General features: G+C 36.5%; 1 protein-coding gene across 2 annotated transcripts; it reads right to left on the reverse strand.

Moving 5' to 3' along the window:
- Nucleotides 1–20211: 20211 nt before the first annotated feature.
- ITGB8 (integrin subunit beta 8) lies at nt 20212–113781 on the reverse strand. 2 transcript variants are annotated; one of them, XM_036247452.1, is made up of 14 exons: nt 112987–113781; nt 86021–86106; nt 71743–71914; nt 64470–64716; nt 63249–63414; nt 62508–62666; nt 44926–45021; nt 41584–41673; nt 37166–37300; nt 33942–34347; nt 31183–31408; nt 28137–28243; nt 25030–25193; nt 20212–24935 (listed from the first exon to the last, which is right to left on the reverse strand). In XM_036247452.1, exons 1-14 carry the CDS (start codon nt 113111–113113, stop codon nt 24813–24815), a joined length of 2304 nt encoding a protein of 767 aa, XP_036103345.1. In that variant the 5' UTR covers nt 113114–113781; the 3' UTR covers nt 20212–24812. The 2 variants fall into 2 exon arrangements, with proteins under 2 accessions (XP_036103345.1, XP_036103344.1); XM_036247451.1 differs by lacking the exon at nt 112987–113781 and having other exon boundaries at nt 71743–71901; nt 86021–86047.
- Nucleotides 113782–144179: the final 30398 nt, after the last annotated feature.

The following is a 144179-nucleotide window of genomic DNA, read 5'->3' on the forward strand; positions in this document are numbered from 1 at the left end:
TCCTACCTAATGATTTCCAAAACATTAGACTGTGATTATCATTTATCAAAAAGATAAGAATGAAAGTTACTGTCGAATTATTTTGTAAAGTCTTAGCTGATTAGGTCTGAAAACAAATTTTAAACTTTAGATTTTTTACACCCAAAGGCTTTGTATTTTCTAAAGGTGATAATTGTCTCAGGTTTTTCTAGTTTTCAGAAAGGTACTTCCAGCTGGAGAACCCTCAAAATAATTTTTTTCGAACATATTTTGGGAGATGGCTTGCAGAAAGACATACTGATTATAGAAAAAAAATATATAGATAGAGTTAGATCTGATTCTTTCATTGGAAAAATCACTTGAATTACTAGCTGTGTAAGAATTTCTTCCATTTTTGCCCTCTTCCCTCCTTTCCTTTCTTCTTTTCAACTAACTGTGATGCTTGATGAGAGAGAAGTTTTGAATTTATAGATAAAGACCTTCTTCCTGCTAGTCATTAATAGTTATTTAAAATGCTGCTAGTATTCTACCTGAATTTGTTCCTTGTAATGTTAAATTTCAGCACACTTTTGGAAAAACAATGCCAATATCTGAGAATGCTACAATAAAAAGTAATGAAGCTTTTTATTTTTGTGTGCTAACATGCTTCTAGAAATTTAGCAAAATGCTTCATAATCCAGCTTTGTAATAGACAAATCCAGCATATTCTACTATTCATATTTTAAACATGCAGCCCTAGACTATTCAGAAAGTGTGTAGGTATTGTGAAAGTATTTCTCTGTTCTTTCTTGTCATATAATAGAGTGGAAGCACTAGCTAGATGGAGACCTGGAAAAGGCCTGGTTTGATAAGTGGAAAGGCCACTGGAGATCAGGGCCTTCCCTAATCATCACTGCAGACCAGAGGACAATCTTCTTTGGTATTTTTCCAGCCAAGATTAATAGCTTTGTTCATATCCCTACTCCACAGGCCTGCAAACAACCCCTCAACCTTTTCTTTCTATCAGTTCATTCTCTCCTTTCCCTGTTAATATATTATCTCAATTATATATCCTCTTATAAAGTATCTGGTTAGTGAATTCACACTGATAAGATAATAGTGATTGATAAGAGCCAAATATGTTCTTACTGTCTTACTAATATTCTGTGTCACACCAAAACATATATTTTTTGCCAATCTGACAAAAAAAAAATAGGTATAATTTTGATTCATTCACACTAGACAGCTGTTGTCATTTTTTTTTACTTGACAACCTAAGAGGAAAGAGGTCATTGCCCCTGACTAAATTGTTGTGTATTGTGTGTTTTAAAAATTCTTGTGGCACATGAGTTAAAAATCACTGCCTTATTGAATAGCAAAAAAGAAAGCTTTCTAACATATATAGGAATAATCCTTGAAAACATTTCTGTGGCCTGTGAATAAAGCTACAATGTTGGATTGAGAGGTATAAAAAAGAAGAGTTGAATTTGCAGATTTGCACAGGAAGACTGTGTTTGTTTGTAAAGAGGTCAGTTCTTACTAAATTAATTTTGAAATTTTAATATAATTAATAATAGGATTTCTTTCTTGGGTGGGTGTGGGAATTGATGCAGAATTCTGAATTTGATTTGGAAGAATGAAATTAGCTAAAAATATTCTGAAGAAAAATATTAAATGAAGGTGTTTGCCCTAAAATGCATAACTATTACGATGAAAATATTGCAAGAGTAGATTGACGGAGCAATAGATCAGAATAGATAAACAGAATAGATAGATAGATCATCTTAGTATTTACATTTTATTCATGCCAATAACAAGGTGCTCATTCCTGAACACTTCCTGTTATTTAATAACTCATTCAACATGAATCTTGACTAATGGTTTTCTGTTTACCAAGTGGAGCAGAAGCTGTCAGTCCCCATTTCAATTTCCTGAGCCTTACTATTGTAGTATACTTCCTCTAGTCCTCTTTTCTTGTTATCTGGCTGCTGATGACAGGTCCACCTTCAGAGGTGGCTGGAAGTGCTGGAGAATTACCACTGAGGCCAGCAGCTTTCAATGATAGACTGATAGAGTTGCTGCAAAAACTGACTCAGGAATGTACTTCAATATACTAAAAGCCATATATGACAAACCAACAACTAACATCATACTCAGTGCTGAAAAGATGAAAGCTTTTCATCTAAGATCAGGAACAAGTCAAGGATGCCCACTATTGCCACTTCTATTCAATATAGTATTATTTGAAGTCTTGGCCAGAGCAATTAGGCAAGAAAAAGAAATAAAAAGAATCTAAATTGGAAAGTAGATGTAAAACTGTCACTATTTAAAGATGACATGGTATTATATATAAAAATCCTAAAGATTCCATCAAAAAACTGTTAGAATAAACAAATTTAATAAAGTTTCAGGATGCAAAATCAATACATAGAAATCTGTTTCTATACACTAATAGTGAACTATCAGAAAGAGAAATAAAACAATCTCATTTACAATTGTATCAAAAAGGATAAAATACCTAGGAATAAATTTCACCAAGTAGGTGAAAGTCCTGTGTATTGAAAACTACAAGGTATAAAGGAAGAAATTGAAGAAGATACAAATAAGTGAAAAGATATTTCTTGCGCCCTGGCCGGTTTGGCTCAGCGGTTAGAGTGTCGGCCTGCGGTCCGGAGAGACCCGGGTTCGGTTCCCGCTAAGGGCACGTACTTCGGTTGCAGTTTGTCCCCGGCCCTGGTCGGTCGTGCGGGTGGCAGCCACTCGATGTGTTTCTTCACATCGATGTTTCTCTCTCTCTCTCTTCCTCTCTCTCCCTCCCGCTCTATCTGAACAAAAAATGGAAAAATGTCCTCGGGTGAGGATAAAAAAAAAAAAAAAAAAGATATTTCTTGCTCATGGATTGAATCAATATTGTAGATTACCCAAGGCAATCTATAGAGTCAATGCAATCCTTATAAAAATTGTAATGGCAGTTTTCAAAGAAACAGAACAAATAATCCTAAAATTTGTATGGAGCCACAGAAATCTCTAAATAGCCAAAACAATCTTGAGAAAGGTGGACAAAACTGGAGGCATCACACTCTTTTATTTCAAACTATATTACAAAGTTATAGTAAGACTTTTTTTTAAATTTAATTGAGAGAGATAGAAACATTGATGAAAAAAACATCAATTGGTCGCCTTCTGCATACCCCTCACTGGGGATTGGGCCCACAGCCTGGGCATGTGCCCTCATCAGGAATCGAACCGGCAACCTATTGGTGCATGGGTTGATGCTCAACCACTGAGCCACACCAGCCAGGCCTATAGTAAGAAGTTTTGATAAAGGACACTAAAACTCAATATTAATATAGACTTTAGAGACAGAAATGGATAAATTCATTGGTTTAAGATTTTACTATATTTTCTAGTTGTGTAATCTTGGGGAAACTAGCCATAGTAAGTCTCTATTTTCTTATCTGTTTAAAGGAGATAACAATCTATCTACTCATAAGGTTGTTTTGACTATTAAATGAGATTATCTAGATAAATTACTTTGCAGAATGCCTGGAACATGGCAAGAGGTCAATGAAGTCTAATTCTAAGTATTATTATCTTTACAACAGGTTTACATCTCATATAAATAGTGAATCCTTAGGACGTTTTTAAAGGAAGATGAACATGTCATAGAGAAATCGTAAACAGACGTTAAATTTACAAAATAGATTCAGTAAATGCATACATTAGGCATTTATTCTGAGCACTTTATTATTTATGCTAGGCACTCATTATTTTAATACAACAGCCTTATAAGATAGATACTCTTGTTTATTTTCATTTTTAGGGATGAGGAAACTGAAGCACAGAGAGGTTAAGAAATTTGCCTGTGGTCACATATCTAGTATTATTATATTTATTTCTCAAGGAGTTTCAGTGATTATTAAAAATATAATTTGAAAATGTGTTTATATAATAGAAAGCACCAAGAAACTTTAAACTATTTTTATAATTACTTTCTTATTAATAATAAAAATATAATGTTTTCTTGATAGAAATTGGATAAATTATTCCCTCTCATCATCACCAGACTGAAAAAAATGTAACAATTAAATTTATTTAAGTGACTGAAACCATTCTATTTTATCTAATTTCTTCTACTAAAAAAACTGAAAATATTTGTTGTCTAAGGAGAAGGAAACTGAGTGACTGGGAACAAGAGTGGGAGCAAGACTTAATTAAATAAATTCAATTACTTAATAAAATATTTCCAATAATGATCAAAAATAGGGAAAAGTATTTATGATATAACTAATACAGTGGGAAACTGGCAACCTATAAATCAGAAAAAAAGATTATGTAAAGAAAATTAGGGAGTCACTTTATTATTTAGACATGATGATAGCAAGAGGTTTTAAGTCTTGGGAGCTCAACAGCATCATCTAGGGCCTTCTGGAATTCTTAAGTACCTGTTATATTATACTACACCAATCAGGGCAGCAACCTCAGAGTCAACATTGGAGGTGGTGGGAATGGTGTTTCATGGGGGGAATTACCTTGATATAATGGAAGCCTGCAAGTACACAATGAGAGAAGCTTTCCCAGAGGTCACAGAACAGAAAGACTCAGAAACTAAACTAAAATCATCAAAGCTTATGGTTTATTAAATCAATGTAAATAAAGAGTGAGAAAAGCAAGAGAAAAGACGGAGTAGTTTAACACACTTAGGAAAGGGTAGAGGGTTAGAAGACCACGCTATGTTAATTTTTATGTTACACAATGTTGTTCCTATCTACGTCTTGTCTTTCTCTCTGCCTTATCAGCATACCATGATCAATGTGATTACAAGGACCAGAGCTGAGAATAAGCAAGAACTCAGCCAGTGGAAGGTTCCTGGAGTTAATAAATGAATGCGCTATAGGAGAAACACAGGGGCAGAGATGCTTGGCCACAGCTGTAACTTGCCCATTAGCTTCCTGAGCAGTTGTAGATTTTATCTGCATGTCTCAAGTAGAAGACATGTGAGCCAGAGTGGGTATCATCAGTGGGTAGGGGGAAATTAAAATCTCATAAATATTGAGTATCTCATGAATATCTACTATCTCTTTGCCTCATAAATATTTAAAGAAAATGAATCTTTTATTTCTTGTGTGCCATATGAATATTTGGTACCTTTGGTCTTTTCATCCTCACCAACGTTTATCACTTACGCTATTCTTACTTTATTGATGTCTAAGGAACCTCATATGTTACTAACTTACTATCTGTGCTTAACACATATTATGACATATTATGAGTTTCTCCTGTGTCTCATAAGCTACTTTTATACTTATTATCTATATTTAATGTTTCTTATGAGTTTAATTGATACCATTTGTTTTTCTTATCTTTTATCTGAGAACTGAATATTCTCAAATAATATGGCAAGCACACCTTACAAAGGGGAGGGTGTGAAATATGGCAGAGAGGGTTCAGGAGATATACAGAGGGAAGACTTCTGCGTGGTTGTGGAAATTAGTTCCACAGTATGGTATGGCTCTGCAGGAGCTGGCAAAGGGTGAACAAGGTACAGTACTACTCTTTCTGCTGGTACTTCCTAGTCCTTCTCAGTTAAAATACTCTCGATTTTCTGTACTGCATCTCATGAATGATTTATGGAAGATGTCTTCTTTTTATCCTCACCTGAGGACATTTTTCTATTTTTTTTGTTCAGATAGAGTGGGAGGGAGAGAGAGGGAGGGAGGGAGGGAGGGAGAGAGAGAGAGAGAAACATCGACATGAAAGAGACACATTGAGTGGCTGCCACCCGCATGACCAACCAGGGCCGGGAACAAACTGCAACAGAGGTATGCACCCTTAGTGGGTCTCTCTGGACCGCAGGCCGACGCTCTAACTGCTGAGCCAAACCGGCTAGGGCTAGAATGTACCTTCTTTAAGAAGATTTTACATAGTATAGACTTGAAAAGCATTTCTTTTATAAAAATTGTTTTATGCTGTTTATTTTTCTCCCATCACATCTTTACTAGAACTAATAAATTATTTACTTTAGGTTAACTAAGCTTAACTAGGAAAACATACCAAAAATCAGAGTATCAGGGGATAGAAGGGGAATATACAGATTTTCTTAGGTGGATGACTTCTAAATTATTCGAGGTAGAATTAAGGGTTGCACACAGAATTTGATTGTGGGTAACACATAAAACTGGGATTCATCAAATATTCTAATCTATAATTTCTACTGCCATTCATTTTTGTTTGTAATTCAAGGTATACATTTGATTTTTCCACTGAGTACTGCAAATTCTAGCTGAGCTTTAATTAGCTGAGTACTAATACAAGGGAGAAAAATCCCCACTATCATTTACAGTATAAGACTTTTTTCTTTGTTTTTCATCTTGGATCATGGAAAACACCAAATTTTTACTGTTGTGTTTTAAGATTCTGATCCAGGGTTGGGTGGAGGGTAGTGCTAATCCAACATTTATCACTTTCTGTTTACCCAGGAAATTACTCTGTACTATGTCTGCCACATTAAGGCGAATACATTTTTAAAAGGATTATTTAACAATGTTCTGTTTTTTACCCAGATAATTTAATAATCATCTGGAGACTGTTGTGAAGGCCAAAACGTAAAATGTCCAAGAACATAGGTGGCAAAATACTTCCATTAAAACAGTTTTATTGCAGGAAATCCTGACAGCACCAGAAACTGCTGTTCGGAGATCCCACACAATTTTAATTAGAAAAGCTGACTTTAACAAATTCATTTTTATTTTTTAATGAAAACCAATTTTCTAGATTTTTAACTGGGTTTTTCATTCAAAGATGAGAAAATATTCAAAATACTTTTTATAAATTATTACATAATTGTTTGATAATGAAACTGTATAAAACTATGGAAAATAATGCTAAATTAATGTTAATTATGTGTTTATATAAACATATATTTTAATATTTGTATATTGAATAGCACTTTGTCAAGGTTGGAAGGCAGCTGAGTGTGTGTCTGGGGAGGCAGACTATAAAAGGAATAGGGATTTCAACACAAGAAAGAATAAGTGTATACAGGATGTTATATGTAATTTAAATTTAGAGATGTCAAATAGATTGGCTTTTGTATCTCCACAAAGCTGAACACAGTGTTTCACACAAGGAACTTCTGAACATTTATTGAGTAAATAGATATAACATTTTATCTTATTTTTTTACCCATATTTTTACAAAAGATTTTCAGAGAAACAGGACATTCTTTTTCTTTTTGCAGTTCCATCAAAAAAAAAAAAAAAAATGATCACAATCTTCCAGAATTGTTCCAAGAGCAGTAAGGATGGGAGGAGGATTGTCTATGAGCATAACAGCATTACTGGAATCTCCCAGAACTAGAACAAGAAATTCCCTGTTATTGTACTAGGAGAAAAATACCAATTGTAATACTTAAATATTATGCTACCCTGCTTTCCCAGTACTTTCTCACATTGACTGTTATCTTCATCCACTGATCACCAGAAATTTCTCCCTCTTCTGGACATGGCTTCTTGCTAATAACAGTGGATTGGAAGAGTGCTCAAAGTCCAAATGACTGGCCCATGATAAAGGAATTTAGATAAGTGGAGAAAGTTTCGTGGAGTAGGTAGAATTAAATTAGATCTTGTTTTTTTTTTCTTTTTTTATCCTCACCTGAGGACATTTTTCGATATTTTGTTCAGATACAGTGGGAGGGAGAGAGAGAGAGAGAAAAAAACATCGACATGAAAGGGACACATCGAGTGGTTGCCACCCGCACAACCCAACCAGGGCCAGGGACAAACTGCAACCGAGGTATGGGCCCTTAGCGGGAACCAAACCCTGGTCTCTCCAGACCACAGGCCAGCGCTCTAACTGCTGAGCCAAACCGGCCAGGGCTAAATTAGATCTTGAAGAGAGATAGGGATCCAGATAGGTGAAGGGAAAAAGCATTGTGGTTCAAAGGATGAGCATCAGTTAAACAAAATAGTTTGTGATTGCACCTTGTGCAAAATGTGCTTGAATATGTACAGTGAAATTTTATGGCGGGTCTTTAAAACAGCTGTGCTGTGGTGATTACCAGAGGGAAAGGGTTTGGGGTAAGGTAGAGGGGGTACAGGGGAGATAAATGGTGATGGAAGGAAACTTGAATTGAGGTAGTGAACACACAATAAATATACAGATGATGTATTATAAAATTATACACCTGAAACCTATATAATTTTATTAACCAATGTCATTCCAGTAAATCCAATAAAAAATAAACAAATACAGAAAAAAGCAGCTGGGTTAATTCACCATTAAAAAATGAATGTAAATTATATCAGCAAGCTAAAAAATAAGCATGTCAATAGATGCAGGAAAGACATTTGAAAAAATTCAACATCTATCATAAAATAACTCTCAGCATATGAGGAACAGAAGGGGATTTTCTCAATTTGATAATGGGCATACATATAAAAGCCAATAGCTAAAAACTTAATAGTGAAAGACTAAATGCCTTTATCCATAGGTTGGAGACCATGCAAAGTGTCTGCTCTTGTCATTTCTATACAACATTGTACTGGAGGTCCTAGCCAGTGCAATAGGGTAAGATAAAGAAATAAAAGTTATATAGATTGGAAAGGAATAAATAATATTATTTTTATTTACAGGTGATATGATTGTTTAAATACAAAATCCTCCAAAATCTATGGAAAAGCAACTAAAACTAATAAGTGTAGCAAGGTCACAAGATAAAAGGTTAGTACAAAAATTTAATTGCATTTCTCTATCCCGACAATGGAAAATGAAAAATTTAAATTGATAAAACAGTACTATTGAAATTGCATTAAAATGTGAAATACATAGGGCTTAATCTATGTGCAGTTAGATGATGAAAGCTATAAAACATTTATGAGAGAAATCAAAGAACATAATTTTTTTGTTTTTAATTCTTACCCAAGGATATTTTTCTATTGATTTTTTTTTCTTTTCTTTTCCTTTTTTTTTCAGATAGAGTGGGGGAGAGAGAGAGAGGGAGAGATCAGTATGAGAAAGACACATCAATTGGTTGCCTCCCACATGACCTAGATTGAGGTTGGGGAGGGAAACTGCAACCCAGGTATGTGCCCTTGACCGGGAACTGAACCCGCTACCCTTTAGTCCTCTGGCCAACGCTTTAACAGCTGAGCCAAACCAGCCAGGGCAAATAACATTTGAATAAATGAAGATATATCTTATTTATGGACCAGAGGAATTAAGATGTTGATTCTCCGCAAATTGATCTATACAAACTGAAAAGTATATTTTAAAATGTATATACAAAAGCAAAGAACCTAGACTAACCAAAGAAATTTTGCAATGAAAAGCAAAGCTGGAGAATTTGTACCACCTGATTTCAAGATTTACATTCTAGCTCTGGCCGGTTTGGCTCAGCGGTTAGAGCGTCGGCTTGCGGTCCTGAGAGACCCGGGTTCGGTTCCCGCTAAGGGCGCGTACCTCGGTTGCAGTTTGTCCCCGGCCCTGGTCGGTTGTGCGGGTGGCAGCCACTCCATGTGTTCCTTTCACATCGATGTTTCTCTCTCTCTCTCTGTTCCTCTCTCTCCCTCCCACTCTACCCGAACAAAAAATGGAAAAATGTCCTCGGGTGAGGATAAAAAAAAAAATAAAAAAAAAAAAAAGATTTACATTCTAAAACTAGCATAATAAGGCCAATGTAATATTGGCATAAAGATAGACAAACTCGATGGAATGGAATAGAGTTTAGAAACAGAACCATGCACATATTGTCAGATGATTTTTTTTTTTTTACAAGGCTGGGAATAAATAGTGTCCCTAAGACAGTGGTTCTCAATCTTCCTAATGCCCTGACCCTTTAATACAGTTCCTCACTTGTATGTGGGCGGGCCCGCCTGGAGACAGAAAAAGGAGCAGTGTCTCGGTTCCTAAGACCATTGGAAATATGTGTTTTCGGATGGTCTTAGGCGACTCCTGTGAAAGGGTCTTTCAACCCCCAAAGGGGTTGCGACCCACAGGTTGAGAATCCCTACTCTAAGAAATCATACTGAAACAATTAGACTTGCAAAAAATGAGCTCAGACAATATATTTTTAAAAACTCAAAAATGGATTATATACCTAAAAGTAAATTCTAAATTCATAAAACTTCTAGAAGGAAATAAAAGGAGAAGAAGGTCTATTGACCTTTCATTAGGCCAAGATTTCTTAGATATGACATCAAAAGTATAAACCATAAAAGAATAAATAGACAAATTGGACTGCATAAAAATACAAATTATTTTCTCTTGAGCAATTCTATTAAGAAAATGAAAAAACAAGCCAACAGCTGGGGGAAAATACTTGAAGAACACCTAGCCTATAAAGGACTTACATACAAAGTATATAAAGAAGTCCTTAACCTAATAACAAGACAATCCATTTTAAAAAGTAGACTGAAGAGTTAAACAGACATTTTACCAAAGAAAAGATATGAATGGTCTGTTATCTATTATTACATAACAATTGACTAGACGTTGCTTTAAAATAATGATAAACATTAATCCCATAGGTTTTGTAGGCCAGGAAATCAGAAGCTGCTTAATTGGTTGTTCTGGTTTTCATTGAAGTTGTAGCTAAGATGTTGGTTGGGACTTCAGTCTTTTAAAACCTTAACTGGGGTTTGAGGATCTGCCTTCAAAATGGCTCACTCACATTGCTGGCAGGTTGGTGCTGGCTACTGTCAGGAGACCTGTGTTCTTCATCATGTGGCTCTCTCCACAGGGATTTTTGAATGTCCTCATTACATGGCAGCTGGTTTGCATCAAAGTGAGTGAGCCAAGAAAGATCAAGGAGGAAGCAGCAATGGCTTTTATGACTTAGCCTTAAAAGTCACACACCATCATTTCCATAGTATTGCATTTGTTACACAGCCCTATTAAATTTAGGAGCTAGCTACACAGAGGTATGAATATCAGTATCTAGGGATCATTTGGGGGCCATCTTGAATGCTGACCACTACAGATAGCAAAGAAGCACTCGATAAGTTTCATATCTTTAGTCAGTAGGGAAATACAAATTAAAAGCACAAAGATAGAGCAGTACATACCTATTAGAGTGGCTTTTAAAAACCTGGCACTACAAAGTCTTAACAAGGATGCAATACAACTGGAACACTCATATATTGCACCTGGACATGAAAAATGGTGTAGCCAGTTTGTAAACCCGTTTGATAAAGTTAACCATACACTTACCATTTAACCCAGCAATTTTACTCCTAGGTATTTAAATGAGAAATAAAACACATATTTGTACAATACTTGATGAGAATGCTTATAGCAGTTTTACTCATAATAACAAAAAACCAGAAATAGTCCAAATACCCTTCAACCAGTGAGTGGATCATCAAATTGTGGTACATTCATATAGTGGATTCTTACAATTCAGCAATAAAAAGGAATTACTTATACATGCCAACATAGTTGAATCTCAAGCATTATACTAAGAGAAAGAAGCTATACACAAAATGCTATATATTGTATAATTCTATTTTATGATACTCTGGAGAAAGAAGACTATAGGGATAGAAATCAGAGTAGTGGTTGCTGGGGCCTGAGGATAGGGAGAAAGAACCGACTATAAAGGGACATTGGAAATTTTAGGTATGATCATGGTAATGGTTATACAACTATATGTATACATTTGTCAATATTCTTCTGAAAAGAGTGTAGTTTTCTATTATACTACAGTAACCTGACTTTAAAAAAGCAAATGTAATTTATTTCAATGTTATGCTAGTTTTCATACTTTAGTATTGCTATGAGAAGATTAGATCTGGGTGTCAGGTGAGTGCTATTAATTCTGAGGGAAATGACAAGAAAGCTGTTTAAGCCCTGGCCAGTTGGCTCTCTAGTTAGAGCATCAGCCCTCAAACTGAGGGGTCAACAGGTTTGATTCCCATTCAAGGGCATGTACCTGGGTTGCAGATCTGATCCCCATGTGGGAGACAACCTACTGATGTGTCTCTCTCACATTGATGTGTCTCTCTCTCCCTCCCTTGCCCTCAATCTGGAAATCAATAGAAAAATATCCTTGGGTGAGGATTAACCAACAACAACAACAAAAAGGCTGTTTAGAAACAGACAACAGATTGACAGTTGTCAGAGGGGAGGGGTCTTAAAAGGCTGGGTGAAAAAGTGAAAGGATTAAGCTTTACAAATTGGTAGTTACAGAACGGTCACAGAGATGTAGATTATAGCATAGGGAATATATCAATAATATCGTGATAACTATGTATGGGGCCAGGTGGGTACTTGAAGCAGCACAGGGACTACTCTATAAAGTATATGATTGATTTTCTAATGACTTTGCTGCACATCTGAAGCTAATACCGAATAATACTGAATGTAAATCGTAATTGGAAAAGAAAAAGCTGTTTGGTTATGGTAAGAAAAATCAGTGATTGTATTGAGAGGAAGTGTATTAGATTTTCTAGAGGAACTGAACCAATAGGGGGTGTGTATGTATGTATGCCTGTATAATTAAAAGGATTTATTTTAAGGAATTGGCTCATATAATTGTGGAAGCTTGATAAGTGCAATATCTGATGGAGGAGGCTAGAGACTCAGGAAAGAGCTGGAGTTTGAGTTCAGAGACAGTCTGCTGGAGAAGCAGAAAGAGCTGATGTTGCAGATGAAGTCCGAAGAGCTGATGTTGCTCCAAAGGCAGTCTGCTGGAGAAGATTTTCTTGCTTGAGGGAAGTCAGCCTGCTGTTCTATTCAAATATAGAACAAACTGATTCAACTGAAACGAATTGGAGTAAGCCTATTGTGGAGGACAATCTGCTTTACTCAAGTTCACTGACTTAAATGTAAATCTCTAAAATACCCAGAATGTTTGACCAAATATCTAGGCACTGTGTCTCAGTCAAGTTGACATAAAATTAACCATCACAGGAGGGGATTTATTGACTGGAAAGGAGCATAAGGGAACGTTCTGAAATGACAGAAATGTCCTGTATCTTAATTGGAGTGGTGGTTACATAGATGTGTACATTTATAAAAAGTCAAGTTAAACTTAAAATCTGTGCATTATAATGTATGTAAATTATACATAAAAAAAATCCTAAAGGGGCACTGGGCAGCTGTGTCATGACTGATGTGATATCTCATACAGAGTATATGTGTGTGAGGATGTATATATGTTTATGAGTGTGTGTGTGTGTGTGTGTGTGTGTGTGGGCTGGTAGATGAGTGATGAAGATCTACCCTGCTGCGACATGTTCTTCCCCATTTATCTCTCTTTTTCTTGAACCACCCACACCCATTATAAAGACTCACTCGCTATCGTTATTTAAGCGCTAACCATGGTTTTTAAGAATGCATTACTTTCTCCTTAATTCTTTGGAAGTGTGTGGGTTTCTTCATCTGTTCTGCTCTTGTTTTCAAATGATTACTGACTAATTAGGCAATTATATGCCCATTAGTAGAATAGAGAGTTAAGATATATATGCTATCCTTACTAAATGACTAAGGAGCTAGGAAGAAATTTAAATTGCATATTTATCTCTTATTAATAAACTCAGTTTAAAAGATGATATATATAGTTACCGTTCTAGTCATCCAATTTTGACTGAAGGAGTTTTATATATTTTTTACTCAGACTCAATATCATCAGAGGACAAGGTAATGAAATCTTGAAGCTTAATAAGTCATCTTTCACAATTCTTCCAAGGGCAAAGGAGAGCACCTTTTAAATATTAATGTGGTTATTTTAAATGTTGAAAAACATCTTGTATTTCTATATTTTTCAAATAAAAGTTTTTAGTCAAACAAAAGGAAGCTAGGAAATTGCCCAGTGAAAAGTAACCTATATTTGCAAAATCATTCTGTAGATTAAAGTGCTCTCATAAACTTTAAATGCACTAAAATATAAACAATTAATTTAAATAACATAATTAGTGTTATTGAACATGTTTTCAATATATGCATTTTATTTTATTTTTCTTCAGATGCTTTGGTCAGGTGAGAGGGAGTTAGTTGTTAGATCCAAAATCATTCTTGAGAATGATTATTTTGACATAATCTGATATAAAGTCTGGTATTATTTTGGTATTTGAAAGGAAAAATGGCATTTATTTATTCTGTTTCAAATTCCACTCCAATGTATGGAATAAGAATAACAGTTAGAGTTAATATAGACACACCTAGTTCTAGCCACTTATCCCCTTTAGTTTTCCTGGGAGGAGATAAGACCCAGGCCATAGCCTTATGTGTTATCAGCACTAATCTGTGACAAATCCCCTTCTGGCATGAGCCAGGCATCAGACTTCTCTGTCTCCAGATGTAGGGAAAAGATTTTAAAGCTCCTAGTGGTTTCCTTGAAGCCCCCTTTTCCCCAGTAGGCTGGAAGATACAGAGAATATGCCCCAGCCAATGCTCAAAGAAAGGTGTAGTAGAGAGTTAAAGCAGGGATCTCTCAAAAAGAATGTTTTTCTTCCTTCTCTCTCTCTCTCTCTCATGCTCACTGGAGGATATTTTTTTTCCATTGATATTTTAGAGAGAGTAGAAGGAAGGAGAGAGAGAGAGAGAAACATTGGTTAGAGACACATTGAGTGGTTGCTTCCTCACCCACCCCGACCAGGGCCAGGTATAGAACCTGAAACCCAGGAACATGCCTTTGACTGGGAAACAAACCACTGAGCATCACCAGCCAGGGCTCTGCTGTCTCTTTATGTGTTCTGTGGTCTGAGAAATCTTGAGTCCCAGAACAGGTTCTCAGTGCTATTTGTTATTTTTTGGGTCTGCCTTACTCTTGCATACATATATACATATTTCCTTTCACTTTCACTATTTATTGGCACCATAAGTTTTTTTGCCCTTTTCCAAGCTCAGAAATACTACAAAAATAAGTGCAAAATTTAGCAGACTAGAGACAGATTTGGATGTATGCCTGTAGAACTACTTTCTTTTTTTCCCGAGATGGATCTAAGACAATGGAGAAAGGAATGTTTTAGACATGAGAGGAAAAGAGTAAACACATATGGTACTTCAAAATGTGACAGAGCAGAAGAATTTTCTACTACAAAGACCGGGAAGTGGAAGAAGGGGACGCTATGCCCAGCTGTTCTTGGTGTGACTGTCCCACTTGTATTCCCCAAAGACAATCAACAGACCTAGACAGTTTTTTTTTATTATTATTGATTTAACAGAGAGGAGGAGAGAGAGAGGGGGAGAGACGGAGGGAGGGAGGGAGGGAGGGAGAGACAGACAGACAGACAGACAGACATGGAAGTGAAAAAACTGATTAGTTGCCTCTTTTATGCACCCAGACCAGGGACTGAACCCACAACCTAGGTATGTGCCTTGACCAGGAATCAAACCAGCAACCTTCTGGTGTGTGAGACAATGCTCCAGCCAACTTATCCACCTGGCTGGGGTCAGCCAAGACAGTTTTAAGAGTGTTTGAGGGAGGAAGGAGAGAAGTTGTATACTTTGGTGGAGATGAGAACATGAAGAGATTTAGTGCTCTAAAATGGAACTCCACAGACCATGTTAGGAATGTCTCTATTATTTAGGGCAGTGATAGAGATCCTCCAACTGTTTCATACACACACACAAATCTACATGCATTTAGCTTCTGCTAAGAATAGAGAGGGTTTCAGTGACAGAACAATTGAGACCTGGTTGTGGATAATAAAAGTATTTAATGTAGGCCTCTACATATGCGATGTTAGGCTTGTTATGAAAAGTAATTGAAGTCAACCTTATTGTTTTAAACAACATACAGATAATTATTTTATTACTTTGATTTTAACTATAACAAATACACATTTTGAGCATAATATTTTCTCAGGGATGTATCTGAGGAGCTCATAGAAAAGAGAACATATTCGACTTATTCAATACTTACCTAAATTGAGTACCCACACTGGGTATTGAGTATCAGTCAGGCATTTGTGAGTGCACTGATAAGTACAATGTATAACTATAGTCTCCTGATGCTAGTTTTCATTCTTTATGGAAATGGTTCTCAAACTTTGGCAGGCATCAGAATTACTTAGAGAGTTTGTTAAAACACAGATCACTGGGCCCCATTCCCAGAGTTTCTGATTCAGATTTGGGGTAGAGACCAAAAGTCTGCATTTCTAACAGGTTTTCATGTGACACTGATGTCTCTGGTCTGGGGACTACTCTTTGAAAACCATAACTTATCTTGAACTTGATAGGGGAAAATGTAGGAAAAATTGTTAATGGCAAATTAAGATTTTCTAAAGTGGATAATTTCCTCTCATGACTTTAGTGATGGTTAGAATGTATTTTGTAGTCATAAAAATGGAAAAACAGCATAGAGAATGACAAAGCCCAATAAAAAAAGAATTTCCTTTTCATCACTATAGTCTGAGAATTTTTTTAGACCTTAAGGCAATTCTTTGGAAGAAGTCTGAACAGCACCAGGTCCTAAGTACTAAATAATATACCAAAATGCCGCTAATGGATTACCAAGTTGAAAGCCAAGGTGACATTTATTTTTTGCAAACAGCCCACCACTGCTTCTGATTATGATACAGATATTCATATATAAAGAATGAGATAAAAAAGAGATACTATGTACCTTTTAGATAGGTTTACTTTGAAAATATTGAAAGCATGATCATTGACATGGTTTAAACAGTTACAGCTTTGGTTTTGTCTGGCCAAATATTTTGATGAAGTTAGAATGTAGTCTAAAAGTCATGGATTGGCAAGAATAATGTGGTGTGTGTGGCCAGATTGGGAGTTTTATCCAATTTGGATAGAAGTCTATAGTGACTTTGAAGTTGGCATTAGAATTTTCTTTTCTAACTTCTTTCCTTATCATCTATATCTAGCCAGTCCCACAGTTCTCTCACATCTTCCCTGCAGCAGTAGCTCATATTCCCTCGCTTTGTACTTTTGTGTAGATCTTTACTTCCTCATGAAAATTCTCCAAGCTCATTTAAATGACTCCTCTTTGTCATAATTTGAAATGTTCCCCTATTATACTTTAGCGACCAATCCAAACCTTCACAACATAAACATTTCTCTATATATTGGCTTTTCCCATTATAAATATGTGAATCTTTCCCATTCAAAAACCTAACCATCTCTTGTTAAATACTGAAGTTGTTAACCATTGTTTTACAGTTGATATCATATCTTGCTTATTCTTTTTCTCAATAAATTTAAGAGGTATGATTGTGGCACATTCATGGATGGGGATAAATCCACCTGTTAAAATGATTGTTTAAATTCTTGACATGGAAAAGGGTTGAAGTGTTTTTGAAGAAAAAATATCTTTATACAGACTATTTATAGCATATTTGTTTCTTAGTTACAAGTTATCTATCTATCTATCTCTATCTTTCTATCACAATGATCAATTCTGGGTGATCGGATTGGACTAGTATATATTTTAGGATGTTTTATAGTAAATATGCATCATTAGCACAATAACAGTTATAAAGTGCATAATAAAATAAAAAGAAAATATGCTTACATCCGAAAGTGATTGTTACTAGGGAGTGAGATTTTGAATTTTTTTTCTGCTTTCGTATACTTCCAATTTGTTTACACTAGTACTAAATAGTATTTTAAATTTAGTATTAAGTAGCATTTAATAGCATCAAATATTTAGTAGTATTAAATATTACATTTAGTATTAGAAGGTATACAATTAATATTTCATTAAAATTACATTTAATTTATGTAAATATATGCCAAACCGTATGTAATTTCAATAATATCACTTTTCTGTGCAAAAACTTCAGAGTTTACTCCTTCCTAGTAACCAAAATTCAAACTTCTTAGCCTGGAAATCAAGCTCTCCATATCTTAGGACCCATAGGTTCTTGCCTTTCATTATCCAATGCTTCATTTAACCAAGACTTCAGTGTTCTTGGATGGAATCCCCACTCTTTTCTGCTTCATCATTTCCCTAGCTCTCCTTGACCTCCCCTTTCAGCATGTCCACACTCACCTTTCCTCCAAGACCTATGCCAAACGCTCTCTTCCATGGACCTGCTGCAGTCTAACTCACGCATCTAGTGTACTTAGCATTTTGTTTTTTCTTTATTTAAGGTTTGTTTACTTCTTCCTGTGTAGTATTTATACACATATATTAGCTCTTCAACTTTCTTTATTGCAAATATTTTTTGTGTGTATGGGGGAGGATGGGGACATAGTTAAACTAATAAAACTAGTTTAATTAGTAAAATCTATCCTCTCATAACATATGATCACTCATGGAGAGTAAAAGAGATCTTGGTATGAATCTTCCCTTGGCCACTTGCTGTCTGCAGGCATTTATACAAGGTCTCTAACCTCTCTGTGCCTCATTTCCTTGTTTGAAAATTTGAGGAAAATTGTATTTATTATTGCTAAGGATTCAGTGAGGCAATTATGTGAATAATACAGACTATCTGATACATTGAATACAGTGATATAGCTAAAAAGAGATTATTTTCCTACCAGGGATGTGAGCATTTGATAACTGAAGGGGAAGCTCTGCCAATTTTAGCACAGGGATTTCTTTGCTAACAAGTGAGATCTGGGGTTGCACATACCATTTCCTTTCTACTGCCAACATTTAGTCCTATAATCACATTTAGCTGCAAAGGATTCTGGTTAGTTAAGTCTCAGCTATGTGCTCTACTAAAACTGGGTGGGGGGAGTCTTATTACTAAAGGGGGAAGGGAAGATTGGGGCCAAACAGTATTCTTAATAAAATCAGGATTCTGATTCTGGAAGACTAACCCATACCCAGCTGGGTAGTGAAACCTCCTGATAGCTTCCCTCTGATCTCTAGCACAATCCTCTCTATAGATTTGCTACACATACCTTTTCCTTCAAACTGTTAAAACTTCTAAAGGACATGGAATCTGTCTATATGTCTTATTTAACTTTTAATGTGTTCCCTTATCTGCTTTACTCTCTCCTCTAGGTTAAATAAAGAAAAATCACCATGCAGGGGTATTCTATAAATTTCAGTAGTTTAAATATGACTCTAGAAAATGTGTATTGAAGTTTATAAACATGTTATATTTGTATCAAGGTGCTGATAGAAGTCTCTGGCTGGTAGAAAAAGCCAGACTCATCTTTTTAGCTACTTACTGAGTTCTTTGAAATTAGGATATTTATTCTGTTTTCATCATTGGGCAGCATTCAAAAGAGAAGTAGAGCAATTAGGATGGCCCCCACACTTTTGCCATTGGCTCTACAATTTTCTAGACGTAGTAGTTTTAGGAATTATGCAATGTCCTCTGCATAATTTTATTACATTTTCTTTATTTTTAATTGGATATTATTTTATTTTTTTCCTTTTTTTTTAATTTTTAATTTTGTATTTATTAGTTTGTTTTAGTTACAGATGTTTCTCATTTTTCCCCCATTTAAGTGAAACAAGCCAAGCAGAGAAAGACAAATATCACATGATCTCACTTATTTGTGGAATATAATGAACTAAACAAACTGCTGAACAAAATTAACCCAGAGACATAGAGGTGGGGTACAGACTGACAAGCCTCAGAGGAAGGGGGGTTTGTGGGGGAAGAGATACTACATTTCCTTTTGTGACAATGTGCTGTCGTCTGGCAGTTCTGAGCATCATGTAGGACACAATGGTAAATAAAGGAGATTTCTTAGATTTTTACATTTTTATTTTAAAACATAAAATTTTATAGTAATTAACACCTACTTTTAAACAGAATGATGCATTAATTAAATGCCTTGTCATAACTATTATAAGCTCTGTTAGAAAAATAGACATCTTAACAACTACAGTGTCAGCTCTTTAATAAATACATAAAACAGCAGTTAGTAGTCAATCAGAATTATATGAACAGCTTCATAGTATATTATATGAAATTGTCATATTCCCCCGTCTTCTGTGTCCTTTACGGAGATTTAATTTTATGTATAATTCAAAGCCAGAAATAATAATAATAAAAACTTGTTTAATGAGTGTTTGTTTCTTAGAACTATTTTATATTTAAATATTTTAATTTAAAAATACACTCTATGTTAAATTTTTTTTTTACAAAGGCAAGACTTGTTAAATGAAACAAATAAGGTTATATTACTGATCATTTAAAAACATTTCTAAATTTTCTTTGCAGAGGTTTAAAAATGAAGTAGCTGTTAAATGTAAAATAGCTTTAAAGTTATGTTAAATATACACAAAATGAATTTCTATATTAATATGCAAATTTATATTTTATAATTTAGAATTAAAATACTTTATATTCATTATTCTTAATAAAATTTATGTACCATATTTGTCATTGTATGTAATTCATATCAAAATCACATTTATTTGTGGTACAGTGTAAAAATTCTTTATACAAATCACATCTTCCATCCTTGGTGACTGCAGTTATTTTTCTTTTTTTTAATTCTTGAGTTAAATAATTTTAACTGAAGTAGGTTGTAGAGGTTGGAAACCTGATTAATAGCATTAGTTTACAAAGATATATTTTATGTAGGAAAGTATTTCAGGTAGATAAAAGAGTAGTGTTCTTACTCTCAGGTATTTTATTAACAGCTTCTTAGCTGAACAGTTGTTTCATATAATTAAATAATTTAAATATGCATTTTTATGACAGTCATTACATGGGCTTGAAGGTAAATTTATTAGAGCCAAAGAAAAAAAATCACTCAAAAAAACAGAAATGTTAAAGAATAAAAACAGAAGGACACAAAGAAAAAGGTTTTTTTTCCCTCTGACTATACTGATTGGTTGTATCATATTTCTCTCCTGTCACTGATGTAACACATACAAGATGCTGCAAAATCTAATTATGGTGGTTATCTGCAATATTCTTCCACTTAATTCTTTTTAACACCGAGATGATAATATAGATGATTATTCTTTACAAAGGAACAGAAAGATTAAAAAATAATTAACAAAACTGGGAGAAAGCCACTCATTCTTGTCAGTTAAGCTAGGGTTTGCAGAAATTATAGCCACTGGCATAAAAAGGAAGCTGAAAGAGCTTTTATAACCTAAAGGTCTGCAGAATGTGAGCTCATGATTAGACAGTTAGGATTCATGTTGAGTTGAATGTGATTCAGTTGTACTGAAAACTGGCTCATATGTTATCATAAATGAATTTTCAAATGTTTGTAAGAAAAGACTGTCCCTATACCCATGAACATTTAGTTAAAAATTAATTAGTGTACTATTTTTTCAAGCACAACCTTCAACACTGCATCTAACAAGCCACAATTGCAAGATACATCACAAATGTCTCAGAATCAGTGAAATATGAATATATATAGTCAGTTTCCCATAGTAAATTTCCCACAGAGGAATCATAAAAGAAAAGGGAAATGAAAGCTAGTTCTATATTTCTTTGAAAAGTAATATATTTCAATTTGCATCGCATGAAATGGAGTTCTCAAGGTCTATATTGATAAGGACAGTCATAAATTAAGTGTTAAGAGCAAAACAATACAATATGCACATGCTTGAACTCCCAAGTAGTTATATTTCACTTGAAACTTTTATTAAAATATATAGGCCTCAAATCCTTTAAAACTGAATCTCTAACAGTTGTGAAAATTTAAAATTATTAGTTTTTAATGGATCTATCTTTGTTCAGGTGCATAGATGCAAATGAGTTTTTAAATCAAGAGATGTTTGGAAATGAAGAACATTATACCATTACATTTGGTTATTTTTCACAATTAGGCTTATTGAGTTTGAAGTTTTAGTGCAATCCCTTAGGAAAACTGAGTGGAAAAAAAACAGGAGTAAGGAAAGTAAGTACAAGCCACTGAGTCTTATTTGCTATATCAGGTATTTGGAGGAATATAATTCTATGGAGAAAAATTTTCATAGTCTATCATAAAAATATTTCAGTGTCTCATGGATCCCTGTTGTCATAAGAATACTTTCAATAGAGATTAAGTATATATTAAGTATTTGAAATTTATTCTTTAGTGAAATGTTGCATCTGTTGCATGCGTTAATTTCAATTTTGATTTTTGAAAACTATGCCTGTAGAAAAAAAATCTATTTTGTTTAACTTAAGTTTTTAAAATCTTTATTAACCAAAGCTACTTTGAACATTTAGGACATAATCAGATTTTTACTGAATTTCTGAGTCTTGCAGAGAATATCTATGACTTATAAATATTAACAAATTTTGAAAAAGATATCAAATGCTTATAAATCCATGTACATTGCAGTGTATAGATACCCCCAGAGAAATCAAATGCATACAGTTATATTGTAGTGTTATGTATGGCACATTTCTATAGACTTTAGAGTGCAGAAATGCTATTGTACCAAAAAGTGTTCAAGTTCGTAACTTTGTTAACCATTTAAAATCTCATTATTTTTTGTGTAATATCAGTGAATCTCAAAGGCTCCCATGGTCATATTGAAAATAGGCTCTATTTACAAATACTATTTAATCTAAGAATACCCTGTTTTTCCTTACCTTTTAATTAATTCTAACTAGTCAAATATTAATTCTTTTCTCACAATCCATTATACAGGAACATATCAATTATTCAAGTAAAATATAAGCTCTAAAATCTTTAAGAATTAAATCTTTAAATAAAAAAAAAGCACATCACAAGCATGACTACAATTATCATCTAGCATTGAACTGCCTATCAGGAAGTTTGTCCCTTCCTACTATAACAGCCTCGGTTCATTATAAATTAGTGCAAACTAGTGAGAGTGTAAAAAGGTAAACCCTGGACTTTTAGGGTTTCATTTTATTTTGCTCTTTTGGATAGTTCATTCTACATGGAAATTTGTTTATGAACATTTTAATGTTCATTTTTAATTTTCAGCATTTTAATAAATGGATTTTTCCACTCTTTTGGGATGCTGTCAGCTATCCATTTATTTTCCTTTTAAAAAGGATGATATGTGTGACAGGCAGACTACAAAACATGATTTTTATGTTATTCTTGGTTTTATACAGGTGAGTCACAGTACTGAATTATATCAATGTCCCCAGTCTCTCATTTGGGGAAAAGAACTACAGTTCAACTTAAAGTTATAATTGCTTGGCTGTAGGGGACAGCGAATGGAGCTGCTGTGTTTGTTGGCTCCAAAACACCTATTCTATGTTTTAAAATGTTCTTTAGGGCAGAATATGGGGGTGGTTAGCCTTCACTGAAATGCAAATATCTAGCACTTTGATTAACTCAAGTGCTAGAAAACAGCAAATCTGGGATGTTAATTATAAGAAGACATTGTTGTCCTAGGCAAAGTTCTGTACTGCACACTGGACTATTGGACTTCTCGCCAATAAAATCAGACTAAGTCTGTAGGGCTATGGTAATTGTGAAGAAATTTACATTGGGGAAGAGAAAAGCTCATGGCTGCTGTATCAATCTCTCAGGTTGAGCACTGTACAACTCTAGGGGATGCTGTTCACACAGGCTAAGGCATGAATGGATTCCACACCTACAGTTAGTTCTTAGAAACTGATTGGCAGGAAAGATTGGAAGCTAGTCATGGTCAATTCATTTTGGATGACTCTTTTCTGCTTTGCTTTGAAATTTTTTCATGGTCATATACTTAAGACTTCAGTAAATCACATTTAAAAACACTTGTCAATTGTATATTGTATAGACTCAAGAGGTAGCATGATATTGTGCAATGAACACTAGCCTAGCAATAAGAAGATAGAAGTTGTCTTTGAATGCTGCCACTTAATCATGGAGATGGTTTTTGAGAAATCATTTAAACTTTTGTGAACCTTGATTCCCTAACTAAAATGATGAATTAGCTTATTTCTAAGATATTGTCTATCTTCCTCCAATTGCATACTTTTAGAATTCTGGCCAGTGGGGTTGAGGTGATAAAGGGAAAGAATGTCCATAGGCTTCATGAAAGGGCAAAAATAATATAGCTTAATATAGCTTTTCATTAGAAAATTGCTAATATCTACTTAGAGTAAATATCTGAGAAAGCTCAGTCAAAAGTGTGGCACTTTGTTTGAGGCAGAGTTTCTGAATGAATATCCTGTGAATTTCAACCTGAGGATTAGACAAATGAAGTGGTAAAATAGTCCATCCAGTTTACCAGGTAAGAAGATATAAAACTCCACATCTCCAAACAACAAAGCTGTTCAAATTTTGATGTTACTTTATAGTGTCCCTTATTAAACATTCAGCTTTTAAAACCAGTATTCTAATAAAGTGACATTGTATTATATGGCAGTAGTAACTTAGCACTTATTTAATCCAGTCATCAGTGACATATATAAACGTATCCTGTAAGAAACAAAAACCAAACTATAAAGGCAAAGAGGAGAGAATGTTCGATTTAGTATCCACACATGCATAAAACTACAGTTTCAAAAGCAATATCCCTCAAGATAAAGGTTTTATCTGTTTACCTCTTGAATGAGTGAAACACTAACCATTCATGTATCTAGCTGTTCTTGTGATCCACTGCCAAATGTTGAAGTGTTTGGCAACATTAGTATAACTGCCTTATTTTTTTTTCATTTGCATGTTCCATGCAGGGGTTACTGTTCCCTTGCAGTGACACAATGCCAAAACTATCTCAAAAGTATTGTGTCTCTCTGGGAAGCGTAGGAATGGCAGGTACCTGTAAAGTGTAATCAGTGCTCTTCAGATGATCTACATTCTATGCTGATCTAAATAAGTTATATATTACAGTAAAGTGCTACAATGACACTAGTCTCAAACAGTAGTAAGACACATTTTTCTCTGAAAAGGTCAGCAGCGATGTAAGTCACATGATGATGAGGATGCTTGTCAGTCTTCATTTGAGTGAAAACCAGCAACTAGCACGATCTAGAACAATTTGTCTCCTCCTGTGACTTCTAAAACTATAATCCTTAGGAGCAATTATTAAAAATTCAGTTTCCCATAAAGTATGTTTTATCTTTTTAGAAGTTGCACCTGAAAGTTTCATGAGCATTTAATTTGCTGATATCCATTTTTATTTCTTCAGGTTTCTCACGTCGGTAGGTTACAGCTCTTGTGCAAACACTTTGCAGAATCAACTTGTCCTTGATGGAGAAGAAATATTAGCATTATTAGGACCTAAATATTGGAAATAGACAATGACATACTGATAGTAATTCTTTTTCAGAATTCACTGACCTTTTTTGAGGCCGACACCCTGTAATCTGCTGAGGACTTTATTTTATTACTATTCCATTGTAATATCACCTGCCTAATGATAAGGACTTTAAGCAACCCAATCAAGAATGTAACTATGAAAATGATGAAAAATATCCTCAAGTAGCTTGGGCTAGAGAAGCAATCTGTAATGAAGCAAACAAATAAATGGGTTAAAAACGAATGAGTAAATCAAAGGATTCCAACAAGTAAATAGTGTTTACCATCTCAATTAGGATCAGAGATATTTGCTAATCTACATTTTGAAACTAGCGAACTACCCTTACTGTTGATTTAAAGAGAAAACTCTCAAATTTTTATTACCTATTTATTAAAATATTTTCACCATAAAACTCCCCTGTGTAGAATAGCCACAATTAAGGTATTTAATAAGAGTATTTCTTTGCAGCTCGATTCTTTAGTACTATTAACTGGAATATGTCCAAATTCATTAACCAAATATAACTGTATCCATGATAGAGAGAGGGACAGTTTTTGTGGTGTGTGCCCTTGATCACTAGTGGAACATAGGATTTAAAAAATTATTTAACAGCTCTACTCATTAGCTTATGTTTCTCTTGTTACACTGGCTCTTCATTTGTTGCACACCAGTAATGGAAAATAAAGTAAAAATCTGCAGAAGCTAAAATCAGTACTATAACAGATGAATAAATATTTCCTTTGAAATTGCAGTGTCACTTTTCATGATTATTACACATGGCTTCTCCAGGAAAAAGGCGTTTCCAATTCAGGACAATACACAAAATCTCTTTCCTCAATTTTTAATTATTTGTTTTTTTACTTGTCTGTTAACCAAAGCTATTTTGCATCTAAATATTCCACTTGTTTTTTTTTTTTTCCAGAATAAATAATTACTAGCTGGAAGAGGATATGCTGCATTAAGAGAAGGGGCATGCCTCTATTTCAGCACTAGACTTTTGGCAAACTCTATTTGGAAAGTGTGCAGACTCTGTGGCTGCCAGAGGTATTACCCAAATCTAAAAGGAACAGGGTTGCACAATATGACAGTATTCCACTGAACTTACCAGCTGTCCCCAACTCACAAAATTACCTCCTGGCCTAAAGAGGCATGTGTTTATTCCCTATTCTCCAGACTTTGGGGGCTTCACCTAAATGTCTGAAGGTCTCCCTAAGAGGCCCTTTCAGGAGGAGACCTGCCAAGACTTAGAAAAGTGATCACCCAGTCATGGGTGATTTGTGCCTGAATCCCCAGGGATGACCGAGCATACTCTTGAATAAGCCAAGAGCTCAGTAACAAGGGCAAGGGCTCCTCTCCAAGTGGGAATACAGAGCCCAGTTTTCTTTTGGTCAACGATAAGGTTCTTTAAAAGAAAGTTAAAGAGAAGCTGGTGGACTACTAAGTGGAATAGAAGCACCAAACAAAATGCTGGTTTTCCTTTGTTACAGGTCTTTCACACACACAGAATCCAAGATGCTCTATTCAAAGGTGATGACCTTGGAGTCTTTCACGGTGACCTTAATATTTGTGACATGCATGTTTTCCATCATGACAGACTGTTGGCTGACTTAGAACTATTCAGTCAGCTAAGATCCTTATAGGGCTTGATCCCACTTACTGGCTTCTTGCCTAGTAGAAGCTTAGCCAGAAAGACCAAAGAATACCCTTTAAGTGTGATTGAGTGGATAGATGATAGAGGTGGCTAACAAATGCCCTTTCCCTCTTCTTGCACAATAGTTGTAAAGGGGAGGGGACTCCCCTAGCTACCGATAGTTTTACAAATGTTTCTAATGGGTTAGGATAAAGGACATTTTCAGGACCCAAGTCTGTGTGCATTTTTAAATGTCATTTGGATAGCCAAACATTAAGGCTTGGCCATGACTATCTTCTTAGTTTAGGTCAAGTAAAGGGCTTTTTCTAAGGAACTTTAATGGAATACTTTGTGTAACCACACTTAGGTCACAGTAGGTTTGTTTACTTAACATAATAAATGACATGTTGACAGTAAGGGCTCCATTTATTAGAAAAGGCACTTGGCTTTCTGAAGTGATTGCTACAGCCCCAGCTGGAAGCACATGGGCTCTTTTCAGAGCCAAATTCATTAAGGGCTAACATCAGTATGGATGCAAAGGAAGAAGGGAGCAAAACTCTGGAGAAAGTTAATTATTTTGTGCACACTAAGAGCTGGAATTATTCTTACAGGTTGGAAGAGAGACTAGAAATAATAATAGCAGTAGGGATGTTTCAATGAAGATGTAATTTCAAGTTCATATGTAGCTTAACATTACACTTGAGCAAGGCGGGATACTGGCTTTTGGGTTCTAATGAAATGGTCTTTGAACACAGCTTTTACATGTTTCTATCATTTACATATCATCTTTCAGTTTACATAATTCTTTCAGGTTCACTGGCTCATTTGATTTTATACAACTCTGAGACTGGCATTATCATCTCCATTTTACAGATGACAAAACTGAGGCTCAGGGAACTAATATAAGAGGCTGATATCTCTTAGCTACTAGTGTCAATAGACATGTCTTAAGCCAAGGTCTTCAGACTAAAAGTTCTATACCCTTTCCATTGTGCCACCTTTATAATCATTCTCCCTAAATTTTATTTATATCAGAATGAAAAGTATCAGGAAGGAATGGCCTTTTTGAAGCAGATCATTGCTACTTAGCCTTTTTGAAGCAGATCATTGCTTCTTAGCCTTCACTTGAAACATGAAAATGTTGGTTTGATATGAGGAAGGTTATAACTGGAAGCAAGTTTGGGTTATGAAAAAAATAATTATGGCTCCATAGATGTTGTCTCTAAGAGTGACATGGACTCCACGTATGAAACTACTTGGCTCAGTGAGGCTCTCTAGAAAATGTTTGGTGTACTTCCATGGAGGTGCACAGCATCAGAATTTAGCTGGGTAGCTGAGATGGGAGATCTAACAAACAAATTCAGCCAAACATACTCAGCTGTTTTTACAGAGTATCATCTCTGGGAGATTGAAAACATTGAAGCATTAGTCCATTCTTTAGAATGGTTGATTATAGATCCTTTTGGAGAACATGATTAGATACTTTGTCAGTGCTTTAATTATTAAGCTTTGGTTTACCTGATGTTTGGTCCACATAATGCTGTTCTATGAAAGTACATGAGGATTTACACTGATCAAGTATAGCTTGAGACAGGTTGTGGGGGTGAAGGCATTGCACACAATTCCTGTAAGGAGAAACAAGTGAAAACTTATAATCTTTAAAAAGTTTGTAGTCTGTAGTATTTTCTACAAGAAATGAAATAAACTAGCATACTGCTTCAGGACAGCAGCCTTGTGAAACTGGGAAAGAAAGCTATGACACTTATTTGTAATCTTTGCTGAATGTAATACCATAGCAAAATCACTTTCTAACCACTTAAAATATTTTAATGTATAAAATCAAAATAATGATTTTTCTGCCTATGTTTTCTTCTAGGATTTGTATGGTTTTGAGTCCTACATTTAATTCATTTTGTGTTTATTTGTCTATATGGTGTGAGAAGGTAGTCAAGTTTTATTTATTTGCATGTATCTGTCCAATTTTCCCCACACCATTTATTGAATAGACTCTGTTTACCTCATGGTATGCTCTTGCCTCCTTTGTCACATATTAATTGACCATATAGGCATGGACTTATTTCTGGGCTCTCTATTCTGTTCCATTGCTCTATGTGTCTGTTTTTATGTCAGTACCATGCTATTTTGATTACTGTAGCCTTATAGTATAGTTTTAATAATTTGATATCATGTAGCATGATACCGCTAACTTTGTTCTTCTTTCTAAAGATTGCTGTGGCTATTTGAGGTCTTCTGTGGTTTTATATACATTTTTTTATTCTAGTTCTGTGAAAATCAGACTTTGGTATTTTGATAGGAATTGCATTGAATCTGTAGATTGCTTTGGGTAGTATGGATGTTTTAATGATGTTAATTCTTCCTATCCATGAACAAGGTATATACTTCCATTTATTTGTATCTTCTTCAGTGTCTTTCTTGAGCATCTTAGAATTTTCTGAGTATAAGCCTTTTACCTCCCTAGTTAAATTTATTCCTAGGTACTTTATTTTATTTTAATGCAGTTTTGAATAGGACTGTTTTCTTAGTTTTCCTTTCTGATGGTTCATTATTGATATAAAAATGCAATGGATTTCTGACCTAGAGGATATTATGCTAAGTGAAATAAATCAGTCAAGGAAAGACACATTCCATATGATTTCACTTATATGTGGAAACTAAAGAACAATAAATGAACAAACAAAATAGAAACAGACACATAGACACAGAGGACAGACTAATGGTTGCCAGATGGGAGGGGAATTGGGGGACTGGGTGAAAAAAGTGAAGGGATTAATATGTACAAATTGGTTGTTACAAGATAGTCATGAGGCCCTGGATGGTTTGGCTCAGCAGTTAGAGCATCAGCCCATGGACTGAAGGGTGGCTGGTTTGATTCCAGTCAAGGGCATGTACCTGGGTTGCAGGCTCGATCCCTGGTCAGCCCTGGTCGGGGTGGTATGGGAGGCAACCAATCAGTGTACCTCTCTCACATTGATGTTTCTCTCTCTCTTTCCCTCCCTCCCTTCCCTTCTCTCTAAAAAACCCAACAAAATCAATGGAAAAGTATCCTTGGGTGAAGATTAACAAAACAAACAAAATAGTAATGGGGATGTAAAATACAGCATAGGGAATATAGTCAATAATATTGTATTAACTATGTATGATGCCAGGTGGGTGCTGGAAATATTAGGAAATAAAGTGCTGGAACACTTTGTAACATATATGATTGTCTAACCACTATGCTGTACACCTGAAAACCAACACAAAGTAATATTGAATGTAAACTGTAATTGAAAAATAAAGTTTAAAAATGACTTCTATCTTAAAATCTATAGAAAATGAAGATATTTTCAATACATACACACACACACTAGCATAGATATTTTAGAAGATGAATATTAAGACACTTAGAAAAGTTTAGCAATGAATATACAGTTCAAATTTTGTTTGGTTTATTAGAATTAATTCCATCATTATCTTTAAGAACTGCATTTCTAAGATAAATACATAATTTCCTGTGCATTCTTTAAAAATTTTTACTTGAGCTACCAATCCAAGTAAGTAAAGGTCATAAAAATTTGAATAAAACTAATTGGAAGGCACAGTGATGTTTAGAGTAGTGTCTTTGAGCAGGACTCAGACTGTTATTGGAAAATTAATTATTGGCACAAAACAATAATGTTACCTTCATTTAACATATCACCTTTTATTTATCCCTCATTTATTTCCATAGTGCAATGGTTCTCAACCTTCCTAATGCCACGACCCTTTAATGCAGTTCCTCTTGTTGTGGTGATTCCCCAACCATAAAATTATCTTTGTTGCTACTTCATAACTGTAATTTTGCTACTGTTATGTCTTAGGCGACCCCTGTGAAAGGGTTGTTCGACCCACAAAGGGGTCGCAACCCACAGGTTGAGAACCACTGCTATAGTGCTTCATAACCACCATCAGTCAATAATGATAGCTAATATTTTTTCTATGATTACTTTGTACTAAGTATGAAGTTTTTTTTGGTTTTTACATGAATCATCTAATTTAATTCTTTCACAGAACTATAGCAAGGTATTATTACCCTCACTTTTGATATCAGGAATATTGAAAGAGAATATTCTCAGAAAATTCACAGAGAATTTCAACAACTTGCCCTAGATCAAACAGCTAATTAAGAGTAAGCTGGGATGCAAGCAGCCTCCAAATCATCACATTGTAAACTTTAAACTTGCATATGGTTATATGCCAATTATATATCAATAAAACTGCAAAAACACCAGTGAACCATTATGAATTCTGAATATTATTATAAAAAAACCAAACATACACATTCACAAAAGCTAAGGCAGTGAATGCCCAGGTAAATTATGATACTCCACAGCTATCTAGTGGCCAAAGATTGGAATCCAAGTCTTAAAATTCCCAAATCCCTCTTTCAGTTCTTTTTTATTATGATGATAACTTATTTGCAGAAGATTTAGCACTGAAGATTAAGGAAGGCAGAATAAAAAAGGACAAACAAAGCTACAGTGGAGGACTGTTTCATGTGTATCTGGCATCAGAGAACACATACCAGTTTTCACTGCAGGCTGTGGGACACGTGGGGCAGTGTTCACAGAAGCGGCCAATGCTCCTGGGATCGGTACACTCACACCTGCCACAGACACACGTGCCTCTTCCACTGCACACTTGGCCCTTTGGATTGATACAGTGCTGGGCTGATGTTGATGGGCACTGGCACCGATCTCCTTCCCAGCCACTGAAGCACTGGCATCTGCCCGCTTCACACTCTCCATGCCCTGAAACAAAAGACACCCCAGGACCTAAGCTATTGAAGTCACCTCTTTGTGAAGCATTTCCAAATGTGAATTCCCTTCTCATCTCCATGGAAACACAGTGACAGTGAAGTGAGTGGAAACGGCATCATTTGCTATTTGACATAAACAATGCGAGGATGCAGGAGTGTCTAATTTTCAAAGTTGCTCTAGTGTAGATAATCTGACGCTGACAGTTGTATTGTGCTGACAGTTGTGATGTCTGCCCTGCTGCAGTGGCTGCCCGACTACTTGAAGGTCACTGTACATTCAGTTTTAAATTAAAAACACAAATATAAAGAAGCTATGAAGGCTGAAGTAATGTTAATTGCCCAACTTGGAAACAGGGATACTTGATTAATAGCTTCTGTAATTTATTCTCTTTGTTTCTCCTCACTGCGAAGGGCCTGGGATCACTTTGAAAGTCTGTGAGGCACACCTTTCTAGTGCTGCAGCTCTGCTAGTGCCACGTTTAAAGATAAGCTCTCCAGGAGCCAAACTAATCCGATCACATCTTCAGGACATAATTTAGCAGGTTCACAGGGCCCATCAAAAGTATGCCGTGCACTATTATTATGGGGTAACGGGAGAAAGCAAGGCAGCAGATGTGTGTGTTTGTTAGGATTGGGGGCATTTATGTAGACAGATAAGTTGAGGAAAAACATTGGTTTTATGTAGTTAATGGATTTTAGACTGTAGAAGTATCCAAAATTAATGTTAGTGTGGACCAGAAATCTTCAAGAGGGGGTACCTTTTACAGGGTTATATAGTGTTTCTCAAGCTTATTTAGCCACAGACTTCTCCCTCCCTCCCTCCCTCCCTCCCTCCCTCCCTCCCTCCCTCCCTCCCTCCCTTCCTTCCTTCCTTCCTTCCTTCCTTCCTTCCTTCCTTCCTTCCTTCCTTCCTTCCTTCCTTCCTTCCTTTTCCCTCCTCCCTCCTTCCCTGTTCCTCCTTCCCTCCCTCCCTCTCTCCCTTCCTTCTTACCCTGCTTCCTGGCTTCCTTCTTCCCCCACTTCATTGCTGAGCACCTTACAAGGTAACTATTCCATAGAGTCTACTCTTGGATCAGCTCAGTTTGCTAAGAGTAAAACTAATGAGGTCCAGGCCAAACAAACTCCTGCCAGACCCTGTTCCCTGTAAGCAGGCTGCACAATTAATTGTAGGCAGCCGACCTGTGAACATGTGTTTTTATTCTCAGAGGAGACTGGTGAAGAAAATGCTTGTCAGCCTACAGTTTGCACTTACAATTTATACACAAATAATTCAAAGCAGATTCTCAACTGCCTGTGTCAGTAGTAGTATAGTCATATAGAAGAGTGCTAGTACATTAATTTTTGATATTTTACTATAAACAGAGATTGAGATTTTCAGTGTATTTCAAACTTCTTTGAGATATTGACAGCTGTAGGAAATTATCTCAGAATTCTTTCTCTTCCCTGTCCCTAACAGGATTAGCTCTAAAAAATTAGTAGATAAGTACTGGTTAGTTCTAAGTCATCTGTAATCCATTTTACCCATGATACCTGGTTGAGCTGAATAAATGTTTAAAATATAAAATATTTTGTGTATATAATAGGATAAAAAGGCAATTTGCCATCACATATTTGTGGGATATAGGGCAAATTTTTAGCTTACACAGAATAGAAAATTTATTTTGTATAGTTTTTTACTTTCCATATGCTTATGACAATGAAATATTTATCAATAATTTAATTAATATTTGTTTACAAAATTCAAATAGTAAAAAGATGTTTTGATAATAAGTGGATTTAGCACATTGTCACAGAAAATTAATTCATTTAAAAACAATGATTTGCATTAATTTTTAAATGCTGCAGATTTTCTGGACTCTAACCTCTAGATGGCAGTAAACTGAATTAGCCAAAAAAGTACTTGAGATGTTTTTGTTTTAAAATTTGGTCTGTGTGGGGCCTCTGAAACTAATCTTCTAGATTACTAATGAAACCAGTATTTTCTTTAAGAATGCTGTCTTTTGACAATCTTGTATCTAGTATTGTTCCAAAAATAAACTGGAGAGGTTTACATTACTACAAATTTCCAGTACCATCTATAATAATGCACTCAGAATTTTCCAGTGAATGAAAAGTGTATTTTTATAGTCCACTATTGTCTGAGCAAGCTGAAGGGAGTGACCACTTATGAGAATGAATCAGCTTCTTCTAGAAGAATACTCTGATTATAGAAAGCCTGTCAGACATCATCAGTGGTTTCCTTTTCTGATATATAGCTTCACAAGGTCAAAGCATTCCTGAGAATGACAATTAATTTTTGTTTTATATTTTAACTGCTTATTGCATAAATTACTTAAAATATAAATATTAGAATCCTGTGATATAAATCTGTCACCATGCCCTAATTTCATGGACTTTGAAACTTTATTGAATTCAGATTCAGGGTTAGTAATCATAAAGATGTGATTTAAAGATACTTTAACATATATGCTAGTTTAATAGTGACTAGTAAAAATACATGTATATATTTATATATTTTTACTCACCAGCACACAGATTTCCATGGTGATATGGACAAGAAAAGTCATCCTTTTCACAGTATTTTCCAAATACTTTTCCAAGCTTAATCTTGTGACACAAACATTTCCCACAAATACAGACTCCTCGACCGCTGCAAACAGGTTGATCCTTGTGTGACTTGCAACTCTCAGAAGGGAATTGATCTTCATCAAAATGACATTTATTCTCATCACACTGGAAACACTTGGAATCTAGAAAAGTTTCATCTACACACTTTCTTTTAGGTCCTCTGCTGTCATCACACTGACAGCTGCAGTTTCTGTGTATATGAATTTTAGTGGTTTCATTGAAACCAATAGGTTTGAGTATTGCATAGCTTTTTCCTCCTGTGACATCACATTTTTTCATTGTAACTGTTACATTGAAAAGAACCTAAATTTGGGGCAGGGGGAAGAAAATATATATATGTCTTGATTATTTGTATTACCAATATTATATCTGTTAATGATACTTTAAATCAATATTCCATCTTACAGAAATTAACGTTTATAAATTACACATGTACTCTTTCATATGTCGGTGTAACATCACTCTAATTTTATTTATCGCCTAATTAATGAGCTAGAGAGTTAAAGGATGCAATGACTGCTACTTGCTTATATTATACCATTAAGTGGATGGGAGTTCACGACTTTGTAATGTCTGTTCTGCTTTCAATGATTGATTTATGTCCTCAATTGCTTTCTTAACAAACTTAAGAGAGACTAGATCATTTTCCAGATTTGGTCCTTAAAATGGGGATTTACTGAATATTTGATACTAGGGATAGATCAAATAAATTAAAGGGCATCTGCTTTAAACCCTTGATATGGGGTGTTCAAATGAACAATTTTAATTTTTGTTCCTGTTTTCTAGGGGGTCAAGTAAAGTTTCAGAGTTAAATTTTAGTTTACACATGGTGTTAATGGAGGAAAACATGAGGCTTTCTCTGACTTAGTCAAGGAAAAAAATATCTAGGACTCCCATTCTCAGATCTTCAGATCTCAGTGCAAGGTCATACATTCGTTTCAGTGGGGACATTAGCCCAGAACTAAGAATCTGGGCTGGCAGGAATTGATTTCCTCGTGAAACTACAGTATTTCTTTTTCCTGCCAAATTTTTTTCTTTTTCTCTGTTTTTAAATTTTTGCATACAGTTTGTTTAATGTGTCTATTTATATTTGTTAACCCACCTTATGATATTTAGGTACTTTGGCAAATAAGGTTATATTTTTCCATGTTAGATTAAAATACGTGACAAATTAAAAATAATTTGTACTCGACTTTTTGTTTGGAATGGAGTTAGATAGATATAAATAACAATATAAATATATCTATAGATCTATCCCAAAAGAAAAAAATCCTGGCACAAAAAAAATAAAAAATACACACACACACACACACACACACACAATGAAAGACCTAAATTTAGGTTTATATATTATTATATATATGCATTAGAAATCAGAATCAGTCTTATAACATTAAAATCAATAATACTGCCCTGGCCAGTTTGGCTCAGCGGTTAGAGCGTCGGCCTGCGGTCCGGAGAGGCCCGGGTTCGGTTCCCGCTAAGGGCACGTACTTCTGTTGCAGTTTGTCCCCGGCCCTGGTTGGTCGTGCGGGTGGCAGCCACTTGATGTGTCCCTTCACGTCGATGTTTCTCTCTCTCTCTCCCTTCCTCTCTCTCCCTCCCACTCTATCTGTACAAAAAATGGAAAAGTATCCTCGGGTGAGGATAAAAAATAAATAAATAAAAAAATCAAATCAAATCAATAATACTGGTATTGTATTTGAAATATTTTTTGTCTTTAAGAATGTTAGGGATTAACAGATGTGGTCACTGCCAATATTAATAATAGAGCAAAATGTAGGGTTTATATAATTAAGAGGTCATATAACTTTTCCTGAGAGTCAAACTGTTTATACTGCTTGTTGAAAGTGAGGGGAATAAAGGGATATAGACAAAAAAAAAAAAGCAAAAAAAAAAAAGTTAGAAGTAGGAAAAACACTCTGCCAAAACTGATTTTGAAGGAAAGAACTACTTCTAAAAAAGGTAACCCTTTCTCAGAAACTAACTTAGTGTTATCTTTTGTTAGCACAAAATTATATATACATTTAATTGAAATCAAATATATATTTTGTAAATTGGTATATAATGTTTTTCGAAGAATATTCAAGGAGTGATGGTGGGGGAGCCTACAGAACTCGAAACCAGCAATAATTAATTTCAAATATGTAACTTGTTGGAACAACTATACTACTTACAGATTTTGCATTTACCAAGAGGAGAAAATATATTCAAACTGAAAAGAAAGAAAGATGTTCCTAATCAAATCTTAGGCTTTTAGGACCTTTTTATCTCTTTGAATAATTCATGTTTTGTTTTGTTTTTTCCTATATCATAACGTTAAAATGATAACATAATACAGCCTTAGAAATGGAAGCAAAAGGGATTATAAATCTAGTTCAAGGGACAACTGATGCCTCAAGAAGTAAATGACTCACTGAAAATCAATTCATCCACAAAGAATTTCCTTTAAAAGCAGGTTTCTGTGTGTTTACTCTCTATTGTGCTCGTCCCAGGAGAATCCCTATCTCCCCTGGTCCTGTTTCCTGATGCTACTATAATCTGGGACTCTCTTGTCCACATTTCATCCTTTTTTAGTTAAATAGTGACACTTCATTTTATTGTTCTTAACAAATTTCCCTACCCTCCTAGATCATTATGAGTGTGCTGGAACAATCATAAAGTGCAAGATTTTGGAATTCTTAGTCTTTATTAACTACTACATCAATCCCGTTTTTTTTCTGTGGCTTATTCACCTTTAATTTCACATTTGCTCTGAGAATTTTCAGATTTGAAACCAAAAAGTTATCATTATCATCATAAGTACAGACACTACTTACTTGAGTAGGTGTGATTTCCTAATATATAATGGCTGTGACACCTAAGTTTAAAGATATGATCATCGAATAAGTATTTAATATAGTATATACATATTTATTTTAACTTGAGAGTTTGAGAGAACAATGAAGTTAAAACAAGTAGGAACTTTGCAAAGAGACAGTGAAAATTTCTTTGAACTCTAAATAAGATCCTTCGAGCCAGCAGTAGTATGTAAAGGTTCTCGGAATGGTTTGCTTTTTTGTGAGCAAGTATGCCAAACACCAGAGTTTACTTGAAATGGGAAAAATGCACACCCACATACTTCATCATTGCTCGTCACATTTCTGCATCCTTCTGTGCCTGGCCTTCTGGTCCCATCCGGACATATGGCGGTAATGTTTAAATAGATGCCTTTTACCTGGTTTTCCACCTGAACTTTTACTTCTGAAATAAGTTTCTGCAGAGATATCATTTAAAAAAAAATTTATACCATAGCAGTATAAAAAATAATAAACTTTTATTAAATCATTCTAGATTTAACAAAAAGATTCTGTCTCTGTAAAAGGATGAATTAAAACAGCATTTCCACATAATGACCCAATTATATTTGAAATCCGTAAGAAATACTGAAGGGTTAGACTATCTGTGTTTAATTGCTATATTTTTTACATATTTTCATGCATTTCTTGCATTTTGACCACTTTAAAGATAAATCTCACTCAGCCTGTATTATAAAAATGATTTGAATCCAATAATATTTATATTCTGTGATAAAATTTGAATAAAACATTGAGAACACATCACCAAAGAGGGTAAATCTTGACAATTTAAAATCTGAAACATGCATCTGACATTTACAGCTGTTAAAGAAACATTTCAGTTTCAAATACTTTAGACTATCATGAAAGCTAAAATGCCTTACTGATGTGGAATTGAAAGGAAATTTTTGAAGGTCATTTCTCTACTATAAGCATAAGAATTGCCTTCTAGATATGGTCCTATAAATTCTCCATGAATGGCCTAGAATTTTTTGCCAAGTTCCTGGGGCTTACTGTGTCAATCAAATCGGTTCCAATTCTTAATACTGAAATAGATCCCCTTACTGAGCAGAAAACCATTCACTCATTTATGCAATCTTTCAGAAACCATTTAAGTAATGGCTATCATGTATCGAGCACATACTAATTTCTTCCATTACAATCTCTGAATTCCAAAAATTCTAGCTACATTAAATATATACTGTAGATCTGTGTGTATTTCATTTTATAAAACTAATTACAATATCTTGTAATTCTTTACTTGAGTAATTTTTCTTCTTCAATTGTATAATCAATAAAGAGATATGTGCTAATTAATCATTATGAAATGATGGTAGTAACTCTTTCACACAAGATACTTCCTCAAATTAGCAAATTTTATTTGGATTAGGTAAGACTGTGTCAGTCACATTTTTTATTTCCCAAAGAGCTCATACATTGTAATCACTGAATTGAACGATTTTGGCAAACCAACAGAAACTTCTAATGGTATACAAATGGCGTTGACATGGTGAGGGTTTGACAGATCAGAAGGAAATTCCTAATATTCTGAGTGTTCTCTGAAATTCTGCTTCTCTTAAAACCTTGAGCTACTTATACCAATGTTTTTCAAGCTGGGTGTGAAGACAAATGTCTAAAATGTTGACCAGTTTTGGCATTTAGAAGTTACGCTCCAGCCCTAGCTGCTTTGGCTCAGCGGTTAGAGCGTCCGGAGAGACCCGGGTTCGGTTCCTGCTAAGGGCACGTACCTCGGTTGTGGTTTGTCCCCAGGGTAATGTGGGTGGCAACCGCTCAATGTGTCCCTTTCGTGTTGATGTTTCGCACTCTCTCTCTCCCTCCCACTCTATCTGAACAAAATATCAAAAATTGTCCTCGGGTGAGGATATAAAAAAAAGTTACACTCCAGACACAGTCTTAAGCATCACGTTTACTATCTAAAACGTACAGAGGTAGAATCTATTTTTTTAAATAATGTATCATTCTTTTTTATTCAAAATAATTTCCCTTAATTTTAGCTAAATTACTATTGTTTTTAGAGTTGTGATTTTTATATAATTTTAATTCTAATAACAGTGCTGATGTAAAGGAGAAAAAATAAAATGTAATCACATTCACCGTGTACTCAATTTGTATGTACTTTTATAAAATTCTTAAAAAGGAAGTGCAAAAAATGAAAAGTTAGAATGAAAATATTTTTGTTCTTTTTTCCATCAATGAATTGTGAATTGTTTCTGTTGGACTGTGAACAAAATGAAATTTTAGAAGAATTTTGAAACTATACACATATGTAAAATAATAACAGAATCCCAACTTAAGGAGATTAGTTAGCCAGAGTAAGTTTTTGTTGGATTTACTAGTATTTTTCCATTGTTTAAGGTTAATCAGAAGTGCAGTGAGCTAAGGCTTCACATACCTATCCTAGGCAAAGAAGGAACATAAAACCAAATGCTGCTGTTTCCTTTTCATTGGTGCAGTCTGACACTCAGGCAAGTCTGCCAATTTAATTTTTTTTTTCTTTATTGATTTTAGAGAGAGAGGAAGGGAGAGGGAGAGAGAGATAGAAACATCTATGAGAGAGAACATTAACTGGCTGCCTCCTGCATGCCCTCCCACCCCTCGCCCCGGGGACTGGGCCCACAACCTGGGCATGTGCCCTGACTGGAAATCAAACCAGAGACCTCTTGGTGCATGGGTTGACGCTCAGCCACTGAGCCACACCAACTGGGTAAGTCTGCCAATTTATATTCCTTGTTTGGGGTAATAAATAGGTTCATACTATAAAAACTAGGGCGGCTTCTAATACTGTGAGCTCCTCCCTTATTTTGATTATTCCTGGGAACTAACTATGGATGGGCATGAATTGTACACATGGTTGATTTTCTTTGAAAGATGATCCCCGCCCTGGCCGGTTTGGCTCAGCGGTTAGAGCGTCGGCCTGCAGTCCGGAGAGACCCGGGTTCAGTTCCCACTAAGGGCACGTACTTCGGTTGCCGTTTGTCCCTGGCCCTGGTTGGTCGTGCGGGTGGCAGCCACTCGATGTGTCCCTTCACGTCGATGTCTCTCTCTCTCTCTCTCTCTCTCTTCCTCTCTCTCCCTCCCACTCTATCTGTACAAAAAATGGAAAAATATCCTCGGGTGAGGATAAAAAAAAAAGATGATCCCCTAGTACTAATGTTCTTTTATAACAGTGAGAAAGAAATTTAATTAAAAATGCACTTCCTGCCCTGGCCGGTTTGGCGGTTAGAGCGTCGGCCTGCGGTACAGAGAGACCGGGTTCGGTTCCCGCTAAGGGCACGTACCTCGGTTGCAGTTTGTCCCCGGCCCTGGTTGGTCGTGCGGGTGGCAGCCACTCGATGTGTCCCTTCACATCGATGTTTCTCTCTCTCCCTTCCTCTCTCTCCCTCCCGCTCTGTCTGAACATAAAATGCAAAAATGTCCTCGGGTGAGGATAAAAAAAAAAAAAAAAAAAAATGCACTTCCTACTTCATTCAACACATTTGCAGACATACAACTTTTCTGCTAAAACACATATCACAAGATTAAATTTCCTTTTAAAAAGAGGAAGTTTAAACAAGTCCTTCATTTTCTATCCTGTGTCTACTTTCTATCTTTCCCTTTTGTACCCGAGTTGAAGGCAGATGTTGTACAGAGAAAATGAGAAGAGAAACCTGAGATTTCTTACAATGCTTGGGCAACCATTTCCACTATTCAACTCTACTGTGTCAGAAATGGAATCAGGGAATTTGGGAAAGTGAAACTTTATTAATGGTTTATTAATTCAAGATAGAATAAAGCACATCTTTGGACACTATATAAATTCAAACAACAACAACAAAATACAAAGCAGGTATTATCACCTGGGCCTGAAGTTAAGGAAGACCTGGGTTCTGTTCATTCTTCTGCTTGTTAGTTGTTTGACATTTGGTTAATTTGCTTAGATTCTTTGGGTCTACAAATACACAGTGGGAATACTAACCCCTGCCATATTGGTCAGTTGTGCAGATTAAATGAGTTCATATATGGAAAGTAACTGGTTCTTAGTGGAATTAAAGTAACAGTCACTATTATTACAGCATCCTAACAGAAAATTTGTTCCAGGAATGACCTAGGTTGAAAGAGCAGATGTTTCTTTAAATCTTAGCATTACACAACTGTCAGTAAAATAGTATATCTCTTAAGGTGATTCTTTTGCTCAAACTAGTTTTATAAAACTGCTAAAATAACTGAATGAACAATCAAGTCATTGATTCAGGAATCTCTAACAGATTCCTTTTAGTAATCTCTGTATCCTAAATACTTCATTTTACCTAATAAGTTGCCAATTTAAATAACAGTATGGATTTCTTACTTTATGACAGAAAATTGTGAACATTCTTGGTAATAAAGTATATTTTATTGCTGCAATTCAGTGATTCCCTGAATATTTAATTTGGAAGAAAAATTTCATTGACTATTTAATTTGGAAGAAAACCTGGGTTTACTATCTGTGAGACACAATGAGGCACAGAGGCTGAAGTGACTTTCCCCCAAAGTTACACGGCTTGTCAGTGGTAGAACCAGGGATGAATTAGGTTTCTAATTCCAAATGTAATGTTCATTCCACCACTCCTTTCAAGATGATACAGTTCTAGTTTGTACTTTGTCACCAAAATTCAGGTTGAAAGTTTATTTTAAAAATTATGTGGAATATATGTGTACATACCTGATAGGCTTCTACTACCAAATTATTGAGGTTTGCAGCCTTGGATTCTATTTCACCAGCAATGGTACCAGGCAAGAGGGGTAGAAGGTCCTAGAAAATATACCGATAACATTTATGAATGACAATCATATACCATGGTTTAGCAATCAATAAATAATAAAAATTCTTATAGTTACCAATGGAAGATGACATTACATAAATAATAAATATAAGAGAAAAGAAAAATGTACACAACCAACTAGAGCAGCCAAAACATATACACCTAAAATGGTAGTTTATATGTGTATGTGCAAGAGTGTGTGTGCATGCACAAATTACATGCTGACCTAAAAACGCAATCAAAGTTCAAACCAGCATTTCTCAAAGTATCTTCCAAGGAATATAGTCTAAAGAGATTTTAAACATGAAAGGGTTCTAAGGGCAGATAAGTTTGCCAAGTTCTACACATGGTTTCTTCTACTCAGAGACTCAAAATGTACACTTGAAAATTAAAAGTTCAGAGAAGTTCCTGCAATTCAGAAATAATTTAGCATTATTTGGTGCATCATTTCCCAACATGTTTTAATTACAAAACTCTTTTCTCATGTAACATATATAAACATGTTTCAGAGTGACTGTTCTATGGAATGAACTTTATTTATCACATGTTGGCCCAGACTGGAGAAAAAAATCATAATCACAAGTAGAAGCTTCATGGAGTAGGTGTTCTTGACGAGTGTTCTTAATTACTGAATAATTATGGAGAAGACTCTAGGTATTCCTAGTGAGAAAAACAATAAGCTAAAGCTTAAAGGTTTATGAGTTATAGATGAAATAAGAACAGAGAAGAAACCAGTCTGATGGAAGTGAAGGATGCATAACTAACTTGTAAGGAATTAGATTATGAGAAGTCTTGAAATCCATTTATATACTCATTTTTATCATTCACAATTATCATTAAGTTCCTGCTATATGTCAGCCACTACTTAGACACTAACAACTTGGTATCTCAGGTAATAGAGAAATACATTACCTATGGTTTAAAAACTTTATAAAACTTTTGTTGAGCACCTATAGGTTACTATATTGGAGATGCTAAATTGCTAGGCCACTTACTTTCCATTCTTAAGGGTCCCTGGTGTATATATATGACAATTTCACAAAACAATGTACACACAAAGCAATAGAAAGAATGCATGGATCATAATGAGAGGGCTACCCAGCACGCATTTGAGAGCTGGGGAAAGTTGTTGGGGACTGCTTTCTGGAGGAGGTGACACATGAGCTGTGTCTTAAAGGATGAGTAAGAGTTAATCCAAGTAACGAGAGAGAAGGGCTTCCAGGCATGGTGCGCACATAGCAAGAACTTTGGCACAAAGGAGAGAAAGAGCCTGCTGTATGGTGTGCATGGGAGAATTAGAAGCATGTAAGGCAAAGAATAATGGGGGATGAGTCCAGAAAGGCAAGCAGGGCCAGATGGTCTCTTATGCTACATCACAAACTTGATCCTCTAAATCAGAGGGAACCCTGGGAACATTTTACTTTAGGGAGCACTCTGCTCACACTTATGATTTAAATAGATCATCCTGCCGCCAGGTAGATGGTGGATTTGGGAGACATTTTAAGAAGCTGTTACTACTCAGACGAAGGTGATTGATAGAAATGTCTCTGGGCAGTGAAAGTAGGTGACTGTAAGCATATACATAGGACACATAGCACAGTTTGTCAGCTTTTCAGAACCTGTTGATTCTTACTTTGCACACAATGCAATTAATAATAAACCTGCCTGGTTTTATGGTTTATAAGTTAATGGAAATTTGTTTTTTAACAGAGCAGGAAGAATCTTCTAGAGCCAATAACACCAATAAGAGATAATAGCAGAGAAAGAGGAGGCAAAAGCAATAAAACAGCATAAGGAATATAGTCAATAACATTTAATAAGTAAATATAGTGCCAGATGTGTAGTAGTCTTATCAGGCTGATCACACATCACTATATTGTACACCTGAAACTAATATAATATTGCATGTTAATTCTAACTGAAAAAAAGTAACCCCTCCCCCCAAAAAAGCTACAAAATAATCTGAAATTCAACTATTAAGCTTAGAGGTTAAGAACATAGGATTTAGAGTCTTTGGAAAATTTGGGCAATTATATAACCTCTGTAAATGTGTTTCTTCATCTTTAAAATTGGGCATATTATTTATACTACCCTTATTGTTAGGAGTTAAGAGTATTAAATGAGTTAATAAACTCACTGTCTGACAATAGTTAAGTATTCAATGAGTGGAAGTTGTTACTATTATTAATAAAGTGGTTTGGGCATTTGGTTTGGGCAAGAACCCTACTTCCATGGATGTTAATGGTTGTTACACTAAAAGCGGGCTTCGTGGTATGTACATTTGGAAAAACAGTGGATTAACATTTCACTATAGATTTCGAAGGAAAAAAGTGGTATGATTAAAGTAGTACTTTCAGATGGTCAGTATGGTAGCCAAGGTATTAGGGAAGCCGGTGGAGGGAAGACCAGCTGTGGACGAATGGAAATTGGTTCAGGTATTTGTTGAAGACAAATGAAAATGTAGTTTCTCTGAAGTATTAAAAAAATAAGTGAAGGGCATCAAGAGTACAGAAGAGCAAAGATGACAAAGGAGATGAAAAGAGCCAAGAACAGACATGTGCAATGAAAATCAAGGTATCACAGCATCATGGAAATTAAGGAAAAAAGAGTTTCTCAGATGAAAGAACCTAACATTGCAAAAGGAAAGCAATAGTAGTGTCACATAGTTGTATGTGAGTGGGGTGGGAGGTGGTCCCATGGTGCCTCCAGAGTGATAGAGCTGCCAGATGCCTATTCTGCTTGTGGGTCTCTCCTAGCCTGAAGGATTCTGGACAAAACAATATTATTCTTATGTAGGAAGGCTTTGACTGGCCAGGCACTTCCATGGCTCCTCTTATTCCTTTGTTGGATGACCTTGACCAAATCTAGGTATGCTAGTGCTATTGACAATTAGCTGATATTCCGCAACCTAATCTATCATAAGGATATATCCATTGACTAGAATATAAGGACTCTGTAAAAAGGTGTAGTTGGAGTGTGAACTATTTTTTACCTCGTAAAAGTCCTTTCTATTATTGTCACAGTCAATACTTAGTGTCCACACTTGGTTCTAGGTGCTATAGATATAATTTATACTTAAACGCTAACTTAAGACACTGTGTAGTATACACTGGTTAATACAGTATTCAATTTAGATTGTACAAAGTATAAAACCTCCATAATTCTTACCTGGGGTTCTCGGAGTATTTTAGTTCAACTACCAAGGCAAACATTTTACATTTTATATTTGGAAATGAACATACCTTATACCAATGAAACTGTTTTCCTTGAACTGCAAAGATGACGTTAATGTTGTTGTCTATTAACTTCTCTGAGAGTTGGCCTAGTGAGGGATGTTCCTATTGATGGACAATGAAATAAAGAAGGCAGTGACATTTAGTAGCTTGACCCCTACACATATCCAAACATTTCTTTTTTTTTTTTTATCCTCACCCGAGGAAATTTTTCCATTTTTGTTCAGGTAGAGTGGGAGGAAGAGAGAGAGAGAAACATCGATGTGAAAGGGACGCATCGAGTGGTTACCACCCACATGACCCAACCAGGGCTGGGGACAAACTGCAACTGAGGTACGTGCCCTTAGCAAGAACTGAACCTGGGTCTCTCTGGACTGCAGGCCGATGCTCTAACCACTGAGCCAAACAGGCCAGGGTTTCAAACATTTCTTTTGAGAGGGAAACCATATGACTGACATAAAACCGTATTTTGTTGGGAAGGGTTATGGTTTTACTAAAGACATTTAAATTATTATTAAAAAAAATAAAATTAACACCAATGTATTAAGGATATTTTATAGATAAAAGCTCCATAAAAACATATAGCTCAGAAAAATGAAAAGGGATGAATTCAACATAGTACCAGGAGTGTTTGGTAACTCTTTAGGTTTGCATTGGGATCAAAATGATAGAACTAAAAGGTAATTTACTATTTAGATACAAATACATTAGTGACAATCACATTCTAAGGCAAAATTCGGTAAAAAGTGTTGAAATGTAAATATGTGCATATACATACACACATACATATATGTATTTGATATATAACATGATATAGTACAAACTCTGTTTAAAAGCTGAAAACCCTGTACTCAAATCCCAAGTTGTTGCTTTATGATAAAAATTCTGAGATAGGTCCATTCTCTGTAACATGTGAATGGTATCTGCTCCATGCCTGCTGGCAAGATGATAAAGGTAACAATAGTGTGCAAACTATTTAGTGCAGTTTCTTGCATAGACTAGGTACTCAAAACTAATATCAATGATCATGATTTTTACTTCCCACAGCTTATACAAGGTATAATAGGTTACAGATCTCTCAGCTTATTATTATTCTAAACTTTTTGTCATGTATATATTATAAATCTGTTTTACTTGATAAATAAAACTTATGTAGAGCCAACTGTGACATTCTTTGCGGTAATGAGAAAGCGTGGGATGAGTAGAAGGGGAATATAATTTAGTTTAGTAAATATGAGAAATCTGACAACTTGGAAGTTGCTATATCTAAAGTTATATAGTTAGAGAGTGTCTTTGCTATTTCTTCTTTCTATAAATGCCTTCCAGAAATTAAACTAATAATCTCAAATAACAACTTCATACTAAACACCTCTCAGAGAGGTGATGTCCAACTTCACCTACAGTGGTCTGCACCTGTCCATTGGTGCCCAGTTACATTAGCCAAGGATCATGTGAATGAGCCTAATTAGTATCATGTGATTCAAGTTCAAATTACTATGTAGTTTTTATTCCCCCTTCCACCCTCCAAAGCTAATTGTGTTTTCTTAAGGGAAACTTGCTAAACCATTTTGGTTAACATTTCTGTATTTTGGCAAATATGTGAACTTAGTAAAGGAGCTAATTTTATTTTATTTTAATTTTTTTTCTTTATCGATTTTTAGAGAGAGGAAGGGAGAGGGTGAGAGAGATTGAAATACTGATGAGAGAGAACATTGATTGGCTGCCTCCTGCATGCCCCCCACTGGGGATTGGGCCCAAACCCTGGTTATGTGCCCTGACCAGGAATTGAACCAGTGACCTCTTGGTACATGGGTCAGTGCTCAACCACTGAGCTACATTGGCTGGTCTAGGAGCTAATTTTATTAGTTTCATTTATAATCTAAGTTCTTTGACCCACATATTAAATTTATATACCTAGACATAGGAGATAGCCTTGTGCTTAAAAATATTATCACTGCCCTGGCCCAGTGGCTCAGTTGGTTGCAGGGTCATCCTGTACACCGAAAGGTTGCTGGTTTGATTCCTGGTCAGGGCACATACCTAGGTTGTGGGTTTGACCCCTGGCTGAGGTGTGTATGGGACGCAGACAATTTATGTTTCTCTCTCACATCAATGTTCCTCTCTCTTTTTCTCTCCCCTTCCCTTCCTTTTTCTCTAACAGAGAAAAAGAAAAAATCAATAAACATATCCTCAGGTGAGGACTAAAAATAAAAATACTGTTACTAACATGAGCAACTGCTAACATCTGAATACTTGTGTTCCCCTCCCCAAATTCATGCATGGAGTCCTAACCCCCAGGGTGATGGCATTAGGAAGTTGGCCTTTGGGAGATGATTAGGCCACGAAAGTGGAACCCTGAATGGCTTAGCTCCCTTATGAAAGAGGGCCAGTGGGAAGGCTCCCTCACTCCTTCCACCGTGTGAGGTCACAGCTAGGAAATGTTATCTATGAAACAAAAAGTAGGCTTTCACTAGACCCTGCATCTGCCAGTGCCTTGTTTCTGGACTACCCACCCTCTAGAACTGTAAGGAATACATTCCTGTTGTTTATAAGCCACCCAGTTTATGGCTTATTTATTATAGCAGCCCAGAAGGACTATGATAATAACCATAACAAATATGCTTTTATTTTTATATAACCTATAATTGCTGTGGTAGAAGCAAATCAAATTTTCATGAACTGCATTTAAATGTGATATGAAACCAATTTATGAAGACGTTTGAAAAGTATTACCACATGGATTTCCATAAGAAAATTTTTGCCCAGAGCAATTCTTACAATGTAATTTTAAAGTAATAGAAAAATAATTTCCCAAATATAAATTCTTATTCCTTATTCCTAATAATATGTATACTCTTAAAATAGATTTATGAGAGTGTGCATAATGCTAGAAGATTAAAGAGAACAAGTAAAGGAAGGGTAAATCTAGTGGTATTGGGAGTATTTTTTAATGGCAACACCTACTTTTTTAATACATTTTTGCTTTGACCAAAAAAAAAACAAAAAAAACACACACACACAATTTCCCAAGCATTCCCCCCTCTTAACTTTAAAAACCATTCATATTTTAAGAAAAATTTAATCCATATGTTTTTAATCAGTTTATACTTAACTCATATAAAATCAGTATTTAAGGAACCGTCCAAGATGTAAGAAGCCTTCTTAATCTCTTTCCCGGTTCAGAAACAGGAATTCACATTGACCAAATGCACATACAATTTAAATCCAGAAAGTTCTAGTTTAGTCAGAAGCTCATTTAAAGAAAAAGGTCAGTTGGATTTTTAAGCTTAAAAGAACACTTTTTTATTTTTAGCCCTAGAAAGAAATTGTTTTAAAATTCCAAGTACCTTGACACAGATTTGTTAAAATTACAAATGTTTAACAGATGTTTAAATAAACCACTGTTGACAGGAGAGCTGTGGATTAATGGCCCTTGTTGAGACCCTTCTCCTTTCCTCCATGAAGCACATTATCTTTTGAGTATTTTATCTTTTTAAGTCTTGCATTTCACTAGCAGGAACACTCCCTCTCAGCCAGCTGTTGTGGTGACGTCACTGCTCCTCATCTCTTAACTCCCCCTTTGTCTAACCCATTACACATTGTTTCTCTAATAATTAATAGAGATAACAGGCATTCCAGGAAGAAGGGAAAGCAATGTGCCAAGACAGCTGCTATGTAATTACGGGCAAAAGGATTCCTTTCACATTTTTCTTCTTCACCAACACCTTCACTGTGACTTGTGGGAAATAACTTAAATGTCAGAAGGGAAGAGGAGGTAAGAAAGATTCACTGAAAGCAATTTTGGTTAAAGAGATAACTGTGTAGAGAGGTACGGGAGAATTTTAATAATGTGAATATGTAGTGGCAAAGAATAAAGTGTATACTATTTTAATATTCTCTTCATAAAAGTGAGATTCATAAAATTTTTTTGTAAAATAATATAGAATTTGTAGTATTGAATACCATGATATGCAAAAATACAACCCATTGTCTTTGTTAAAATAATTATCTGGATTAGTTTTTTTTATAGCTCACTTTTTAAAGGAAAGAGACAACACGAAAACAATCTTATAACAGATATTTATTTAGAGATGAAGACTTTAAATTAAGTGTCTTCAGCTTATTTCCTATGTACATATCTACACAGTAAAATTACATAGATTAGGCTTCTCATCAGTGACACTATTGACAGAGCCAGGTATTCTGTTTTGGGAGTGGGGGTGGTAGCTGTCCTATCTTAGTGGAGGATATTTAGTAATATCTCTGGCCTCTATTTACTAGATGCCAGTTTCTCTCACCTCTCTCAGTTGTAACAACCAAAATGTCTCTGGACATTGAAATTGCCTCTGGGGGCAAAATCACTCCAGTTGAGAACAATACCAAGCAGGGTCTCTGGAAACAGACAATTTTGACCTCAACTCCTGACTCTGTAATTACTAGGTATATAACACTGGCCAGCTGTCTTAAACTCTCTGTGATCCAGTTTCCATATGTGTAAAATAAGTATAAATACTAGTATCTAATTCTCAGAGTTATAGTCGGCATTAAATGTGTTAATATGTGTAAAGGCTTTGACTTATTCGGTACCGCTTAGATTAGCGTGGAGTAGGAGCTCATATCCCGATGTCACACTGCTTGCCATGTACCATAGACAATATTACTTAGGGCTGTGTGACCATACCAAGTTTCTCATCCTTTTACTGTCTATTTTCTCATTTATAAAATGGGAGTAATAACAATATCTATACCTCACTAGGTTGCTGGGCGGTGTTGAGGTGTTATGTAAATGTAAGGGACAAACACCACAGGACTGCCTAATGAAAGACAGCTTTCAATAAAAGACTTAATAAAACACATTTGGAGGCCATTACTAAAGGCCAGATGTTGGGCTCTTGGATAAGCTTTGTTTGACTTGCCTGATTGATTTATCCTTAGTATCTGGTCCCTGAAGTGTTTGAGTTTATGGCTCCTGCCCAACTCAGTATCATTGAAATCGTGATATCCTAGTTACTGAAGAGAGGGGTATGGATTAATAATTTTTGTAAACTTTTGAATCAATGGAAGTTGTAATAAAAACTTTTCTGCTTATATGTGTACTGAAACATATAATTGTTGTTGTTAATCCTTACCCAAGAAGATTTTTCAATTGATTTTTAGATAGAATGTAGGGGAGGGAGAGAGAGAAAAACATTGATGTGAGAGAGACACATCAATTGGCATGTGCCATAGACAATATTACTTAGGAGACTACCTCCTGCATGACCCTGAGTGGGGCCAAGGATCAGACCTGCAACCCAGGTACTTGCCCTCGACCAGGAATCGAACTCGATGCTCCAACTGCTGAGCCAGACTGGCCAGGGCAAAACATATAGTTTAATTGGAACATTCCATTTCATAAATATTGTCATCAAATTTTGTTTTCATTGTGTAACTTTGGCACACCGTTATTTTTTTCTCATTATCAGAGCCATTGTAACAGCAATGAAGTCTAAGCCTGGCCCAGGTGATTCTGTGTGCAACTTTTGTTTTCAATTTAAAAGAAATAAATAAACTAAATATTGTTTGCAGAGATCATTTCCTGGCGATTTTACTGCTAGCATGAGAAGCATTCAAATTAGATCTCTTCTGAAGTTATTGAAGTTATTATTGTTCTCAATATTGCTTTAAATTTACAATTTAAAGCAGATAGTTCAGAGAGCAATAAGCTGATATCTGGCTTTTTTTAGTTTTAAAAGTTGTAACAGTATTAAAAAAAGCAGCCCTGGCCAGTTTGGCTCAGTAGGTAGAGCATCAGCCCTTGGACCAAAGGGTTTTGGGTTCAGTTCCACTCAAGGGCACATACCTCAGTTGTGGTTTGATCTCTGGCCCTGATTGGGGTTGTACGATCAATCCATGTGTGTCTCCTCCCCACCACCTGCTCCCTCTCTCCTACTCTATCTGAAAATCAATAGAAAAATATCCTCAAGTGAGGGATGCAGTGAGGAATTAAAAACACAAAAACAACGGCACATGGACTTAGACCTTTTTAGGTGCATTTTGCTTGGGTGACCTTTCCTTTACTATCCTGATTGTGCCTGTTCATAAATCCCCCAAGTGCTAACACTATAAATTGATCTCATCTCTTTGATTAATTTAAAAAAGTTGTATTTTTATGCAGTGTTAAGCAGAGACAAATAAAGTAAGTATCATGAAATAAGGTGAAACTTTTTATTATATGCGGCAGTTTGGTCATATAAAAAATACTGTTGTTGTTATTATGCTGAGACTAAATAAATTTAATGCATCTCTTTTTTTCCCTTAAAATGATTGTTCCACTTGACTTTAAATACCTATCGTGCTGTTAAGCCTGTCTTTGACAACAGGTAGCAGATTTGGGGTCATTCTAGATTTTTTCTTTATTAATTTTAGAGAGGAAGGGAGAGAGAGAGATTGGCCACCTCCTGCATGTCCCCCACTGGGGCCTGGGCCCACAATCTGGGCATGGCCCTGACCGGTAATCTTGGTGCATAGGTCGACACTCAACCAGTGAGCTGCACCAGCGGGGCAGAAGTACATATTTGTCAAGTATTTAAAACAGGGAGAATTCTCACAGTTGAATATGCTTAAAATGTATTTTTTAAATGACTTCTCATGTAGCTCTTTTCAGTGCTGTTGAAATCCCTTGCATTTACTGGTTTTCTGAAGGACAGCCAGTACTGAGTTAGTATGGAGATTGAGGCATATGGGGCAAGCTAGAGATCTGAGAACCAGGTACCCTGGGCAAGATATTTATTCTCCCTCCCCACTTTATTTATTGTGGATGGATATGATGATGCCTACCATGTGAAGCTGATGTGGAGATTTAATGAGCTCAGATATGTGAAGGGTCTGGCAGATGACCTAGCTCAGTGGTAATACATGGAGGAACCAGCACAGCATCAGGTGGAAGTACATCAATGGATGCTAGTGTTATATAGTTCAGGTGTGGGTCTTTACTCTGATATTTGAAGTAGCCTTGTGACCTTGCATACATTAACCTGATGTCTCTAAGTTTCAGTCTCTTCAGTTGAAATGGGTTGTGGTGACGTCTGAATGAGTAATATAAGCACGGTGCCCAGCACAAAATAAGTGCTCGATGAATTAGTATTTTCATTAGTAAAATAAATATGTGTCAAGAATAAAGAAGCTCAGAAGCAGAAAAAGAGACATTTAACACTTTCTGGAAGTGAAGAGGCTATTTATTAGGCACAGAGCAAAATAATTGTCTCTTTACTAAAAGATTAAAATTGTATCCTTCCAGGGAATGCTGTCTGATATCAGCAGATATAGAAAAACATCAGAAATAGCCCAATCAGAAAGAAATAAAACACAGATATAATAACTTTATGAAAGTTTGTTAACTCAGCAAAATTATGGATTAAATTAGTCAAGTATCTTCTCAAGCTCCCTTTCTCATCTCCAGTCCTAGAAAAGTTGACTATAATTCCAAGTAGTTCAGATACATGGCAAAAAGAAAGCTCCCCAAATGGCTTACTATAAGTCAAGAATGTGTTAAAGTTGCATGAGACATCAGAGGCAGAATATTAACATTTTTTACTAGGAAGCAAAACTCTTTTAACTCATGCCTAATATGCCTTCTGCAATTCAACTTGAGTCCCCTAAGATGGTGATCAGTTAGCAGCTCATTTATCCAAACAAGGCTGCAGGACAGGGTATGAACTCTGAAACTAGCAGTGAGGAAATTCTGAGGAGTTATATGATAGGTGGGATGAAGAATCACTGACCATAATATGATGAGGCACTCACACAAAAAAGAAGGCTGAGTAGAGAAAGAAACACCAAGTCTAAATGACTAAATACAATGAGAAAACTATGGTAGGATTTTGCCTGTTTGCATCCTCCATCCAGGACTGAAACTCATAGCAACATTTAAAAATCCCATTAAAAAGGGTTCATTGTGTGACCTGTGTGCCTCCTCCAAATACTTGTTCCTTGCCCCCCCTTTTATTGTTACTGGAGATAGTTGGTGTTATTCTTGGCCTCTGCCAAGGGTGGGGTGAAGGATTGTGAGGGCTTTGTGTGAGGTTGGGAATTACCCTGGAAGAGGTGGGTGGGCAGAGAGGGTAAAATTCCAGAACCTTAGTATTAATCACCTATCTTCTACACCATTAACAATTTTTATACTAGCATTTATCATTTTTGAAAGAATACCATATTTTAAACTGCCATTATTACTGAAACTACATTAGTACTCAAGATTTTCATTTTAGCACTTGGAGAAAAATCTGTGGAAAATGTAATTTATTTAATAGTATAACATCATTTGCCATTTACAATATTGTAATAATATGTAAATATAAACTATTTAAAATTATACTTTGTTTTGTAATTTATGTAAGCCAAATTGTCTGCTTTATTTATTCCATAAGTAAGACTGCAACCAGAAAGTTAGAGCAAAAATTACACGAACTTCATTGCTCTACTTCTAGTTTTTTCTTGAGACCCTGCAGAAGAGTGGTTAAGAATACAGATTTTAATAAAGATTGAACTGGACTGAGCCTCATCTTTGTTACTTATTAATTTTTTAGCTGTCTTTCATTAGTCAACTTAGTTCTTCTACCCTTACTTTTTTGTGTTTATAAAAAAAAAAAAAGGACAATTATAACTGCCAAAAAGGAAAGGTAAAAATGTAAGGTAAATTTGATTATGTATGCAGTGTTTGCTATAGTGGCTTCAGTTAGTAAATTCTCAAAGCAAGGTAGTTGTTATTATTCTGGAGTTCACATTGAAATATCTATGTGTACAAGCAACAGAACCCTGGCCCAGGTAATTTGAACATATAAAAAATGTTTTATCCATTATTTCCTTTTATAAATAAAGGAACCAGAGTCTTGGACCAAGAGGTTCAGATAGCATACAACATTACTGGTAATTGGCCGCAGGAGATAAAGCTAGGAAGCAAAGTATTTGATAGCTTGTCTACCTCATACCTTTTAAAATTTCTCTATAATGGCCAAATAGGAGAGGGTGGAGATCATTTTAAAATGAGCAGGTAAATATGCTTAGAGTCAGATCCAGGGTAGCTGTGGATATAGGAGGTTTCAGAGCAATAGTACATCTTGTATATGTAAATGTCATAGCCAAGGGGTCAATCAAAATACTTTCACTTTTATTTTAAGGCAGTGTCCCTAGAAATAAAGGGAATGAGAAGTCTTAGCAAGATGGTCCCTTAAAACACAGACCTGGAATGAGATAAAAGTATTTTTCTAAGATATTAACAAGCACACTCCTCCTTGGTTTACTCAGTACACATCAGTGACATGTGGAATGTTCATTCTTTTAAGTAGGTGCAACAGTGTTGAAGAAGGCAAATGAAGTTCATGATAGAACTTCTTGATGTATAAACTCCTGATGTCATAAGAGCTCCAATACTTTGTAAAATTTTACCAGAATTAGAATTTATTTCCATAAAGTTGTATGGCAAGACATATGTCTAAAGTTATGAGAACATTTCTTTGCCTTAAGGAATCCTTCCTGGCTGAGCAAAAGCAGCCTCTAAAATACAATTATGGAGAGATGAGTTCAATGCCTTGGCAAAACTTCAAAAGAATAATGCAATGCAATTTGAGAATAATGTGATTATTGTTTTTCCTTTAAACAAACAAAAAAACCTCTCCTCATCCCACAACAGTATAATTTCTCTTGTCTCCTCCTCCACTCCCAAGTAAATAAATTCAAACTCCATCTCAAATTAAAAGAGGTTAACTGGAAGGAAGGAAAGATAAGAAATGACTAAATTAAAGTGGATGGATCTACCAAAGTGAAATGTGGCTGAATAGAAGAGAATTAACAAATGGAAAAATAGCTGGAATAACTCCAAATTCTAATTTTTTAAATTCAAACTCTAGTTAATTTTTAAAACCTTTAAATTTGAGGCTGTCTTCAAGAGAATAAACCAGAGATTCCAAAATGGAGGAGAAGTGAATGGAAGCTACACAGACCATCTCCCAGGACCAAACTGGAATTACAAAAAAAATAAAGACAAATCATCAGGAAAAAGCAACAGAAGAGCAGCTTGTGAGGACCACATTAACAGGGATACTGAATCGATCCTGGTAGGATTGTGGAGGCATGAGAGGGGGTTGGAAGCCCATGGAAGCAGCAGTCTGAGCCATGAGCAGTGCCCACGAGGTTAAACTCCCAAGTGGCTCCACAGTGCAGAAAGCCGGGCCAGAGCGCTAAAATAGCCACAGCCACTCACCTTGGGCTCCGGCAGAGGGAGAGCAGACTGGACTGGAACTGTATAGGGACACTCGGGATTTGGAGGGCCCTGAGAGCTTTTGCAGAGTTTCGGTCAGGCAGGACTGTGGTCATCTTACTCCTTCCCAGGGCTCTGGGGAGAGGCTGCGGCCCCTCCTCTGAGATTCAACCCCACCAGGTGGGCCATTGAAATGCAATTTGAGGCTCATTAACAACCAGCATCTACCCCACCCTTGGGAAATCCCATTATCCTGAACATCTGAGGGAGTTTTTCATTCAACTGAGAACCCAAGGCTCTTCAAGTAACCGCAATTGATAGCCTCCAGGCAGAAAGTTAGAGGTTAACTGAACCATTCCTGGGCTTGCAACTCTACTCAGGAAAGTAAGACTTGACAGTGGTGTTTATTGTGGGTCCTCCCTCACTCAACCAAACACAGTAGAGGGAGCCACAAAAAGCAGAACACCAACATCCACAGGGAAAATTTGGCAGGCTCCAAAGACCACTGAGATAGCCAAAATTGGAAACAAAGAAACAAATTCCAAATGAAAAAACAAGAGACTTCTACCAAATATGAGATAAATGAAATACAGTTAAGAAAGTTAACAGAGTTAGAATTCAGAGCCATGATCCTGAGGAACCTCAACAGCATGAGTAAGGACATAAACACCATGAGTAAAGACATAGAAATGTTAAAAATCAACCAATTGGAAATGAAAAACCACCAAGAAGAAATGAAGAATGACATAGCAGAAATAAAGAACACATTGGAAGGACTAAACAGCAGAGAAGAGGAAGCTGAGGATGGGATCAGTGAGTTAGAAGATAGGGTAGAAAGAAAATCAACGAATCAGAAAACCAAAAGGAAACACAATTAAAATACAGGAAGACAGCTTAAGAGAACTGTGAGACAACTGGAAACGTAATAATATTCACATCATAGGAGTCCCCGAAGAAGAAGAAAATGAGCAATGGTTAGAGAATATATGAAGAAATAGTAACAGACAACTTCCGTAATATGGTGAAGGAAGAAGGCATTCAAGTTCAAGAAGCACAGAGAGCCTCAAGTAAGAACCAAAACAGGCCCACACCAAGACACATAGTAATTAAAATGCCAAAAATTAAAGACAAAGAGAATCCTAAAGGCAGCAAGAGAAAAACAACAGGTTACCTACAAAGGAACCCCCATAATGCTATCAACTGATTTCTCAACAGAAACACTACAGGCCAGAAGAGAATGGCATGAATTAATCAAGGTCATGAAAAACAAGGATCTGAATCCAAGACTACTCTACCCAGTAAGACTGTCATTCAAAACAGAAGGTCAAATAAAGAGCTTCCCAGGAAAAAAAAAAAAAGGCTAAAGGAATACATTAGCACCAAACCAACACTGCAAGAAATGTTAAAAGGACTGCTGTAATTAGTAGAAGAAATAGGAAGAAAAATATAACCACACTAAACAAAAATTGCAATAAGTAAGTACATATCAATAATCACCTTCAGTGTAAATGGACTAAATGCTCTGATAAAAAGACACAGAGTAGCTGACTGGATGACAAGCATGACTCACATATGTGTTGTTTACAAGAGACCCACCTCACAACAAAAGACTCACAAAGGTTGAAAGTGAAGGGATGGAAAAAAAATCTTCCAAGCAAACGGAAAGGGAAAAAAAGCTGGAGTAGCAATACTCATACCTGATTAAATAGATTTCAAAATGAAGGCCATAACTAGAGACAAAGAAAGCCACTATATAATACTGAAGAGATCTATCCAACAGGAAGGTATAACCTTGATAAACATATATGCACCCAATTTAGGAGCACCAAAATATATTAAAAATCTTCTGGAGGACTTCAAAAGGAGAAATCAACAGCAATACAATCATAGCAGGGGACTTCAACACCCCGCTGACATCACTGGATAGATCCTCTAGACAAAAACTTACCAAGGAAACAGACACTCTAAATGAAGCACTAGACCAAATGGATTTAATAGATATCTACAGAGAATTACACCCGAAAAATAGAGAATTCACATTCTTCTCAAGTTCACATGGGACATTCTCAATGATATACCACATGTTAGGACACAAACTAAGTCTCTACAAGTTCAGTAAGATTGAAATCATATCAAGCATCTTCTCAGATCACAATGGCATGAAACTAGAAATCAATTGCAACAAGAACATGTGCAAAGACATTGGAACACATGGAGGCTAAATAGCATGTTATGAAACAATGAATGGGTTACCAAGGAGATCAAGGAAGAAATTTAAAACTTCCTGGAAACAAATGAACATGAACACACAACAACCCAAAATCTATGTGATGCAGCGAAAGCAGTTCTGAGAGGGAAGTTCATAGCACTACAGGCCTACCTCAAGAAACAAGAAAAATTTCTAATAGACTATCTAACCTCACAACTTAAATAACTAGAAAGCAAACAAAAAGAAATCCCAGAGCGAGTAGATTAGAGCAGAAATAAATGACATAGAGACCAAAAAAAAAAAAAAAAAAAGCAAAGGATCAATGAAAGAAAGAGGTGGTTTTTCAAAAAGATAAACAAGATTGATAGACCCTTAGCTAGACTCACAGAGAAACAAAGAGAGAGAACCCAAATACACAAAATCAGAAATGAAAGAGGAGAACTAACAACTGACACCACAGAAATACAAAAGATCATTAACAAGTACTATGAATTATATGGCAACAAATTTGACAATCTAAGTGAAATGGACAAATTTATTGAAACACATAGTCTCCCAAAACTGGACAGGGAAGAGATAGAAAAACTTGAACAGAACAATAACAAACTAAGGAAATTGAAGAGGTAATCAGGACTCTCCCAGCAAACAAAAGCCCAGAGCCGGTTGGCTTCATGGGAGAGTTTTACCGAACATTCAAAGAAGAGCTAACACCCATTCTCCTCAAACTATTTTAAAAAATTCAAGAGGAAGGAACACTTCCAAACTTGTTTTATGAGGCCAGCATAATTCTAATTCCAAAATCAGAAAAAGACACTACAAAGAGAGAAAACTATAGGCCAATATCCCTGATGAACATAGATGCCAAAATCCTGAACAAAATACTAGCAAATCGGATCCAGCAATACATCAAAAAAATTTTTCATCATGACCAAGTGGGATTCATCCCAGGGATACAAAGCTGGTATAATATATGCAAGTCAATAAATATGATACACCACATAAACAAAATGAAGAATAAAAACCACATGATCATATCAATACATGCTGAAAAAGCATTGAACAAAATCCACCACCCATTTCTGATAAACATTCTCAGCAATGTGGGAATAGAGGGATCGTATCTTGACGTAATAAAGGCCATATATGAAGACCTACAGCTAATATCATAATCAATAGGCAAAAACTAAAAGCATTTCCCTTAAGAACAGAAACAAGACAGGGATGCCCACTTTCACCACTCTTATTTAACATAGTACTAGAAGTCTTAGCCACAGCAATCAGACATGAAGAAAAAATAAAAGGGATCCAAATTGGAAAGGACGAAGGGAAACTGTCATTATTCACAGATGACATGATATTATACATAGAAAACCCTAAAGACTCCGTCAAAAATCTACTACACTTAATAAATGAATTTGCAAAATAGCAGGATATAAAATTAATGTCAAGAAATCTACGACATTCTTATACACCAAAGATGAAGTCACAGAAAGAGAAACTAAAAAATCAATTCCATTCACCATGGCAAAATTCCATTCATCGTGGCAAAAAAAAATTAACATACCTAGGAATAAACTTAACCAAAGGAGTAAAGTACCTCTTTGCAGAAAATGACAGGTTATTGGAAAAAGAAATAGAGGAAGATATAAAAAAGTGGTAGCACATACCTTGTTCATGGATTGGAAGAGTTTACATCATTAAAATGTCCATACTACCCAAAGCTATCTATAGATTCAATGTAATCCCCATCAAAATACCAATGACATATTTCACAGAACTAGAACAAATACTTCAAAAGTTCATATGCAACCAGAAAAGACCCCGAATAGCAATCTTGAAAAAGAAGAATAAAGTTGGAGGGATCACAATACCAGATATCAGGTTGTGCTGCAAAGCCACTGTAATCAAAACAGCCTGGTACTGGCACAAGAACAGGCATTAAAGACCAGTGGAACAGAACAGATAACCCAGAAATGGACCCAACTCATTATGCTGAATTAATATTTGACAAAGGAGGCAAGAGCATACAATAGAGTAAAGACAGCCTCTTTAATAAATGGTGTTGGGAAAATTAAACAGCTACATGCAAAAAAATGAAACTAGACCATCAACTTATACCACACACAAGAATAAACTCAAAATGGATAAAAGACTGAAATGTGACCCGTGAATCCATAAAAATCCTAGAAGAAAATGTAGGCAACAAAATTTTGGACATCATATGCAGCAGAATTTTCACTGATACATCACCTAACGCAACAGAAACAAAGGAAAACACATGGGGCTATCTCAAACTCAAAAGCTTCTACACAGCAAAAGATATAATCATCAAAATGGAAAGGCAACCCACTGTATGGGAGAGCATCTTTCCAATGATACATCAGATAAGGGGTAATTTCCAAAATATATAGAGTACTTATACAACTCATCAAAAGGAAGACAAAGAACCCAATTAAAAAAATTGTCAGAAGTGCTAAATAGACACCTCTCAAATGGCCAAGAGATATATGAAGAAATTCTCAATATCACTAATCATCAGAGAGATGCAAATTAAAACAACAATGGGCTCTGGCCAATTTGGTTCAGCGGTTGAGCATAGGCCTGTGGACCAGAGAGTCCTGGGTTTGGGTCCCGCTTGGGGCATGTACCACATACACACACACAAATAATAAATAAATAAATAAATAAATAAATAAATAAATAAATAAATAAATAAAATGGAGACTGTTTTAAAAAAACAACAACAATGAGGTGTCACACCTATCAGAATGGCCGCCATCAAGTCATCAAACAACAAGTGTTGGCGAGGGTGTGGAGAAAAGGGGCTGTAGTACACTGCTGGTAGGAATGCAGACTGGTGCAGTCATGGAAAAGACTATGGTGTTACCTCAAAAAATTAAAAGTCGAATTGCCATTTGACCCAGTGATCTCACTTCTAGGAATATACCCTAGGAAGCCTGAAACACCAATCAGAAAGAATATATGTACCCCCATTTTCATAGCAGCACTATTTACAATAGCTAAGATGTGGAAACAGCCCAAGTGTCCATCAGTAGAAGAGTAGATAAAAAGCAGTGGTCCATATTCACAATGGAGTACTATGCAGCTGTAAGAAGGAAAGATCTCTTATCCTTTGAGAAGACATGGAGGGAGCTGGAAAGTATCTTAAGCAAAACAAGGCAAGCAGAAAAAGACAAATACCACATGATCTCACTTATTTGTGGAATATAATGAACATAACTGCCTGAGGAATAAGGTAGACCCAGAGACGTGGAAGTAGGGTATAGACTGAGAACCCTCAGAAGAGGGGTGGTGGGGGCAGGGAAGAGTTAAACCACAGAACTTATATGCATGTATGCATAACCAATGGACATGGACAACAAAGCCGGGGACAGGGTTGGGGGATGGGGAGGAAGGATTCAATGGGGAACAAAAAGAGAAACATCTGTAACAAAAATAAATTAATAAAAATAAATTAAAAAATTAAAATACATGTAAACTATAAAAACAAATTAGAATAAACCAGCCAAGGGTTGAACTTTTTTTATGCAGTAGTACCATTTCTCCTCTAGACTTTCAACAATTCTGACAGGGTGGTTCCAGATTAACTGATTTTAAGCAATTTAAATTTTACTCATGGGTGCCACACACATTTTGGCATCATTTATATGTTTTTAATATAGCAGTTCCCAAACTGGGCATGAGGTTCCTTGTAGCACTGTAGTACACTCACCAGGATTCCTTGATATGTCTTAAATTTTCAAGGGAAACACAGTGATACTTGGCATCTCTCAGGTACCTGGAGGTGGTTCACAGTTTTATTAATGCATTTGGCTCTGTTTCTTTAGAGGACATCATGTCTTTACAAAGCTGGGCAGAATGAAAATCAGTGTGAAATAGGAAATGAAGGTAGTGATGTCCAATCTGATTCCAAGGCTTGGAAGTTCCCATTAGTAACTGATTTACTAAGAATGACATAACTATATGTGCTTCATGATGTATATTCTTATTATTAATCCTCACCAAGGACATTTTTCCATTTTTTGTTCAGATAGAGTGGGAGAGAGAGGAAGAGAGAGAGAAACATCGACGTGAAAGGGACACATGTGGCTGCCACCCGCACAACCAGGGCCGGGGACAAACTGCAACCGAGGCACACGCCCTTAGTGGGAACTGAACCCAGGTCTCTCTGAACTGCAGGCCGATGCTCTAACCACTGAGCCAAACTGGCCAGGGCCATGATGTATATTATTTTTTAACTGGCTGCTATGTTTTTGGGACATAAGTAGTTAAGTTATTTGGACCTGACTACTTAAAAAGAGAATTGTCAGGTTTTTGTTTTATTTTTGTTTTGGCCAAGTGGCACCAGGGAAAAAATTACTCAGACATTAGAGTATGACGATCTGAGAAAATTTGGAAGTTTCTGTTCTAGTATTTGCATGAATGTATATATATGTGTCAGTGTAAGAAATAAATGATGATTTTTGCAGTTGATTTTTCACATGTAGAACAATAATGCTGAGAACGATATGATACTAGGAGAGTATATAAAAATATGTGATTCAGAGCTGAAACATCCGTAGAAAACAATCCAGATATTTACTAATTTAATAAAAAGAGCCCCTAAATACAGGTAAGCTTTTCAGGGAAGAAGTGAGGTACAGAATATTAAAAGTTGGCCTTATTTTACCCTTTTCCACCCCTTGTCTCTACTTAGATTCTACCTGTTATTTTGTGAGGCTTCCTCAGGCCAAATACAGTTTTCTTACTAACCCTTAATATGTTTGTAGATACCAACACTGCAGAATTAGTTTATTTATATGAAGCAGATACACACACACATTTTTAAGTCCTTTAGTTACATAAAAAATAAACTCTTCTATAATTTTTGTTTTCATAAATTATATAGTGCTTTGTAGTACATCAGAAAGTCAGTTGCTAGATATTGTCAAAGTATTGTAGCTTCATATTTTATTGATCAGCATTTATATGTTTCATTGTTCCAGAAATTCTCTCTCATGGCTTATCCTGACTTTGTTTGATATTCTTTGAGGTAATTTCTTAGTGTAAGATTAGCTGAATTTCCCATTTAAACATATGCTTCAACCAAGAGTCTTAACTACTAAGGGGATAAGGTTACATTACCATGCTTGTTGATCTGACGTAGATGTTGTTTTTTAGATGGCAGTTTCCATCATTTGGCACCACTATGCCTGCCAATTTGCTGTCAAGAGCAAGATGAGATGTCTGATCTGTCATCACCAGCAGCAATCTTTTAGCTTCTTTTCGCCATCCAATATGACTCTTAAAATAAACATATAATTAGACCTTGTACAATAACACAGATCTATACTGTGATCTTTATCTCAAGTAAACATTACATTCTAGTGCACCAACATCAAGTCAGGTTAGAATGATGTGCACAGATAAAATGCTGTTTCATTAATAGAATTAACTTTTATTTTTATATTCTCTATTTTACCACAGCCACTTAACCACATTAGCTCTTGCCTAGAGATTTGTAGTGTTCCCCGAGTGAAGACAAGTCAGGTGTAAGAAGTGCAGAGCACCCAATGTGAGTTGGACAACAGGCTCTTCCTGGTTTTCCTTTGAATGGTGGTGAGTGGAAAGAGCAGCCATTTTGGAAAGGATTTTCCAAGTATATAAGTTAGTTTCTTTTTTATCTTTTTCTATTATAACCCATTCCAAATTTAGACCTTCAGTCCTGAACATATACCAAAATGAGTAACATTGGTGATGAATAAGAGATAGAAGTTTTTCTTCTATGCTATGTTTTTACTCCTTATATCAAAAAGAAAATAAAAATCCCAAATTCTTGGGGAGTTTTGCATTTGCGCAAATGCTCAATGGTGTGAAATTTCTTACCTCACAGACAGCTGCCTGAAGCATAGCATCAAAACCTCCTTCTGGTGTATCGATATTTCCAGAGATCTTCTGTCTATGAACTGCTTTTTCAAACTCAGTGATGTTCTCTGTCAAAGACAGCACATGGATGTATCCATGGGGTGGCATACAGTCTAAATTGTAGTCACTGTGGGCAAAGAAGAAATGCAGATTCTGTTTTGCTGTGCTTCTTTCATAGATTCAAAATGCTACTCACAGTAAAATTGTGTGGTTGGTGTGAGAAGGTAATAGTTTTTTGTTTGTTTATTTGTTTTGCCAAGGAAGTTTTATAAGAGAAAACCTGTACTTTAGAAAGCCAGAGGAAAGCTCAAGATTGGTGACTATTTCTTTGCAAGTAGGATATAAGAATATAGCAGTTTGGTGTTGAAAATATGAAGAAGATTAAACATATTTCGTATATAATATCCAAGGCATTTTATTATGCTAACATGTAGTATTAATTTTTAAGAGGAGATAAGAATGATAACATTTGATCATGGAACAACTGAAAAACACTTTTTGGGAAATGGTTTTAGGAACTTAGTGAAAATATTATACTATTGTTAGATTATTTTCAAATATTGTGCTATTTTTTTAAACGTGATGCTTGGTATTCAATTATTGATGAACACTCAAAGTTAATTAAAATTATTTTGAGAATTCTATGATGTTCCAGAAAGTGAGAATCATTCTTCAGGTGCATCCAGGTCAGGAGAAGGCTCAAGAAGCTCCCTGCGATGTTTCAGCCCTGTTCTAGTACAGCAGAGTTGTTTTGGTAAATTAAAATGTATACTGAAAAGTGATCTGGGCAATTTATGGAAGTAGGAAAGATGATGTTAAAATGAAATGCTTTTTTAAGGGAGAACTAAACATTTTTATTTATCTCTGAAAATTTTACAGGCTAATTAGAATATTGTGTGAGAAACTTGATTACTGGAGATTTGTCGAAAATTATTCATATTATTTGTAAAAAAAAAAAATGTAAGTGAATGATATTTGAAAAATATATAAAATAAAAATTTGAAGCTACAAGTAATCTCAGAAACTTTCAGATAGAAACATACTTCCCCTCCAAATATTTTCACTTCTCTTCATAAAACTAAAATATAAAATATAGTAATTCCTTTATATAAAAACAAAGTGAGATTTAATAAGAAGAAAACTTCATTTAGCATTATGAAATCCACCTCAAACACTAGATACCTGCATTGATTATGTATCCTTTCTGGGTGGATGCTAATGTATGGCGAAACTGTTTTATCAACATATGAGCCAAATCCAAGGCGGAAGTCACGGGAGAAAAATGCCATTTTTTTAGATAAATCATTTCCAACGGAATTTAATTTTTCAATATTATTGTGCATTGATGCTGAAACATCAACCAGATAATAAAGATCCACAGGATATTTCTTCAGAGGATGAATTTTCAGCATGAAATTAGCTTCAGCTCCTAGTTCAAAGAAAGACAAATATCATGTATATATTTTAAACATCTCTGGATAAGCCGTCAATAAATCAGTTGAATTTTAGATGTAGAACAATTATTATAGATTTATGTATAATGAATGAAATTAGGAGTATTCCAGGATAATTTTTAGGCAATTTGAAAACCATACAAATTTATGAGTTTCCAACTTCTACAATGTATTTCTCAAAATTCTATAGAGCAGATAGAGATAATACCAAGTAGACCAGCTCAATATAAATGTAACAGGAAATGTGTTTATTACCATATGAACCTGTATTTCTATCTAGAAAAGCATAGCACGAGACAGCAAGCAGCCTTCTATCTCAAGAGATAGTAGGTGGCTGTGTTTGAAGGTGGCTTTCAGGTCTGAAGAAAACAAGAAAGAAAACTTGCCTTTTATTGGATGCAGTTCTTAATTTATCCTTTGGGGTTAAGGCATATTTACACATGAGACATGGCACTCTGTTACTGAAAAGTATATTAAGCTATTCAGAATAATTTGTACCTCATCAAAAATTACTTGACAAGATTCTTCTCAGAAGTTAGTTGTGAGGAGGAATGAGACAGTGGTCTAAAGAAGAGTAACTGGAAGGGCCACATTGAGGACCTGCAATGTAGGGGATATCATTTGTGCAACCCTTGCTGGGTTCTCAAAAAATCTGTGCTGTAGAGGGATCACAGAGGCAAGGGAACTGGGTAGGAAGAGGGTCACAACAAGGAGGACTGTGGAGCCTCCCAGGGTCAACCCTGCAGAGTTGGTAGTCAGTCTGTATTTACTTTTTTTTAAAGGTAGGTGGTGCAAAGTGATCAATTTAAATACTTTGTGAATTTTACTTTTTTAAATAATAAAGCAAATGCTTTGTAAGTAATTCATTATTTGTCCATGGAGGATATTTTTTGAGTGGAAAAAATTCTAATTAACACCAATTTGTATGCATAATTGGTAGCCTGATCTGCCTAATAAAGGAATCCTCTAATCTATCAAATTATATTTTCAGTCTTAATGTGCTTAAGAGTAGCAATATTTTCTCTTAAATTATTTCACAAGTACAATGCTTTTCAGCCAGATTAAGGAATGTATTCAAAATAGTAAGTTTTTTTCTGGTACCTAACAATTATGGGAGAAAGGGGCTATTTACTCATTCTTAATTTGTCATCATATGGAGGAAACCCCTTTACTCTAACACTCCTAATTTGTTGGCCCAAGAGTTTGGGAGGAAAAATTGGGTATGTGTCATGCAGCCTAGCCGGCTCTCTCAGTCCTTACGTTTAGGAGCTGGTCTACCTCCAGAGAGGCTCTGCTTTTCAGGTATCTGGTGAAAAAGCCTGCCTATGTGGAAGTATCCTGCAATTTGGGTAGAGAATTTCAGTTCACAGTGATAGAATCTGGCACACAGGGATAGATTGGTGAAAACAGAAACGGAGTATAATTGGGGAGCGTGCTTCATGAGGAGGAGTTTGGACTTGAATGTATGGGTCAGTATTGAAACTTTTTTTTTTTTTTTACAAATTATATAGTTGTTTTTTAATCACTGACTTGGAAATATGGCTGAAAGCCTTAGGCACTGACCACATGGTATTTTCATCTTGGTGGATCATTACAGTATATGGTAGCTCTGTCTAAAGATGAATGGCTATCTGTTTTTATAGAGTCATTGCAAAATAAACAGTTAAGCATATTGTGCAGGTTGTTATATTGTTGGTTATCTCAGCCAATAAGCAGAGTTTGTGAAGCATCAGCAAAACACAGTCCTTGGAGGCCTAAGCTATTCAGGGAGCTCCAAGCAAATGCTAGCTACATGAGTCCTCAACACACACCAGCTGCTCATAGCCTAGCAAGCAAATCCTGGTCTCACTAGATGTTAGTAATTACTGCTGTTACTATTACTAGATTCTAAGCAACATTAGGGTAAGAACTGTTTATTTATCTCTGAAGCCTCTGGATCTGGTACATGCATAGCTACTCATAAATATTCTTTAACTATACAATATTTGAAACAGATTTTTATATAGCATTTTATTTCTTTATTATTATTATTGTTATTATTATTTTTATTTTTTATCCTCACCTGAGGACATTTTTCTATTTTTTGTTCAGGTAGAGTGGGAGGGAGGGAGAGAGAGGAACAGAGAGAGAGACAGAGAAGCATCAATGTGAAAGGAACACATCAAGTGGCTGCCACCCGCACGACTGACCAGGGCCGGGGACAAACTGCAACCGAGGTACGCGCCCCTAGCGGGAACCGAACCCGGGTCTCTCTGGACCGCAGGCCAACGCTCTAACCGCTGAGCCAAATTGGCCAAGGCATCTTTATTATTATTTTTAAAATGTATCTTTATTGTTGAAAGTACTACATATGTCCCCCCCTTTTCCCATATTGCCCTCCTCCATCCCACTTCTGCCCCCCTTCACTGCACTATTGTCTGTGTCCTGAAAGGCCTGCATATTTATCACAGTAAGAAGCTAATATCTATGATTTCTTTCCTACAGTTTAGGGGAAACTCAGTTTCTCTCTTTAAGGGGAAAATAATATAATCTAGCCCCCAAATGTTTATGCAACCGTGTATATTATTATCGCCAGGAAAGCTTCATCCATTCTCATATCTTTTGAGATTCTAAAGGTTCAGATCCTTGTTTCCTTCAGTTAACACCGAAGGGAAGAAGTGAGTCTATTATATAGAATAAGAAAGAGAACTTGAAAGTTGAGACCTACTTAGAGCTATTGCCAGTATTAGTTTGAATAGCCCAAAGAATTCATTAAAAATTGTTAAAATGATTCTGAATCACTCAAATAATGGTGGGAGCATCTCTGAAGTACTTGCTACAAGAAATATAACTGGACACTAAGAAAAGATAATTTAAAATTTTTCTGCATAAGGTGAAATTAAAAAACCATAATAAAAGTTGTAAAAGTATAGCAGGAAAAAAGAGCAGCCAATTACTACTAATTATACTTGGGCAGGGGAAAGAGAAGGCCCAAGAATGAGACTGGTTTGAAATAGGAAGGCATAGACTCCAGCACAATTCTGAACTTTTCGTGGTGGGTAAAATGGGGTATATGTGCAGGGGTAGGGGAAGAACACACAATTCCTATATTTTAATGTTTTTTGAAAAAAAATATGAAGAATACCTGAAAATCTTACATTTTAAATTAAACTACACTAAAGGACTTTTTTCTTTACAATATTAAAATGAATCAAGTTTGAAATATTTTTCTGAATTAGTAAAGTAGGGATTATACTAATCCTTATCATATATATTGTATTACTCTGAAGCAGAATTAGAGAATTCTCTTCTCTTTCCTATCTTCCTAAAGATTTCACTTCAGTGTTAGGGAACATCAACTAGGATCAGTAACATATTTCTGTTATTATTTTTCCATAAGATTGAGAGGTAAAAGTAAGAAAAAAAAAGTATAGTTTAAGAAGTAAAAAGTAAAAATGTCATTTTAAAATCTCATTTTAAATATTTGTTGTATATACATATTTTTATATAGTCCTTCTAACATTCTTTTAAAAATTTAGTCAGTATATGATATTATAGAAATATCCATGAAAAAATTGTAAAATTCTTAATAGATGCTACATTGAAAGTCATGAATTTTTATCAGAAAAAATAAAGTGATTATCTATAAGTAAATCAAATAATTCAAAATCAATATTAGGAGATAAATACATTTTACACTTGGGTGTGTATTATATCAAACCTCAACTCTTATATGTTTCATGGTGGAAAAGACTTGGTCATTATGAGGAGTGATGTTTCTATATATCTGGAGTTGGCACAATATAGCTTTATATATTATGCCCCAAAGCTGGTATCTGTGATGTCACATACATTATTTAGATGAATTTAATAAATCTAATTTAATGACTCTTTGCTATATATGTGGATTATAAAATATAGTTTTGTTATAGCTATGTTGGAAAGATGACTTACACATATTAGACAGTTATACTAATTTGTAGTGGCAAATTGAATAAAATCAAGCCCCATAATGATTGACATAGACATTAAAACATTTTTCTTTTTTATTCTTCCACTACCCATGATCTTATCCATACTGCCTTCACTTACCATTTCATGTTGTCGTCTTCTCTGTCTCTATCTCCAGTCTGTATCTCCCCTGAATTTCAGCCTCAGACAAGTAAATTACTACCTCAACCTAAGTAGTTTCAATATGAACTCATTACCACCCCCTCCAGAGAGGGCAGTCTTCCCCCTCTCACCTAGTTGCTTAAGCCAGAGCCATGTGTGCCCATGCCCATCATCAATCACCAACCTCTGAGGATGCTAGCTCCCCATTATCTTTCAAGTCTGTCCATTTTTCTCCTGTCTTATTACTGTTACTGTCATTATTATCATTACTATTATTGTGGAAACAGCACTGAAACAATGATTAAACTTTTGAACTGTTAATTTATAGTCTTGGGAGGATTAAATCACCATTATGGTCAAGTGAAATTCACTGAAGTACATACATTTAAATGTAACAAATCGGTAGGGAAAAAATGCACCTTGTAATGTCAAATCTTCAAATAATCTTTAAAAAGACATTTTTAATGGACATATTCATATTAATCAGAGGCAAATAATATATAAGCTTCATGTGTATTTAACTTCTTATATCTTCATTAGGTATTTTAGGGTTTCCCCTTTTCTTGAGTTAATTTTTAATTGCATATTTTATCTCTATATTATCTATATTATCAAGATTTATTCATTTTACCATTTTTTTGTATGTTTAAGATTTTCTTAAAGTCTTTTTTCCATTAGTTGTTTCTCTGGTTACAGTCTATATAATTAAGTTATTTACTTTTTGTCCTCTTTTCGTAACTAGATTTGCCAACAATTTATTTATTTGATTGGGCTTTACAAAGAATCAGCTCTTGGGTTTATGCATTCATTTTATTTTTTTAGTTTCTATTTTAAATTTTATTTTATTTTATTTTTTTTATTATTATTTTTTTTAATCCTCACCCGAGGACATTCTTCCATTTTTTCTTCAGATAGAGTGGGAGGGAGAGAGAGGAAGAGAGAAAGAGAGAAAGAGAAACATCGACGTGAAAGGGACACATCGAGTGGCTGCCACCCGCACGACCAACCAGGGCCGGGGACAAACTGCAACCAAGGTATGCGCCCCCAGCGGGAACCGAACCCCGGTCTCTCTGGACCGCAGGCCGACGCACTAACCGCTGAGCCACACCGGCCAGGGCTAAATTTTACTATTTTATTCTTATGAATTTCTTCTTCTTGTTTTCCTTATGTTATTTCGTTTTTGTTGTTCCTATATTATTATTTGGATACTTAGTCAATTTTTGTTCATTCTTCTTTAATAATAAAAACATAATGTTTTGAATTTTCCTGAGAACAACTTGTCACATCACATATATTGTGATTTATGTTGCTGTTATTATTGTTGTTATTAAATAGTCAATGACTACAGTTGTGATTTATTCTTGAAGACAGAATTTATTTAGGAGAAGTTTTTCTTAGTTTCTCTGTTATTTAATATTTGTTTACCCTCTCATAGTGATTTCAAATTTTACTGCACCATACACAGAGATATTGGTCTATAAAAACAGTTTTACTTTTTGGAATTCCGTTTTCTTGTCTAAAATGTGATTAATTTCTGAAAATATGTCATGGATTTTGAAAATATTATTTTATATATCAAGTGCTATGGACCAAATTATGTCCCTCCCCATTAATGTGTTGAAGCCCTAACTCACAATGTAATTGTGTTTAGAGATGGGGCCTTTGGGAGATAATCAGATTTAGATGAGGTCATGATGGTGGGGCTTTTATGATGGGATTAGTGCCCTTCTAAGGAGAAATACTAGAGAGCTCTTTCTGTATCTCTTTTTCTCTCGGTCACTCTCTTCCTCTCTAGGAACTGAACCTGCTAGCACCTTGATCTTGGATTTTCTAGCCTCCAGAACTTTGAGAAAATACATTTCTGTTGTTTAAGCCACTTTGTGTATGGCATTTTGTTACAGCAGCAACAGAATGTGGCAAGCACAAAATCTTATTTTCATTTTCTGTGTATCATTTTCCAACTGTTGCTCCTATATGTCCATACTGTGCTGTATAAGGTGTTTTATATGGTGCAGTGCACAATTTTAATTAAAAGCTGGGAATATGCTCATGGCCAGAAAAGAAAAGGACTTTGTTTATCTGGTAATCTGAGTGTAGAAGAAATAGTTCTTCTTTGGAATAGGGAGGTTGTGTGTCAGTAATTGTTATTTAAAAATTTAATGACAGGACAAGACCACCCAGAATGAAATAATAAAGGCTTGTATACTGGTTAAAACTAAACACATTTAATTGATTGATGCATACCTGTGTACCTGAACTTATCTTGCCATATAAGATTGTACACTGGGATTCTCTAGCACTGGAGGAAAATGAGTAATTTCTAGTGGCCTACTATGTATTCCAAACTGTGGAATACAATGTGATGGAAAGGCAAGTACACAAGAAATATAGGAGGAAAAGTGTGTATTAATCTCAGGGGCCATCATAAAGTTTCACAAGTTAATTATCACAATTATGAATTGCAGTTTTGTGTCTGTAAGTTTATCACAATGGCTCTAACTTAATTCACATCACTCATTAATTAATTATTCAACCAATAAATTTAACACATACTTATGGAATGCTTACTATATGCCAGCACTCTGCTAAGCATTGGAGAAACAGAGAGGAATAAAATATGTTCTCTTTCTTCCTGAGCTGGCAGTAGAGGACACATTACACTACAACATGAACAAGTCTGGAAACACATAATTATAATACAGTGCGGTCAGGTTTGCTAGAGTGTCTGAGGCCACACAGCTAGCTAGCTGTAGGCATAATAAAGACTAGAATACTGACTTCCTGATTCTGAGCCCACTGCTATTTCACTACAACAATACTGCCTGCCACAAAATATTAAATATGAGCAAATAAAATTAAATGTCACTTCAAATTAAGAATCATCATAGTTTATTTGGAAATCACCAAACCTGGACGCAGCTGGACCAACACTTCGCCTGGTGTCACTTGGGTATTAATTTCATTTTCACTTGGTATTACGTGCACAGATGGGTATTCTATTGAATCAACTGAGCATCCTTTGCTTATTAAATTGGAAACAGTATCACAACGTTCACTCCTTGATCCACCTGAAATGAAATCCTGTTTAAAAGAAGGAAAATCACTGACATTTTTAGTGCATAACATGTCAATTATAACCAAAGAAAACCACATAACAAATGTTGCAAAAAGCCATCTTCTAATATTGCACCACTTATGCAACTATTCAAAATAGCCGCAAGTTTCCAATAAGAGTACTGGCAAATTTGTTTTAAGTAAAGCTTTAATTTCTAAATCTTACTAAAAAAAAAAAAAAAAAAGAAAATGAATATTAAAGAGGAGATTTAAACCAAGTACTTTAAATATTGTTAACTGATCACTGTAAAATTATACCAACTTAATCCTTTCTAAATATTTTACTTTGGGAAGCCTGCTCCAAAAGAAAATTTATACAAAATAGACCATTCAGTGGTTCCAAATTTAAGCCTTAGTTCTTAAAGAACTCAACTGGTATATTTATTTTATACTATTATGTTTGGAATATGAGAGCAAATCCTCAGAAGTCACATACCTAATTACAGAAAATTCATAAGAGAATTAATTGAAAATCTACATCACTTAGACTATGAAATCTGCCAACTTCTTATATACACAACAGTAATTCAATAAACCAAGGATGATCAATGCCTATAATAACGCAGGGAGATAAGATGGCAGCTCAAATTCTCCTGCTTCTGCAACTGAATCTAGAACTTTCAATACCATTCAGCATTGGCTAGTTGATGTTTGTCCAATAGCCATCCAATAAAATTTGAATTAATGGAGCAACCTTAAAATTTAATTTATCTTAACTAAGAAAAACAAAACAAAAACTATTAGCTTTATTCTTCATTAACCATTCAGGTTCTTTCCTAAGAACAAGATATGTATTGAAAACTATAGGTCTTCATCAAAATGGTGGCGGAGTGAATGGAAGCTACACAGACCATCTCCCAGGACAAAACAGGAATTATAATGAAAATAAAGACAAATTATTGGGAAAAAGCAACAGAAAAGTAGCTTGTGAGGACCATATAACCAAGGACACTGAATGGATCCTGGTAGAATTGTGGAGGTGTGAGAGGGGGGCTGGGAGCCCATGGACAGCAGCAGTCTGTGCTGTGAGCAGCGCCCTTGGGGTTAAACTCCAAGTGCTCCACAGTGCCGAAAGCTGGGACAGAGCACTAAAATAGCCACAGCCACTCACCTTGGGCTCTGGCAGAGGGAGGGCAGACTGGACTGGAACTGTGTGGGGACACTTGAGATTTGGAGGGTGCTCACAGCTTTTGCTGAGTTGAGGCCACACAGGACTGTGGTCATCTTACTCCTTCCTAGGATTCTAGGGAGAGGTGGCGCCCCACCCTCGGTGATTCAATCCCACCCAGGGCCCAATGAAATGCAAATTGAGGCCCATTAACAACCAGCATCTGCCTACTCTCAGGAAATCACCTTACTAGGAACACCTGAGGGAGTTTTTCATTCAACTGAGAACCCAAGGCTCTTCAAGTAACCGCAATTGAGCCTCTAGGCAAAAAGCTAGAGGATAACTGAACCATTCCTGGGCTTGCAACTCTACCCAGGAAAGTAAGACTTGACAGTGGTGTTTAACATGGGTCCTTCCTTGCTCATCCAAACACAGTAGAGGGAGGAACAAACATCAGAACACCAACACCCACAGGGAAAATTTGGCAGGCTCCAAAACCAACTGAGATAGCCAAAATGGTGAAACAAAGAAACAAATCTCATTTTTTTAAATTGGGTTCTGTGTCTTCCTTTTGTTGAGTTGTATGAGTACTCTATATATTTTGGAAATTAACTCCTTATCTGATGTATCATTGGCATTGATGCTCTCCCATACAGTGGGCTGCCTTTCCATTTTGATGGTTGTTTCTTTTGCTGTGCAGAATCATTTTAGTTTGATATAGTCTCATGTGTTCATTTTTGTTTGTTTGTTTCTGTTGCCTTAGGTGATGTATCAGTGAAAATTCTGCTGTATATGATGTCTGAAATTTTGTTGCCTACATTTTCTTCTAGGATTTTTATGGATTCACGGGTCACATAGCAGCACTATTTACAATAGCTAAGATCTTGAAACACCCCAAGTGTCCATCAGTAGACTAATGGATAAAAAAGCCGTGGTACATATACACAATGGAGTACTATGCAGCTGTAAGAAAGAAAGATGTCTTGTCCTTTGAGACGACATGGAGGGACCTGGAAAGTATTATCCTAAGCGAAACAAGCCAAGCATAAAAAGACAAATATGACATGATCTCACTTATTTGTGGAATATAATGAATATAACAGTCTGACGAATAGAGTAGACCCAGAGACGTGGAAGTAGGGTACAGACTGACAACCCTCAGAAGAGGGGGTGTGGGGGAAGGGAAGAGATAAACCACGGAACTTATATGCATGTAAGCATAACCATTGGACATGGACAACAAAGCCAGGGATGGGGTAGGGGGAATGAGGAGGAGGGTATCAGTAGGGGGGAAAGGAGAAACATCTGTAACAAAAATAAAATTAAAATTGAATAAAATACATATTTAACATACAGAAATTAAAAAAAGAAAGAAAGAAACAGATCGCAAATAAAGAACAAGAGACCTCCACTGAAGATGAGATAAATGAAATGCAGTTAAGCAAGTTAACAGAGCTACAATTCAGAGCCATGATCTTGAGGAAGCTCAACAGCATGTGTAAGGATATCAGCACCATGAGTAAAGACATAGAAACATTGAAAATCAACCATCTGGAAAAGAAAAACCACCAAGAAGAAATGAAGAATGACATAGCAGAAATAAAAAACACATTGGAAGGACTAAACAGCAGAGAAGAGGAAGCTGAGGACTGGATCAGTGAGTTAGAAGACAGGGTAGAAAAAATCAACCAATCAGAAAATCAAAAGGAAAAAACAATTAAAAACAGGAAGACAGCTTAAGAGAACTGTGGAACAACTGGAAATGTAATAATACTCGCATCATAGGAATCCCTGAAGAAGAAGAAAATGAGCAAGGTTTAGAGAATATATTTGAAGAAATAATGACAGAAAACTTTCCTAATTTGGTGAAGGAAGAAGGCATTCAAGATTAAGAAGTACAGAGATCCCCAGGTAAGAAGAACCCAAAGAGGCCCACACCAAGACACATAGTAATTAAAAAGCTAAAAATTAAAGACAAAGAAAGAATCCTAAAGGCAGCAACAGGTAAGCAACAGGTTACCTACAAAGGAAGCTCCACAATGCTACTAGCTGACTTCTCAATAAAAACACTACAGGCCAGAAGAGAATGGCATGAATTAATCAAGGTCATGTAAAACAAGTATCTGAATCCAAGACTATTCTACCCAGCAAGGCGATTATTGAAAACAGAAGGTCAAATAAAGAGCTTCCCCGGGGGGAAAAAAAAAGGCTAAAGGAATACATTAGCACCAAACCAACACTGCACGAAATGTTAAAAGGACTGCTGTAATTAGTAAAATAAATAGGGAGAAAAATATAACCACACTAAACAAAAAATGGCAATAAATAAGTACATATCTATAATCACCTTAAATGTAAATGGACTGAATGCTCTGATAAAAAGACACAGAGTAGCTGATTGCATAAGAAAGCAAGATTCATATATATGTTTCCAAGAGACCCACCTCACAACAAAAGACTCACAAAGGTTGAAAGTGAAGAGATGGAAAAAAATCTTTCAAGCAAATGGAAAGGGAAAAAAATCTGGGTTAGCAATACTCATACCTGATAAAATAGATTTCAAAATGAAGGCCATAACTAGAGATAAAGAAGGCCACTACAGAAAGGACCTATCCAACAAGAAGATATAACCTTGGTAAACATATATGCACCCAATTTAGGAGCACCAAAATATATTAAAAATCTTCTGGAGGACTTCAAAGGAGAAACCAACAGCAATACAATCATAGCAGGGGACTTCAACATCCCGCTGACATCACTGGATAGATCCTCTAGACAAAAAATTACTAAGGAAACAGAGACTCCAAATGAAGCACTAAACCAAATGGATTTAATAAATACCTACAGAGAATTACACCCCAAAACTAGAGAATTCACATTCTTCTCAAGTGCACATAGGACATTCTCAAAGATAGACCACATGTTAGGACACAAACTAAGTCTCTACAAGTTCAGTAAGATTGAAATCATATCAAGCATCTTCTCAGATCACAATGGCATGAAACTAGAAATCAATTGCAACAAGAACATGTGCAAAGACATTGGAACACATGGAGGCTAAATAGCATGTTATGAAACAATGAATGGGTTACCAAGGAGATCAAGGAAGAAATTTAAAACTTCCTTGAAACCAATGAACATGAACACACAACAACCCAAAATCTATGTGATGCAGCGAAAGCAGTTCTGAGAGGGAAGTTCATAGCACTACAGGCCTACCTCAAGAAACAAGAAAAATTTCTAATAGACTATCTAACCTCACACCTTAAAGAACTAGGAAGCAAACAAAAAGAAATCCCAGAGCGAGTAGATTAGAGCAGAAATAAATGACATAGAGACCAAAAAAAAAAAAAAAAAGCAAAGGATCAATGCAAGAAAGAGGTGATTTTTCAAAAAGATAAACAAGATTGATGGACCCTGAGCTAGACTCACCAAGAAACAAAGAGAGAGAACACAAATACACAAAAGCAGAAATGAAAGAGGAGAAGTAACAACTGACACCACAGAAATACAAAGGATCAGTAACAAATACTATGAACAATTTTATGGCAACAAATTCGACAAGCGAAATGGACAAATTTCAAGAAACACATAGTCTGGCAAAATTGGACCGGGAAGAGATAGAAAACTTGAACAGAACAATAACAACTAAGGAAATTGAAGAGGTAATCAGGACTCTCCCAGCAAACAAAAGCCCAGAGCCGGTTGGCTTCATGGGGGAGTTTTACCAAACATTCAAAGAAAAACTAACACCCATTCTTCTCAAACTATTTCAAAAAATTCAAGAAGAAGGAAGACTTCTAAATTCATTTTATGAGGCCAGCATAATTCTAATTCCAAAACCAGAAAAAGACACTACAAAGAAAGAAAACTACAGGCCTATATCCCTGATGAACATAGATGCCAAAATCCTGAACAAAATACTAGCAAATCGGATCCAGCAAGACATCAAAAAAATTATTCACCATGACCAAGTGGGATTCATCCCAGGGATACATGGCTGGTACATTTGCAAATAAATATGATACAACACATAAACAAAATGAAGAATAAAAACCACATGATCATATCAAAAGATGCTGAAAAAGCATTGGACAAAATCCACCACTCATTTCTGATAAAAATTCTCAGTAATGTGGGAATAGAGGGAATGTATCTTGACGTAATAAAGGCCATATATGAAAGACCTACAGCCAATATCATACTCAATGGGCAAAAACTAAAAGCATGTTCCTTAAGAACAGGAACAAGACAGGGATGCCCATTTTTGCCACACTTATTAACATAGTACTGGAAGTCTTAGCCACAACAATCAGACATGAAGAAAAAATAAATGCGATCCAAATCAGAAAGGAGGAAGTGAAGTTGTCATTATTTGCAGATGACATGATCTAATACATAGAAAACCCTAAAGACTCCATCAAAAATCTACTAGACTTAATAAATGAATTTGGCAATGTAATAGGACGCAAATTTAACATCAAGAAATCGATGACATTCTTATACACCAATGATGAAGTCACATAAAGAGAAACTTAAAAAACAATTCCATTTACGATTGCCGCAAAAAAATTAAGATACCTAGGAATAAACTTAACCAAAGAACTAAAGGACCTATTTGCAGAAAACTACAGGACATTGAACAAAGAAATAGATGAAGATATAAAAAAGTGGAAGAACATACCTTGTCCATGGATTGGAAAAATTAACATCATTAAAATGTTCATATTACCAAAAGCAATGTATAGATTCAATGCAATCCCCATCAAAATACCAATGACATATTTCACAGAACTAGAACAAATACTTCAAAAGTTCATATGGAACCAAAAAAGACCCGCAATAGCCACAGCAATCTTGAAAAAGAAGAATAAAGTTGGAGGAATCACATTACCGGATTTCAGGTTATACTACAAAGCCACTGTAATCAAAACAGCCTGGTACTGGCACAAGAACAGACATATAGATCAGTGGAACAGAACAGAGAACTGAGGCAATATGCTCAATTAATATTTGACAAAGGTGGCAAGAGCATACAGTGGAGTAAAGACAGCCTCTTTAATAAATGGTGTTCGGAAAATTGGACAGCTACATGCAAAAAAATGAAACTAGACCATCAACTTACACCATACACAAAAATAAACTTAAAATGGATAAAAGACTTAAATGTGACTCATGAATCCATAAAAATCCTAGAAGAAAATGTAGACAACAAAATTTCGGACATCATACACAGCAGAATATTCACTGATACATTACCTAAGGCAACAGAAACAAAGGAGAAAATGAACACATGGGACTACATCAAACTAAAAAGCTCTACACAGCAAAAGAAACAATCATCAAAATGGAAAGGCAACGCACTGTATGGGAGAACATCATTGCCAATGATACATCAGATAAAGGGTTAATTTCCAAAATATATAGAGTACTCATACAACTCAACAAAAGGAAGACAAAGAACCCAATTAAATAATGGGCAGAGGAGCTAAATAGACACCTCCCCAAACAGGACATACAAATGGCCAAGAGACATAGGAAGAAATGCTCAACATCATTAATTATCAGAGAGATGCAAATTAAAACAACAATGAGGTATCACTTCACACCTGTCAGAATGGCCGCCATCAACAAATCATCGAACAACAATATTGGCAAGGTTGTGGAGAAAACGGTATGCTAGTACACTGTTGGTGGGAATGCAGACTGGTGCAGCCACTATGGAAAACACTATGGTGTTTCCTCAAAAAATTAAAAATTGAATTGCCATTTGATCCAGTGATCCCACTTCTAGGAATATATCTAAGAAGCCTGAAACACCAATCAGGAAGAATATATGAAATAGCAGCACTATTTACAATAGCTATGATCTGGAAACAGCCCAAGTGTCCATCAGTAGACTAATGGATAAAAAAGCCGTGGTACATATACACAACGGAGTATTATGTAGCTGTAAGAAAAAAGATCTCTTATTCTTTGAGACAACATGGAGGGACCTCGAATGTATTATCTTAAGGGAAACAATTTAAGCAGAGAAAGACAAATATCACATGATGTCACTTATTTGTGGAAATAATGAACATAACAGTCTGAGGAATAGAGTAGACCCAGAGACGTGGAAGTAGGGTACAGACTGACAACCCTCAGAAGAGGGGGTGGTGGTGAGGGAAGAGTTAAACCACAGAACTTATATGCATGTAAGCATAACCAATGAACATGGACAACAAAGCCAGGTATTGGGTTGGGGGGGATGGGGAGGAGAGTGTCAATGGGGAAAAAAAGGAGAAACATCTGTAACAAAAATAAATTAATAAAAATGTAAAAAAGAAAAAAAATACAGAAATATGTTTTATTATGTGTAATGTTGACCTGAATCTTTCTGGCCATTTCAATCTGGCATTCAGTCATTCCTTCTTTAGTGCAGCTGATTCAGAAAACTGGATTTCCTTGCCCTGGCCAGTTTGGCTCAGCGGTTAGAGCGTCGGCCTGCAGTCCGGAGAGACCCGGGTTCGGTTCCCGCTAAGGGCGCGTACTTCGGTTGCAGTTTGTCCCCGGCCTTGGTTGGTCGTGTGGGTGGCAGCCACTCGATGTGTCCCTTCACGTCGATGTTTCTCTCTCTCTCTCCCTTCCTCTCTCTCCCTCCCACTCTATCTGTACAAAAAAATGGAAAAAATATCCTCGGGTAAGGATTAAAAAAAAAAAAAAAGAAAACTGGATTTCCAATCAATTAATCATGCAATCAAATAATGTGGATTGAATACCTACTCAGAGACAGAGTTTGCTAGGTGCCGAGTTTACAGAATGGATCAAGACAGACAGAGTTCTTGTCATCAAAGGGTCAATAGGCCATTGGTGAATTTAGCTATTAAGCAAGTAAATGTAATTATCATGGGCATTAAACTTAGGGGAAGCACAGATTGTCCTAGGTTATAGAGATTATAAAGTTTAATATTAGCTGAATGTGAGATCTCCTACTAATTACGGATTGGGACATCTCTGGCAGTGGAGAGTAATTAGATAAGGTTATGTATGGTAGGCAATATAAAAACATTCATACAAGGATTTTAATTTAGTTCCCATCTCAATTTGTAACTAAAGTTGGAAAACTAGGAACAGTGGGACAATTACAACCCTATGGCTTTAGTACTAAAATATGCATTTTACATTTTTGAAATGCTGTAGAACAACAAAAAAGAAGAATGTGTAACAGAGTATGTAACCCACAATACTTAAAAATTTTTACTATGTGATCCTTTACAGTACTGATTCTTAGTGTGGAGCATACTTGTAATAAAAATTTAATTTAAAGACAATAGAGAATATTTCCTTTTAAGTCAAGCTTTTCAGGTGTCATTTGGTAAATGACTTCATGGAAACAGAAAAATTCAATTTGCTTTGTTATTGACCGTATACCTTAATTTCAAAGCCTTAATTTTGTGTATCTAAATCTATCCTATCTATTGGTAAAACTCAGAAATACTGAGCATGAGATTTGGTTTATAGACAATTTGGAATTCCCCAGAGAAAGGTAGCATATACGTCTGTCATATGTGTAACTTTCCTTCAGAAAGCCTCTGGGTAGATGGAGCCTGGGGAATATGTACTCATTCCTGCCTCACGTGACAAGACACAGACCAAGAGCCACATGTGTTTTACAGATGTGGAAACCCCAAGCCTTCAAATCAGGAAAGGAATAAAGTACAAATAACTGATTTTTCTTTTTAGCCAGGGGTTTTGCTATTTGTATATACAGAATGGAAAAGAAGTGAGTGTGGTTAATTCACTGCAACTATACATCAAACTATGCCATTTGTCCTTAAAATGTCAAATCAGTTTGCTGACATAGGCCAAATAGTCTCAATTATTCTGCAGTGTCTAAATCAGCATGACTGTTTTTATTTCACTGTAAAAAAGCAGTGTTGTACACCTGAAACTAATATAATATTATATGCCAACTATAATTTAAAAGTTCTTTGAAAGAATGTGAAAAGGAGATGGGATGTTGTTTGCATTTTTAAGTAGCATGGTCAGATGACATTTGAACAAAACTGTGAAGGATCAGAGAGTGAACTACAGGGATTTCTAGAGGGAAAAATACACGAAGAGGGAACATACTGTGTAAATGCCCCAGACAGAAAGAAGTATGTCTGGCTTGGGCAAGGCCAATGCAGAGGCCAGAAATAATAATAATAGAAATAAAGTAGCTAACTTCTGTTGAAAAAAAAAAAACAGTGAAGTTATAAAAACATTGCCAATTTGACAATTAGGTTTGAAAAGGGAAGAAAAGACTGTGGCATCAAAATAAAGAATGGAATGCTGCCCCTATCCACTGTGGCCTACTTTCCACTTTGTATAAAAGAAAAGAATTTGAAGCCACACCCGTTTAATTTTTGGTGTTTTGTGGCATTTTAATTTCTTCTAATTCTTATGTTTTACTTTTTCTACAAGAAATACTCAAGCAAACTCATACTTCAGCTGTCTGCATCTAAAACCTATTTGGTGATGATGTTTTGTTGAATTGTACACGAGCTCTGTATGGTTTTGTTAACCAACGACCCCTTTTAAACTCAATGACAACAACAAAACTAGGATCAAATGTTGAGTTTTTAAATCTGGCATCAAATTCTATAGTATAAATTTAGTTATTTTGAAGTTATTAATTAAATTGATATTACAGTCATGGAATTTTTTTTCTTTTGTTGTTAATCCTCACTAGAGGATATTTTTCCATTGATTTTTAGAGAAAGTAGAAAGGAGGGAGGGAGAGAGAGAGGGAGCGAGAGAAACATCGATGTGAGAGACACTCATTGACTGGTTGCCTCCCACACGACCCCAGTCAGGATTGGGGATTGAACCTGCAACCCAAGTATGTGCCTTTGACTGGGAATCAAACTTCTGACCTTTTGGTCCTAGGGCAGATGCTCTAACTGTTGAGCCATACTGGCCAGGACCAGTCATGGAAATTTATGTCATATATAAATTTCCTCAAAAGTGTTTCATTGTGTTTACTGTATAACTTAAGTATCCTGTTCTTTCTAAAATATATTAATTTATATTTTCACAAATAAAAAATAAAACCTATATGGTCCTAGGTTTAATTTTATTCAGGTCATAATAATCTCTTAGCTAAAGTGCTTACAACTAACTGATCATTAATTTAGCCTCAGGGCATGAATAATAAATATAAAACATACCAATTAAATGTTTTTAAACTTTATTTATTTTACTTTTCAATTACAGTTGACATTTGATGCTGTATTAGTTTCAGGAGTACAGCATAGCAGTTAGACATTTATATAACTTATGAAGTTATCATCCCAATAAGTCTGATACCATGTATAGTTATTACAATTTTAGTGACTATATTCTCAGAAGACTGTACTTGACATCCTGTAATTGTTTTGAAACTGCCTATTTGTACTTCTTAATCCTTTCACCTTTTTCACCCAACCTCCCAAACCTGCTCCCATCTGGGAACCATCAGTTTGTTTCTGTATCTATGAGTTTGTTTCTGTTTTGTTTGTTTATTCTGCTTTTTAGATCCCACATGGAAATGAAATCATATGGTACTTGTCCTTCACTGTGACTCATTTCACCCGGGACAATACCCTCTAGGTCCATGTTGTCCCAGGTAGTAAGATTTCATCCTTTTTATGGGTAAGTAATACTCAATTTTATATACAGGGTGGAGCAAAAGTAAGTTTACAGTTGTTTGTATGGAAAATAGTACAATAATTAATAAATAATAATACAAGAATAAATTTCATATTTCTTATATTCACAACTATAAACCTACTTTTTGCCCCACCTTGTATGTACTAGTTCCTCTTTATTCATTTGTCTCTTGACTGTGGCCCATTTAATCCATTTACATTTAAGGTAATTATTGATAAATACATGCTTATTGCCATTTTATTAATAGTTTTCTGATTGACTTTGTAGTTCTCTGTTTTTATTATCTTTCTCTTTTCTCTTGTATGTTGATGACTTTCTGGAGTGTTGTATTTGAATTCCTTTCTCTTTATTTCTTGTATAGCTCTTGTAGATTTTTGGTTTGTGGTTTCCACGTGCTTCATATATACTAAGCTATGATTATAACAGTCTATTTTAAGTTAATAGTTGCTTAAGTTCAAACACTTTCTAAAATGGCTACCATTTTTACTTACCCCCTTCATGTTTATGTTTTCTTTTTCATTATATTTTACTTCTTTTGTGTGTTTGTGTGTATCCCTAAATTTACTATTGTAATTACATATGATCTTCCTACTTTTGCCTTTTAACCTTTTACTAGCTTTAGTGTTGGTTGATCCACTGCTTTTACTATGTGTTTGCCTTTGTCCATGAGAATTTTTTATTCTTTATGATATTTTCTTATTCATATTTTTATTTTTTTATTCTTTTTTGAAAAAGTCGCTTTAACATTCTTATAATATTGGTTTGATGGTGATGAACTCAATCAGCTTTTCTTTCACTTTTGTCCAGCTTTGAAAATCATGTAAACCAGGCTTAATTTGTTACTGTTTATCTTGTCTCATCATGAACAGATAAAATGGCATCTTCCTTCCTTGTCTCACCATCCTTGCTCATTGAGGAATAATAGACATCAACTGCATGCATGCCTATGTGGTGGGCTATCTTTCAAAATTAACTACCGCATTCTTTCTCTTTATGTCAGGTCAGCCTGTAGAAGTGGACAGCTCCTTCTGTTAATGATGTGGCTGGTGGCCAAGTCCAAACACTGGTTGCTTCCCGTAGGGTTGTGTTCTTAACACAGGCAATTCTCTGATTTTTCCTAAGCCTGAATGAATTGCTCCAGAGTCTCACTGAAGTTCTTGTCATAGCAACTCCCAATTCTTAAGCAATGTCTGTTTGCCAGATGCTTTGCACACACTGTTTCACTTAATCTTCACAACAATGTGTTACAGGTGCAGTTATTATTTCCATTTTAGAGCTAGGGAAAACTGAGGTTCCAAGTGGATAAGTTAACATGTCCACATTAATACAGTTAGAAATTGATGGAACTGAGATAGGAATCCAAGGTGATCTCATTTCAGGGCCTGCTTTTTTAGTCTATAAATTAGACCACCCTTCACGTAGAAAATTTGGGGACATGAATAGCCAAGGCATTTCTGAATATTTTCTGAGTTCCCTTCATGAGGATTTGACCAACAGTAACCACAGGTTTTGTCTTCCCTGCTCTGGCAGCCAGCCACCTTTCCCCACTGGCTTACCTCCTTCCATTTGACCAGACATGCCCTTGAATGCTCAAAATTCCTCCTCCCCTGGCAGAACTGACATTGCAAATCCCATAACTGTGACTCTCCAGATTTCTCGTGCTACCAGAGGTGTGAGATAGAGTGGGGGTTCCTCTGGATCCAGGCATTCTATGTGGTTTGCATGATGCATTTATTTAACTGAAAACTAGGTTTCTGAACTATCTTTTGAAAGTCCTTCTAAACTACACTCACTAAAGTTCTCAGCAACTGATGTCAAGTTGGCACAAACTTCATGACTAAGGATCTTCCTTAGTGATACAGTAAAAATCTACAATGGAGTATTGGGTTAGGGTCAGGAAATATCAAACCATGACACATTCTTGACAGAGAAGAACTTGGCAGTAAACTTTAAACTCAAGGTGATAGATCTGAGGACAAGGAGGCTCAGAGGATGGAGTGAATTATGTCTGGTCATTTGACTCAAAGGAAGTGGAAGCAATGAGATTAGTCCCAGATACTTTGGAATTGTCCTCTTATAACATTGCCTGGTTCCATGGGTTTTGAGTGACATCTGGTTTTTTCACTGGTAAACTCCAGTATATATTGAGGAAGCCTTGAGGCTATCAGTAGGAGGGGTGCTTACTTTCAGAATGGCTACTGTTTTCTGAACCCCTCCCATGCCTCTTTCTTGACTTGCTTCATAGAAGAAAGTAATGTCCACCATTCTTTGCTATTTTTCAACTTTCTTTTTCCTCCTGGAAGATGCATAAGAGCAAGCAGGAATAGGAGAGGTTGGAGAGGTGATGGTAGGTGCAGCTTTTGAACTAAATCAGAGGAGGTAAAGCTAGAGATTTATCTTCATGTCAAGCAAAAGGCCATTAAAGATTTATTTGTTCCAATTTATGGACTACATAAATAAATTCAAAATTACCTAGGCAGTCTCATAAAAGAAATCCCAAATTAGCAGATGGCTTCTTCAGTGCAACTTATTATGTAAGGTAGTTCTGATGGAAGATTATCAACAACACTCACAAAACAACTTTAGAGCCAAGAAAGAAGGGATATATTATAATTATTTTACTAAGAAGTTTTGGAATATGTTTCTCTTGTTAGAATATAAAACACTAATTTCGAACAGTAAACATTTCTGAATTATTTTCCATTCCACAGAATTTAAATGTACACAGTATCACATGATCAGGGTCACATGTCAAAATACAATCATGCCATTTTCCATAAGCAATTAAAGAATTGATGTACAATGTTATGATAGAGTAAATCACTTATCTCCAAGTATTTAAAATAAAAACGAATGAAACAGACCAATAAATTAGTCTGCTTTTCTTTAATAAGCAAGTACATGACAATGATCCAACTTGGATAATACCTAATACCTAATACCCCAAGCTGCAGCAAGAATTTCACACAAAGCCTTCTGCCCTAGCAGAAGTTACTATCTCTGTTTCCCAATTTTCTCTACAGAACAGATGGAAAACATAAAATGGTTGCACTTCATTTCAAAATTACCATAATAAAACAGTTATACTCTATTTCAGCAAGATATGCTGGTTTCAAGCATAAAACAAACAAACAAATATATCCTGATGCTCATCAATATCTTTTTCCTGATGCACCTTCAAGGCACAGAATTTAGGGCAATGAAATTATGCTAGAGAGGGCAGCTGTGAGAAAAACAGAAGAGAGCAAAAAAAGAAAGAAAAAGAAAAAAGAAAGGAAAACTAGGCCCACCTCTTGAGTACACCATCCACATTCTGGATCCAGTGCAAGGCACCTGGTACAGGACACTGCATTTGACGATGCACATCTGTTGTTTTCTGCCATGGAAGACAAAATGAGGGGTAGGGTTTACTTCCTGTTGGGAAGTGCATACAATTCTAGACCAGAATGTTTTGTGAAAACTGAAATAAGCTGACCTTAAGTACATGCCATCAAAAAAATAAACAACTTCTTTGGGAAGAGTTAACCTGCTGAGTGCTACATTTCCTGGATAGTTATTATTTGGGGAAATGAGAGTGAGAAGAAAATGTGATTTTAGCTAGGTTTTGGGGTTTGGGTTGAATTCTTCTGCAATAATAGAAGACCCTCCAAAGTGTTTATATGTGTTAAAGTTTCATTATATTTCATATTGTCTGAACCAATGAAGTGTTTTTGGATCTAGAGTGTTTTTCCTATAAAAATAATCAAATACAGACCTCAATCTCAACATGTAAATCCATGTTGAGTCATAGTGAATGAACTTTCTTAGAAATAATCTTGATGAACATATATTGTAATTAATTCGTGATAATAGTGATTATTTTTACTTGAAGGATGTGAGAACCAGATATGATTCAGTATTTTAAAGGTAAAGTGGTTAATATGAATTCGTTGTTTTAGTTAATTTAAGTTCTCTGACTGGATCACTTTAAGATTATGACCAATTCACTTTTTCATAGATACCCACACTTGGCTGTGACATTTTAATAATAGTTGTGCCTGGAAACTACTTACTTTTATCCCTTAGCCACTAACTGCTTACACCATTAAAAAGAGGCTCATCATTATAGACTTAAACACATAAAATATAGTGGTGAGTCATACATTATTTTATTATAAGTTTTTAGTGGAATAATCACATATTTTCTATATTCTTTCTACATTCCATACTTTACTATTTACTATGAACTGTCCCAAGGACACTGGAAACCCCAGCATTCTGTCCAGCTTACTCACAGGCACACCGTAAAAAATGTGGACATGCTGGCTCTAAGTAGCTCACAGTCCAGGTGAGAGAGAACAATAAAATGCAGTGTGATAAGCCCAGGAGAGAGATCACCAAGACACTAGGAACATTGTGAGGAGCTCTGCACTCTGCTTTAGAGGGATGGGCAGAGGTGGTGGAAAAGGGCACGTTTAAGGATGGCTCCCCAAAGGCAGTGATATCTTCTAATCTGTGTTTATATCTTTTTAAAAAAATGTAATAGGCATGAAAGAAGACTATGTGTATGTGCACAATGACACAGACATGGTCATTTGAAAGAGGATAGAGCTCACAAAGCCTCTAGCTGTCTCCATCCAAATGGGTTCTCTTTTTCTTCTTTTCCAATGAGCCCCAGTCATTCTAGAATAAAGGGATAAAACAGTTCTGACCTGGAGGTGGTATGGGATGGGGGTGTTGGCAGTGGGAAGAAAGAGAGAGGAACTATAGGACGGTAATTATTGCAGAGAGGTGCTAACTGGGGTGGTAGTGAGTACTCTTCCCTATTAACCCCCAGACACCAATGAGTTAAGCTGCAAATTTTCTAACCTAACATCCCTTTTGTTTTGTTATCTCCTCTCTGTGTCCCCTTGCACCCTTTTCGTTAGCTTCATATCAACTTTTAAAATACATAATCTAGCACTGACCAGTTTGGCTCAACGTTTAGAGTGTTGGCCCGCGAACCAGAGAGACCTGGGTTCAGTTCCTGCTAAGGGCACGTTCCTTGGTTGCAGTTTGTCCCCAGCCCCGGTTGGGGTTGTGTGGGTGGCAACCAGTCGATGTGTCTTTCTCACATCGATGTTTCTCTCTCTCTCTTCCCTCCTTTCTCTCTTCTGCTCTATCTGAAGATAAATGCAAAAAATGTCCTCAGGTGAGGATTAAAAAAAAAAAAAAGTAAAATACATAATCTAAAACTTTACTAATATAAATGCATTGGCCCAGAATTTTCTTTACTGGCCTAGAATTCCAAGGATAAAAAAATAACTAATATTTTGGGCTCCCTTTACTACCAGTGTGGCCACCTAACTATGAAGACTCCATAGCCTAAATACCTTTCAACTGGCTTAGCCTACAAAACTGTAAGACCTGCTTATTCCTGAAGTAGTCAGAAGAGGGAGTAACCTTTTTACTTGTTCCCAGAAAGAAAACCAGTTAGGTCTAGAAATCAAGCACATTTGCAGACCTAACTTGACCTTTACAACTCTTAAACTTGACCCAATTATAACATGGAATTAAGTTTATTACAGATCAGACTTGACCAAGCCTTTTCCGAATAGGTAGGACTTTTGCTCTGGCAGTTAAATTGCAATCTCTTGGAAGGGAAGCAGCAGATTCTATGACTCTGCTCTCCATGTTTGTAATGGTTTTCTGACTCTGTCCTAAGTTAACCCAGATTCAAGTTCAAGTCAGGCTCCTACTTCCATAGCACATGACATAAATAATGAATGTACAAACAAAAATTTGTTTTCTTTGCATTCTTCTTTCTGACTGCTTTCTTTGAAAAGTTCTAGGTCAACCTCTGTTTTCAAACTTAAGACACCTAAGGACAATGACTAAGAGGGACAGAGACGTTGGTTCTGTCAATAATTCTCAAGTTCAAAAGCTGTCATTTCTTAGACTCTACATAACTACTGGAAAATGATCCCATAAATGGATATGGAGGAGGTGAGCCTTGGGGTTCTGCAGAACTAGAGGAAGGCCATAAATTGAACTCCATGGGAATAGTGTCAAACGTTATTGCTGGAGAGTGTCATGGTTAAACTTTACAGACACAAGCCAGATATACTTTGGCAAGAGTTTTAAGGATTTTCTTTTTAATTTTAAAACATGCAAATAAGTAAATATCTAACACAAAAATATCACACCAATTACAGCAATCCTTTATGCTAAATGGACATGCCACTATGGGGGCTGTCACTGTGTGTTAGGAATCTGTGTGTGTGTGTGAGTATGACACACACACTTCTGTGCAAACAGAAATCTTTACACTGACTTCTGTTTACAGACACTGGCAATTTGTCATCAGCCTCTAGGTTCACCCAGTTCATCCCCATCCCTGATTCAACATCACAGGAAGCTAGGAAGGTTTCCTAGCAGCTCTCATTGCTGACACCTCATTAGAGGATGTGCTTGAGTGGTTCTTCTTTCCTCTATGATAGTGGTAGCTCCTTGTCTGGTTATTTGTTCAGTGATGTGGCATTAAACACCTTGTTCTTTATGTTCTAGCACCATGTTTTTGTTAAGGATAGTTTTTTTATTGATTGTACTAGAAATTCTTAAGCTAATAGAAGCATTGAACTACATAACCTCAGAACCCTCTTTTGTACCGTTTTCTTGTTTGTTTCTTTGTTTGTCTTTAGTCCTAAGTGCCTCACAAATCACATGTCATTTAAAAATGTGCTGCCATCACAGAAATCAGTAGAGGATGTTATCATCGTATTGTCATTAAGTGTGGACATCCTGAATAATTCTATTCCTTCATCTCTGAGTATGGGCTGAGAGTCTTACTTTTTCTCATTTTGTTACAACTGGATGTAAAAGATGTGATGAGGAAGCATTGCTAAATGGATGGGAACAAAGTTCCAATTTTTTATAGCACTGCTCCATAGTAGTTACACACCCTTAGGCTAGTTACCTAAATTCTCTGAGGCTCCATTTTCTCCACTGTAACACAGGGCTAGCTATACCTATATCACAATACCTATGTGAGATGAAACGAGCAAGTATTAGCATTCCAAGAATAGTGCTTATATTATAGTAAACACTCAGTAAAGGGACTATTGTAGTGTTGTTATAATTAATATTATATAAGTTAAATATATTTACATATATATTCATAGAAGGCATTATATGTCTTTAAATTTGTTGTAAATGTAAATGGCTATCTTTAAAATGAAACTTACTTGGCTCATAAAGATAAAGGTTTAAAAATATAGCTAATATATAAAAATACCTATGAAAGTACACATTACTATATTTTAGTTATTTAAAAATGATTCTTAAAAGCCAAGTTAGTCAAGTATATACACATCAGTCCTATCACAGACACAATTTTGGCATGACTATAACTGGGTTTCTGAAAATGTCTTAGAACACCTTCATCTTGTTCACATTTTACAAAGTTAACATTGACTCAATCTGAATATTTTAAAATTTTATTATGATGATGATGATGATGTAGATTTATGTAGTTGTTTATGTAGTCATTGATTTAATTACTTTACAGGAAGAGCAAATACAAAAGTACAGGCCACTTTTTAAACATATGAGAAGAAACATGACTGAATGTTTTAGCTATTTCTCAGAATTCAATGTTTACGACACATGTGCAATGACCTATATAACTGTCTTTCATAAAGTATAATAAATATCCATTATTGACAGGATAGAGTACACAAAAATCGGGAAACTGCACATTTATGGCACTCTCCAGGTATTTTTAATTTAGATGATGGGTTTATTCATATTATTTTGAGAATGTTTACAGAAGTGAAAGGAGAAAGAAAATGCACAAAAAATATTAAAGAAGACGACAGAAGATTCAATGTTTAGATGAGGATCTTTCTGTAAATCAAATGATCAGATTAGTGAAAGTTTTAGGAAACATTTTTAATGCTTTTCTGTTCTAAAGTCTATGCCACAAAACTTAAAGGCTTTCCATAGTTATCTGGAAGAAGGAACAACTAAAAGTGATAAATACTGTAGTCCTTGATATTAAGAATCCATCATCTAGATTTTCCTGTTACTCTTAGACAGAATGATTTGTGAAAGAAGCAGAAATGCACTTTTTTTTTTTTCCAGGAAGTATCCTCTTCCTAATTACATTTACTCTACAAATTAAATTAAACTTGGGTAATAATAAAAGTTACTTCCTTTAAAAAAAAAAAAAGTAAACACTGTTATAATGAGTACATAATATACGCTGATAATATTTAAAACCAGGCAAATTGAGCAGATACAGGATAAAGTTTGGAGTGTAACTTTGGGATTTCCTTGCTATTGATGTATATCATGGTCATGTAAATTTTACAGATACCTTCAAAATATATTACCAGATTTTTGAAAGCTCTCTTTTACACAGAAATTTAAAATATATTATCATTTGAAAAATGAAAAAATAGATCATTTGTCATTACCTACTTATTCCAAGTTTTGATTGAGGAACTGTTTTCTAAAAGCCCCTATAAAAATATAGGGAGGGAGGTGTGGTTATGGCTACTTCTTAAAAAAGCAGGCACAGGAAACAAAACCAAAGTCAATTAAATTTAATAAGGATTGCTCTGGCCTGTTTGGCTCAGTGGTTAGAGCATCAGCCAAGGACCAAAGAGTCACAGGTTCGATTCTTGTCTAGGGCACATACCTTGGTTGCGGTTTGGTCCCAGGCCCTGGTTGGGGTCATGAGGGAGGCAACCAATCAATGTGTGTCTCTCACATCAATGTTTCTCTCCCTCTCTTTCTCTTCCCCTCCCTCCCACTCTATCTGAAGATAAATGGAAAAATATCCTTGGGTTGAGTATTAAAAAAAATAAGGTTTAAGTAAAGGTGCATGGGAAGAAAGGTGGAGGCATGGGGAGCTCTCTGAGAAAGGTAGATCTAAGTGGAAGCTCTGAAGATCTAGATATGTATTAGGGGATGACTGAGCCTGAGGCAGTGTCTCAAAACAGGGAGAAAGGAAATAGGGCAACTACTGGTACTTCTCTCTTCATTGTATTTTTTCCCCTTGAACTTCATGTAAACATAATACAAAACCACATTGTTTATTTATTAGCATTTTTGTTTGTTCTTTTACTTAGTATTCAGAATATATTAAACATAATTTTACTGTTGAAATCGACAAAGAAGCAGATAGAATGAAAAGAATTAAAATAATGTATGTGTGGCAAAATTTCAGCTTATTAAAATATTTTTACAACAAATGCGTATTTCAACTGTGCTCATATACAATTAGTTGAAAGATCCATTTTAATTGTTGTAATTTGCTATAAAATTATACATTCAGTTTTGTGGAGTTGTATGAGCACTCTGTATATATTGGAAATTAACCCCTTATCTGATACACAGTCTGAGGAATACAGTAGACCCAGACACATGGAAGTAGGGCACAGACTGACATCCCTCAGAAGAGGGGATGGGGGGTGGAAGGGTGGGAAGAGATAAACCACAGAACTTATATGCATGTATGCATGACCAATGGACATGGACAACTAAGCCGGGGACAGGGTGGAGGGGGGGTGGGGTGGGGGGTGCCAATGGGGTAAAAAGGTAAAATATCTGTAACAAAAAAAATAAATAAAATTATACATTCAGAAAGTACTACTCCTTAGCAGCAACATCCAGCCTAGAGTATTCCTCTCCTCTGCCTCTACCATATTGTTTGTTTCTACCTTGTAGCAAATAAGCTCATGAAGATGAAAATGGATATATTTATAGGGAAAACCATTTTCTCTAAATAATTTTGATTCTACTTGCACTTGAAAAAACTTATACCAGTATTATGTTTAGTTACAAGCAGCTTGGATTTGTTTTTCATCTTCTCTCTTAGCTGCTTCAGTGATTAGGTTTGATAGTCTAAAGGAGTATTTGGAGAAATAGATGGTGGTATGATCACATTCAGTCCTTATATAAGGGCTCAGAAGGAAGGGTGAGGGAATGAGGCCATTATAAGAAAAACTAATTGTCTTAGCTCCCCAGAGGAAGAACCTGAGATAGAGATTCTTGGCAAGTGATTTATAGAAAAGGGAAGTGAGGTAAGACGGTCAGGACTAGCCAAGGTGCTAAGCAAAGATGTTATTGTAGTGAAGTCTGCCTCAGCCTGACTTCACCCAGAAATGGGAGCATAAGTAACACGACAGTGTTGTGCCTCTTTGGGGCAGTGGGTCCAGCTTTTGTACCCTCCCATCAGTCTGTCATTTTCCTGGTGAGGGCAGTCTGGAAGGGGATAGGGGGTTAGACTGGGTTGACCTCCAGACATCTCTGAGCTATGTAGCTTGCTTTGATGGAAGCCACTTCTTTTAAGAAGGCGGCAGCTGTGAGCCATTAATGGCCAGAACTCAGAGCATCTGGGATAGTGCACCAGCTGTACGAAAGGCTGTCTAGACCAGCAGTGGCCATCTTCAGACCTAAGGCATCCTTTCTCATGGAAGCCAATGGTGGCAAAGGAGAAGGAGGCCCGGGCCGCTCACAGCACCGTGGAATTGCTGCCTCCATTCTGGGTTGTCTCTCAGCACTGTTTCTAATGTAAGAGGCAAATTCACCTGAGTTTTGATAATAAGAGAAAGACTTGAGCAGCATTAATGTAAATGTTTTTTTAGACATTTTAAGCATGAAATAGACTGTATATTTTGGAGAGATTTTATTTTCATGTTTTCTTTTTCCTTAGAAAAGTAAGACTGCTAGGCTGACAGATCTTGGAGGAAAGGTGCTTACGTGTTTTCTTTATGCCCAGAATCTGAGCCTAGTGCCTGGAACACAATAAATATGTGATGAATAAATGATATCTTAAGTTGAGATCAACTTGGTAGTTTAATTTCTTAGGTTTGTATAGCTCTTGATTATTTACATTTTAAATAATCTTCATTTCCAAAACCTACTTATTGAAAAAGGCAATGTAATAACATTTAGTTAATAATACACATATGTATGAACTCATCTTGATGTTTTCAAATGTGAAAAAAAACCTAATTTCTTTATCATTGGTTTTCTGATATTGTACAGTTCTGATTTATTTTAAAAGCAAGGCTAGTTAAACTCTGAATATATGATGGAATGATACTGACTTGAAACAGCACTTTTTAAATGCTACCATTATCAGATACAAAACCATGAAATACACTTTTTTTCCTTATTGCTCAGATCTAAATAAAATGTCAATTCAGCAAGCCCCCTACCCCCTGCATAAGATTGAGTAATTTTTTTCTGAGAACTTCCATATAATGCCAATGTAATCTTTGCTTCTCAGTAACCAGATTCATTAGGCTTTTATTATATGTAATCTTCATGTTTCAAAGAAAAGTTTCAACCTCCCTTGTTACACAGGAAAAAATTCATGTGAGTCAGTAGGGTTTTACGCTTAGCATAAAGATTTCTGGAGAAACAAAGGGAGAGGGAGCCACTTTCAACATTAGGCAGGTTAAGAAATGTTAGGGCAGAACTACATGTTCCATCAGTCTGCCCTGCCTAGTTTGGGGCAATCTCAACATGAGTCAGAACTTAAAGTGGGCTGGGATGGCATACATCAAAACTCTATTCATGATGGAATTTACAAGAAGAACCATTGAGAAGCCACTGATGACACTCATTTGTGTTGAAACAGGCCATCACAAGAACAGTGGCCTGGTGGGGTCATATCCCGACCTTTCATTGTTACTCATTTACACACATTCTAATCAACTTTGCTTTGAAAAGGTTCTGATTACAGCATCTATTGGATGATTGTATAACCTATGCTCTACATGAGAACACTTTTTAAGTTGAAAGGGGGCACTATTAATTACATTGGTGCAGCAGGTATATACTGGAATTCCTCAGGTAAGCTGAGGTCCAAGGTCACCCCAAGCAGTTTGATGATTCAGAACAAGAAATAAAAACAATAAGAAAGGCAATCCATAGGTGACAGAAGATGTGAAAGGAGAAAGAGAACACCAGAGTTAGTGATGGAGGAATTTCTTCACATTGAGGAGGGTCTGACAGGTTTTGAAGGATAAGTACCATGCTGAAATCTGGTTGAAATGTGTTTGTTTTTAGATTGTATGCTACTGACATCTTGATAGATATTTGTTGATGTGGGAAAGAGATGAAAGAGTATAAATGATATTTGTCATTTGCATTTGAAAATGACTTTGCAGTTCATATTTCCTAGACAATGAAGCTGCTCTTCAAGCAGTTATTCAACATACAACAGTAATTATTCCTGAAAAGGATTCCATTTAGCTTTGTAGTTGCCCCTTTACCTGAGTACATCAGTTTGTCTTCTGATACCCACTCACCCGGTGAGAAAGTGGTAGAAACTCAGGAAGAAAGGAGGGAATCAGAGCACAGCCTCTCTCCATATAGCTTCAGACTTGGAACCTCCAAAAGGATCAAAATCTCAAGATTTAGGCAGGGCTCCAGAAGCCCCCCAAGGCAAATTCTGGTTAAAGCTGCATTTGTCTAACTTGGAAAAGCAATATTAGTCATGTGCTTTGTGTCTTGTTTTAACTGGAACTTTTCCATACATTCCTCCAACTGTCCTGTTTATGAGGCACACTCCCTTATTATAAAAGCCAAAATATTCACCGGTTCCCCATTCTGTTGCTCTAAATAATGTTTTTAATCTAACACACTAGAGTTCCAGGGGCTCTTCTTAGTTTCCTCTGCAACTCTTGGTAGGTATGAATTTCCTTTCTCCCCCTAAAAAAATAAAATCACACTGCCATTCATGTCGAAACCACAAGTGCCGTAGGTAAGGAGGTAAAAGGAAAGCCTCAAGACAGTAAAAATGCATTTTCTACATTATATTTTTGAAACCTGAGGTTGCATGGCAGGTGTCCCCACTTGATTAGAGCAGCAAAGAAACCCCCTATATTGTAAAGACTTTTGTTCAAGAAAAAAATAAGTAAGGCCCAAAGTCAATTTTAATTCATTTAGCATTTGGTTTTACTGTAATTACATTTGAAAGACCAAAAAGATATTTATATTTCACTCTGCCACTTGAAAAATCAAATCTTTATATGCAATAGGTTGAAATTAGAGAAAATAAAAAAAAAAGTGTTTATTAAGTGATTACTCTGTTTTGGGTCCTATACCAAGCACTTTACATATATTATCTCATTGAAACTTTATGAAACTCTTATAAGGAAAACATTACTATGCTCACTTAATAGATGGGGAACTAAAGCTTAGGCAAAGTATCATCTTCAAAGTCACACAGCTAGTAAGTACATAGATCAAGTTTGAACCCAATTCTCACTACAGAGCCTTTTTTTCCTTAAACAGCATATGCACTGAGAATAACATAAAGAAAGACGATTATGATTTTAAAACCCTTGCTAATTTTACTGTTATTATTGGTCCTCAAGTGATGACTCGTTAATAATTCCCATGTAGGTCAAGATAATTCTTTCACACAAGTAGTATGTCATTATTTTTCCTCTCAATCCCACTTGAGAGATGATGTTGGATTCTCCCTGTAGAATTATTTTCTATACTCAGTGCCAAAGACCTCCCTAAATGCTTCAGTGCCCTTTTCAAAATTCATTTTTGTTTCCATGCACAAGGAAACTTTGAGTTTTAACACCAAAGTCCCAGCCCGAACATCTCACCAAGTGCCTGAATTAGACTGGTTGGCACTTGCTCAGCATGGGGGAGAACTTCTCCATTTACAACTGTGTTTCCCCAACCTCTTGCCAGGGGAGGGCTCTGGGCTGCATGTTAATTAGGCAGAAGCACTTGAACCGGTGTTTGCAGATGCTGTTTCTATTTGTGAGTTTCCAGTTCTGTCCAGGAAGCCAAATCTGGAATAGGGCAGCAGGCGACTTGCTCTATTCTCTTCCTATGCTCTGACCTTGGCTTCATAACTAACTTTGCTGAGGTTTTGCTTCCTTGATAATGAGGTAGGGAAAATGTTTCTCCTCTTTATGTACTGTATTCATCCACTGAGTTGTAAAAACACTTTAAAAACTAGAGTGTGGGCTTAATGACATTATGGGTGGAGAACACGTGCTTTATAGCATGTGCAATTTAATTTATGGGAATATTTTAAGATGAAATGTATTATAATATGAAAGGTTTATTTTTTTTAAAGGCCATACAAAACCCTCTCTGTCAGGTATACCAGTAACACAGAACTATTCACTGTTTTATGTTTTAACATTATCAGCAAAGAGGCACAAACAAACTTTTGGGAGATGGAAGTGTTCTGCATGCTGATTGTAGTGGTAGTTTCCCAGGACCACACATCTGTCAACACCCATGGATTGACACTAAGTAAATGCAGTTTATTGATGTAAATTATATCAAATTTGATTTAAATTAGCATTTTAAATTTACTTTGGGGCTGAGATAAAGGAAATTCTGAATTACAATCAAAACATTTTCACCTAAATATTTTATAGGATAGAAATTTAATCTTCTATAATACTTTAATTACTTTAAATCACTTCCGATTATAATTGCCCAGTTTAATTTCATTGACTAAAATTTAGTAGGTACTTCTTTATACATATATATATCAATTACCAGTGCTTTACTTCATAGTCTTTGGTGTACTTCCTAAAAGCAAGGATATTCTCTTACAAAACCACCATGGAGGGAAGGTGATTAAGTCAGGACATTTATTATTGATATTATATCATTAATCTTTAGTCTATATTATACTATGAAATTCTTGTTCCATATTCTTTATATTCCCCAAAATGGTACAACTACTATTTCTCCTTCATCAACACTCAGGTTTGTCAGAGTTCATCATTCTTTGAGTACATTTTCAACCAGTGCTTTAATCTTCTTGTGCTCACTGGCTGCTTGTAGGTTATCTCGCACTCTCTACCTCCCAACAGTAATCATCCTCTGTTCTTTCAAAGTTTAAAGTTCATATTTAATATCATCATGAGAGTCTTTTCTAAATTTTACAACGTATTCATCACCTTGCTGACGGTTTTCTGCCTCACTAGATTCCATGTAATCATCCAGATCATCCCCACATCAAACTACCTTCACCTTGACAGAGCCATTGGGAATTCTTGGGGCCAGGGACTGTGGCGGGGAATTCTCATGAGATAAAGGGGCCACTGGATCCTCAAACCATGAAAGAGTTCTTAGGCCTAAAGACCAAGGAGCAGCAGGATGAGTGACAAATTCAGGAGGAGCCACAGCATGGGACAGAAGGTAGTCTCCTCAGCAACAATTCTAAACATGAAGTTGAAAATAACAGAAGTCAGTCAGCCACAAATGGGGTGATGCAACAGCTTAAATCTTAGCACCTGAAGCTGCCTGTATGGGGTACTGTCATGGGCGTATTAAGGATTGGGTCTCTTCCAAATTCCTTTCTTACCTCACCTAGCCCCTAGGGCTTGCTTTTATTTATCTCTTATTGGCTTTCCATCATCATTTCTCACATTCAACTCTTCTACGTTTTTTCAAATCCCCAAACATTTTTACCAAGTCTACATACTTAAGATATGACCCTAAATCATACCTTTGTATTACCTAGACTATCTAAATAACTTTAAAAAAAAAATCAAAATGGTCTATGTTCTCTTTTCAAGGGGATAAGAATTTTCCTTTTTGCCAAGATCATTCACTCTGCTTAGTGAATTGCTCACTCAAACACAAACAATGATTTGCTAATTTTATTTAGCAACTAGCATTTAGCAATGTTTAAATGTCCTCCATCTTTTTTGTTGTTGTTGTTCATCCTCACCAGAGGATATTTTTCCATTGATTTTTAGATAAGAGTGGAAGGGAGGGAGGGAGAGTGAGAGAGAAACAGATATGAGAGAGACCTATTGATTGGCTGCCTCCTGCACGGCATTGGGGATCGAACCTGCAACCCAGGTATGTGCCCTTGACCAGGAATCAAACCTGAGACCCTTCAGTCCACGGACCAACATTCTAACCGCTGAGCCAAACCAGCCTGGGCTGTCCTACATCTTTGAACAATGAGTAGGCACTCTATCACTTTTCCATTCTCACAACTAATTATCTTCTTGTATCTTTGACTATTTTTACATCTCTCTAAACTACATCTTGATGGCTTTATGAACTAACATGATTTTAAGTCTCACCTTTTTGCATTTGATCACCAATTGGTATTCGTAGCTCCAAACTCTCATCCAAGTGTCTGTCTTAAATTCTCAGCAATCTGCCAGAAACTCCACTTAGATTCCTGCTGGAACTTCAAAATCTGTAAGTCCCAAGTAGAAATCATCTTCCTTATCCATCAGTAGCTCTTCTCGGCTTGACTGACATTTCTGTTAATTATGTTATTTTCCTGGTCATTCTGCTTTAAATCTCTGTAGTCAACCTTGATTCCTCCCTCTATCATAATCCTAACAACCTGTCAGTCACAACTTTTTTGCTTTTACCTAGATATCTTTCGCATTCATCTCTCCCTTAGTGAACTTCAACTCTAGTTTAGAAACATTATCATTTGCTTTATTGTAACAACTTTCTCAAGTCTTTTACTTCCATCTTCTACCACTAAGATTCATTATAAGCATTAGTGCCAGATTTACTTCCTGGTACAGTGTCCTTAATGTATCACATTACTACCCTACTAAATATTCAAATAAAAAGCCTTTGATGATTTATTACCTGCCACCTGAATAGTAAAGTTCAAACAAATATACCTATATCCAACTCTCTGCTCTCTTTCACTTCTCCCCGGATGCCCTATGTCCTGGCCAATATGTATGCCTCCTCTCTGCTCGCCGGGCATTTCCTGGGCGTTTCCCTCTGTTACAGTCCTTCCAGTCCTTCAGTATGCAAATTAGGCACTTATCTCACTTCCATATCTCTGCCATCAATTCCTTCCTGCTCCACTTTTTAAAAATTTGCATTGTGGTCCTTACGTTCTGCATTGAATTATAGTTATTTGTATGTATGTTATTTAGTTATTTGTGTTTTGTTTAGTTGTGTTTTGCACATGTGCATATAATTTACATATTACACATATGGAATTATATTTAGCAAGAAGCAAATTCCTGCCCTGGCCAGTTTGGCTTAGTGGTTCGAGCGTCAGCAAGCACATAGACCAATGAGTCTCGCCTTCAATTTCAGTCAAGGGCATGTACCTTGATTGTGGTTCGTCTTTGGCCTTGGTTGTGTCATGTAGGAGGCAACTAGTTGATGTATCTCTTTTGCATCAATGTTTCTCTCTCTCTCTCTATCTATCTATCTATCTCTCCCCTCCCTCCTTCCCACTCTATCTGAAGATAAATAGAAAAATATCCTCGAGTAAGGGTTTTTAAAAAAGAAGCAAATTCCCCTAGGAAGGAGATGATCTTAGGAAGTTTGGAAAGTCTCTGGTAAAACCTTTCACTCCCCAAACATTGTTGTTTTGTGCCACCTTCAAGTATAATCCTCAGGTATTATACACTTCCTCAGGCAGTTGGTTTCATCATCTTGGGGTTAAGGGTATTCCAAGGCATTCAAAGAAAGTCCATCTCTCACTCAGCAGGAGATTGGGTAAAGTGAACACTGTTACGCCAGAACTAAAGCAGACCTTCCTTCCGTAAGAATCAAGGACAATCCCCAGAACTTTCCCTTCCCCCTCACCACTCAGAGCCTCACTACCACTGTCTGCCATGAGTACACAAGAACTTATCTCACTTATCCATGTTTACGTCAGTCCCTTCAAGTGTCTAAAACTTGCAGATACCCCTCATTTCCCCCCACATGCTCTAATCCCCTTATGGCTCTACATAATCTCTTCTTTCCCTGTCTGCACTCCTTTACAACTCCAGAAACCCTCTCCTTTTGCTCTCCAAAATTCATAGTCCATTTCCAGAAGAATTCCCTGGATTAATTTTCTATTATTTTTTCCATTCTTTCTTGCTCTGATAAAACCTGGCTCTCCTCTGAGATTGGGCTTCCTTCGCTACCTCATGAATAATGGCTGATGTTTCTCCCACAGCCCTAAGGACACTGGGCCTGGAGGCAGAGAGCTGTCCTCCTTAGTTCTCATTGCCACTTCCAGGGTATTTCCTCCCCCTCATCTCTAACCCCTCCCAGCTTTCACCCTCTGTACTCAGGTTACATCGTCCAGAACCCTGAATTATTGCAGGCGTTTACTGACCCCAGGGTGATGCCTTCTCATTTCTAGGATTGTAGCTTCCTGCCTATTATCACACTCTCCAGTAGTACTCCTATTTCAGTTCTCCGCAGTTTTAGCACATATGTGCATCATCTTTGCCATTCCTGGATGCCTCATTTCCTTGTTCTCTTCTCCAATTATTTTGTCCTCTACTCTGATCTAACTACTTGCTTCCATGGTCAGATTTAGACCTTTTAATTACCAGTAACTGCAACCCCTCTGCAATTTCAATTTCCTATAGCATGCGCCCTGGCCACCACCTCCTGTCTTTCCATCTAACTCACTCCTAGGATCCAGACAACAACAATCTGCCACCTCCAGTCCTTCCATCCTTCCACTCATTTCACATCTCTTATATCCCTTGATATCCTCTCTTTTCTCCACCCCTTCCCACAAGGCTAACTGTCACTGCCTTCAAAACTTTGCTCAGCCCTGGCCCATGTGGCTTGGTTGGAGCGTTCTTCCATGCACCAAAAAGTGGCAGGTGGCAGGTTCAGTTCTGGTCAGGACACATACCCAGGTACTGGGTTTAATCCCCAGTAGGGGCACAGGCGCAAAGCAACCAATTGATGTTTCTCACATTCATGTTTCTCTCTCTTCCTCTTTCTCTAAAAGCAATACAGAAAAACTTACTCAAACATCCCCTTTCTTAATCAGATCAACCCCATCTAATCCATTTAAAATGGCAACTCTCACCTATACCTCTAATCCTGCTCTATTTCTCATAGCACTTATCCCTTTCTAACCTATTATATAGTTACTTATAATCATGTCTACATTTAATTTTATTTCTCCTGCCTCCAAAATATAAGACTCATGAGGACAAGGTTTTTTGTCTTTTGTTTTCTTAGGTTTTTTACATACCTTGACCAGTGTTTTCCACAGTCTTTGGTGAAAAAAAAAAATTGTTAAATGACTAGTAATTATTGGGTTTTAGTTTAAGTTATAGAATCTATTACATTAAAATATATGTTTAAGTGCCAATCTCTTCCTTTAAATTGTATATCATTGGGGTAGATGCCGTCCCGTTCGTATTTCCCTCCAGGTTTAGGGACTTGGCTCAAATACCACCTTCTAATGAGAGAAGGCAGATCATGGACAAAATAAGTAGAAAGTATGTCAAACTAGAAGTTGCTATATCTCTAGCACCTTCTATAGAGAAAAACAAACTCAAATGGGGAAAAAGGAGTGCTGGTGGCCAGGTCAAACTCTACACTGTAATTCTCTGCTAAAGCACAGGAAATATTATAATTAAGTATTAGTATTTAGAAGAAACTTCACGGTTCTCCCTTGGTATCAGGATACATTTGACCTATATTCTATCTGAATCAGAAGTCCAAAGCCCTGTAGCACTAATGGCCCAGACCACCCACATCAGCCTCACAGCACTCTCTGTGCTGTGTACTCACACAGTTCCCCAAGCTCAGCTAGCCCATCTGCATGAAATCTCACTGCTCCTCTGCTCCCACTGCAAGGAGTACAAGCCAAATGTACTGAGTAGGTGCTCAAGAAATATCTTTTGATTTACTGATTGATGATAACTGAGGCTTTCCTCAAATCTCAAAGGCTGAATCGTGTACTTACCATGGCAAGAAATTTTACAAATACTTCTTTAAAAGATTTTCAAAAAGAGTCAAAATGTAAATGATCATGGATTTAATAAACTAAAACACTACCTTTCACATGCACTCTAGGTAACCAGGGTTTTAACCAGAACTCTTTTTTCACATTCCCATGGGCAGCTCTATTAGTGTTATTATAAGATTTCTTGGTTACAAGGAAGAGAATGAGCAAAGATTTGGTCAAAAGAGGAAAAGGCATTATCAGCTGGGAATAGAAAGCAGAAAATTCCGCTTCTTAAGGAATTTGGAAGTTTATTGATTTGGATGGTATTCATCCATCTATGAATTATATGGTAGTTATTTAATACCTGTTATAACTATGGCTTTATGCAGGCTATTAAAAATAAGGTACCTGTCTTGTGTAGTTTATAGAATAACATCAAAAACTGACACATGACAGAACCTTAACAAATGTGCTACAAAAAGGAACAGGCAGGGTGCTATGGCTGGAGATGACAGGAGGATGTCACCTCAAGGAGACAGGGAGGGTCAGTGAAAACTTGAGGAATTTACCAGGTCTTTTTATTACATGGTTGCCTCTTTATTCTTCCTGGCTCCCAAGTATATGCTGTCTGTTAGAAATCACACAGTAGTATTAGATTGCTATTGAGGGTCAGCCCATTTAGCTGGATCAGTGAAGTCTGGAAAAACAGCAGCAATCCACTCAGAGAAATGAAATCATCTCCCAGCATCCTACACGCCAGGTCTAATCTTTGATATCTGAACCCCTCTGTTTTCTACTCAGCTTCCCCTTGTACTTCAGATCTCCTTTGTCTTCCAACACTTAGTTACCCTTTTCAGGTTCAACCTCTATACTTTTGCTAAAGACTGCAAGCTGCCTTTAAAAAAACCATGTACAATCAAGTATGATTATATTTAAATGAGTATAAAGGAGCTACTCCCTCACAGTGACTGAGGCTACAGAGTGCCTGTCTACCCTGCAGACCTATGTTACAGTTCCATTCGGTATACAGAGATAGGCCGGTTTATCCACCCCTTCTCGCCTGCAAGGCTCTGCGTTCTTCCCCAGCAAATGACAACCAGACTCCGAACTCTGTTCCTAGGCGTCTGTACTCTCACCTGTGGCCTTACCTCCTGAACAACCCGAAACACCCAGATTCCAACACACTTCACCTTTACATGTCAATAATTTAGAAAGGGGCCGAATAAAGGGACTTTTTCCAAATATTCCATGGGTATATAAGTTATTGGTGCCATCCTCTCAGATTCTGGAATTTCCTGCCAATTTCCCAGTGATCATGTGGTATCTCCTAGGATTTTTAGATGGAGTGTGGTGGTGGTGGTGGTGGTGGTGGGGTTACTGTATATCTGGGCAATATCCAGTGAGTTTGTGCTATTATGGGTAAAGTTTTTGGGAACCCAAATTCCTTCATATATAGGAGTCTACAATACAATAGAGGTAGGCTTTCAAAGTTTGTGTAATTCCATATTTCTAGGGATCTTATGGGTGTTTAGCTCCCTGCTTGTCAATCAGGGCCCCTAACAAATTGCCACTATAGCAGCTCTACAGAACTTGAAGGCCCAATTCTGGCAGAGCTTGAGTTCTTTAATATAGAATGAAAAACACCTAATTTGGTCAAAGGGTCAAGAAAACTCTAGTTCCACACATGGGGTTTCTTGTTTTAAAAAATAAACCCAAAGGAATTTTAAGTACCCAGTGTAGGAGGGAAAAACCCAACCTGGCAGTATTTTAGAAGTCTGTCCTGTAGGGAAGAGGTGTGTAACACCCAGTGATAGTTCTAACTGACCAAACATTTCTGTACTGCCAAGTAATTTAGTAAATTTGTCTAAAAAGCCCTGATATTTGAAATTTCATAATGCCCATAAATCAATTTCTACTCCAACAAGTGTATAACTAGATAATCTAGTCTGCAACCCTGTTCTCAGAGAGCAGTGACCTCTGGCATCAGTGCTGTGCTGACCTCCAGGTAGCCAAAGGTCAGCCCTGGACATGTATATCAACACCATATGTACCCTGATAGGGAGCTTTGGGCTTTATTCTCCAGCTGCTCTATGCTGCCCTCAGTAAGGCATAGGTACGTTCTCAGAAACTCCCTCCCCTTCTCCCACCTCTTCTTAGCTCCATCAGATGTCACCAATATCATGTGGCCTGGGATTCTTTAAGAGTCATCAAACATGCTACATCCTCTGAATCAAGGACTAGTGCTAATAATATTTAGCCCTCATATTTCCATTACCAACCTTACAGGTCAGGCATCATGATTATATACATTGGCCCTTACCCTAGTGCTCTGGCACTATGTGGTTGTGGTTGAAACGCTCATCCAAAGGGGCCTTTTTAACCAACATTCAGGATGCCTGAAACTAACTCCCTTCTTGGGTATCTTTTTCACTGTTAGTGTCTTCCAGATAAATTCTCTTGGAAGCTGAGCCCTATGTATCATTTCCAGAGAGTTTTCTTTTGCAAATTATAGTCTACTTGTCTTCAATTCACCATAAAAATCCAAACTAAATGCCTAAAAAGACAATAGAGCCATACCTTGGGAGGTATGCCTTGTATTAAGACAGAAACTGGCTGGATCATTTTTCTGCCAATAATACAGTTCTATTACAATGAGGCCTTTGTTTTCAACTAGAACAGCCAGTCCTACAGCAATTCCTGCACACCCCAAAACTTTCCTGCACTCTTTGTTCGACTGCAGTTAATGAATACCTTTACAACACTAGGCGTAGCCAGCCTGGCCTCCAAGTCCCACTCAAGCAGGCAATTAGGAGACATTCTCTAGTTCAGTACTCCTTACGGTACCCCCTGTCAACCTAATTTTGTAGAATTTAAAATTTTTCTTTTAATTATTTTCTTCATTTGACTTCATAACATTCTAAAGCTCCTGTGAAGCATAGTGGTAATACCTCATTCCATAAGGATGAAGCTTTCCACCAAGCTCCTTTCCCTGCCCAGTATCTATACAGTTTCTAGGAAATTATACTAAATATTTGGCCCTCACAGAAATCAGAAAAACCTCTGTACTTGGGAAAATGTGACTCAGTTTCAAGCATAGGACCCTGGTAGCTCATGTACATGTGGCACTACAGTAACTCAACTCTGGCTGCATTTTCCCATCAGAATATCTTGAAATATCAACTCTTTTTGTTCTAAAAGGAACTTGGGTCCAAACCCATGCAAAACATGAAAACATCCCTGGCAAAAAGCCACTGCACACCTCACATACTTAATAAGACATATTTGGCACATTTCTTCAGGCTGACATATTTCTAGTCTTCATCCTCCTGTCTTCATTACTAGCCTTTCCCTGTACTTGCACACTTGGTCTCTTCCATGGACTTTGACTTGAACTAGCCTTTGGCGGCTACTTTGGTTCCTTACACTGAACTACCTGGGGACTGTGCCTCTTGGGGGGATTTTCTGGACTAAACAAACTGCTTCATCTGGAATGGCAACAGACTCTGTCTTTGACAATTATAAAGTATTTGTTGATTAAAACAAAAGAAAAGAAAACAAAAAAAAAATATCTGGAAGAGAGAGATAATACATCTCCAAAACCACTAAAGTAATGATGGTTGGCTTATTGATAAGGTCAGCATGAAAAGCCACTCTTTGAGACCTTATATGCTGTCTTAAAATGTGAACGCTTAGTACTTTGAATTATAACACTCAAAAAGCATCTTTTATAATCAACTTAAGAGTGCATATCCAAAAGACCACCATAATTTAACATTTCAATTTGAATTTAATGATCTTATTCTTATTTCCTAAACTAATTTTAGTTGGGAAACTTTTAAAGTAACTAAGGAAAGAATTTTTTAAAGTAATACATATATACTTCTTTATTAATGCAGTATATTAACACATACCTTTTAAAATAGGAACAAGTTGAAGTTTATTTTTGAAAAACCTGTTAGGGTGGCTTAGCTTGAATAATAACATTCAACCACGGGGTGGTCTTTGGCAAGACAAATGCATGTTATGTTAGATATGAAAATGCAGCTATAATTCTTTTCTCAAACTAGTTCATGGACATACTGAACTCTTCATGGACCCAGCACAATATGATCTAATTCCCCCCACCCTTAACCCCTCAGACCTGGTCCCTCACCTACTCACCCCTCTTGCTCTTCTCTAGACACATGGCCCTGGTGCTCTTTCTCCCACACTCCAGGAAAATCTCTGCCCCAGGATCTTTGAGCTTTCAGCCTGCTGTTGTCTCTATCTGGACTCTTATTGCCAATATCTATGTGGCTCACTCACTTCAGGAAAGATCATTTTAATATATGTTTAATATTAGTAGTTTCCTAGCAAAAATTGACCCCATTAGTTTTGTTGATAGGTAGGACTGTTTTAATTAAATAATAAAATCTCAATGGAAACCACTTGGACTTTCAATTACATTTTTCTTTGATATGCAAATTATACTAATTTACTGTGAAAACAGAAAGTAGGTCACCTTAAGATTGGTTTTTAAATTGAAAACCAGTCCTTTTATTCCCAGAAGACAGTATGGCAGTGTTTTTTCTACATATTCATTTCTTTATAGATATTTAATATATGGCAGCCAAATAATTCAAGCAAATTTTGCTAATTCATGTCAATAAAATGACATTTTCTATGACATGTTTTAAGTTAATAAGAATATTTTAAACGTAAAACTAAATTTAAAATATGCATATGCTAGACTTTTACTATAACACCATTTGCAAGAAACTATACTTCAGTGTAATCTGTATACATCTTAAGAGTTTACCAAAAGGCATTTAGTTACTAATATATAAAGGCCCCTTGACATGAGGTAGTTTCTTCTTGTGCAATGATCTCTGCTGCTTTCATTGCTTGTCAAACCCCCCAATAGTAGTTAGGGTAATAGGCAGATCTGCCACTAGCTTTTTCAGGACCAAAACAAGAGTCCAAATGGTGGTAGGCATAACAAAACTAAGTATTTACAACCCAGGCTGAAAAACCAGTAAGTAAAATAAGTTCTCTTTTCCTAACTTGATAAATATACGTTTATAAAGCCCTAGAAGGCTAGGTCTGAATTTAGAATTTCATAGTCTTTATATTTCTGGCTGAGAACCTGGCCATGTGTAAAGGGTTGCCCCTCCATCCCTTAATCTGCCCCTCTTCTCTCTCACTTCTGGCTTCATTCTGTATTGCAAGTTGCCTAACACTTACCTGCAAGGTCACTCCTGCTTGAATGGCCAAACTCTGTATACTTCCCCTCTCCTAGGGTTCGGCATACAGGTGGAACAGTGATACCACAGGATGGCCCTGAAAGTTGTTTGGGACTGTTTGGGCAGAGAATTCTGGAGATGAGCTAGAGGAGACTTGAAGACTCTGGAGAGACATGCCTCATGGATTCCTTGCCTGTGAGGTGGGCCATAGCAGGGCAGGGACTCTTCTACCCATAGAAGACAGTTTGTAATAATGATTCTGAGTGCAGAGTCAAACCCATGTAGATTGAATTCTGAGTCCATTACTTACTAGCTAAGAGATCTTGAGAAGCTATTCAGTGTCTCTTTAATTAGTTTACTTACCTATAAAATGGGAATAATCAGAGTATATACCTCAGAGGGTTGTGGGTATTAAAGGATTTATTTTCATACCATATGTCCAGGAGGATGTCTGGCATATACTTCACAAATATTAACATTGCTATTCTTTCATCTCCAGAACCCAGAACAGTGCCTGACATTAGGTTTTGGGTGCTTTAAGAAAATCTGAATGAATAATAATTAAATGGATTAGAACAGTTTGTCTTTTTATCACATTTTTAGTGTTTGGTTAAAAATGACTACAAATTCCAGTTTGTATAGCCAAAACAGATATCAGTTTAAAAATACATATTGAGATAAAAGATAAGGATTACTTGTTATACTTAATTTTCAATGAAAATAATTATCATAGAAATTTTTAAAGCAAACAAATTTGTAAAAAGTAGTTAAAAAATTCGTCAGTTTCTTTTTGATCTTGGCTAAAGATTTGCCTGTAGAGTCAAGAGCCTGCTTTCTGGGGGTGGATTGAGAAGGCAGAAACAAGTGTCTTACAGTGTTAAACTTTTTATAGTAGAACCAACTTTTAAAGGAAACTATTAAAGTGCAAATTGTAGTGAAGATTAGAGAAACAGAGAGATCAAGGATGCTGCCAAAGTGTTACCGTGAACTACTGGATGACTGGTCACTTATGTGAGGAAGAGTATGAAAAGAACAAACTTGAGGGAGACAATTGGAAGTTTGTTTTTGAATACATTAGAATAATTTTGCCTTTAGACATACAGTGGAGACGTAGAATAAGCAGTTTGCTGTACCCTCTGAAGATCATATAAGAGGTCAGGACTGGGGTTGTCATCCTAGAAGTGGTACTTAAGACCCAAGACTGGATCAGTCCACCTGAGGACTTAGTAAATAGCCAGAAGAGAAAGTCCAAGGACTGAGTGCTGAGCCACTTCTACATTTGGAGGTTGGGATGTGAAGAACTGATGTCAAAGATGGAGAAGGAGCTTAAAACAAGAGAATGTAGGTCCAGGAACCAATGAAAGAAGTATTTTGAAGGATGGAGTGGTCAACAGTGTTAACTTACTGACCGATAATAGGATGAAGTCTATGACTTGGTCATGGGAGTTGGCAATAGGGAGCTTACTGTGATTTTAACAGAGTAGTGTACTTGCAGACATGATAAACAAAGCCTGACTGCAGTGGATTCAAAAAGGCGGGTGAGGAGAATTGGAGACAAAGTGTGGACAACTCTTTCAAGAATTTTGGCTATAAAGGAAAGTGAGAAATAGAAGAGTGATACTACAGCATCTATGGATATGCATATGGTATATATAAGTGATCCAGCAGAGAGGAGAAAAAGTGATTCAAGAAACGGTGGTAACAATCTCTCCAACAAACTCAAACAAAGTATATTTGCTGGCTGTGATTCCATTGGATAAAGTAATTAACATTTGGCTGGGGAAGTAGATGTATCCCTGTTATTTTTTCCTTCTTCATATACATGTATACCAAAAAGCTGTTACACGTGCATATTTTTAAGGAAAATATATATATATATAAAATATATATATATTTTATCCTCACCCGAGGACATTTTTCCATTTTTTTGTACAGACAGAGTGGGAGGGAGAGAGAGGAAGAGAGAGAGAGGGAAACATCAATGTGAGAGAGACACATCGAGTGGCTGCCACCCGCACGACCAACCAGGGCCGGGGACAAACTGCAACCGAGGTACATGCCCTTAGCGGGAACCGAACCCGGGTCTCTCCGGACCGCAGGCGGATGCTCTAACCACTGAGCCAAACTGGCCAGGGCAAGAAAAATATTTTTAATGGAGCCATAATAGAACCTTTGAAAAATAAATGGTTGACACTCTCTTTGCTTGCCTCCTTCACTTGCGCATTTTTCCCGTCAAAGATAATGAACATCCGTGGCCCTAAAATTCAGCTAAAAAAAGTTCATGCTCTGGGATTAACGGGTGTGTTACTCCTCCAGTAGTATTTTGATTTACTGAAATATTTAGGGTGAAGCGATATGAGAGATTTGCTTCAAAATACTCTTGTTGGAGAAAAGAGATGAAGTGGGTGGGGAGAGATGAAAAGAACTGGCCCTAAGTTGAAAGTTCATGAAGCTGGGTGGTGGGTATATGTGATTCCTTATACCATTCTCTCTGTTTCTGCATGTGTTTGAAAATCTCCACATTATAAAGTTAAAAATGAGAAGACATATAGCATGAATACCATGCTTAATCCAAAGAAATCAATTAAGTGGTGAAATTTCAGATTATTCGGTAATAGGTGAATATTTGGGGGCACAGGAATTTTTCTGACATTTTCAAATCTTATCAGTCACCTTGCTTTTATATATAGCACAGACTTATTTTTTAATCAGAAAGTGTCTCAGTTGCTTTAACATAGAATTAATTTGGATGCTTATTGCACAAATAATTTGGAAGACTGGATTTTTAAAAATGAAGGCTTGGTTCTCTTAAATATTCTCTCACTTTAGGTAAGCATAAAAAAAACCTTAGAGCACCTGTGTTATGAAATATGTTCTGAGGTAAAGTAATACTACAGTTAAAAAACAACAGTATTCCAGTTGGTTGTTACGTAAAAGAATAAATAGTTGATTATACACAGAAGATTAAATTACGTTGCAATAATAATTACCACTTTTTAAATTTTTTAAAAAATTTGTCACTTTTACATTGCTGTATAATTTTAGTTAAAAAAAGATTTTTAGCCCTGGCCAGTGTGGCTTAGTTGGTTGAGAGTCTTCCCGAGCACCGAAAGGCCACTGGTTTGATTCCTGGTCAGGACAAATGCCCATATTGCAGGTTCGGTCAGGGTGCATCGGGAGGCAACCGACCGATGTTTCTCTCTCGCATTGATGTTTCTCTCTCTCTTGCAAATCATTGCAAATCAATAAAAACATATCTTAAAAAGATGTTTAACTTTTCAAAACTAGCAAATGTAGAAATAACAGGGTTGCTACATTAAGTCCGCAAATATTAACCACTAGGTATTTTTTAGTATTTTCCAGTTACTCATTAACCATTCTTTAGTGTTATTGCTAATCTAACTGTCTGTAATCTCCACCAGGGAAAGTTGAATAACACCTCCGATACATTTTCTAGATCAGAAGAATATTCAGGTTTTATTAGTAACATTCCTATTTTCATGATATATTCATTAACAAAAGTACACTATATAATCTGGGACCTATAAATTCTACTTCAAAAATGAAGCCCAAAGTTACGTTGTTGTGCAGTTTATGGTTTCTTTTGTATAGCTTTGATGTCCTCAACATTTCCTTGGTGTAAACTACTGAGCAAGGGAACAAGATTTCCTTTGTAACTGATACCTAAATTTCTATTCTGCTTTGAGCGTCTAATTTGCACTGTGAAGACATATAATTTGAGCCTTGTAGCTATATCACACAAGTACAACAGTTTATGCTGATCTCTAATTTTCTGAGTTGTGCTGGATGTAATTTAAATTTTTTGCATGTTTTTAACTGCAGTGCAAACCAGTATACATGAGAAACCTTTGTATATTGACAGAGGCTTGGAAAAGGATGCCTTGTTCTCATTTCGGATAAGCATTCCCTTTTCACAACTGCAGGTGCAAGGGAGCCCATTCATAATATTTGCTTCAAGTTATAGTTTCTGGCTGGAAATAGAGTGCTCTTACAGGAGAACTTGACTAATCTTTACAAGCACAATGAATAAAAGTTATTACTATTATTAACAAATTCTAGAGGCAAGTAGGACTTTTTCTTTGCCTATGTATTGGGAACATAATATATGCTGTCAACACAGTTTTGGTCATTTTACTATTGTGTATGTGTTTACTAAAACTAGAAAAACACTTTGTCACTTATTAACACAGGATGGAATTATACTCAGTGGAAAATCTGCTGTAACAAATGCACGTTCCACTTAAGAGATAATTGATAATGAATGTTATTTTTTCCTTTGCCTTATGTTTCACTTATTTTTAAATCAACACGAGCCAAAAAATAACCACAAGATAAAAATTTACTCTAATTGTTCTCATTTCACATAACTGGGTAAATCTCCTTTTGGAACATATATTAGACAACTATATAAGCAACAAATAAGTGGTGCTAGCTGGAGGTTTCCATTAGAAACCCTTATTTATAAGGTTATGACTTGACCATTTTAATTAGCTTCAAGCAGAAACTTGGAACAGCAGTTCAAAGCCTCAGAGAAAAGTTAAGTCTACAAAATAACTCCCCAGGAGAAGTCAGAGAAAGGCTCTAATAGAATTTAAGGTCTGGATGGCCAAACACAGATAAAGTAAATTAAAAAATAAAATGTGGCAATAATCATTGCATTGACCAGAGTAAGTGTTTGGCTTATGTATAAAACCAGGAAGAACTCATCCTAAATTGATGGTTATTACTGTTACTTACTATATGTTTTGCTGTTTGTTAGCAATCCCATAGTGTCACCTTACATTTGCATATAATTCAAAAGTGCCAAAACACGTTTGCACTTTAATTCATTCAGGCTGAGCACTGTGATAGAAGAAACTTGTATGCTGCCATCCTTTTCTTTCCTAAAAACAGATGACTCACTCACATTACACCAGTTTATCCTCAGCCTTGAATCAAATGCAATCTAGTGGTTAGACCCACATGCTAGAAAGATGAGGAGCATCTTTAAGGATGCCTTCAAGGAAGATGCCTCCAAGGATGGGACAGAACCCTTAAACTGGCTTCTGTAAATATTACTGCCCACCCTTCTGAATGTTCATTATATTGCTACTTCCCCAACATCCAAGAGCAACACACAATATCTCCACTTATAATTAGTTATTGCTGTCACTCCAGGGAGGAAATGCTTGACACCTGGCCTTCCTCAAGCCATATGTGCTGGAGGACACTGCCATACACAGCCCTTCTGAAGTTCAAAGGGCAGATGAAAGAAGACTGACACTGGGCCACTTACCTGGCCGGGATGCTTTTCCTGACAGCCTGAGACCTTTGAGGAAGAGAAGAAAATAAAAGAAACAAACAAACAAAAACTTACCACTTTGACCCAGTCCAAGAACAACTGAAAACACCCAGGCCGCCCGGAGAAATGGGGCAGGACCTGGCCGGCAATTTTGCAGGCAGGCAAATGCGGCAGTAAAAAAAGCCAGGGCCGAGCAGCACATAATGCAAAGCAGCTCGCGCTGCGCCCGCCGCCTGGCTGCTCTCTAAATGCGCGCTTGCGCCTCTCCGGCGCACCTTGGGGCCCGCGGACCAAGTGTCACTAGGACGTTTCCAGCAGGCCCGACAGGCGGACCCCGCGGCTCGGAGCAAGCGGTGCAGGTACGCTGGCCTGGGCACCGCTCGGCATCTCAGGGCCCCCGCGGCCCTCCCAGCTTGACTCGGTGGGTCCCGAAATCTCCGCGAGAAGCACCTCCTCCGACGGCCACTGGCTCGGGGTGGCGACGCGAGCGGAGCTCCGCAGCCCGCTCTGGGACAAAGAAAAGAGCTTTTGTTTCTCTCCAGCCGACGGGAATTCTGCTGCATAAATCAGCTTAGCGAAGAGCCAAACACAATCAAACCCAAACAAAGCCCGAAGCTGGGGGGAAAAACCAGCCTAATGTACATTCACTGGGTGATGCTGCATCTGTGGGAGGGGACGCCGGTGAGGCCGAAGGGGGAAAAAGTCGATGTCGCCATCAATCAGCGAAAGTTTCTTCCACAGGTGAGCAGGGAGGCCAACTCCACTTAGTTGCAGCTTTGCAGCCTCATTAGCTGAACAGCGGGCAAAGTCGAAGCGGTAGCGTCCTGGCTGGCTGGGAGGAAGCTTGGGTGCCAGCAGCCAGGGGAAACGGCTCCGGGAGCACCCTAGAAGCCCCCGCCGGCGCCGGTGGACACTGAATGAGGCATCTCAGTTCCCTGCTTGGACAGGAGTGGAGCGCACCGCTGCAAGCGCGGGATGTTCCGCGGGATGCTGAAGCCCAGCCTCGCGGGGCGGGAGCTGCGTGCCCTCGTTCTTTTGGCCCCAGTGTACAGCTCAGGCGTCCGGCCGTCCAGAGCCCCGGTAGCTGGCGCGCTCTGGGGTGCACCCCGCGAGGATGCGAGGGAGGCGAGTTGGTAAGGGGCGGGGATGTGTGGTCCTGCCCGGGCCCCCTGGTGCAGGGGGTGGGGTGGGGGGGACGCCTCCCGAGGCACTGATAGTTGGGCGCGCTCAGGCCCCTGAGTTGCTAGGAGACCGCCCCACGCTATGGAGAGTCTGGCCCCCGCAGGCGAGGCTGCAGCTCGCAGCAACAGCAAAAGCTCGGAGCAGCGTGGGCGGGACATTAGTGAGGCATGAAGTCACCACGGCCCACACTCGCTCTTTGTTTTGCTCACTCCAGCTCTTTTTCTCCCCCTTGGCTCTGATGGTTGCCATTCCCATAGTTCACAAGAACTTCTGATGCGTAGCCGCGCAACAGGAATCTCACGCCCTGTTCCCTTTCCCTCTCCTCCCCGAATTCCTGTACCCTAACGCTCACCTACCGGGGTGGAGAGACTTGCTCAGCACGAGTGGCAGCTGCGCGCAAGCCCCAGCCTTTCGCCTAGGTTCTGCGCACTCCTTTGTTTGGAGATACTCACAGCTCAGCAGCTGCCGTGTGCAAAGTGGAGTCCGGTAGCCTCACCCCCACCTCCAACATCCTATGTTCTGCGGGTGCGCACTGCCCACTTTGCTTGCAGAGTTAGGAGCTCATCCTTTGCCCCACCCCAAGACTGTCCGGAGTCTCCCCAACACTTGGAGAGTTGGGCCAGTCTGCAGAGGCTGTACTCGAAGCTGCTGGCCAAAATTTCTCGCGGCACCTCCACTCGGAACATCAACCCTGGGCTGGACAGCCCTGCTCTTTCCAGAGTTTGGTGGTGACTCTGGGCTTTTGCTAGTTACAGTAGGTCTTTTGACCTTAAGCGTCACCTTCCCAATAAAGGGAACAAAGAAGTTACAAAGGGCGGCGAAACAGGAGAGAGAAGCTAAGAAAGGACATTTCTGCCTGCTTGCAGATCAGAAATTTAGGTGCATGCAGGGAAGGCGTGTTTTGCTCGGCAACTGTCAGGGAAGCCGCGCACCTCCTTGGCTACTATGGCTACCAGCCTAGGCCGAGGGAGAAAACCCAGTCTCCCGGATTGAAAACAAAGCAGTTTCCAAATCAGACGCGGGGTGATGCTTCTCTTTTCCTCTAGGGGCAGGATTGATTCGTCCCGGTAAAATCTGATCTCCTTTTACACTAGCAGCCTGCTGACCTCTTTCCTAGAGCAGCCTCCTCTTACAGGCACCAGAGCCATCCAGCCAGGTCAAGGTGAAATATGCGGGAGTTTCCCTCCTTACATGCTTGACAGTTTCCATCTCCATATTTGGAGTAAAGAAACAAGTAGGAGGCTTTCTCTCTCTCTCTCTTTTTTTCTTTCTGTTTTCTATTTGTTAACTGAGTGAACGGAAAGTACCTGATTAATAAACCACAACATTAAAAACTCCCCCTTTTCAGGTGTGGACTGCACATTGAAGCCCACAGAATTAGCTAAGCAAACCAGGAACTCAGTTGGAAAATTACAAGTGCCCTGGATCTACAAAGTTCTTTAAGAGAACAAATGAATGATCTAAACCTGAAAAACTGGTACTTATAAATACAATTACATTATAGGCAGTGTTCTCTAAATATGTACAATGAAATCCAGCTCAACTTCATTATTTATTTTCTTTCCTTAGTTCCAAGTTTGAACAGCTATAGTTTTGCTTTTTGTGGTTTTAAAGGAAAGGCCTGAAAAGTGGCTATATAGGGATGAGGACTTGAAATTTGAACACAAAATGAACATATTCAAACTCTAATTAGTACTCATCCATGGGGTAGCATCTGTATTTTCCACCCATTATTTCACAGTCCAAAGGAAGGCAGCCACCCTTGAGACAGGGAAGTGCTATAATAAAGAAAAAAAGTCAGCGCATAATACCTATAAGGGTGTGTGTGTGTGTGTGTGTAAGTGTACTCTGTATTGTAAAGACCGACTTTCACATTTTGTTTTATGAAGCCCAAGCAACTATATGTCAGGATGCCGCTTTTTCTGAAGTAGTTGAAGAATAAGCATAGTGCCATTTATCACCACTTCCCAATTACAAAGAGATTGCAATTCTGGTTATCAAAATAAAATAAGACAATATCCCGCTGTGAGACTGTGATCCTTATAAGTTATTTACAAATAAGTTATCTGTACATTTTGGGCTATAAAGATAAAAGTGAATTATCTTGAGCCCTGCAAATCATCTGTAGAGTTTTCTTACAGTAAATGTAATTAGTGGTCTAGGAATGAAAAGTTTCCTTGTTTCCAATAAATATCATTGGTCACCACAACTCATTCTTTTTCCTGTAAGAAAATGTACAGCATATTGTGAAGAAATGTGGTACTATTTTCCCATTTTACCTGAAGAATTCTAACAGAGAAAAAAATGTTCCAGATTCATTCCTGTCTTTATCATGTTCTGCTGTCTTGCTTTGAAATTTCTGACAGCTAATTTTTCATCATTTGTGGTAATGAAAGCAAATGAAATTCACAGATAGTGTAAAAGTAGTACCAATTCAGCTATTCATTCCAGCTTTGCTATCATCAGATTCTTTTAGTTGCTAATAAGTCATAACATTAGATGAATTAAGTTTCTTTCCTACTTAAATAACCTTTATTTCTCACTAACTCACTTTATGGTGAAATGAATAAGCTATAAATGGATCGCAGGAATGAGAGAGAGACATCTGGGAGACTGCTCCTTTTCGTGTGTTTTCAGCCTTTGAACTAGATTTCGTCCAAGTTATTGACCTCGTAGTTGCAACTAAAACCCTATTCACATTTTAATATTACAGCTGCTGCTCAATTTATGATAGGGTTATGTCCTGATAAAACCATCATAGCATTTCACACACCTAACCTACTGAATGTCATAGTTTAGCCTAACCTATTTAAGCATGCTCAGAAGACTTAACACTAGCCTACAGTTAGGCAAAATCACCTAACATAATGAATACACTATAGAATATCAGTTGTTTATCCTTGTGATGGTGTAGCTGATTCCAAGTTATGGCTGGCTGTCACTGCCCAGCATCATTAGAGAGTATCATAATGCACCTGTCACTAGCTGAGGAAATCAAAATTCAAAATTTGAAGTACAGTTTCTACTGAATTCATATTGCTTTTGCACTATTGCAAAATTAAAAAATTGTAAGTCACACCATTGTAAGTTGGGACCATCTATATCAGAAATTGGTATCAGAGATATTTAATAGGTTTTAAGCAGATGTTCACAAGTTGTCTATAAGCTTGCTTCATCAACAGCTCTTAGGAGGTGATACAGCCCAGCCAATGGAATGTGTTATTATGACTATAACTTTAAACTTCTTCCAATGATAAAGAATAAGTCACTGAAAGTTACTTTTCACTGAAATATTACATAAGTCAGTGTTCCTCATACTGTGGACTGAACACTACCTCCAACATAATCACCTGTAGAGTGATTTCTTAGTTTATTTCAGGAGATTATGACTGTGGATCTGGTGTGGTGCCCAGAAATATGCATTATTATGAGTTTCTCAAATGGTTGTTTATGTGCTGAGGTTTAAGAACCCCTACCATAATGGATTAACACAGAGATTCCTCCAAGCCCTTGTGTGATTATTGACAAACTCCGGTATCAGGTACAAAGTCAAAGAAAAATGAATTGCTGGAGCCAAGTTATTCTGTGGATGATTAACACTGAGATGTTAATGTTTTAGGCTACAAGGCTTCCATAATTAGGTTTGGAAATGCTGGGTTAAAGTTAAGTTAAATCCTTTTTTACTGGAGGATTTTCCAGAAACTTAAGTAGGTGAACATGCAATTGTGTTTTCCAAAGGAAGAACTATTTATTTGGGGAACATTTCACATACTAATTTTCCATAAAGCACACTGGTGAGACTTAATCCTACTTTACAAATTTGGAAACTAAGAACCAGGTTGGTGAAGAGACTGACCTCACTTCAAGAGAACCACCTCAGATCAATGATGACTTTTAGTTTTAAGGAACCGAGTCAGACTGTGGCTGCCTTAAGTAAAAAAGGAAATTATTGGAAGGAAACTAGGAGCTTACAGAATCATATTGAATAGGCCAGAAACCAAGGGAGGAGGCATAAGCAGTAGCAGTAAGTGGCCAGGAAATGAGAATGCTTTCTAATCATCCCTTCATTTTTGGACCATTTATTCAAATTTCAGAATCCAGTTGGGAATGTCTAATTTCCAGAGCTTTAGTTACATATCAGTCTCCTGGATTTCTGGGGATGCAGAGTTGGGAGGAGGGGCTCTTGTCTTTGGCTTTCTCACTGTAAAACCCCAAGAGATGACATAAAATTGTCTTAGGTTAATGAAGGGAGCCCTGAAAAGTAACAAATACTCATTACTCACATATCCTGATTTCCATATACTACAGCTTTTTATTACAGTTGGATTTGGGATGATGATGCCGGTCGATGTTTCTCTCTCACATTGATGTTTCCATCTCTCTCTTCATTCCTCTCACTCTAGAAATAATGATAGTAATAAAAATAAATAAAATAACTACAAAAATTACAAATTAAATACCAAGATACCACTACACTTCTATTAGAATGGCCAGAATCCAAAACATTAACACCACCAAATGCTGATAAGGATGTAGAACAACAGGAACTCTCATTAATTGCTTGTGGAAATGCAAAATTGTATAACCAGTTGGGAAGATTTTGGTGGTTTCTTTCAAAACTAAACACTCTTACTATATAATCCAGCAGTTGCTCTTCTTGGTGTTTACCCAAAGGAGCTGAAAACTTATATCCACACAAAAACCTGCACATGGATGTTTATGGTATCTTTATTCATAATTGCCAAAACCTGGGAGCAACCAAGATGTCCTTTCATAGTGAATGGATAAATAAACTGTGGTACATCCAGACAATGAAATGTTAATTATCAACAACAACAACAACAAAAAGTTATGAAGCCATGAAAAGACATGGAGGAAACGTACATGCATGTTGATAAGGAAAAGAACCCAATGTAAAAAGGCTACATACTATATGGTTTCAAGTACATAACATTATAGAAATAGCAAAAGTATAGAGATAGTAAAAAGATGGTTGCCAGGGTAAGTGGGGAGGGAAGGATAAATCAGTGGAGCACAGGGGATTTTAGGGCAGTGAAACTACTCTATAATACTGCAGTGGTGGGTCCATGTCATCGTACATTTGCCAAAACCCATAGAATGTACAACATCAAGAGTGAACTGTAATGTAAACTATGGCCTTTGAGTGATAATGATGTGTCATTGTAGGTTCATTCATTGTTACAAGTGTACTGCTTGTATGGAATGTTGACAGCGGGGGAAGCTGTGTGTGGGAGGGAGTAAGGGATATGGGAATTCTCTGTATTTCCATCCACTTTTGCTGTGAACTTAAAACTACAATAAAAAATAAAGTCTATAACATACACACACATACAACTACCAAATAAGATTATTGTGAGAATCAAAGTGGAGGTCAGTAATGAAACATGATAGAATTCACCATATATTTTCCCAAGGGTTTTTGCAATGCTAATTTAGATTATTTAAATTTCATAATATAAACAACATTGAAAACGCATAAATGCTTGTTTCAAGACTTCCATATTGTCATAAAAATAACATCAAATGTCTTCACTCTGTTTTATACATAACTTTCCTTTTCTGGTAACTATACAATTCTTTACCCACATTAATAGATGTAGTGAGCTTGTCTTTAAATAGAAGCCTGTAATCCTAGCATTCTTTATGACAGTCTAGTTTTATGTCTCCCCAATTAAATCAAATTGTTCCACAGTCTTTTCAGCCTGAAGTCATCCTGGTACAGTTTGACATGAAACTATATGAAAGCTTTACTAATTTGTACATGACAAGGATGACATACTTAATGCTGCCTTTTATTTACAATTTAACATGTTTAAACTTATACATAGTCAGAAAGGTAAGTAAATATGTGTGCGTATGTGTGTGTGTGTGTATGTATATATATATATATATATATATATATATATATATATATATATGTGTGTGTTTTATATATTGCTTCATTGCTCAGTACTCTAAATGTATAGCAATGTTAAGGGTCCACAACTGGTTCTCCCAAGTAAAGGTATCAGCAGACATTATAAATATAACATTTCTCTATTGACATAATTCATCTGCTGAGCCATGGCGGGGGGAGGGGGGGGATGTGGACTGATCTGCACACATTATACAGCTAAAGGTCTTTCTGAACTTCAATAACTCACACTGAGCCCACGACTAACATTCCGCCTTTCAGCATTTTCTCATGATCACATTGCCTCTGGAGAATGAAGTCACTACAAAATTTAAATTATTCTAATCAAATTCACATGGTATTTTTATACTTGGAATGCTTCCATTTTCAGCCCCCTTCTCAAATTTCAAAATTACTTCATGTTTCACCTTGAAGAATGTGACCTTTTAACATAGTGAGGAAATTCTTTGTAAATTAGGCATAGGATATTCAATTTAAACATTCATTTAATAAATATGTAAATATTTATTGAACATTTAGAATGTGTAAAGTGATAGGTCCTATGGAAAATACAAGCATCAGTAAAACCCAATCTTTCTCGAAGATATTATCTTACTTAGAAATAATATGTAATAATAAAAAAGACAACTGAGTTGGTAAATAGAATAGCTCAGAAATATATCCTCATATCAATAATAATTTAATATAACAAAAATATCTTTTAAAGTCAATGGAGTGGGAATAAATAATTTAATAAATAGTGTTGGAATAATTAGCTATTTGGAAATAAACATTAAGTTATAAAGTTACTTTATACCAAAATAAATTCATGATGGATTAAAGGGTTTAGTATAAAACTACAAAACTATATATATATTTTTCTACTATTAATAATAAAACTTTTTTCTAAATGTAAAAATACTTCATCCCATTTCAAAGAACACATCAACAAAAATGATAATGATTTCTTTAAAACTTAGATGTTTATAAATATTTCAGAAAAGGTAAAAATATGTACTATGGAATGTGCTTCTACAACTAAATCAGAAAACTGTCTTCAGTAGATAAATGGACAAAGAGCATCAGCATATGATTCAAGGATAGGGAATACAAATGCTTAAAACCTGGGAAAAATTTAGCTTCATCTGTTATTAAAAATGTTAATTTAAAAACTGAGGTGACAAAGTTACCCATTAAAGGCTCAAAGACTTTTCAAAACGACAGTATTTGATGCTAGCAATAGAGGGTTGAATTAGGAACTCATTTGTGGTGGAATGACAAATTGGTTCAAACTTTCTTGCAATCAGTTGGCAACATGTAATAAAATCTTTAAAGTATTTGAAACACGAATCTCATGTCTGTGAAGTTTGTCCTCTAAAGATTCAGAAATATAAGAAAATTGTTTATAAAGATGCACATTTCAGTATGATATATAGTCACAACAACAAAAAATGCTAATTATATTTTTAGTCATTGAAAATCTTTCAAACTAAAGTAGCAGAGATGATGATGAAGATTTTCAGTGTGTCTCTCTTACAGATGTATGCTGCCTAACCTGTGTCTTTCATTAGTTAACAGATTACACTTCAGTGAAGTGTCTCCTGTCTTTTCTTTTCTGTTTAATGTCTTTACTGCTGCCTTAATTCAGTCATTTCTCTTCCTTTTCTTGACCTCCCAGCCATCTCATCCTCACATAGCTGTGAGAGTTTTTCTTCTGAAACACAAATCTAAACTTATCTTTTTAAAAAAACCCTCTAGAGTTTATCTTATGCCATTCCCCAACCTTTCTGCAGGCCATAAAAGAGACCCTTACAATCAACTATGAAATTGTGACTATTCTGGCTCTACATCACATTCCCAGTACCATTTTCCATGACATTTTCCCTCCCTCTTGCCAACTCCATCCACATTGCTCTCCAGAACAGAAACCTGATTTCCTACGAACACTTCGACTTGCCTTTTCATAGGCTTTAGCCTCAGCTGGACATGATTACCCCTTTGCTTGTCTTTGTCCTACTTGATTGTCAAGAATCATTTATGATGGTACACCTATAAAAGCTTTCAGGATTCCTCAAGGCATATACAGTCTTTAACTTTTAATTAATCTTAAATAAAAAGTTTTTCATTAAAAAGTAATGTGTTTTTATTATAGAAAATTTGAAGCATATATTGCATTTTCATGGTGAATTTTATTTACTTTATCTTTATGTAGCTTTCTTCACATTGGATTCACCATTTTTGTTTTTCATATTCAGGGTGGGGCAAAAGTAGGTTTATAGTTGTGAGGACACTAAATACAGAGTTTGTTCTTGTATTATTATTCATTGTATTATTTTCCACACAAACAATGTAAACCTACTTCTGCCAACCCTCTAAATTCTTCATGAGTATCTTTCTATGTTATATATTATTCCCTAGTGAGTTTGTTCAGTTTATTTAAATACTTAATTCTACAAGATTCTTGGCAATGAAACAAATAGCATACTCAAATTGCATAATTTGAAGAGAATTTATTAATGAAGAGACAGTTTATAAACATTGGTATAGGGTGTTAGCCATAGTGCTGTATCCTTGAATTAGAAACAGTGGGGAGACACATCACTATCCTTAGCTTCAAAGGGCAAAAGAAGGGTACATTACTGAACCCAAGAGATATTGAGTGTGTGGATACCATCTGACAAGCTTGTCACCTTTGTTCAAGAGTCACAGCCAGTCTGGAGTAATCTGCAGGGCAGGAACAGAAAGAATAACTACCGTTACTGGTTTCTTTTCCCCTTTTCTGACTTCCTCGATCAAAACACACTATTGGCCAAGCCCATTGCTAAGCCAGAGGTTGTGGAGTCCAGAAAGTCTAGACCCTCAGCATAAAGAAAGCAAAAAGGAGTGGGAAGCTGATGGGGCAAAGGACAGATACCGGCGTACTCCTGGGATGGGATGTGGGTTGTTTATAGTTTTTGACCATTATAATAATAAACATATTTGCATAAATCTTTATTCAAATTCTTGAATAAGATTCTTTTTTTAGGGAAATTCTTTCCAAGATGGGTCTAAGGTTTGATACATTCTCCAAGCTTCTGTTATTTCCTGCCAAATATCTGCTTTTCCAAAGGACCCAGAAAAGTAAGAATTACAGGAGTTGATGAGAAGCTCTGCCCAATTAAGATCCTGACCTTGGGGAATGATTACATCCTTGGAAATGGCATCTTAAGGTAGGCTCCCAGCAGAAAATGGAAAGCAAAGTTGAGCTGGATAATTGAAGTCTGCAGGGCAGGTTTTATGGAAGGGAATAAGTGATGAGGCATTTCTCTGGGGCTTATAACAGACAGCAGACGTTAGCACCCTTGGCTTGAAGGGTCAAGAAGAGGCAGTATTTCAAGGAACACATACACACACACAAAGGACATTGGAGAGCTATATAAAGAGGGTTTCCAGATAGGAAGAAGGGAGCCAATTAGTGAACCAGCAGGGAAAAAGCAGGGCAAATAAAAGTCTTGATGTCAATGTCTTCTATCCTCCAAACTCCTGTCAATGCCCCAGACAGACCAAACCCAATAGAAACCAAAGATAAAGTAACCTTTTAATTCAATCTATATTAGCCAGCTTTCTGGTACACAAAGAGGCTAGAGAAGGAAACTGGATAGATGAATGGAAAATACACAACACACTTAGGTTTAAAGGAGATCAGATGGCCAAGGGAGAGAAGATTCACTTTATTAAGAGAGCCATAATCTATCTTGGCAAGATTAGCAAAAGAAACATAGCAATTGCTCCTTAGTCTAAATTTCACACCTTTGATAAATAAGTGTTTGTATTGCTGCTAGCTAAGGTCCCTTTCCTATCAAATATACCTCTAATTGTTTGCTCGGATTTCTTGGATCTTCTTGATTGATTGTTAAAAACAAATGTCAGAATGAAATATGAACATGTTCTGTTTGGCTCTCATGCTATCTGCCTATAGAGTGGCTTAAAAATTGTTGACTTTTTTGCCAAAATTTTTAAAATCAGGAGATTTTATAAAATCCTATCTTCAGCTTCTCTTGAACAATCACAACATTGGGCATAACTGGAACTACATTTCTGCAAGGCAATGAGCTGGAGCTGCATGCCTGCTGCCACCTAAGAAGGAGCCGAGGCTCTAGTTTGCCACCCTCCTCACCACTGTGTTGCATATTTGAGTCCATTGCCATTTTTCTCTGAGAGCATGTTACTGTTTTTCATATACCAAGATTGGGTTCGCTCATATATGTTACATGCCTGACACCTGTAGACATTTAAGTTTGTCATCCCTGCACTAGGCTCATGGACAAAGGCCAGTGCCAAGCCTCTGATTCTTTGTTTCCTTGGAATCAACTAAACATTGAATATCAAAGCAGCAGGAACTACATTATGGCCAGTGAGCTGTGGCATAAGTAAAATTACACGATCTTTTCACAGTTCATTTTACCAAATAGTCATTACTGTTACCCGCTCTGTGTCCTGTCCCTCGCCACTTTCCATTGTGCCTCTTCTCTCTGTGTCCTATTTGGCCTGCAGAAAGTTGTTTAAAATTATAACAGCTTATCTCCCATTAAAACAATATACTTTTATGAAACTAGACCCTGACCACTTGTTTTAGGTCCTGAAACATATAATAATATGATTGTCTATTATGTATACTGAAGACAGTATTAGATGCTAAGTAACATCAGGTTTCATTATTTAAATAAAGTGTTCAAAACGACATTAGGCCTAACACCTTTAAGAAACTATAAATACTCTCTCGAGTATTAAAAGGGTAAAATACAACAAGAGTTTGAAGAACTTAAAGGCTCAGCTTAAATATTTTACCCAGATATCAAACAATATATCTCTAGAGACGGGAGAGAAATAACGACCAGAGGCATAATTGTTAGATGCCCTTCCTTTAGAAAGACACCAGAGCTTGAGAAATCATTCCCACATATTGTTTCTCTCATATCTCTCTCTCCCTCTCTCTGTCACCCTCTCTCTCCCTCCTTCCCTCCCACTTTATCTGATGATAAATAGAAAATATCCTTGGGTGAGGATTTAAAAAAAAATGAGCTGGGCCAAGAAAGTGCTATTTGGTGATGGAGAGGATGTAAACATTCAAGAGGTATTTAGGAAGCAAAAAGAGACATTTAGGATATATTCATCCGTTAAGGAATATAAGAGGAAAACGAATATTTACTAGGGGAGATAATTTAGAAATAGCCTGCAGGAATTTCAAATGTAGATTACCCAGAAGATAGTTGGAAGTATAGGTTTGAAGTTTCCAAGAGAAGTAGAATTATTATTGTAGAGTAAATATATGCAAGATGGTATATAAATTCATGAACATTTCATAGAGAAATATATAGAAGGATGGCAGAATATGGCCAAGAAGAGAAATCTGGGAAACAACACATGAAGACTGATACAGGATGGTCATTGAGGCAAGAGAACATTAATAGTAGAGAGTTCCTGACAGAAACCAAGAAAGCTGAAACATTTCTAAAAGAAAGGAGTGATTGGAAGGTCAAATGCTATAGAAAAGCCAAATACCACAAAGGCTGCCAATTCTCTCCTGGATTGGAACTCAGGAGGTCACTGTTATTGTTGAGGAGAGCATCCTCCATGAAGGGCATGTTAGAAACCAGACTGCAGTACCTGAACAAGTTGGGAATATCTGTTGAGATGCTGAGATGAGAAGAGGATAAAGAGGTCAGAGAGTCACCTGAGAGAGTGAGACGTCTACATTTCCCAAAACGTCTTTATATATACTGCCATATTTTATATTTTTATAAGATCAGTATGGAAATTTGGTATCACAACATAAGCCATATTGATTAGCTTACCTGTCAATTGCTTACCTGGGAGTAGCAATTGATATATCAGATTTCAGTCTAAGGAAATAAATTAATTATATTTTTAGAATTAAGGATTTTACAACACAAATGAAAAATTGGATACTAGAGAAGTAATGTGACTTAAAGATGCTCAACTAATTAGTGACAGAGACAGTATCAGATTTGACAGATTTGATTTTCATTTATTAAGTACATCTTGTGTGCCAGGCACTATGCTAAGCACTTTCTGTTTATATTATCTTTTAATCTTTAGAACTAATTATGACATCAGTACTATTATTAACATTTTGGAAAAGTTAAAACTGAGTCACAAGAGATAAAATAACATGCCCAAGATCACATTTTAAATGGTGGACTTGGGATTTAACCCATGACCATTTTCTAGCAGATATAGGCACATACACTGTACAATTAGCATTCGAAACTATTAGAGACATTCATTTTCTTTTTAATAGATAGGCAACATTATCATGACATTAAAGATTCTTTCTGGTTTTGGTTTTAGTGGGAAAATTAAAAATGGAAAAGCTACAACTCCATAATTATCGAGAAATTTAATTTATTAAATTGGTGTTTTCCTTTGACAAATATATGTTGAAAAGAAAAGTGCAGTTTGTTTTAACTACAAATGTAATGTAATAATAACATGTTCAGAAAAGTTTATTTTCATGATAACACATTTTTGCCAAGGTAATTATTGTAATAATAGGCTATTTCACATTTTTTTCCTTCTCCACCCAAGTTATTTTTAAAAATGAGCAGATATTCATCTGTTCAGTATCTGAGGCAGATGGCAATGCATATGCCTCACTGGTGTTTTTTGGGGTGCAGGGGCAACACAAGTCCTATTTAGAAGGAGATGAATCTCAACAGGAGAACATCCTTCCGACACCATCTTAAACTATGTAAATTGCATAAATAATTTTACTTAGTTTGACACTCCAGTAGTAAAATTCTAGAAATACTGACTGATGTTTTTATACTACCTTAAGCAATTGATGGAAAATCTCATAAATAGAGCTGATATTATTGGTGGAGAAGTACATAGCAGACTGAGCCCATTACACAAGAATTGTTCAGCATTTACTAAATGGTGCTAAATCAGTAAACTTAACAAAAATTAAGTAAGCCTTAGAGGTTTTCTTCCATCCCAAATAATTGCAGAAGGATGAAATAAGAGTCTGGCACCAGATCCTTTTCTTGACAGAGCATGGCAGGCTAAGTATGGGAGAGCATGTAGCCCAAAGGTTCAGAGTGGGGCAGTAGGGAGAGGGGCGCCTGCAAAATCACCTGCCAGGATTTTCCAATTTCACTCTCTAAACTCCAACACATCCCTCCAAGTTAAGGGTCAGAATCTCTAGGTAAAGGGGCCAATATTTTTGGTTTTTAGAAACTACTGGCATCCAGTATTGTTTTGAACCAGTATCTAGAGTTGGGGATTGAACTGGTACAAATAGAGTTGGTGTTTTAAAATACCAAAATATTATGGTAAAAATAAAAAGTTTGGGAAAAAATTAAATTTGACAAATTATTCTCATTTTTAGTGAGGGTTGAGCACCACAGGCTCACGTGTGTAAGTTGAAAATCCTCACAATAATTCTGGCATTCTAATCGCGCCCCCCTCCCCCAACCCCCAAAAAACACACCATTTCCTCAAGTCCTGGTTGAAAACTCTAGACCTATATAATGTTGAAAAAATTATGGGTGACAATGTATGACCTCACTGCTGGACCAGATCTAGGTCCAAGTTTCTCAACCTCTGCATCATTTAGGCGTAATAATTCTTTGTTGTTGGGGGGACGAGCTGCACTGTGCTTTGTAGGGTGCTTACCCGGCATCCCTAGCTTCTACCTACTAGATGTCAGTTGCATTTTCTCTCCAGTTGTAGCAATCATTAAATGTCTCTAAAAATTGCCAAGTGTCCCTTGGGGGGCAACAACCATTCCTGGTTGAGTACCACAGATCTAGGAAATAAACTAAAGTGAGACCTAGCATGGGAGTGTGGAGTGGATCTGCCTGGATAGAATCAGATATCCTAAAATGCAAACTGAAATGCATGAAAGTTTATCCAGGGCTTTATGTTTCATCCAGAAGCTGCAGAAATATTTGGAATTTGTTTTAGCTATCTATTCCTCTGCTAAAAAAAAATTTTTTTTTAAACTTACTAGAACAGGGACAACATTAGTTTTATTCAGAAACCAGAAATTTGGTCTTAACAAGATAAAAGAACTTATTTTTGCTTTACTGGGGTTGCCCAAAGTTGGGGGCTAGAATCATCTCAAAGCTCACTCACAATTCTGGTGGTTGATAGCTGACTGTTGACAGGGGTTTCACCAGGAGCTATAGTTGAAAGACCAACACGTGGCCTTTCCTTGTGGCTGCTGAGCTTTCTCACAGCGTGGTGGCTGGATTCCAAGGGCAAGTCTCCCAAGAGAACAAGGCGGAAGTCATGTTGCATTTTATTCATTGGTCTTGGAAGTCACATAACATCATTTCCACTGTTGTCAAAGTCTGTCCAGATTCAAGGAGAGGAAACATAAAGCCCTTCTTTTAGTGAAGACATGTTAATGTCACCTTAAAGGAAAAGCACAAAGGATAGTGTGTAGTGGTCTTTGGGAAATGCAGTCTGCCACTAAGCTGAAAAGGCAGATCATTTGGAATTGCTCCCCTGGAATCTTATGACAGTGCTATCTATAGATTCTTCTAGGGACCACTTCTATCAATAAACTGAAGAATACTTGTTTCAAATGCCAATTTCTGGACTTACCTCTTAAATATTATCACTTGGCAGGTCAGCCTTAGGCATCTGGTATCTGGTTTTTCAAGAAGTCCTCAAAATAATTCTTATAAGCATTAAGACTATTCTTTGTTTATACAAATGCTTTAATCATTTACACATTTCTATTACATTTTGCACATTTTCTTCCATGAAGCCAGGTGGTGATCCAGAGGGAGCTTTGAGGAATGGAGTTTTCAGAAGAGCGGCTGCAAACAGGCCTTTGCGTTTGTAAGATGCACATGTTACTTGTCAAAAGACACTTTGAAAGTAGTGTTGCTGACTGGGGTTTTGTGGACATTTGATTTGTTTTAGTTTCCATAGATGTCAAAATGAAAAAGGAAAGAGATAACATTATAGTACAGGTCAAGAAATTTGTTTGTTTGCTTTTTAGTCTAGTTTTATGGTCAGATTTTATATGTTCATTTGTTACATTTGAAAACTATATTTTAGACATCAAATGAAAAACCAACATTTATAATGATGCAGTTGAAGCTGTGTCATGAGGACAGATCCTTTTTAGAAACTTAAAATGATAATGTATATGGTAATGTAAATTCCGTTTCCAAGGAGCATCATAAAAAATGTGGGAAATCATGTGCTAGTGTAGGAGATCTCCTTGATTTGAATTTTGCTGATCGAGAAACTTCAATGACCTAAAATATTCTTGTGAAAACAGCATTTTTAAAAAAGCCTTTGTGCAATCAAAATATAATGTAGAAGTTCATACTTTAGTTGGAGTCTACTACTATTAACTTGCATGAAAATCTGATAGCAGGGTTCCCAGCTTTACAACAGAGGAAAAATATCGTGTAAGATGTATGGCTACAGTCCAGCACAATGAGAACTAGGAGCAACTGAACCAACAACAACAAAAAATTTAATTTTTTCAAAACAGAATGTTTTCAGTTTTTCAGAGTAGGGAAACTCCTTTTTTTCTCACTACTTTTAGAGGTACCAATATATTACAGAAGTACAGCAACTATTTTTCAAAATGGTGAGCTTGAGTTTTTGAAGAGTTTACTTTATATATATTCTGTTTAAGAGATTAGAGAAATATTTAACAGTTTTAGGAAAAATCCTTTTAAATGGTTAAAATTAAATAAGCTTTGATGCTTTTAATAGACAAACTACCATTATCCACTAAAAAAATTTTTTTTGTAGATTGCATCTTTTGCAGAAGATGCTAGATAATAAGTGTTTCTTTACTGGTGTACAAATAGGTCATTCTATAAGATATTTACATAAAACTATTGTTTTTGCTAAATTAAAGCTTAGGTGTGACATAAAATCTAATTTATACATATATTCAAATCTAATATGGAAAACTATATCAGCATGTCAAAGCTATATTTATGAATGTATTTCTATTATGCTAGCAATCTGGGAAGGAATGGCAGAACCAAGGTGTCATCTGACTTACCACAAAGTCCTATTGAGTCTAGCTCCAAAATTCATCTCAAATGTGTTTGCATCTCTGTGCCTCTGCTGTCACCACCCTTGTCCATGTCACCATCAGGTCTCCCATCTGTGTTTCTGTACTGGACTTCCGTCTCCATCTTCTCTTGGCTACCTCCATTTCCTTCTCATCACCGCCATAAGATCAAGTTACAAATCTGCTCAGGTTGTTCTCCATTGTATTTCAGATAAACTCCAAAATCCTTAACCAACATAATTGGGTTCCTTCTTACTTCTCCAATCGCATCTCATGAAACTTCCCTTTGCTTACTCTGCTCTAGATCCCTTGGCGCTCCCTTAGTATTTTGGCCTCTGCACAGATAATCCCCTCTGCCTCTTTATATTCTTGGCAGAGCTGGCTCCTTATTCTTTATGTCTGTTTGAATATTGCCTCCTCTAAGAGGCCTTTCTTGATTACCCTACTTATAATGTAAGTCTGTTTCTCCTCAACATTATTTTCTATTACAGTGCATGTGTTAAGTTTCTTTGTAGTTTTCATTAAAATGGGATCTATCTGTCTATCTTATTTTAGTAATTGTTTTCTTTATAAGCCCCATGAGGGCAAAGACCAGTCTGTTTTATTGAACACTGACAATGATAAATACCTGGCACATGGTAGGTGCCTAAAAATATATTGAATTAATGAATAGTGGTCTATAAACAAATCAAGGGCTAAATAAATGCAATCTATAATGGCAACTGTTCATGCTAATAAAACATGTGTACATGTTAAAGAATTATTTTGGTGATTCATAGATGCTTTAGGAATATGAATTTTGAAATGAGAAATTTGTAGAGTTTATATCTGACTTTTCACTATGTCATAGATTAGAATAATTTAGTTCTCAAAACATGACTTTGTCAGAATCCAAGTACGGGTTGGAGATAATGTACTTGATTCAATCAAGTGTTTCTTTGGAGGAGAATAAAGGGAATAAGAACAGGATATGGAGCAGGGAATTATTAATTATGGTATCCCATTTACCCTCAAGCATAATCATGAGATTACACTTGTTATTAATATTACCTGTGAAATTTGAAGAGTTTAGCGCATACATAACATCAGCAATGGTTCCATAAACATGAGTTTGATTAAATTTACCTTGGGAAGTTGTAAATGAGAAACATTACTCTTTGTTTAGACTTCTAGATTCACTCCATGGCATCTAATTAATGATAATTCTAATCCAAATTATGACAAAAGAGAAGTCAGCTTCTTACATCATTGGAAATTGATGCATGATTCTTGAACCAGAGGCCATGACTTAAATATTTTTCTATTTCCAAGATGGGCCTAGGATTGAGGGTGGTACATAATAAGGACAGACTCTTACTTGAATGAATAAAAAATGTTCAGACCACTTAGAGGACCTAGTTTAAATTGCTTTTGTATACAGAATAGATTAAGAAGTGGATATAACTAGCCCTGGCCCATTTGGCTCAGCAGTTAGAGCATCGGCCTGCGGTCCGGAGAGACCCGGGTTCGGTTCCCGCTAAGGGCATGTACCTCGGTTGCAGTTTGTCCCCAGCCCTGGTTGGTCGTGCGGGTGGCAGCCACTTGATGTGTCCCTTTCACGTCGATGTTTCTCTCTCTCTCTCTCTTCCTCTCTCTCCTTCCCACTCCTATCTGTGCAAAAAAAAAAAAAAAGAAGTGGATATAACTATATAGGTTTATAATATAAATATACAAAGTGAAAAAGACATACTGATATGTCTCTCTACCTTATACTTATGTAGAAACATGTGATCATACAGCCAACAATTTTATTATAAAAGGCATGCACAGTAGGTCTTATGTAAAATAAAACAAGAAAGAAACCTTTAGGTGGCGGCCAAGAGCTGTGATTATGAATTCCTTAGACTGCTTTTATGAGAATTTATGATCTTCTTTGAGAGTAATAATGTTAAACGGCTATTTAAGTCAGAGTAATTCAGCACAAAGCAAATGCATGAAACAGAATTAGGCCTATAAAGAAATTGATTTGAATGTTAATAATATCAAACAATCAATCAAATCTTAACTTTGATTAAATAACAGGTATTCTGATTATGAATATAGTTAAGAAACCATATCTGAAAACTGGAAAGATAATTGTTTGGTACTGAGTCATGGGATTGAGATTAATTATCCTTGGCAGTTACATAATTGTTTTAATCTTGAAAGAAATGATGTTTAAACAAAATGGTAGCAGTTTAAGAACTCAGAGTATAATAAAAATGTCAAACTGTCCAGATGCTCATTGTGCAATTGGAAACTTTACTAAAAGTTGACACAAGGCCTCAGAAAATAAAGTCAGTGATCTAACTCATTCTTGCAACATCTGCCAGGAGCTTTGTCTTCTTGGAGTACTAATGTGTTTTTCTTCTCTTCTTTCTTTGCTCTCTGAAATGAAACTTTGTGATCGAATCCATCATGTACCTCTTTCAGTTCTAAAAAAAAGGGAAAGATGAAAAAAATTTTTGAAGCATCATGATTTTGTGATGTATGCATCAGTTTTCCCTCCCTGCTTGTTCTATTCATTAATATGCATGTCTATTAGAAGAAGAAACATTTTTTTTTATCCTCACCCAAGGACATTTTTCCATTTTTTGTTCAGATAGAGCGGGAGGGAGAGAGAGAGAGAAACATCGATGTGAAGGGACACATCGAGTGGCTGTCACCCGCACGACCAACCAGGGCCGGGGACAAACTGCAACCGAGGTACGTGCCCTTAGCGGGAACCGAACCCAGGTCTCTCCGGACCGCAGGCCGATGCTCCAACCGCTGAGCCAAACCGGCCAGGGCTAGAAGAAGAAACATTTTTAAACATCACTATTAGATATCACTTCATAGTAATTTTCATTTAAGTTTCTTTTTTCATTAATGATTACTTCTTTTAGCATTTGATTTGTGATGTGCCCTTTTGACAACAGTTATGGCAGCATAGACTAAAGTTGGATATTTGCTTCCAGTTAATCAGGATTTTGTGATAAAGTTTCTCCAGTTCAATTCTTATATACTTAAATAGTCACATCTAACCACAACTGAATGCACATCCAGCATCATAGAGGAGAGAACACAAATAAAGGTAAGCTCAGTCTACATGGAGTTAACATGCTTTCTAGATGCAATAGGTGAACAGAAACAAAACACTATTGCAAAAACCACACATTATTGTTGAATAATAAAAAGAAGACAAGGAAAAGTATGGGTTGATATTAATAAAGTTCCATAAAAAGATAAAATGACTGGTGGTTTCCGAGTATATTATTGAAAAGTAAATATCTTAATTCCTAAGAAATTCTGTTTAATTACTTAATGTTACTATTCCAAAACTATACTAACATAATACAGATGAAACAGTAGCATTGAACAGTTCCTTATCTAAGTATTCCCAACTACATTAGTCAATGGAGAAGGTGACATCCTGTCTCAGAAAACACCTTAGTGTGCTGCTGGCACATTATTCATTAATTCATTAATTACCTAACAAGCTGCACAAGGAGAGTTAGCCAGAAATTATTTAAGTTTTCTAACAGCTTGTCATATTATCCGAGTAGAGTTGGGCTGAAAATCTGGAAAGTTGTACCTATGGGATTGATGTGGTAGAAATGTAATATTTTCTATGTCACCATGAATGTCTTAAAAAATGATATTCCTGAGGCTAGGAATCAGGAGAGCTGGCTCTAACCCTGACTCTGTTGATATATAGAGAGATACACTTGTGGTCAGGATATTGGAGATATTGTGGGTTCAGTTCTACACTACTTCAATAAAGTGAATATAACAATAAACCAAGTCACACAATTTATTTGTTTTCCTAGCGCATATAAGTTATGTTTACAGTATACTGTCATCCATTAAGTGTGAAAAGCATTGTGCCTAAAAAATTAAAAGATTGTATTGCTAAAAAATGCTAATCATCATCGGAACCTTCAATGAGTTGTAAGATTTTTGCTGGTGGAAGGTCTTGCCTCGATTTGGATGGCTGCTGACTGATCAGGATGGTGGTTGCTGAAGTTGGAATGGTTGTGGCAATTTCCTAAAATAAGACAAGGATGACGTTTTCTGCATCAATTGACTCTTCCCTTTATGAACTGATTATTTGGAGCATGAGATGCTCTTTGACAGCATTTACCTACAATAGAACCTCTTTTAAAATTGAAGTCAATTCACTCAAACTCTGCCACTATTTTACCAACTAAGTTTATGTAATATTCTATATCCTTTGTCATTTCAACAGTCTTCACAGCATCTTCACCAGGAGTAGATTCCATCTCAAGAAAACACTTTCTTTACTTATCCATATAAGCAACTCCTCATCTGTTAAAGTTTTATCATGAGATTGCAGCAATTCAGGCTTATTTTCAGGCTCCACTTCAAATATTAGTTCTCTTGTTATTTCCACTACATTTGCAATTAGCTCCTTCACTGAAGTCTTGAACCCCTCAAAGTCATCTATGAGGTTTGGAATCAACTTCTTCCAAACTCCTGTTAATGTTGATATTTTTACTTCTTCCTGTGAATCACAAATGTTCTTATTGGCATCTAGCATGGTGAATCCTTTACAAAAGCTGTTCATTTCACTTTTCTTAGATCTATCAAGGGATCACTGTCTATGGCACTATAACTCCATGAAATGTATTTCTTAAGTAATACGACTTGAAAGTTGAAATTACTCCTTGATCCATGGACTGCAGAATGGATGTTGTATTAGCAGGAGTGAAAACAACACTAATTTCATTGAACATCTGCAGCAGAAGTCTTGGGTGATCAGATACATAAGCAATGAGCAGTAATATGTTGAAAGGAATTTTTTTTTTCCAGAGCAGCCGGTCTCAGCATTGGGCTTAAAGTATTGAAACTGATGTGCTGTCATCCAGGCTTTGTTGTTCCATTTCTAGAACACAAGCACATTAGATTTAGCATGAATCATAAGGGTCCTAGGGATTTTGGAGTGGTAAATGAGCATTGGCTTCAACTTAAAGTCACCAGTTACATAATCCCCTAACAAAAGGGTCGACCTGTCATTTGCAGCCTTGAAACCAGGCATTAACTTCTCTCTAGCTATCAAAGTCCTAGATGACATCTCTTTCCAATAGAAGACCATTTTGTCTACATTGAAACTCTGTTGTTTAGTATAGCTACCTTCCTTAATTATCTTAGCTAGACCTTCTGGGTCACTTGCCACAGCTTCTATTATTAGCACTTGCTGCTTCACCTTGTACTTTTACATTATGAAGATGGCTGCTTTTTTAAAACCTCATCAAGCAACCTTGGCTAGCTTCAAACTTTTCTTCTGCAGCTTCCACACCTCTCTTAACCTTCATAGAACTGAAGAGACTTAGAGCCTTGCTCTGAATTAGGCTTTGACTTAAGGGAATGTTGTGCCTGATTTGATCTATACAGGCCGTTAAGCCTTTCTTCATATCAGCAATAAGGCTGTTTCCTTTCTTACCATTCTTCTGTTCACAAGAATAGAATTTTAAATTTAAATTGAGAGATGTATAACTTTTTTTCACTTGAACACTTAGAGGTCCTTGTAGGGTTATTAATTGGCCACATTTTAATATGGATGTGTCTCTGAGAACAGAGAGGCCTGAGGAGAGGGAGAGAGATGGGGGAATGGATGGTCGATGAAACAACACATGCAACATTTATCAATTAAGTTCTCCATCTTGTATGGGTGTGGTTCGTGGGGCTCCAAAACAATTACAATAATGACATTGAGGGTCACTGGTCACAGATCACTATAACAAATATAATAATGATGGAAAAGTTTGAAATATTATGAGAATTACCAAAATGTGGTAAAGAGACAATGAAGTAAGCAAATTCTGTTGGGAAAATGGCTCCGGTAGACTTTCCACAAAACTTCAATTTGTAAAAATTCAGTATCTATGAAGCACGGTAAAGCAAAGTGCAATAAAATGAGTTATCTCTGTACACTGTTTGGAAGCATCTTCCTTTTCTGTAACATGAAAGAGGAGAACCAGATGATTCCTAAGTTTTTTCTGAAGTCTAAAATGTTATGTTTCAGAATTTGGGGGGAATAAACCAAACATTATCAAAGTATAAAATTTGGTTCATCTGGTGAGAAAGAGCATGGCATAGTATCTGTGAGCACTGCACAATAAACTAACTTCATACAGGGCACACGCATAGGTCAGGAATGGCCCTCTACCACTGTGCAGTGCTCAACTTTGTAACTGCATGTGTTGGCTCTAAAGTTAGATCCAAAGTAAAAAAAAGATATGGAAAATTCCTCTGGGCTAAAGCATCTTATATAATAGTGGTTTAGTTTCCAAATCATAGTCTTTTTTCCGAACCTGGGGTCTTTAAGCAAAATAAAAATGGTTAACTACAAAAGCAGTAAACTGAGGAAAACAGAAAGGTATGTGAAACGGAGTGGCCAAGTCTCTAAGTGCTATAATACCAGTGGAAGTTATGGAGCATCAATATTCTCTCATGAATTTAAATACTGAACATTTATCAGTGGATAAATGTGACTTTTAGGTGCTTAATGAATGTAATCTACATTAAAGTTTAATTTCAAGTATGCCCAAGCATAAATAATATGCCACTATGTGAATGGATTTAGTTATACATAGCTCTCTCATATAATTTACATAGCTATATGGTCATGAATAAATCAAATATTAGAATATATATCTCATAGTTCAAAGCAATGCATTTAAACCTGAATGGAGCATTTATTTTTACATGCAATCCACTATTGCATACTTTTTGAAATTTTGTAAAAGATGAACATCCAATTTCAAAAACCGAAGCAGAAGAAGGAGGAGGAGGAGGAGGAGAAGGAGAAGGAGAAGAAGGAGAAGGGCAACTCAAATGTACGCTATTTGATAATATGGGACCAGAGAAAAGATCTGTATTCCATAAATTTTTGCTATTTTATCTGCCATATGGAATAAACAATATAAAATGATGGAGTGCCCCCCCTCCAACACCATACAAAAATGAGTGGGACAAAAACCTTTTGTCCTATTTCCTTGTAACTATTCAAAAACTAAAATTAATCCTGGGCCACATCTTTATTGTGCTGCATGTCAGTTGACCACACAATGTACAAAAGTTGTTTTATCTTGAGTGGCAGCAGCTCAGCATGCTGGGCTTACTGATTCCTGAGTCCTGCTCTTCACTACTTGATTAGGGTGAATAATGCCTGATCTAGACAAATATAGAAGATGACAAATCTCATTGACTTTATTCACTGTGAACCTATAGTGGGGACAAAGAGACTAATTTTTGAAAAGGCAGTCTACTGTTTCAGATGCTATTTTCTGAGCCTAAATTTTTTTCTCACTTATATTAAATAAATATTTTAAATTGATACAATAGTAATCTTGCACAAAGTTAGTGGGACAGGGATTCAAACAATTGAGAAAAATAACGCATGGAAGGACACAGAAAAAGGATACATCCAGAAGCAATACATAATAATTAAAAAAAAAAAAAAAAGAGATAAAGCAAAACACATAAACTTCCAGGAGAAGAAAGGGTGCAAAGAGAGGGAAGAAAGATGGCAAGAATGAAAAGAAACTGAAGGCAGGGAAGGACACTAAAAATAAGGGTAATGCACTCAAAGCTAAAGATTGACAAGGGAAGAGAGTAAAAAAGAAGAGTGAAGGGAGGAAAAAGTGAGGAAAATGTAGAGTAAGAACACAGGAACAGAATGGGGAAAAGGAGGTCAAGGCTTAAGGGCAAACAAAACACAAAGGCTGAGGGCACCAAACAAAGAAGTGGGATAGAAATGGAGGTGTCTAGATTATAAAGTGTGGGGGGAAGTAGGCAGGCAGAAGGGAGGGAGACTGCAGAGCAAAGAGCTAGGGGAGCCTGGCTTTGTCTTTTACAAGCAGAGTTTATGTCACTTGAGTGCAGATTGCAAATGGGTGTGAATTGTTTTACTGGTATCATTTGAAGTCCTGCTGTAATAGTGCTAGGAATTTGCCACTGTAGTGTGAGCCTTAAGTAAGGCTATGGACTTCCCTTCAGAGCCAACCAAAGCATCTGAGATTCCATCCATTTGCAATTTGCAAGCTCTATTCAAATGGCATAAACTGGCAATAAGTAGGTTAGGAAAAGTCTGGACATTAAAAAAGAGAAAGAAAAATAATCTGTTTTAATTACAAAATAATCGTGTGCTCATTTACTCACAGTCTCATTTTAGTGTATAGGTTGTTTTTTTCAAACAAAGTTAATTTAAATTTAGGCCGCTTTATGGAAATTCCAATAATTCTTGAAATACATAAATACAAATTGCCACTAGGAGAACCAAACTGATAAACTAAAACAAACCATCAAATCACCATTTTAAAAGCCTGTTGCCTAGGTAGTGAGTTTTAAAAACTAACTTTGGGGAAAGAACAGTCTGTTTGAAGTTGTTATTAAGGACACTAAGAATGATCTGTTACTAGATCAAAAGAAATCAGAAGTTTCTTAGCTTTAAGCTGAAAGTTGAAACCTAGATATAGTTTCTGCATTTTTGTCTTGTCGTTTTGTTCTTTAATAGCCTTTGAGCAAATTATTCATTGAGTGAAGCTTTATATCTTCAAGTTCAATTCTGTTTAGGTGTTCGTTTTTGTTTCTCCATGGGAACAAACATGTTGCCATGGAAACTGAGTAGCACAAAATATAGATAGTACAGAGAGCTTTATAGAAAGAATTAAGATCATAACAGAAAGTTAACTACTTACTCCAAGTGCTAGCTGGGCTCTCTAACATCTAACATATTATTATATCTCAAAAAGAATAACTCGATCCTATGTCTTATCAAATTCTGAAATAATAAAACAAAAGCAAACTATGCTGTTTTCTCATTAGAAAAGACGTAAAGGTTTATTTTTCATTAAAAGAGAAACCACCAAACAGATTAATTGTAGCGATTATTTGCATTGAATGAAAAAGATGCCTTCAAGATTTCTTTATGTGCTGAGTATTCTTTGCACACTGGCATTGTCTTATTCCACACCTACCTCTGTAAGGCGTGCTGAGCCTCATTCAGGTCAAGGAAAGAAGTGAGCAGGACAAAGCGGGCTGGGACCGAGGGTTTAAAGTGGGAGAGTGACCAGCATTTCCAATCACAATATCTAAGGGAAGGGGGGCTAGCCTTCTGGGCCTGGAATGATTTGTTATAAGGGGTTGGAATCTCTCGTAGGGGAGAATACAGCAACAGGGATTCCTGGCAGTGCTGTCGTTTCAGCTCCAGGCGAGGGAAGGAAAGAGCTCATTCAGTTGGAAGCAGAGCTCCAGCCAGTGTCTGGGGACAGAGTGTGAGATGTCAGGCCAGGTTCTAGTCAGGGGGCAGGGCCCCTGTTAAACCAGTGGTGGTTTGGCTTAGGACACCAGCTGTAGCCTGGGGAGTGGAGGATGTCTCTAGGACAGGCATCCGACAATGAGGACTGGGCAACAGTCCTGCTGGGTGGGAGAGTCGCTGTAGTTTGCTAGTCATAAATGTGTGGGACATTCCATAGGCACTCTGGCTTCTGGGCCCAGGAACCTGTGGTTAATTCCAGGCTCCCTTTAATGGCTGTGGATATTGCCTGGTTGCAGTAAGATCAACTCGGAGAGGGGTAGGGCAGAGACAGAAACAACAAAGTCTTAGGCAGGGGGGTGACACTGATACAAGTAGTGGCTGAAAACAAACAAATAAACAAAAAAGGCCTGATATGCCAAAGATCAACCCACAATAAGAATTGTACATTTATGATAATACAATTGTATATAGGAAGGAGCATTTACAAATTATTGGCAAAATAAGGACACTCACATAGGCCTCTCCTTTAGTTTGACATTTTTTTGTTTGTTTTTGTTCTTTTTCCTTGTTTTTTTTTTTTTTTTTGGTATGTGCCCTTAACGGGAACCGAACCTGGGACTCTCTGGTCTGTAGGCCTCTGCTCCAATTGCTGAGCCAAACTGGCCAGGGCTAATTTTACATTTTTAGTAGTATGTTCTCCTAAAGTATGTGTATTAACTTTAAGTAAGAAAAATATACAGTATGACACCAACACTTTTAATAAAATAACAAAATAAGCTTCAGTAAAAGAGGTAACATTATAAAATATGTGTCTAGGTGCCATTCTCTATGTTTCACAGAAGCTCAAACTCCTGCAGGCGACCAGTTGGAGCTGCACTATGGTCCATGCAGTCTGAGCTCAACGGACTGGCAACTCTTCAGCTCTCTGAAATAATGTGGTCATGCTGTGTGTGTCTCACGGCACTTTGGGGTTATGGTTCATTTAATTTTACGGAATAAAATAGGCCTCTACATAAAGTAGCATTTTTCACCTATAACTTCGAAGCAAATAAAACAAAACAAATTTTGAGGTAAATACCCAGCATCTTCCATAAGTTGCATATAAATTCCCCATGCTATAGTTATAGAAGGGTTCTTACTAATATAGAGCAAAAGATATGGAAAGAAGTAGACAGCTATTATTTTAAAGGGAAGTGGACATCCAAAAGAGGAAGATGTGAGGTTACAGGAAACACCAGAATTTTAAAAAATGATAGTGACAAAGCTAAGAAAGACGGAAAATAAACTGATGAAGATATAAAAATATCTTAAGCTGTAAAAGTAATGCAGTGTGTGATGTTCCTCTTATGATTTATAATTTGAGACAAATACTAAAGCAACATGTTAGGTCTTTTCCACATGGCCCTGTCCAGAGCAGTCAGATCACTTAGTTCCCCCTTTCTGTGTATGCAGTTACGTACCACCTTAGTGGTGGATGAGTGTCTATGTGACAACACATGGTGTAGTTAGTTCATACATAGTGCAATACACGTGCAGTGCAAAAATCTGATCTGACAGAATATTGTTTTTTGTTTTTAAATTATTTTTTTATTGATTTTTAGAGAGAGACAAAGGGAGAGAGAGATAGAAACATCAATGAGAGATAACATCTACTGGCCACCTCCTGCATGTCCCCCTCTGGGGATTTGGCCCACAACCTGGGCACGTGCCCTGACTGGGAATCAAACCGGCAACCTCTTTGTGCATGGGTGTCACTCAACCACTGAGCCACACTGGCAGCGCCAGAATATTGTTTAATCATTTCACTTAATTAACCAGTGAGAAAGCAAAAGTTTGCTCTTTCTAATATAGGAGACACAGCACAGGTACTAACCTGGGCACTTGGAACACAGCATGGCAAATAAGAGGGATTCAGTGATTGCAATGTGGGGAATTGGGAACATACATGAAGTGCTGTCGAAGATAAAGACAGACATCAGTTAAAGTGGTGAAGATAGAGTTTAATCAGTAATAACTATTGTAATAGGGGGAAGAGTCCATTGTGAACTGACCTTAACTTCGATTTGTAGAAAGGTGACGGGGTGTTTTAAAGGGAGGATAAGGGAGCAGGAAAGGGAGCCAGGGAGACTTCAATACATTTCTCAGGGAAGTAAAAAATAATTACAAAATCCAGGAAGTGGGGATTTGGTCCATGTGAAATCCTTCTGGGTTTGCTAACTGGTACTTTTCAAAGTTGGGCTCCTCTCTTCCCAGAGAGACTGGAAGACAGGTGCCTTATCTGCAGGTGTTGGCTGAAATAAACATGAATACTTTTGGCACCCTTGCATTTTCTCAGGCAGGTACTTTGAGGGGGGTTAGGGTCATCATAGGGTTGAAGCCTTGAGGGATTAAAAACTATATTAGTGTTTATGAAAGTCTTTATAGGCCAAGGTTGAAGTCTGGTTGAGAAGAGGACTCAGAGGAACCTGACTAGGGTTTGGCCAGAGAGGAATCTTTGTCAGTGCTAAGGAGAAATACATGTAGGTCTCTCAAGACTTCATATCTGAAACCTCATGAGGATGCATAAAAGGTTTCCTAGCAGACACAATGGGGAAATTAATGAGGTCAAATATAGTCAGGGCATGTAGTTTGTGGGGTGGCAGGAAATGGGACTGAGGAGTGAGATCATACCAGGCTATTGAGTTTGGATTCTATCTCTTAGATGAGTCTAGTTCTTCCCAAAGTATGGGACTTATCTACAGATGACATTTAGATTGAAGATACAGTTTTAAATCATAATTAAGTCATAGAGTCATAGGTTGATACTGATCTGTGTCTCAAGTGGTATTTTCTAATCAATCTACCTTTTAAACAAAGGGATAGATTTCTGCTAAAATATAATGATTTTGCTTTATTTTCATTAAATCTTTAAAAATATATTTCTTTTATGGTAACTGATAATGATTTTCCACTTTAATTAATAATATGAAGATTTCCTTTTATAGACAAGTTATTTAAACTTTAAAAATGCTGAGTCTATTTAAAGACATATTAACTACAGTAGCAGAAGGAAGAGATAAGATGACTCCCTTGCTTTGGGTTGCTCAAAGGGGGGCGTGCTGGTGCCATTAACTTTGACAGGAGTTACAGGAAAGTAGCCAGAGCAAAGGAAAATTAAACAAACAAACAAACAACAACAACAACAAAAACCCACCAAGAATAATGTCTCTTATTACTGGGTGTAACAAAGTTTATTTAGATCAATTGTCTTCCAAGATCCCATTACTTTAAGATCATACCCAACATACCTTCACTTCTCTACTACAAAGCCAAACCAAAACCAAAACCAAACCATAAAAACAACCCTATTTGTAAAATATGACTTCTCACTGCCTTGTTCACCTATAACATGCCCAGGTTACTTATTTTCTGCTAGGCATTAAGTCTAGGTTAGAACCTTGGTTCCTAGTGTACTTTGGTCTTAAACTTTGGTTTTTCTTTTTCCTGCTTTTATTCTGGGCATTTTTGGACTACCATACCCAGCCAAGCTTTGGAACCTTGAGTTTGAGGTCTTGGCATCAGTGCAAGTCTGGTAGTAGGTTGTCTTGTGTATGTACCCTTTCTCGCATGATAATTCCTCACTGTTTCATGGGGGATTAGTAATGGAACTTTGTCATATATTTTTGGGTGTGTGTGTATTGTACATGACAGTATCCAAGGTCAGAAACTCCAAAACTTTCTTCACTATTGAGTATCAGCTAGCCATTTTTCTTTTTTGTTGTAGTATAAAGCGAAAACCTTCTTTTTGAGCAAGTCCTCAAACTTGTTTCTGCCTTTTGAAATTGATATTTTTTCTTTTGAGTTTCTCTTTGAGGCATTCATCTGAGGCTATTCTCTCTGTCTTCTGAGATGCTGTGCTCTATCATATATAAAAGTATACTGCATGCTGCGTACCATCTCCTTGAAGGTGGCTTTTCCCTGCTAAATGTCCGTGGTGAGGTCAGTCTACCTTTTAATTTAAATGCACTTCTTCAAATTGAGTCTTAGAATAGCTAAATATTTAAGTGAAAAATTAGTCATATTTTCACTTCATCATAGATTACTTATAATCAAAGGAAATACTTCATGGTTTCTCATTATCAACATCTTTAGAAAATTTTTTTACACTTGTTAGAAAAGTAACAGATGCACTTTTTAAAATAAGTAAAGTTTTAAAATTTCATATGAACCTTATTGGTATAGTTAAACCCAAGAATAGATGCTTCTTTCTGCTGATAACCTTTTATTTTTCAATTATAGCATTACTTTTACTGAAACTTCAATGTAGGTATCCAAGAATTAAAGGCTTGCAAATGAATTAGATTAATAAAAACACAAGTACATTACTTCCTATAATTTATTTAAAGAAATATTTTTACTTTAAATTTAACACTTCCAGTTTTTAAAAAGATGAGTCATTTCCTCTGTCTAGGGGATGACTATGAGCAGTAAAAGTCTGGGTAAATATGTTAATCACAGACATTTGATTGAGTACAGGATCGAAGTTCAGGTTTGAATTTTATCTTGACTTATAATGTGAAGAGGTTATTAAGATTAACCAATGAAGTTATGACTGACTTAGTAGGTAAATTTTTAACGTTTTGTCTATTACTATGTCTAGTAGAAGCAGGCGATATCCCAAGCCTTGGGTTTCTGAAATTCTCTTCCTTGGGTCTGTAATGAGTCAAAATTCTTACTAACACCCTCCCCACCCCCCTTGCTTAATCTTTGGTCAGTTTGCACATACAGGAACAATAATTTAGGTTGAAGAGTGATGCCAATAGCTATAACAAAAAGGATGTGTAAGAAAACTTATA

This window comes from Molossus molossus, unplaced genomic scaffold, assembly GCF_014108415.1.
Source record: "Molossus molossus isolate mMolMol1 unplaced genomic scaffold, mMolMol1.p scaffold_m16_p_7, whole genome shotgun sequence".
NCBI lineage: Eukaryota > Metazoa > Chordata > Mammalia > Chiroptera > Molossidae > Molossus > Molossus molossus.

Coding starts and splice junctions, on each gene's coding strand:
- ITGB8 (XM_036247452.1), bottom strand. CDS start 113,113: ATGTGCTGCTCGGCCCTGGCTTTTTTTACTGCCGCATTTGCCTGCCTG. Junction 64,717..71,742: donor GTTGGTCCAGCTGCGTCCAG/GTTTGGTGATTT, acceptor TCTTTGAACTAG/GAGCTGAAGCTAATTTCATG. Junction 62,667..63,248: donor TTCAGGCAGCTGTCTGTGAG/GTAAGAAATTTC, acceptor GTTTATTTTAAG/AGTCATATTGGATGGCGAAA.